The sequence below is a fragment of the Myotis lucifugus genome, unplaced genomic scaffold, assembly GCF_000147115.1.
Source record: "Myotis lucifugus unplaced genomic scaffold, Myoluc2.0 scaffold_72, whole genome shotgun sequence".
NCBI lineage: Eukaryota > Metazoa > Chordata > Mammalia > Chiroptera > Vespertilionidae > Myotis > Myotis lucifugus.
Window position 1 is genome coordinate 2,761,133 of NW_005871120.1, and position 144,179 is coordinate 2,905,311.

Consider the following 144,179-nt stretch of genomic DNA (forward strand, 5'->3'; position numbering starts at 1 on the left):
AAAGTGAAGTCCCTCTGGACTCCGTCAAAAGAAAAAAATTGCTGCAGAGCCCCCACCCCGCCCCCATAGACCAGCCCAACTGAGCAAAGAGCCTCAAGGTGCAGACACATGCTCCACTTGCTACAAACTTCAGATAATGCCAGATTTCTATGTTATTATAGAAACTGAGGGAGAATTGGGCATCCTGGCACCAGATTCTCTGAGCGTTAATTCCAGCTGCAGAATTATGGTATGGTTGGTTACATACCAGTTATCTCTTCTTCCTATTTTGACAGGGAAGTGGCCAGCCCAGTTATATCAACCAGGATGAACTGATTATCTATTGGTTAGTATCTATAAAACACAGCACTTCTGATGGCTCCCAAGGCCTCTGGAAGCTTTATCTCTAAGATGGGTTCCTCCAACCTAATTGGCATGAAACATGTCTTCCACTCCCGCCAGATAGGAGTAGTTGCCAGGGAATCTGGGGCCAGAGATTGCCATTTTCCAGAGAGACTTAAATGATTTGGGATAAGAAAGTTCACTTTTCTGAGCTTCAGGTGTGTCATCCATCAAATGAGAAAAGTCATAACCGACACAGAGTTTTTAGGATGATCATCTGAGTTAGACCACATGAAGGAAAGCTCAATAAATGGTCGCTGGGTGAGGAGGAGGAGGAGGAGGAGGAGGAGGAGGAGGAGATGATGATAACAAAGGATGGTGATGATGTCAATAATGAAGATGGTGATGACCCAGAGAGTGATGACGATGACTGACTTTTCCTTTATTTCACCCATTCCACAATACTTGATGGCTCAGAATGAAAATTAAGAAACTAACTATTCAGACATAGCAATTTAAGATGTTTGTAGGGTAAAGGTAGCTTTGCCATTGTGGTAAAATATGTTCTCTTTGTAAAGCAAACGGGCTTCCATGACAATAATCCCAAGGTGAAATCCCTCAGCAGGGGCTGCTGTACCACAAGGTGAGTGACCCTTCTTATCACAGAGTTATTAAAGTAGCCGTTTGTTATCTGGTTAGTCAGGGGGACTGGGAGGATTTATCGAGCAGCAGGATTTGAAAAGCCAGGCTCCCAGCTCCGCAGCTGGGCTGCTACCGTCGCTGCCGCTCACTGTCGGCCTCAGGAAGCTTTCCCTCTGGAGCCAACACTTTGTTGCAAAATGAGAAAATAAAATAATGACTTTCAAGAGTCTCCTTAAAGCCCCCAATTTCCCTAAAATAGAGCTCAGAGGTGCAGGGACTAAAGGCGGACACTGTATGCAAAAGCCCACAACAATTTCCTGAAGTTAAAAAGCAAAAGCAACGATTAAGATGTGGCAAGACAGGCATGTGGGGGATGAACATCTGTACAGAGGGCTGGAAGGCTGAGGGTGCTGGTGCGACACCATCAGCTCACGTTTCCCAGGCAGGGGCACCCAGCAGCGCTGCTGTGGGTCAAACTGAACGAAATTACTTCCTCATGAGCCTTCATTTCCTCACCTGGAAAAAATGATCTAGATTATCTTGATGCCCTCCCAGGTCCCTTGCAGGTGCAAAATTCTACCATCCTAAGATGATAAATCCACCTGTCATTCACGTCACTCAGCCTTCCACCCCAAATCTGCAGATGTCATTAGAAGAATGGCTTCGGGGGAAACAGGAAGAAGATGAAAGATAAACACAATATGGTATAGGACAGACAGGAGCTGTGGGAGGACAGACAAGGGAGGACAAACACGGGAGCCAGCCAGACAAAGGGAGGCTCGCTAAAGGAAGCTAAGACTTACACATCCCCCAGAGCTGGACGTATCGAAATGCGCAGTGTTCCAATAACCCGGAGCTTGGCCTAAAATGCAGTTTCCCGGGCTCCGCCCCAGTATCTCTGGTTCAGTTTATTTAGGTGGGGCCCAGGGATCTGCATCTAATGAGCACCCAAAAGTGATGGTGATGCAGATGGAGGAGTCAGTGGAACCGTGATGAGAAAGCCAGATAGGAAGCACTTTTGTGGCCTTCACCACCTCACCTGAGGCTGGGGACAAGGGCCAGTCTCTCCACTAGCTGTGAGGGAAGCCGATACCCTTCTCCCTCTGTCCACTCCACATGCCTCAAAGTCATCCCGTCGCCTATCTTCTTCTCCCACCACACTGCCAACCCACCAGTAAACCCTCCCACTTGACTCTTAGGTCACAAGCAAAACCCCACTTCTCACCACCTTTATCTTCACCACCCTGGTCTGGACCACCATCATTATGATAACCTCCTAAATATCTGACCACCACCCCCCCCCACACACACACACACAGCACCTGCTCTTGCCCCATGTGGCGGGGCATCCTTCCTAAAAAGAAGCCAGATGGTGCCACTCTCTGCTTAGCCTGCAGTACTTCCCATCCCCCTCAGAGGAGGTGACTCAAGTGGTCTTCTGCCCCCAGCCCCACTACTATTACCCATCTTCCTTATCCCCCAACCCCCTTCCCCGTGCTCATTCTATTTCTAACACATTCTCCTGCACGCATTGCTCCTTCTGCCCATCTCTGCTGCCGGATGTCCCCAGGCCTCATGCCTTCTCCTCTTCATGTCTTGGCTCAGATATCATCTCAGTGAGGCTCTGCTTTGCTTCCTTTGTAAAACAGCCCCCCCCCACCCCGGGGATCCCTCTCTTTTCCATGGGTAGTCTTTCTCCATGACACTGTTGTACAGGCCACCATCTCCCTCCCCACAGAAGAACGACTCTCAGCCGTGGGTGAGTGGCTCCCCCGGGCCACTTGGCAATGCCTGGAGAGGTCTGGGTTGTCATGGCTGAGGGAGGGGATGCAACTGGAAGCTGGTGGGTAGAAACCAAGGATATCACTAAGCATCCTAACATGCTCAGGACTGCTTCCCATACCAAAAATGTGAAAATTGCCAAGAGTGAGCAATTCTGCCACAGAATATAAGGAAGCCTGAGGAGCTTCTGACCATGTTTAAGACCTGATAAAAGATTTCTAGGGCCCTGGCCAGGTGGCTCAGTTAGTTGGAACATTGTCCTAAAAGGTTGTGGGTTTGATCCCTGGTTGGGGTATATACAAGAGGCAACGAATCAATGTTTCTCTCTCACATAGATGTTTTTCTCTCTCTCTCTCTCTCTCTCTCTCAAAAAAAATCAATAAAAACATATCCTCAGGTAAGAATTATAAAAAGGGAGTTTCTAGGGCTCCATGGAACCACTTGATTAAGCCATTTCATTCCCAATAAGTTACTTAAGTTACCACCTGGGAAGGAGCACCCATCCGAGGTGTGCTGAAAGGCTCGCTCTGCATATGCGAGATCTGCATGCTGTGCTTTGTAATATCTATAATTCTATTAGAAATAGAAAGATGAAAGGGTCTACTATCTTAGTTATACAAGTTAAAGATGAGTCGCCTCATCACAGGCCACAAGAATAAAAGACCTTTCTGGCTGACATCAACTCAGAGCCCTGGACTCGCTGTGTTATTTTTTAAAGGTCCCCGAGATATTTAATAAGTATAATACGTGAAATTCTCTAATGCCCAGCATTAGTTTGCCCATCAGGACTAACCTGGCCTGACCAGCGACTAACACTCAGAATGGCCAAATGGCAGACATTTATTGAGCACTAGCTGTGGACCAAGGACTTTCTCAGGCCTTGACATACACTAACTCATGTTTAAACCCCATGACAACGATTATTATCCCCATTTCACAGATGAGGAGATGGAGGTTCAAAGCACACAGCAAGTAAGGGGCAAAGTAAGGATTCAAACCCAGACGTTCTGGTTCAAATACATCATGAATGCTATGCACAAGCCCAGCTGTATAGGAAATGTTGGGTTAGAAGGAAAAAAGAGAACAGAAGGAGAAACAAAAGGAAAAGGCCACTGGTGCTGGCGGGTGAAGGTTGGCAGGTAAAGAGCACACACCCAGGGGCCTGACCCCGTGTTGCACTTCCCTGCCCCGGAAAATGCCCCTCGGTAAATATCACTGCGGGTGGGGGCTATGAAAAGGCTGGTCAAGTTTAAACCCCACTCCTAATGTGGAAATGTTCACTTAACTGCTGAGCTCCCATCGCTCTGGGTTTCTCATCTTTATGATATCTGCAATACGACTGAAATCATGTCTTCTTTTACTAAGATCCTCTTATGTAGAGACAGAACAGGATGAACCCCAAACTATTCTAACAAAAGAACCCATGTCAAGGAAGGAAGAGGAGAAAAATAATCCTTATTTCCCATCTCCATGGCAGGACATGCATAATAAAGGTCATATAGAGGGAACACCCGGGAGGGGAAAAGGAAACTCATTAATTGAATATCTGACCCACTTTATCATGCTGCGTGGTTAAGAGAAGGGGCTTTGGAGTCATACAGACTCCTGGTCCCACCATTTTATTGACTTGAAGTTTATTTGATCTCTCCAAGCCTCGGTTTCCTCATATGTGAAATGGGAATGCTAAAGTACTGCTCCCTGGAGCTGTACTGAGAATCCAGCGAGGTGGTGAATTTAAGTTCCTAGCACAGTGGCCAGAATAGAGAATGCTCAGACAGAATCTAAACCCCTGTCATTGATCCTTACCAAACTTTTCTGAAGAGCATCATTGTTCAGAGAATCAGTAGGTGGCTTGCACAAGGTGAGACAAAATCAGAGCCAGGTTTTAAATGTGTCTGTTTTCAGAGCCCATTCACTTAACCCCAAGGATACACACTGGGAAAGTCGATCTTTATATTCTACCATGCCTGCCCCATGCCTTGAATCAGGAGAGAGGTTTTAACCTCTCAGGAGGACACATGAAGAAGAGGCATTCTGACTAACCTGGTTGAGTTCTTTGGAAAGATGTGTGTGGGGGAAAAAACAAACATCTTAAGTACGGCTTCAAAACATGAGTCCTAAGTCCATCACTGAGCAAAGCTGAGGACACAAGAAGAGTCTGCATGAGAGAGAAAGGACAGGAGAGGAGGCATTCGTACTGAAGGTGGGCAGGGAGGAACTTGTAGAAAAACACAAAATTTATCCAAATTATGCCATCCCAGCGTGGATGATAAAAATGACAACCCTCACCCATCCCTACATCACTGCACCTCACTCGCAAATTCCAAAGTGCTATGCACTTATCCGCATGAGCTGGGAGCTGCTCCGTGACCCACCTCCACCAACACTGACAATGAAAATACCCACAACATACAGCGATGGCAGTGTTGGTGGTGATGGTGATTGATGGTGGTACTGGTGGTGATTTCATCTACACATACTCGGAGCCCTTCCATCCAGAGGGCTGGTTGCTGTTCACCTGAATATTCCACTGCTATGGATGGGTTTTCCCTCCATCCATGGACGTAGAAATCTGCCCCATTCTTTATAGACAGCCTAGAGTTGAAGACTTGACCCACCACCACCTCGCTGGGAAACTATGGTCAGGCTACTTACTCTCTGGTGACTCATTTTCCTCATCTATAAAGAGGAGACCACAGCACCACCTACCTTGTGGGGTGGTTATAAAGATTAAATGACTTAATACTTTTAATGCACTTAGATGAATGCTTGACGCATCTAAAGACTTGATCTACATTAGCTATTAACAGCAGCATTTAATCTGACAAGGGTGCGATTATAACTCACAGCTGCTCCAGAGTGGTGCGGCCCTGGGGTCTGCATATATGTGTGGATCTATACACACAGCCCTGGGTATATGGCTGCCCATATGTCCACAGGCCATGAGGTGTGGACAGATGTCTCGTCCTTTCTCTCCTGGGCAAAGGTTCCATCTGGTCCCCCAGTGACTCACGGGCCTTTCTGCTCAGGAAAACCAATCCATCTGAGGACCTCCTTAGGCACTTCCAGTCCCACTAATTGTGGAGCTTCCCACCCGAGGCAGGAAAGCAAATGCCTTTTGCTGGTTAAAGTGAAAGTGAGAACAGAAACGTGTGAGAGTTCTTGGGCTCCCAACTGTGAAGCCACTTCCTTCTGATGAATTGCAACACGTGGAAATCAATCCAGGTCACTTAGGAGAACAACTTCGTATTTGGTGTCCAAACGAATCGCCGCTAATTTATTACTCTGCTATTTGATTAAATACACGAGAAGGGACTGAGTCGATGTGAAGTGTCTGCAGGTGAATTGTCTTGTGGCTCATTTGTGAGTGTCTCCCTGTCTAATACTCAACAAAAAACAAACAGTTTTAAAGCACTCTAAAGCTACCCAGGCAGTTTATCCATATTGTGGCTGATTTTTGTTTTATTCTTGCATTTCTGCAATCTCTAGGAAATGAGGCGTTACCCAAAAAGTCAGCCAATTTCAGGAAGTCAGCCAGAAACAAAATAGAGTATCCCCTCCATCTACAGTAAATTCTATCATATGCCTCACACTTAATATTCCTTACATACCGCACAATCATTTGCAAGTGGATATGTATGTGTTTGATTATTTGTCTATTGTCTATCTTCCTGACGTGTGGAAGGTAATTGGAGAGCTGAAAAAAAAGTCAGTCTAAATAGACTAACATATTAACCTTCACATGAAAACTAAGAAAAACTGGGCAGGATTCAAGACCAGGTTTGGCTGGAGTAAGATCCCCACCCTCAGGAGCCTCTCCCATTTCTCATTTCTACACGACACCAGCCTAGGCAGACTGGCTGTTGGAAAATATCTCAAAACTGCTTACAGAAAAGATTCCAGGCAGGTTCTACTCTCTTATCTTTTTGTTTATTTGTTTGTTTGTTTGCTTGTTTGTTTGTTAATCCTCACCCTAGGAGATTTTTCCTGTTGATTGTTTTTTTGTTTGTTTGTTTTTGTTTTGTTTTTTTAGAGAGAGTAGGAGGGAGGTAGAGAGAGAGAGAAACACATTGATTGGTTGCCTCCCTCATGCACCCCAACCAGCACTGGGCATTGAGCCTGCAACCGAGATACGTGCCTTTGACCAGAATCAAACCTGCAACCCTTAAGTCCATGCACTAAACACTGAGCAAAACTAGCTAAGGCTACTCTATCTTTATAAATCATCATGAAGGAGGAAAAGTCACTTCCAAATTGTAATACAAAGTGCTACACATGTACACACACACACACACACACACACACACACACACACACACCACTTTTCCTTCTGAGTCCTGGAATATCCTGGAGGTAGCTCAGCAGAAGATAAGGAAGAGATAGTTCTCGTCTGTTCTGAGCCTGTTTATTTGATGATCCACATCACCTTTCCCACTCGGTATCTGCCTAAAGTTGCAGCCACAGTAAAGAACCCCAGATGCGCCCATGTCCCCCACATCGCCACTGCTTCCTGCTTGCCAGTGATGGGCAGAGCCATTGATGCCCATGTCCTGACAGCACAGTGTCTGGGTGACTGAGACTCTGTCCTTCAACCTGCGGAAGCCAGAAGACCAATCCAGATAAGAAACGGGTGGTGGCTGCCAGGGTCTTGGTCTGATCCAAGGGCATCTAGCCAGTGGGACACCTGACTCTAATTCCAGGTGAGATGCCTGACCCCGACGACTGTGCATCACAAGAGAAGCAAGAGCTCTGGAATTGATTCCCAAAATCTACTGGACATTGGGCCCTGGCCTTTATCCAAAATGTATGATTTTCACCTGTGACAGGGATTCTTGGGGTTGCAAATGATCAATCTATGCTTTGAGTGAGGCAGTTAAAATTGCACCTTTTGCTTCTGGCAAACCCATAGGTCACCTAACATGACACAGAAAGGAGGCAATAAACCCAACACTAGAGGGACTCATTTCCTTAGCAACGTGAAAGAAATCAGAATAGAAAGACCACACCACTGGGTAGGAATATTTGTATGCACCCAAGAAGAGACACAGGGTGGGATACACAGGTGAAGGTGGTCAAGGGTACAAACCTCCAGTTATACAAGATGAATTCCCCTCTGGGGATGTAATGTACCGCATGGTAACGATGGTTAACAATACTGCATTGTAATTTGAAAATGGCTAAGAGAGTAGATTTTTAAAGCTCTCTTCAGAAAAAAAAAGTAACTATGTGATGTTAACTAACCCAATATATATAATCATTACATTGTACACCTCAAACTTACACAATGTTATACGTCAATTATATTTCAGCAAAACTGGGATAAAACACAGACATGTTATACAAATAAAAGCTATTATTATCATTTCTTATTAGACTGAAGAAATACACTGAGTGGACAGATTATTATGACCACCTGACGTTTGTAGGCAAATTAGCTATAATTTCGCACTGAAGTTGCTAGAGGGCCAGACCATTATAAATAGGGAAGCAGGTTGTTTACCACTACAGTAGAAGTGATTTTTTTTCTGAAGATATGGGTAAACAACGCAATTTAACAGCCTTTGAATGTGGGATATATTTGAACATGAGTGGCCAGATTATTATGACGACCTGACGTTTGTAGGCAAATTAGCCATACACTGCATCGTATGGGATATGGAAGCCGAAGGCCTGTTCGAACACCTTTGCTGTCTGCAGTTACCAAGATAAAACATCTCCAATTCACACAGGAACAAAAGGATTGGACAGTGGAGCATTGGAAAAAAGTCATGTGGTCCGATGAATCACGTTTCCAGTTGCATCATGCAGATGGCAGAGTGAGAATTTGGAGGAAACAGCATGAAAGCATGCACCCCACATGCATGAGTACAACCCTTCAAGCTGGTAGGGGCAGTGTTATGGTTTGGGGCATGTTTTCCTGGCATGATTTGGGCCCTTTAATTCGTGTGGAACAACGTCTGAATAGCACAACATACCTAAGTATCATTGCTGATCAAGTTCATCCTATCATGTTGATGGCATATCCCAATGGAGATGGCTTCTTCCAACAAGACAATGCGCCATGCCACGATGCTCGTATTGTGCAGGAGTGGTTTCAAGAACATGAGGGAGACTTTACCTTGCTTAGGTGGCCCCCACAATCACCAGATCTCAATCCAATTGAGCATTTGTGGGACGAAGTTCAAAGAGCCATGAGGCAGCTGGTTCCACAACCATCAAATGTCACAGAACTGGACAGTGCTATTCATCAGGCATGGTGTCAGATTCCTCGCATCACCTTTCAACATCTCGTGGAGTCAATGCCAAGAAGAATCGCCGCAGTATTGAAGGCAAAAGGTGGCCCAACGAAGTACTGATGGGGGTGGTCATAATAATCTGGCCACTCACGTTCAAATATATCCCACATTCAAAGGCTGTTAAATTGCGTTGTTTACCCATATCTTCAGAAAAAAAAATCACTTCTACTGTCGTGGTAAACAACCTGCTTCCCTATTTATAATGGTCTGGCCCTCTAGCAACTTCAGCGCGAAATTATAGCTAATTTGCCTACAAACGTCAGGTGGTCAAAATAATCTGGCCACTCAGTGTAAAATAATCCAAGAAGGGAGCCAGAAGGATAAATTCAATGGGAGGAAATAAAAATTTAATCCAGAGAGAAGACATAAGGAAGTGGCAGAAGGTGATCACACGGGTCGGGGAGGGGGCGACTCTCTTCTCTACTATTTTTAACAAATGTGAATTGTGTACTTGGAGTGGTAGTCAAAACAGATATGGTTCCTACCCACATTGAGTCCACAGTCTAGTGTCAATGACAGACAGGAAAAAAAAAGATAAAAACCAACTAAATGTACAATTGCAAATTGTGGCAAGAGTCAGAAAGCAGACCACTGGTTCCCGGGGCCGGGGGAGGGGGATATGAAATGGGAGGTGACTGCTAAAAGGTTCAGTACAAGGTTTTTGGGGAGTGATGGAAATGTTCTAAAGCTTGTTGTGATGGTGGTGGCATAACTCAGGGTGTATGCTAGAAACCAATGAGTTGTGCTCTGAATGAGTAAATTGTATGGCATGTGAATTGTACCTCAATGAAAATGTTATTTAAACAACAAAAAGCTATGGACTAGAGAGGCAGGGGAGTGTGGCCGGCTGCCCACTAGACCAGCTCCCTGCACCCAGATGTTAAGGGGGATCCCAGCGCTTACCAGTTCGAGGACCTTGCTACCCTCCTGGGAAAATGAAGCCAGCAGTGCCAGAGCTTCTCATCCTCTGATTCCAAGACCAGTTTCCCCTAAGTTTCCTTCCTCCCCGAGGTCTCTCCACTTGTCCTGACTCTGAAAAATTGCTCTATTCGTGCCAATTGTTTCAGAGCAGTTCCTGGCACCAGAACCTACATCAGAGCCTTAATCTAATGCATAACTGAAGGTGACAAGACCAAGAGGCTCTCGCTGAGTCCTGACCCTGGCAGCTCCAGTAGCCTGTGAAAAGGCAGCCTTCATAGACTCTAAGTGGAAATGCTGGAGGCTCCAGTCCTACGTGACATATCACTGCAGATCCCCAATTACCACACTTCTCCATGGATGATGTCCTCAGAAACACACCTGGATGGAACAGAAATAAGTCTGTTCCATCAAGTTTTCCTTTTTCCTGAATGATGAGAAGTCGTTTTAACCTTGCCATGCACTCAGAGAGAACTTTGCCTTTGAGCTGGAGACAGAATTAGTGCCTGCATTCCAAAGCTCCTCGCCCTAGAAATGAAAGCCAGCCAATGAAAGATCGTCCTCCCCGGGTCCTCATATCCATAGCACCGTCTTGTGTGAGTGAATAAAGTAACTAATGAATGAACAAGTGACAGATGGAATGAGGTCCTGGGAAGAATAATATTGGGTGGACCCAATTTTCTCTACAGATGTGATATATGTGGGGAAAGAAATTCCTCTTCAATTCCAGGGTGAAAACTCTAAACCTAAGTTGTAAAAGAAACGAAGACCATAGGCCTTAAGTAATTTCTATTAAAATATAAGAGAGTAGAACACATGACCCTCCCACTCCCAAGAGAAGGAACAGACCACCAGCAGAGAGGAAGGTGGACCCTCATAGAGACAAGAGAATCAAGAGCATTCTTAGGGCAAAGAGCATTGAAGCATTGTATTGGTCATCAGAATCATACAAAGGTCCAATGTTAAAATAGAATTGGAAATACTTTCAAAAGCTTATATTGTCACCTTCTCCTGCGGGTGGGTGACATTTGCATAATGGTTTTCTTTTGTACTTTTTCTGCCCACCTAATTGAGTCACACTACCTCTGCTAAGCAGACCTGCTTCCAGAAATATCTAGGAAGCAGGAAAGGAGGGAGGAAAATGTCTGTTTCCTACTATCTGGTATTCAAAACACAGAATTACGAATTTTTGAGCTTTGACTGCAGGTCATAGAGGAGAATGTTTCACGAATTCTTGGAAATATTAATGTGAGGTCCCCTCCCAAGACTAGGATCAGGCAGCAAGCCTCGTCCCCCCATTCCCCTCCCTTCCTGCCCTGAGGATGCAGATGGTAACAGTGCTGTGTTGTCAGGCCAGAAATGATAGGAAGAATGTAATTGATAGAATTTATAACCCCCCAAATTATAGCAAAGTCTTTATGAAAGCCCCTTTCTTTGCATGAGGTTAAGTCTCCATATCACCCATTTCTCATGCTACAGGGATTTGCCAGTGAGCCATTGAAACCTCCTGGTACCTGCTCACCAAAATGCCTCTGCATAGCACAGCATATGGCAACAGGACCTGGCACCATGGTTCCCATTATAGACAGAGTGTCAAGGAGAACTGGGTGGCCGAGTTCAATGCCACAGGGATGACGAGTAAGATACGGGCTAGAAAGTATGTTCTGGGTTTGGCAGCATGGAATTCACGAGTGTCTTGTCCAGAGAAGTCCAACGGCAGGTCCAAGAGTGAAATGGCAGTAGATTGACACTAAGCAAAGACCACTCTTGAGAAGTTGGGATCAAAATGAGAGAAGAGGGATAGAGAGTTAAAAACCTCTTATTCAATAAATATGTACTGCCTGCCTACCAAGTCCAGGTACTATGTTAGACCTTGTTGGAGAGAGCCTACAATTCAAAGAGACACAGGAATCCAGGGCCCATGTCTCCGCCCCTGGAGTTTACAGTCTACAAAATAAAGCAAATAAGCAGGCAATTGTAATGAAGTGTGATAAGTACTCTGGGAGCAAACAGGAGAAACTCATCCCAAACCTGAAAAGTCAGGTCATCCTTCCTGGAGGAAGTGACATGGTGCTTCCTGGGAAAAGTGACAGAGGAGCTGGGAATTTCAGGATGTCCACGAGTTAGCAGGCAAAGTGTGCATATGAAGAGGATAAGAGACGTGGCAGACAATGAAGCAAATGAGACAGCAGAGTCAAATGTGTTCATCTGAATAATAAATATGTATTGGCCATGTATATAAGTGCTGTTTTAGACACTAGGAATATGCCAGGGAAGAAGACAGACAAGATTCCTAAGTTCATTAGGCTTTTATCCTAGTGAGGGAGAGACAGACAATAAACAAACATGATCATGCTGACACAAATAGATCCTGTTAAGAAAGTCACAGGGGGCCTGGCCGGTGTGGCTAAGTGGTTGAGCATCAACCCATGAACCAAAAGGTCACCGTTTGATTCCCAGTCAGGGCACATACCTGGGTGTGGGCTCGATCCCTAGTATGGGGAATGCAGGAGGCAGTGGTCATTGTTTCTCTCTCATTGATGTTTCTATCTCTCTATCCCTCTCCTTTCCTCTCTCTAAAAAAATCAATTAAAAATATTTTTTAATAAAAAAGAAAGTCACAGAGAGGCGGGGAGTAGAATGAAAGGATTTCAGGATGGCTGGAGTACAGCAAACAGGGGAGTTAGGGGCAAAACACCAGCTTGGAGAGGTAAGCAAGGGCAGTTCGGGCACAGCTCTGGACACCCTATTAAGGAGCTGGGGTTAATACTAACAGAGTTGTCACTGAGGTCTTTTAGACTCATGCAAGGGAGCATGCTCCGCATCAAGAAAGATAGTCAGGGACAAGGGAGCATTTTCCTTCCTTGAATGAGAAAGACTGGAGTTTATTTATATTCCAAAGAGGGTGAAGGAAAAAATGGAGAGCAACTTCCAGGAGAAGAGAGGACTCAAAACTACATGTGGAGGGTCCCTTTAGAACAGGGAATCAGACCAGGTTTAGGGAAGACCACGCTCCAACCTGACAGGCTTCTCAGTGGTGTGGGTTTCATCTATCTGTGGAAACTCCGTGGCCTTGTTCCTGTTTCCAGAGTACATAAATAAGTCTGTTTCCTGATTTATTATCCCACCAACTGCCATATTTCAAATTTGAGGATCATAGCCACACTGGATTACAAAAGAATGGCTTTTAAATCAAGGTTTACTATGGCCTGTACGATGTTCCTAATAGAGTTGATAAATCAAAAAAATACACAAACTGTGGCTAAGCAAGCCCAGAACCAGAATAGAGTGTGTGCTGGAGGTCTACTCAGTAGTCTGGAGCCCTGGTATATGAAGCATCCCAGGTGGGTCTGAGAGGGAAAGGGGAATGGGCCCTGGATTAAGGGTTTTTACAAATTCTCCAGGTCTCTCTCATACACTAGGGCTTGAGAACTCCTTATCAGGATGTCTAACCCCTTTGCACTCTCATTGTTGCGCCTTGAATGAGTCCAAATTGCAAGGCTTGATATGAATTGGGGGCTTCGGCCAGAGAGCTACAAAGACACAGCTTCTCCACTCTGAGGGGGCCAACAGTCTCAGAGTCCCACCCCACACACCATCGAGCAAGTCAGATAATATAGGAACAGACTCATGGAGCTTGCCCAAGACCAAGACCTTTCTCCATGGCCACGCTCAAAATCCCCTGACAAGGGAAGGAAGGGGACCAAACCTACTTAGATTGTATACTTTGTACCAGGCCTTTTGTAAATATCTTATGAGCTGCTCTAGTCACAGAGCAGGTTACACAGGCTTCAGATCTTCATGTGGTATTTCTTAGACCCGTGATACCTCAGGGCTTTTGCACATGCTTCCCCATCTCTTTCTCCCATTCTTTGCATGACCACCTCTTTCTCCTGCTTTCGTTCTCAACTACAACTTGACTTCTTGGAGTGTGCCTCCCTGCCCTCCATCAGATCCACCCTTCCCACTATCCTTCACAGATGCACCTGCTTGTTTATTCATATCATGTTTCACAATAGGTAATTATTTATTGTTTTGTTTTTTTACTTATTTATCATCTATAAGCTCCTGGAGGCCACATAAGGTCCATCTGCGTTATTCGCCATTGTATCTCTCATCTCCATGCCTTCTCAAGTGCCAGACACATAATAGAAATTTCAAAAATTCTAATAAATTTAGGAAATTCTTATGGGGCGCGGCTACAGTGTTTGGACAGGTTCAAGCCTTAGACTAATGAGAGGGCACAGTCCTCTCGTGGCCACGTGCAAGTCCAGCTTGGATGGCAGAGCCTTCCCAGCACAATTACAGCCAACAGCTATAGTTTTAAGCTTGAACCTATGGTCTGAACACGTGGCCCCACGTGCCTGAGTGATAGAGTTCAGGTGCATGTAGTTGAGTAGGGCTGAAACCCACGAGAATAATGTAAACAACTTGATCATGCTCTTACTTTGCCTCATGGCATCTGCTATAAAATAAAGACACGGCTTGTGGGCGCTGGCGCTGTCCATCAGAGGAGCAGCGTCCCACCGAGACCCAGCTTTCATTCTCTTGTCTGTCTTTTCTAAGCCTTTCATTGCCCCCACTCAGGGTCACTGAACCAGGCTGAGCTGGCATGAGTATGCCATGGCCGTGCCAGCTCCCCTCAAATTCTACCTTAAACAAAGCTTGAAAAGTGTCTTGCCTATAGAAATCCTTAGAGCCTTAAAATACTAATATGACTTCTGTGTCAACAGAAAGAGGATAGATATAGCGCGCAGAGTTTCCTCAAACTCATGTGGCCACAGAAACAATTTTATTTTTTTCACGGTATCTTTCTTTCCTTGGAGCACCATGTGTAATTAATGTCCCAAGGAACACTCTTCAGGAAACAGTGCTTTAAAGATGATCGGTATGTGACATGCTTATTAAGGGCTGATGCTTGGAACAGTGTGCCTGATACTCCCAGGAGGGGCGGAGCTGGCATCTCTGAGAACCACCAGCTACCCTGGTAAATATCTCCCCTCAAACAAGCAGGCAGCCGTCCTGGGGAGCTGACACTTCCAACTTACCAACGAGCAGAGAACATTTTTCCCCTACATTTTAGAAAGAAGGGAAAAAAAGATAAATACTTTCCCATTCTCTGAACTAATGTCAAATGGCCTGGAAACGTTGCCTCTGGGAGCTCAAGCCATAGAACAAAGTAGCATTTCATCTTCCTCGTCTGACAGCTCAATTTCGGCAGCTACTGGGGCGGGTGGGCAGGCTCCCACCACAGCCAATCACGAATGTCAGCGTCTATGCCCAGATCCCTTTGATAACAGTCTCTGTAGATGGCAGACTCGGAATTATTCTTTAGGCAAAGTAAAACCAGCATTAGTATGACGAGGACCCTCTGCAGACTATACGGACATAACCACAAGAGGAAAATGAGTTCTTTAACTAACGTGTTCATATTTCCCCAATATAAATTCTAACACTCTGGCTTAGGCATAAATCATAATAGCAGAATAGAGCGAGGGTGTCTTCCTAAGGAATATGTCCACACCCTCAATTCTCACTTCAAGAGAGTTACAACCAGAAGCTTACCTCCATAGCAATAAAAAGGTGCAAAGTTCTCAAATAATAATTTCTTATAAAAATTTAAGACCCCCCCTCCATGCACTAACAGTTTTAGCTTAATGTGCAGCTTAAGATATTAAGATATATGGCATGCACATTGCCCGTGAGCTCTTGCTCCAAGCTGGGGATGGAGATGAAAATGGAAAAGTCTTGACCTTCCTTCTTTTCCTTTGTTTACAAAGTCCTGTAACTGCTCTAAGCCCTGGGGTATGTTTGTCTAGCAGCATTAACTTCATTGTCTGACCATTACATCCAGCCATGGAATCCACCTGCTTAGAAGCACTCTGGAGGGAAGACTGGCAGATTAGGGGGTTCTCTGAGTCAATTTCCAATTCCATTTTAATAGTCAACCTCCCTGTGGTTATAAACACCATATAGCACACCCTAACCTCTTCTCTCTGGGGGTGTGCAATATAACTTGTGAGTAGAGAGAGGAGGTTGGCTTCTAAATATTGCTCTGCACTTAACTATCTGTGCTACTTTGGGCAAGTTACTTAACTTCCCTGATCTAAAGTTTCCTTATCTGAAAAATTGGATAACAATGCCCTACCTCAGTGGTTCTCAACCTTGGCTGCACATTAGAGTCACCTGGGAATCTTTTTTAAATCCTGATTTCTGGGCCTCATCCTCTGGAAATTCTGTTTCTTTGTTACTAATGTTGTGGCCCCACCCTATAACAAAGAAACAGAATTTCTGGAGGATGAGGTCAAGAAATCAGGATTTTAAAAAGATTCCCAGGTGAATCTAATGTGCAGCCAAGGTTGAGAACCACTGCCCTACCTCTTCCATTGATGTAAGGATTAAACATTTGGGGAGTGTCTGGTTCAACATCTGCTATTGTAGAGCTCAAACTGACAGCAAACATTATGAGGAAATAAGGCAACTCACCATGAATGTTAAACTCCATAGGAGGCACAAGGAGAGATGGATAATAAACTACTCCAGCCCAGAGGGAAAGAATCATTGTCACCATCGGCAATCACCAAGAGAGGTGTCTTAGAAGAGCTGCGCGAAATTGAGGGCAGGAGCTGTATGTCCAGTTCCTACCATGTGCTCAAGTGTGCTAACTACATTATCTTGTTTAAGCTTTTCCCTAACACTCTGCGGACTCTTCTATCATGATCCTTATCCTTAGATGAGGAAACGAAGGCTTAGAAAAGTTTACTGACTCACCTCTAGGCCCAGGACCTGAGCCTCGTATCCCGACCGGCAGAGCCCTGAAACACGCATGCATCCTCACTCTGCAAACTGCCGCAGAGGAGGGCCACGTGTTATAGATCACGGTTCCACGGCGCTGGGCGGGAGGAATTTTTGGTATTAAATATCCTAAAGAAGCTGGAACTTGCAGTGGCTGCAGCTTGGGAGTGACAAGAGGCACTTGTCTGAATCACCCTCACTGGATGCCAGCACCACCAGCCGCACCCCCATGCAACAACCCAGTAGGGTCTGGGACGCCAGGGCTCTTGCGCATGCCCGGTAGCCTGTCCTGGGGCAGGCGCTGCCTCAAAGGATGTGGGCGCTTTGGATGAACAGGTGCCTTAAGTACAAATACCTGTGCTGAGCTTTCAGACTGGAAGGACAGGGGAGGAAAGTGCTAGCCAGAGGAAGTCACTCACCTTTCTGAGGAGAGGTAGCAAAGGAAGGCTCCCAGCAAGTAAGGCCTTGGGGTGGGTATTCTAAGAATATAATTTAGCCAAAGGGTACTTACACAACTGAAGGGCCACATCAACTCTCTGAGCTTCTTTAAAAAAATTTATTGGGGTGATGCCCTAGCCGGTTTGGCTCAGTGGATAGAGTGTCGGCCTGTGGACTAAAGGTCCCGGGTTCGATTATGGTCAAGGGCACATGCCCGGGTTGCCGGTGCGGGGCATGCAGGAGGCAGCCAATCAATTATTCTCTCACATCATTGATGTTTCTATCTCTCTCTTCCTCTCACTTCCTCTCTGAAATCAATAAAAAACTTAAAAAATTTATTGGAGTGATATTGGTTAATAGGATCATATAGGTTTCAGATGTGGGTTTCTATGTTATAAGACCTGTATATTGCACCGTGTGCCCACCACCCAAAGTCTAATCTTCTCCCATCACCACATATTAGGACCCCCCTTTACCCACTCACCCCCTTCCCTTTGGCAACCACCACATTGCTGTTTGTGTTCATGAGTTTCAGTTTTGTATTCCACATATGAGTGAAATCATATGGTTCTTAGCTTTTTCTGACTGACTTATTTCACTTAGCATAATATTCTCAAGGTCCATCCATGTCTCTGAGTTTTTACTATTCAAGAGGCAGTTTTAGTTCTGAGAGCACAGGCCAAAAACAAGAGGCCCACGGGGTCTTTCTCGTGGCTTACCCCTCCCCTGCTCTGCACCTGTGGTCTGCAAGAGTCTACATGTGGATGTAATGTTTTCTGGAAAGACCAGCCCTTCATTCTGAAAGTATTTCAGCCCCATGCATATGGTATAACTATGCTCTTTGAAAATACAGGTGGCTTCATTTTTTTAAAGTGAAATATGAGTGAATATTTTTTAAAGTGAAATATGAGTGAATTACTGCTATTGCTAATTTTTTAAATGTTTTATGTCCTGATTGGGGAAAACAAAGCATCATTTATCTGACTGTCCTACCAGAATACAAACTCCACAAGGGCAGATATTTTTATCTGCTTTATTTGTTAATGTATCTGAAGTGCCTAGAATGCTATGTGGTGCATAGTAGGTACTCAGCAAGTCATTAAATATTTGTTGACTGAATTGGCAGCATTAGGTCAGTGTTTTGGTGTGTTTTTTTATATTACAGGTCAGAAACACATCTGGGAACCATGGTTATACACAACTCTCTGAGTTTTAGATCAAGGAGCAGCTGACTTCCTTTTCTCTGGGCAGCCTTGGTCTTCTCTGGCGGCAAATGAGGCTGTGGGAGTAGGAACTAAACCCCAGGCCAACTCACAAAGCCACCAGAAGAATGAGCTGCCCATCCAGTCCCTCCCATGTAGCAACTCTAGCAGGACATGGGCTCATGGACTCCCAGCTTAATAAAAGTAACAAAACAAAGGGCAGGTGTCCCTATACAGTGTCCTTGAGATCTGAGGGCTCAGTCCTACCCTAGAGCCTTTCCCATGTAACCTCAGCCACTGCCCCCACCAACGCTCCTTTCAAATGCTCCTGCAGACGGTGGCACAGTCAGTTCTGCAATAACGCGTGTTTTGAAAATGTGAATTTGTTCCAGTACGACTGATACATTGGGGAACAATTTGAGCATAACACTTATTTTGCATTTGCTTATGCATGATTTTGCCTGTGAGAAACACAAAGTAAATGCAGAATGCTACAACCAGCTGAACTGAGGCGCTTAGAAGTGTGCAAAACATGCCATGGCTGGTGTGGCTCTGTTGGTTGGGCGTCATCCCCTGCACTGGAAGGTTGCTGGTTCGATTCCCAGTCAGGGCACATGCCCGAGTCGCCAGCTCGATCCCCAGTGGGGGCATGAAGGAGGCAGCCAATCAATGTTTCACTCTCATATCAATATTTCTCTTTCTTCTCTCCCTTCCTCTCTCTCTCTCTCTCTCTCAAAAAAATCTTTTAAAAAAAGAAGTGTGGCCCTAACCAGTTTGGCTCAGTGGATAGAGTGTCAGCCTGTGGACTGAAGGGTCCCAGGTTCGATTCTGGTCAAGGGCATGTACCTTGGTTGTGGGAATATCCCCAGTAGGGGGTGTACAGGAGACAGCTGATCGATGTTTCTCTCTCATCGATGTGTCAAACTCTCCATCCCTCTCCCTTCCTCTCTGTAAAAAAAAATCAATAAAATATATTTTTAAAAAACCTATTTTTTAAAAAAAGAAGTGTGCAAAACACATACATATGTATGCACACACACATACACAAATGTCCTCCATAGATATTTACAAACTGCATTTTTTCCAACACTCACTTCCACACCAAAATTCTGGTCTTTCCCAAGGGAAAGTGTGACAGTTATTGTAGTATGTGTGTATTTCTTAACCATTAAGGTGTAAAACTGTGCTATCTTTTTTATTAGGTTTCCACCTTCTTTAGTGTCTCACTGATGAAGTTTTTGAACAATGTGCTCCACCCCATACAGTTTACTGTGCAATTTTTCACCGAGCAGTGACAGGAACACACACATCATGTTATAGCAGAACTGTCAGTATCATCTTCCCATTTACATCTGCATCTCCAGGCATCTTGCTGGCTAAGCCATTTCTTTTACCAAGTATTTCCAAGAACTTGTAACTAATAAGTGTAACTTTAACAAGAGAACCACATACAAGATACATTTCCTACTCGTACCATTAATTACCTGAACTCTGATATAGTAGAATTCTTTCTGGTCAGTATTACCCATCAGACTGTGGTTATTGGGGGTAACCATATGCAGGCCCAGTTACCAGTGGGGGACCCAGTATAGAGACCAGAACCCACCCCAGAATGCTCAAACTCAGAGCCTGGGATAATGAGATAGAGATGTCAGCAGGCTGCAAAGATGGGGCTCCCAGGCCTTCCCAAACACTGATTCATTTCAGTCCCTTCTCAATTTTCTCATTTGCTTAAGGTTGTCTCAGGGACAACCACTGTGATATGGTTGCAATGGGTTACTCAGGAGGTAGTCCCTGAAAGCTGGGTTCCTGTAGGAGCATCTCCCTTTTGGGGGGAGAATCTGCATACCTCTGCTTTGCAGCCTGCCTACACTGCATGAGCTAATTCAGAATCCATTTTAAGTGAAATCACCCTCTGTTTGCTACCAAAGATGATTTTCAGACACAGCAAAGAGTTGTATGATGTGGAGGGCATTTCATTTGGTAGAAGCACCCGTGTGGCTCATCTATCTTCTTCCTGGCTGATTCTCACCTGATCCATGAGATGCTCAGGTGTTTTCACTGAGAAAAAGTTTAATATAATGTTCAAGTGTACAACTTGATAAATATGAAACCACTAACACACTCAGAACAGTGAAATACCATACCCATCAGCCCCAAATGTTTCCTTGTTGTATCCTTCCCCAACCCCTATCCTTTTCCTGCCTCTCCTTCTGTCCCCAGGCAACCAGTAACTAGTTTTTGTTATGATAGACTGGAGACCTGGTGCACAAATTCGTGCACGGGTGAGGTCCTCGGCCTGGCCTGCAACTGGGGCTGATGGGAGCCAGCCAGCCAGGGAGAGGGTCTGTGGGAGGTTGGCTGGCCACGGGAGGTTGGCTGTGGGAGCACACTGACCACCAGGGGGCAGCTCCTGCATTGAGTGTCTGCCCCCTGGTGGTCAGTACGCATCATACTGACTGATCAACGGGTCGCTTAGGCTTTTATATATATAGATTAGTTTGCATTTTTAGAAATTCATATAAATGGGATCAGAGAGTAAGTGTCTTTTAATCTGGCATCTTTCACCCAGTATAAAGCTTTTGTGATTCATGGATGTCATTCTACACAGTTCATTCCTTTTTATTGCAGAGTAGTATTCCATCAGATGCATGTGCCACAAATTGTTTCTTCATATGCCTGTTGATAGGCATTTGGATTGCTTCTAGATTTTGGCGGTTACAAATAAAATCACCACAAACATTCCTGCATATGTCTTTGGGCTTATGCTTTCCTTTCTCTAATACCTGGGAGTGGAATGGCTAGATCACAACATAGGAGTATGTTTAACTACTTAAGAAACTGCCAAACGGTGTGGTCAGTCTTTTTCATTTTAGTCATTCTAGATGTCTGGTATCACATGGTAGCTTTAAATTGTATTTCCCTAATAGCTGGTGATGTTGAATATCTTTTCATGTGAATTTTTGCCATGTCTATCTAATTTGGAGAAGTGTCTGTTCAAATATCTTATCACTGCTCTATTAAATGTTTTCTTATTATTGAGTTTTGAGAGTTCTTCCTAGATTCTAGATGAAAGTCCTTTATTAGATATATGATTTGCCAAATATTTCCTCCCAGTCTATGGTTTTCATTCTCTAACAGTGTTTTTCAGAGAGCAGTTTTTAGTTTTGATGAAGTTAAAGTTAACAATTTTTATGGGTCATACTTTGTGTCACATCTAAGAAATTTTTGCTTAATCCAAAGCCATAGAGATTTTTCTCCTATGATGTCTAAAAGATTAATAGATTTGGGTTTTACATGTGGGTGTGTGATATGTTGTCAGTTAATTTTTGTATATACTACAAGCTATATTCTGGAGTTCATTTATTTGGATATGGATATCCAATTTTTCAGCATCATTTGTTTACTCTCTACTGAATTCTCTTAGATATTACATTGATATAAGTATCTATCTTGATGCCAATACTACACTGTCTTGATTACTATAGTTTTATAATAAATCTTGAAATCAGGTAATGTTAGCCCTCCAAGGTTATTCCTCTTTTTCAAACTTGTTTTGGCTATTCTATGTCTCTCATTGTACATCTAATTTTATAATCAGCTTGTCAATTGCTACCAAAAAATACCCATTAAGAATGTGATTTGTATTGCATTGAACCTGTAGATTAATTTGGGAGAAATAACACCTTAACAATATTCAGTCCTTTCTGATTTGTAAACATCTCTCCATTTATTTAGGTCTTCATTAATTTCTTTCCTTGATGTTTTTTGTTTGTTTGTTTTCAGTTTATGGATCTTATACAACTTTACTCAAACTTATAACTAAGTATTCCATATTCTTTGATACTATTGTAGATGCTATTTTTTACTTCAATTTCTGATTGTCCATTGCTAGTATATAGAAATGCAATTGCTTTCTATATAATGATCTCCTTGTTCTGCAAGCTTGCTAAACTCATATGTTTGTACTGGTAAGTTTTTTTGTAGCTCTCATTGGATTTTCAACATAGATCATCATTTCCTCTGCAAATAAAGACAGGTTTATTTCTTCATTTCCAATATATGTGTTTTTATGTATATCTCTTGGTTTATTAGAGTGACTTATTCCACTATAGTGTTGAAAAGAAATGAAGACAGACATCCTTAATGTGTTCCTGATCTTAAGGGAAAAGCATTCAGTCTTTCACTATTACATATGATATCAACTGAATATTTCTCATAGATGCCTTTTATGAGGTTGAAGAAATTCCCTTTATTTCTCATTTGTTGAGAATTTATAAAGTCTGAAAAGGAAGTTAGATTCTTTCAAATATTTTTTTGTGTTCATAGAGATAGTTTTGTTTTTAACTTTTTGTTTTTAATATTGTGAATTACATTAATTGATTTGTTTAATGTTAAACCAACCTAACATAAACGACTCCTAGATATGATGCGTTATCCTTTTATATATTGTTGGACTCAGTTTGCTAAAATTTTGTTTAGAATATTTACATCTATATTCATGAGGGACATTGGTTTTTAGTTTTCTCTTCATTTCTGTCAGGTTTTGGTAACAGGATAATGACCTTGTAAAATAGATCAGGAAGTAGTCCCTCATGTTCAATTTTCTGAGAGTTTGTATAGAAAGTGCATTATTTTTTTCCTTAAATACTTGTTAGAATTTAATAGTGAATCCACTTGGAGTTTTCTTTGAGGGAAGGTTTTAAACTACAAATTCAATTCTTAGAAATAGATATAAGATTAATCAGTTTACCTAGTTCTTGAGTGAGCTTTGGTAGTTTGTTTTTTTCAAGGAATTTGTCCATTTTATCTATGTTGTCAAATTTATGGGCACAAAGTTGTTCATAATATTCTCTTATTATCCTTTTAGTATCTATAGAATCTGTAGTAATGTCACCTCTCTCATTCTGATATTGCTAATTGAGGGTTTTTGTCCTGACCACTGTGGGCTGGATGTTTCTTGACTTACTGATCTCATCAAAGCACCAGCTTTTGATTTCATTGATTTTTCTATTGTTTTTCTGTTTTCCATTTCAATGATTTCTGTTCTGATCTTTATTATTTTCTTTCTTCTTTCTTGAGGTTTAATTTACTCTTCTCTTTCTAGTTTCTTATGGTGGAATTTGAGGCCTGTCTTCTTCTTTAACAAAGGCATTGAGTGCTACAAATTTAGTTCAGTCTTGCTTTTTATCTAATCTTACAATCTCTGCCTTTTAATTGGGGTGTTTAGTCATTTACATTCATTGTGATTATTGATATGGCTAACTTAGTCTATCAATTTATCATTTGTTTTCTACTTGTCACATCTGTTCTTTGTTCCCCTTTCCTTCCTTTTCTACCTTCTTTAGAATTAGTTAAATATTTCTAATGATTCAATGTAATCTTTGTTGGTCTATCTACTATAAGTCTGATTTATTTTTTTATCTTACTGGTTGATTCAGGGTTCATGATATACCTCTTTATCAATCTACCTTCAAGTGACATTATAGCACATCATATATACTATGAAAACCTTATACTATTATATGTCCATTTCTCTCTTCCTGGCCTTTGGTTTTTTGTTGTTATATTACACTATTACACTAGTATATTACACTATTATATATATTATAATTACCACACAACATTTTAATTGTGTTTATTTTAACAGTCAATCATTTTTAAGTGATTTGTGTATTATCCACATAGTTCCCAATTCTACTGTTTTTCATTCATCTGTGTAGATTCCCTATTCCCATCTGGTATCATTTCCCTTCTGCCTGAAGGACTTCAACATCTCTTACAGTGCATGTGTGCTGGTGATGAATCCTTTCAGCTTTAATATGAGCTATAAAAGTATTTCTTTTGCTTCATTTGAAGAATATATATTTTGCTAGGTATAGGATTTTATGCTGTCAGCTAGTGGTTTGTTTCTTTTTATTACTTCAGTACTTTAAATATTTTGTCATACTGTCTTTTTTCACTTTCATTGTTTTTAACAAAAATCTTCTTCCACCCTAATTTTGGTCCTCTGTAAGTAGCCCATCTTTTTTTCCCTGGATCCTTTTAAATCTTGAGCACTTGATTGTGATGTGCCTTAGTGTAGTTTTCTTAATGCCTCTCATGCTTGGAATCTATTGAGCTTTGCATCTCTGGATTTATGGTTTTCATCAAACTTGGGAAAAAATCAGCCACTGTCTCCAAATATTTTTTCTATGCCTCCCTCTCACTGATTCCTTTAGGGACTCCAATTGCACATATATTAGATTGCTTGAACTTGTCCCAGAGGTTACTGATTCCCTGCTCATTTTTCCCCCATTATTATTCTTCCCCCCTCCCACCCGTGTTTCATTTTGCATATTTTCTATTGCTATAGAATCATGTTCATTAATCTTTGTGTGTATGTGTGTGTGGGGGGGGGTGCAACGTCTAATCTTCTGCTGGTCCCATCCAGTATACTTTTTATATCTCAGATATTATAGATTTCTATCTCTAAAGTTTTGGTTTGGGTCTTCTTTATGTCTTCCATGTTTTTCCCTAAAATTTTAAACACATCCTTCTCTACTAATTCTAACATCTGTGTCAGTCCTGTCTTATTTTAACTTAATTATTTTTTCTCCTCATTTTAGGTTATATTTTCAAGATTCTTTTTAACTTGGTTGGGCTGGGTATTTTTATGAATATTCTTGAGCTTTGTTCTGAGATGCAGTTAAGTTACTTGGAAATGATTTGATCCCTTCAGGTATTGCTTTCAATATTTGTTAGACAGGACCAGAGCCATGTGTAGTCCAGAGATAATTCTTCTCCACTATAGAGGAAGGAGCCTTCTGAGTACTTTCCCCAATGTCTCATGAACTCTTCTACTCTGGCTGGTGGGAATGGGCATTATTATCAGCCACGGGTGAACACTAGGCATAGTTTCCTCTAATCCTTATGAGTGGCTATTAGGAATATGTTTCCTAGAATGGGTCACTGAGCAGTCACTGAACCTTCTGTGACCCTGCCTTATCATTGATTAACATGAATGGTCAAACATCAAATCACAAAACCTACAAAGAAATAAAGCATAATGTGGCCTACTTACTCAAAAATTCGTGAAACTAGTGTTTCAAACTGACGCTTTTGGCCCTCCTTGCTAAAAATCAGTGCATTTATAAATAACCATAGAAGTGTTGGGTGGTCTTTTTCCCCCCACACAAAATTTGCTCTTTCATTGTTTCCTAAGCCTGGGATGCAAGGTAACTATAGTCAGTAAAATCAATACCTAAGGTATTAAATTGAGATGACTTCAAGCATTTTATGGATGGCATGGAAGGGGCAGAGGAATTAAGCTGTGCAGAATCAATTACTCCTGACAAATATTCTACTTTTGGATCTGACAGTTATCATCATGTCCATAAATTTGGAATAAGATCAGCCTTCAAGAGGCTATTTTCTTCCAGCAGATTGAATAAAATCAGTATACATGGATGGCAACTGAATAGTTGTATCTTTAAATAGGTCCCTGATCTGAACAGCAAAGCTTGCCATAGTAAACTAAGAAAGAGGTCATCAGGTCTATCCCTTCAATTATAATTTTGTTTAAACTAAAATAGAGCTCTTGCCTTGCTGGATGGCTAAGTTGGTTATAGCATCATCCCGTAGACCAAAAGGTTGAAGGTTCAATTCCCAGTCAGGGCACATATCTAGATTGTTGGTTCGATCCCCAGTAGGGGCACATACAGGAAGCAACTAATCAAGGTCGGTCTCTCTCTCTCTCTCTCTCTCTCTCTCTTTCTCTCTCTCTCCTTCCTCCCTCCCTTCCTGTCTCTAAAATTAATAAGCATATTCTTGAGTAACAATAAAAATTAATTTAAAAAAATAGAACTCTTGTTTCAAATAGTTTTTAAATAGAATACATAATTAAATCAAAATATAAAAAATATACAAATACCTAAGTAAAATGAGATGCTTTATTCTCTAATCCAGTCCCTTTTGCATTAAATGTGCATACCAATCACCTAGGGGTCTCCTTGAAAGTACAGATTCAGACTCAATAGGTCTGGGATAGGTTTGAGATTCTGCATTCCAACAAGATCCCAGGCAATGCTGCTGCTAGCCACTTTTAGCAGCAAGGACTTAGGTGTTTTTAAAATTTCAGAGTCCAGGACATCAGCTCCAGAGATTCTTATACAATAGAGCTAACATGAGACCCAGGCCTCTGTATTTTTAACAAACCCTTCAGGTGATTCTGATACAGGTGCTTCATGAGCCATAATTTGGGAAATGCTGCCCTAGCACAATTTGGATCTCCCCAGGTTTTACTAAAGCACTCCTTTCAACTTCAACCAAATGTCTCCATAGAGAAATGTGCAATATTCCTCAAACTTAGCTTTGGAACACTAAGAGTAAATCAATGTTTCATGCATTAAACCATCAGACAAATAAATAAAAGTTTGTGCTCAAATAAGTTGGAAAATTTTGGCTAATTTGTCCTCTTCTTGACACTTCATAAGGCACATCATCGCTGAAAAATTTTGTAATATAAGCGCAGTTTAAATTATTTATGCCAATTTCTTCCAAACTTGTTTGAATGTGGGATCTTCCAGCCTCCTTCTCCTGTGTTTGGCTGTTAACAGCCTGCAGTAGCTTGGAGAATTCTATGATCAAGGACCAACAAACAATATTTCAGCATTGTCAAGTGGTGTCTAAGACCCTAGATCCTTTTCATTAAAAAAAAAGTCTTCTGTAATGCAAATTAAAACCACAGTGAGATATCACCTCACATCTGTCAGAATGGCTATCATCAATAAATCAACAAGTTGGCTGGTGAGGATGTGGAGAAAAGAGAACCCTGGTGCATTGTTGGTGGGATTGTAAATACTGCAGTCACTATGGAAAACAGTGTGAAGGTTCCTCAAAAAATAAAATATAGAACTACCTTATGACCCAGCAATTCCACTTCTGGGTATTTTATCCAAAGAAATCCAGAACACTAATTTGAAAAGACATATGCACCCCTATATTCATTGCAGCATTATTTACAAAAGCCAAGATATGGAAGCAACCTAAGTTGTCCATTGATAGATGAATGGATAAAGAAGATGTGAGATATATATATATACACATACACATATACATGGAATAGTATTCAGCCATAAAAAATGAAACCTTGCGATTTGTGACAACATGGATGGACCTGGAGGGTATTATGCTAAGTGAAATAAATCAGACAAAGACAAATACCATATGATTTCATTTATATGTAAAATCTAAAAAATAAAATAAACAACCTCATAGATACAGAGAACAAATTGGTGGTTACCTGATGGAAGAGGGGTTGGGAGGATGGGTGAAAAGGTGAATAGGATTAAGAAGTACAAATTTCCTTGCCCTAACCGGTTTGGCTCAGTGGATAGAGTGTCGGAATTGCTACTGAAAGGTCCCAGGTTCGATTCCGGTCAAGGGCATGTACCTTGGTTGCAGGTACATCCCCAGGAGGGGGTGTGCAGGAGACAGCTGATCGATGTTTCTCTCTCATCGATGTTTCTATCTCTCTATCTCTCTCCCTTCCTCTCTGTAAAAAAATCAATAAAATATATATATTTTTAAAAAGTACAAATTTCCAGTTATTAAAATAATCCAGGGATGTAAAGTACAGCATAGGGAATATAGTCAATAACACTTTAATAACTATGAATGGTGCCAGGTAGGTACTAGACTTATCGGGGATCATTTTGTAAGTTATATAAATGTATAATCACTATGTTGTACACCTAAAACTAATATAATAATGTATGTCAATTCTAATTGAAAAACAAAAAATAAATTTAAAAGCCTCCAATTCCTTTGTTTTCCTGTTCATCGCTCTTGCTTTTTTAACACCTTCATCCTGATCTGTCTCTTAACTTTAAAAAAAATTGTCCTCCATTCAGGAAGAAAAATAGGTGAAATAATGTAATATGCTGATCTTGGTTAAATGCTAATATGTACTTTTCCCAATCAAAAATAATTTACCCTGTTAAAGTAAAAATCCTCCTTAAAATATGCAGAAAAAATGTGTTTACCTCTTAAATGTTAATTTACTAAGTTCCCTTGTGATCAAAATAAAGTCCTTTTAAAGATTCAATATCACTTTTCCAATTATAAATCCAAGTTGCAAGATCATAATGCTTAAGATGTATGTCTAAGCAGAACTCAAAGTTTAGTTTTGGTTTCTTTTTTATTGCCCAACATAAGAACATAATTTGGAAGGGAAAATTGGGGGGGAATTCTCATAATCTCCTCATACTTGCAAATCAATTATTCCCACCACTCCCTGAGAACAGCATTGAAAAACAAATACTAGTTAGTAGAGATATAAAGTGATTCTTCCACATTCTCCCTAGGAAATAAAGCCCTGACCCCTATGCACTCTGTAGCATCCCCAGGTCTCCCCTAAATCCATTCTCTCCATCATTTCCCACTGTTCCTATGAGCCAAGCACCTAGAACCACAATGGTGTTTTAGGATTATGACCCCCAGTCAGGCACAAGGAAGGCTGAAAGGCCAGATCTTATCTGTTCTGGGGAGCATTTAAAAGAGCAACATAGCCCTGGCTGGTGTGGCTCAGTTGGTTGGAGTGTCGTCCTGTATGCCAAAAGGTGGAGGATTCAATTACAACAACAGGTCATGGATTCAATTCCCCATGAGGGCACATACCCAGGTTCCATCCCTGATTGGGGTGGGTACAGGAGGCAACTGATCGACATTTCTCTCTCACCTCTCTCTCCTCTCTCTCTCTCTCTCTCTCTCTCTCTCTCTCTCTCTCTTTCTCTCTCTCTCTCCCTCCCTCCCCTCTCCTTCCCTCTCTCTCTTTAAAAAAAATCAATAAGCACATATCCTCAGGTGAGGATTAAAAAAAAATCAACATATATGTCCCTAAACTCTTTTTTAAGGTCCCTGAGAAAGCCATATATGTGTAGTAGACATGGTAGTAAGGGGTTTGTAGGGTGTTTTTTCCTGCTGAATCCTCTTCCAACAGTTACTCTTGATGTACATATGTCCATTATTCCTATTTTACAGGTTAAAAAACCAAAAACCAAGGCTTAAAGTTAATTCAAAGTCAAGTGGACAAACTGGCATTTGAATCCATACCTATCTGACAAGTTCAGGCTCTTAGCCTCTATGTTTCATGCCTATACCCCTCTCCTCCTGGAGCACAGACTTTCTGGTTATCAATATCTCCATAAATTCCCCTGCCCCAGTCAACCACAGCTTTGTGCCTGTGGGGTCAGGGTATGTCTGTCATCAAATACATGAAGAGATTCTTGGTATCTCTGTGGCTCTGACCTCAACCTAATCATCTGAGGGTTACAGCTCTCAGTGAGTGTTGGGAAACTCCGTGTAACTCATGACAGGCAGAACCATGACTCCTAAAAGATGTCCAGCCTAACCGCCAGAACCTGTGAATAAGTTACCTTACATGGCAAAAGGACATTGCAGATGTGATTAAGAGCATGGACCTTGGGATAAGGAGATTATACTGTATTATCCAAGTGAACTCAATCTAATCACAGGAGTCCTTAAAAGCAGAGAACATCTTTCCCTGCTCCGTCAGAGAAGAGTTAGAGAGATGTGAAATGAGGACTCAACCTACCATTGTTGGCTTTGAAGATGGAAGGAGGAGGCCACAAATCAAGGAATGCAGTGGCTCCTAGAGGCTGGGAACAACCTTTGGTTTAAAGCCAGCAAGAAAATAAGGACATCAGTCCTACAACCACGAGGAACTAAATTTTACAAACAACCAAATGAGCAAAGAAAGCGATACCTCCCCTGGAGTCACCACTAAGGAAGGAAGCCCTGTCAACATCTTGATTTCAAAACCAGTAAGATCCAAGACTTCTGACCTACAGAACTGTAATATATTGTTTAGAAATTGTGTTATGTTTAACTTACTAAGTTTGTGTTAATATGTTACAGCAGCAATAGAAAAATAATATAGATTTTGGTACCTCTATGTGAAATGCTACTATAACAAATATTTACAAACATGAAAGTAGCTTTGGAATTGGACAATAGGTAGAGACTAGAAGAATTTTGGAGAGCATGATAGAAGTAGCCTAGATCACCTTGAATAGACTGTAGTATAAATAAGGATATTAAGATTCCACTGGTGAGGGCTCAGAAGGAAATGAAACGCATTATAGAGAAACCTAAATTGCCCTAGAGAATATCTAATTCAACATGACCAGACTGTTAGTAGACACATGGCATTAAGGATACTGTCAGTGAGTACTCAGAAGGAAGTGAGGGACAGGTTACTGAAAACTGGGGGGAAGATGACACTTGTTATACAGTGACAGAAAGTTGAGCATAATGTATTCTGCAGTTTTGTGGAAAGTAGAACTTATAAGTGATGACCTTGTATATTTAACTTAGAATATTTCCATGCCAAATGTTGATGGTACAACCTTGTTTTTTTCTTGATATTTATTGTCAAATATGAGAGGAGAGTAATAAAATGAGGGAAGATCTGTTAAGCAGAAAAAGAAGCAGGGCTGGATGATCTTGGACCTTCTAAGCCTTCCCCGATGGCAAAAGATGCCAAAATTAAGAGATGCACTGTTATGAAAGGGTGCTCTACATAAAGTCCAAGGGTGTGGGTGTATAACCTTTTGTGATTTATCAGGAAGAACAAAATTTCAAATTATTCTATCATCAACAATGTTCTCTGAAGAGATTAAGGATATAACTGCTAGGTCCCTGCTTCAGCCATCTCAGCAGCAGTCAAAATCAAAGATTATCTCAGAAATATCTATGGCCCTAAGTGGTTTGGCTCAGTGGATAGAGCGTTGGCCTGCGGACTAAAAGGTCCCAGGTTCAATTCCGGTCGAGGGCATGTACCTTGATTGCGGGCACATCCCCAGTAGGAGGTGTGCAGGAGGTAGCTGATCGATGTTTCTCTCTCATAGATGTTTCTAACTCTCTATTCCTCTCCCTTCCTCTCTGTAAAAAATCAATAAAATATATATTTTAAGAAAGAAGTATCTATGGACAATCCTCTTGTCTAAGGTAGTGAATCCTGGTGACATACATGAGAGATCCATAAAGTTCTTGAGAAACTGGTATCAGCAGAAACACTGCACAAAATGAAAGAAGGTTGTCAGTCCCTTAGATTCTATAATGAAGATAAAACTATTTGATTGCAAAACACATGCTACCTTTCGGGAAGAATCAAGGGCGAGGGAACCCAGAAGGCAGAGCATGAATCCAGAGGGTGGAGCTGCAAATCAGAGGATTATTCCTAGGGCTTGAAACTTTATGGAATTTTCTTGGCTAGTTTTATAAATACATAGGATTGGTAGCTCCTTTTGACCTTCCATTTTTCTCCCATGTTGAACCAGAATTGCTATAGTTGTTAACCCATGCCTATGCCACCACTGTTTTTTGGGAGCTAAGAACTGTTTTCAGTTCATGGGTCCACAGATGGAAAGAAATTGTGCACCAGGATAGATCATACTCCCCACTATGTGTGACTATTTCAATGGTGTGACTTTGGGGCAATGATCCTAGCTACATCTGATCCTGTGAGCTCATCATCACCATCTCTGGAATTCCTGTTCCCCTTAAACCAGTGGTTGGCAAACCGTGGCTCGCGAGCCACATGCGGCTCTTTGGCCCCTTGAGTGTGGCTCTTCCACAAAATACCACGTGCGGGTGCGTACGTACAGTGCGAAGTTGACTTAAAACTTTAAGTAAAGTTTATTAAGTTAATTTTAGGGAATGTTGTGGAGTGAAAGAAGATGTAGTGTCGAGGATTGAGAAAGGTATGTTGAGATGGTTTGGACATATAGAGAGGATGAACGAAAGGAGATAGACGAAACAAGTATACAAGACGAGTGTGGATGGGAGAGTTGGAAGGGGTCGACCTCAGCGAATGTACCTCAATCAGATTGAGGACGTTTTTAGCAAAGGCCAGCTTAGGAGTACCCTAATTAAGTTAATAACAATGTACCTATCTATATAGTTTAAGTTTAAAAAATGTGGCTCTCAAAAGAAACTTCAATCGTTGTACTGTTGATATTTGGCTCTGTTGACTAATGAGTTTGCCGACCACTGCCTTAAACCAACCCATGTCACCTTCTGTCACTTTCATCTAAGAGTTCTGATCAACACCCCAGCCTACCTCACCTTAGGAGACGGTAACTCAGCCCCATTTCAAAGCCACACTATAAAACAAAGCAAACCTACCAACAGCACAGACCACAACACTCAGTAAGCTAATCGGTCTGATGGGCTCAGAATTTCCCCAGTAACCTTGAAACACATTCCACACGGTCGTTTTACAAGGCTGATTAATCTAATTGATTTCCAGAATTAGGATCTTGGAGAACCCCGTTATTTTAAAATCAATCTTCATCAGGAGTTGATAATACTTCATCCATGCTGAGATAGTTACTGAGGCCCAGGAGGGATTTCAGCCAAGCCTCTATTTGAAGTTGTCATGGAGTCTGCTCAGACTTCAAATGTTTGAGCATCTCTGGAACACACACGCTTGCCAACAGCAGTTTTTAAGCAGGGAGTTTCTCTCTACCTGCAGCTCATCATCTCTTCCCCAGGTATTATCCACACTGAAGGATAATTCTCATCACCACCATCAAAAAGATTTATTAAAGCATATTTCTTTTTGCAATTGGCTCAGCAGATATCATAAGCCCTATTAAAATATGATGCTTGTTTCTCAAAGCATTATGTCTGATCTCTGCAATTTGGCTTGACATTTCAGACTTGAGGCTTGCAAAAGGGACTTTGTGAACTGCCTTTAAGCTCCGATTCAAAGTCACCAGCCCCTGCCCATGTTGAAGACTGTTTATCAGCCTTCTGAAGGCATTCACTCTCCTCTGATTTCTTCTCCTACCTGCCATGAGAAACACTGCCTTCGCTTGCTCCAAACACTGCATTTTCAGGAGCAAAACAAGAAAAATTCTGAAGCTACTGTATCTGAAGTTTCTTCCAATGTGCTCTCTTACAAACTCATTGCAACACAAACTCCAGAAAATATGAGGACATAGTATATTTATGTGCTTTCTCTCCTCACTGTAATGACCTGGAAAGTAATTGAAAACTCTGCTTTCAGGTCCCAACACAGATGGTCAGTATTAAGGTCTCCACGTGGAACAGGAATGGACAGAATCCACTCAGAAGCTGGGAGTACATTGCAAAGACTTCACAACTCTGCCCACAGCTGCCTCTGTCTGCTCCACTACCCGCCACCCCAATTCACCCGATTCAGGAGAGCCTGGATGAACTAAGATTCCTGGGCAAAGCCACTTTTGATAAAACATGGAGCTCAGGCCTGTGTCTGAGACAGTGAGCTCAGGGCATGGCAGTGGAAAATGTGGGTGACTGTTAGAATCTTAAGAGAACAACTTTCATCTTTGCCATAATTCATTTACTCATTTCATTCAACTAACGCAGCACCTACTCTGTGCCATATCCTACCCTGCGTGTCTGCTCCCCAAAGCCCTGTGCCCTAAGCCAAAATATGCATCTGACTCACCTGAGGATCTTGTTGAAATCCATGTCTGGCCAGTCAGCCTAGACAGTGGTCAGCAAACTGCGGCTCAGCAAACTGCGGCTCGCGAGCCACATTCGGCTCTTTGGCCCCTTGAGTGTGGCTCTTCCACAAAATAGCACGTGCGGGCACGCACATAGTGCGATTGAAACTTCGTGGCCCATGCTCAGAAGTCGGTATTTTGTGGAAGAGCCGGTATTTTGTGGAAGAGCCACACTCAAGGGGCCAAAGAGCCGCATGTGGCTCGCGAGCCGTGGTTTGCCGACCACGGGCCTAGGACAAAGCCTGCAATGCTACATTTCTAACAAGCTCCCAGGCGATGCTGAAGCTGAGTAGGAAAGTCTACAGAAGCTTATAATCTAGAACAGTGGTTTTTTTAACTAAGGATGATTTTGCTTCCCAAGAATATTTGGCAATGTCCAGAGGTATCTTTGGTTGTCACATCCAGAGAAAGAGAATGCTACTGCTATGTAGCGAGTAGAGGCTAAGGATGCTGCTCAGCATCCTACAAGGCACAGGACAGGCCCCACATGTCAATAGTGCCAAGGTTGAGAAACTGATTAAGAATTGCCTGGTTTCTGATAGTTGCCAGAGGGGAGGAGGTTTGGGGGACTAGGTGAAAAAGGTAAAGGGATTAAGGAATACAAATTGGTAGTTACAACATAATCACAAACGTAAAGTATAGCATAGAAAATACAGTCAATAATATTGTAATAACTATGTGTGGTGCCAGGTGAGTACTGAAAATATTGGGCACACTTTGTAAAGTATAGGATTGTGTAACTACTATGCTATACGTCTGAAACCAATACAAAATAATATTGAATCTAAACTGTAATTGACAAATAAATTGGGGGGGGGGAGAATTACCTGTGTGTCCCTATAATCTAGCTCCACCACTGGAAATGAGACCTTATAAAAGGCTAGACAGTATAAATAATGAGCTCCTAGATTGTATCAAGCAAGTTTTAAGCACCTTACATACACTCCATCCTCACAATCACCCCTTATAAGCCCATTTGTACAGATGAGAAAATTGAGACTCAGTGACATGAAGACACAGGCCCAAAGTCACCAGTGTCAACCAATGGATGTTGGTGTCAATTCGATGCCAACAGGAATACAAAATTTGGGGTGCCATGAAGAAGGAAACTTTACTCAGTGCAAAACAGCTCAATTACGATATAGAACAACTGTGAAAACAGCAAGGTTGTGAGACAGCCCTGGGGCCAGGCTCCTCTCAGTCTAGACCACTTTGCTCTGCTCCTCATTCAACCTGGGAAATACATTCTTCAGTCTTCCATGGAAAAGGAAAGTACACTCTCAGAGTCAGAGGGTAGCTGACTTATATAGACAGAAGTCCCTGCCCCTGGTCCCTGATTGGTCTGACCTCATGCAAATGAGGACTCCAAATCGTCGCAGTGTGATTGGTCCAAAAGTCACTGTCCTGATTGGTCATAGTAGAAACTCTGATTGGTCAATGAAGAAGCTAATGGATATATAGCTGTGCAGCACCAATTGGATGTGGGAAGCTTCAGTTCAAATAGGAGTCCAGGAATGCCTTTATAAGCACTGGCTCAGATGTCAGAAACACAGTGCAGGCAGGCAGTGTAATGCAGGGGGCAGGCAGCTTAGTGCAGGCTTCTCCTGAAGTGTGACTTGCATGAGAGACTCCTGTATAGAAATGGCTGGTGGGCTCTGTGTTTTTTATTATTATTGTTTTTGGTGGTGGTGGTTTTTGTTTTGTTTATTATTTGAGCCCATTAGCAACCAGGAGCCCTTCTTAGTAGGTATCTTCTTTCTCAGGATCCACACCAGTTAGGAAGTAGCACAGCCAAGACTCAAACCCAGTTCTTAAACAAAGATCCTCATCATTGTCCTATTTCAAAAGGTACTTAAGAAGTTAATTAAGTCCAGTCAGCATTGCTCAGTGGTTAAGCATCAACCAATGAACCAGGAGGTCATGATTCAATTCCCAGTCAGGGCACATGCCCACTTGCAGGCTTAATCCCCAGTGTGGGGTGTGGAGGAGGCAGCCAAACAATTATTCTCTCTCATCATTGATGTTTCTATCTCTCCCTCTCTCTTCCTCTGCTATCAATAAAAAACATATTTTAAAAATATAAGTGAATTAAATAGCGAGCTAAAGAAATAGACTAATTCTATTTTCCATTCTCAATTCCCCTCCTCCACAATTTAAAGATTTTTACAAAATAGACAAAGAATAAGCAAGATTGGCCATAAACCCCAGTCTTTCCCACAGCTCACCTCAGAGAGCCAGCAGTATGCTGCTGACAGGTTCCTGCCCACCAGGCTGCACAGCACTTGTTAGACCCAGCAGGGAAGCCTTCCCCTGAGCTTTCTGAAATGCCCCACCCACCTAATAGCTCTCTTCCTGGACCACTAGGACTTTGATTTAAAGAGATACATCTCTTACAGCCAAAGTTCTCCCTTGTGGCACTGTGGCCCCCGCCCCTGCCCAAGGGACATTTAACATTGTTTGGAAACATATTTGGTTATCACAAGTGGACAGGAGGGCTTGCTATTGGCATCTAGCAGATAGAGGTCAAGGGTGCTGCTAAACATTCTACAATGCACAGGGCACAGTGCAAAGAATTATTGGAACTGAAATATCAATAGTGTTGATGTTAAGAAACTCTGCCTTAGAGAGTAATTCCTACTGATCACCAATATTTATAGCAGAGCTTGGAGGATTTATGAGGCAGCGGTTAAAGCCATGCCCTAGAGTCAAGTAATCTGGGTCCACATCCGAACTCTCCTGCTTATTAGTTGCTTGACCTTGGGCAAGTCACTTCACGCCTCTGAACCTCAGTTCCACATCATTTAAATGGGATTCCCGAGGCTTACTTCACAGGGTCGATAAGAGCAGTAAATGAGAGAAGCACCAGGCACAATAAAAGCAGCCAACAAATGGCAGGTGGGTGCCGTAGCCATCTTCATCTTCTTCACATAAGGATGTTGCTTTGCTCTAGACCTCAGCATGGTGTAGGCACACAGGGCCCGGCCCTTGGATTGCTGAGAATAAGGCCCTTACAAGTGTGCTCAAGAATCAAAGATCTCAGGTTCAAAGGGGGCTGGTTGCCAGACAAAGGGCCACAAACTGCTGCCTTAACAGAAATGTCTCACAGTCTAAAGTCTGATATCAAGGTGTCAGCTAGTGGCGTCCTTCTGAGGGCTGTGAGGGAAGGATCTAGTCCATCCCTCTCTCCTAGCTCCTGGCAATCTTCTGTTCTTCTTGGCTTGAGGCAGGATAACTCCAATCTTCACCTGGTCTTTTCCCTGTGTCTCTGTGCCCAAATTTCCCCCAAGGACAGTCATACTTGAATGAGGGGTCCACCCTGCCTCAGTATGACCTCATCTTAACTAATTACCTCTGCAAGGACCTATTTACAAATAAGGTCACATTCGATAGTTCTGGGGGTTAAGATTCCAACATACAAATCTGGGGAAAACAATTTTTCCCCAGGGTTTGGAAGCTGCTGTGTCCGTCAGTTCTCCTTGGGGAAGTGTAGGAACCACAAAGGACATCTTGAGTTCATGCACCCTCAGGCAGATAAGCTATGATTATCTCATTTTAAAGATGGGGCAAGTGAGGCCTTGAAAGGTTAAACACTGCACACAGGTGCACAGCCTGAGAGAGTCTTTTGTCCAGGTGTCTTGCTCCAAGGAGGAAAGTCCTACAGGGGCTGATGGGAGAGAAGAGGGGTCTTTGGCACAAGCAAGAGATCCAAGAAAGGAGATGGGGAGCCACTGGTCACTCTGCTACATGCAACTAGACAGAATCAAGTTTCAGGGGGACAGTTGAAAAGTAGAGAATTAGGGATCAGTCAGGGAAAAGGCAAAAAAGAAACAAAGAGCTTTGGGGGGAATATGCAGGATCACAGATCGTTTTGCCCTCTAATTCCATCCCCTTTAGACAGTAAGCGCCACGCAGTTATCTGGTCTGCTCTGATCTCAGATAGAGTTCTGATTCTGAGCACAGAGCCCCATGAGGTGAGTGTGCAATAAGCATGTATGGAGTGCATGCATCACTTGGGTATGCTTCTGAAAAATGCAGATTGCACACCCCACACCCCAGACTTAGACTCTCTAGGGTAGGGCCCAGAAATCTGTGGTTCCTACACTTCCCCAAGGATAACTGAGACACAGCAGCTTCCAAACCCTGGCGAGAGGACTGTCTCTCTGGGTCCCATCAGGAAAGCTCCTGAGAATGTCTATAGCTGGAGGACCTTAGGACCCAGCAGTGCAGCACTGGGCACAAGCACTGTACTAGACACTGTGAAGTCATGTATTATTTAATCAAAAACAAGTCCTCCAGGAGGACTAAATCCACATAGTAAATAGGTGTTCTGAAAGCTCAGCACCCATTAGTGGTGTGTAATGACTATGAGGGCTCTATTAGATGCTCTGAGGAGCTGTTTAAACATCCTGACAGGCAATTCAGAGTCATAAAATTTCTCATAAAGGTAGACGTCGCTGTGCAGGCTCTCAGGAGAACCTCTATGTTTTACAATTAAACTGATACCTACTATTTTCTCAGATAATCCCATTTTGTTACCTGGGGTATCAGAGGCCCATGATGATGGGTTATCTGTTTAGGGGGCCTCTGGCAGCTCCCTCAAACACAAAGTGTGAGGAGTCCAGGAGAGATGAGGAGCTACTTAGAGGACCCAAGTCTCCCACAGTCCTGTCACACAACTGCTGCTCGGACACAGGCCCAAGAACCTTCCTAACCCCGCCCTGCCCTCTAGTGGGAAGAAAGGGAATCAAGAGGGCAAGGAGGCACCATGTTAGTGAGGGTCAGCACTAGCTGCTGTGACAAGCAAGCCCCTACATAGATAATGGCTCAAACATAATAGAAAAAATTTCTTGCTCTTATAAAGTCCAAAACAACTATTCTAAGTCAGAGAGAAGTTCTCCTCCAGCAGTGATCCAGGGATCTGGCCTCTTTCCCTCCTGTTTCCATCACCATCTCCAACTTGTGGATCCTAAGGTCACCATACTGCATCTAGCCAGCAGAAAAGAACAGGGAGAACCCTATGTGAGGGTTTCATGGACTCCAGTTTCCAGCCTCCCTTGCAGTGTGGTGTGGTCATGTGACAGAGTCCTAGCCAATAAAATGTGAACAGAAGTATTAAGAGTCTCATCTGGACTAATGAAGGGGAAATGGATTTGATAACAATGACTGTTTCTCCCACACTCACAGGCCTATTTAACCCAACCCAGATTATCATGGGGAACTAAGTGGCAAAGATGATGGTAATAATAACAACAGCAACAATGACGATGATGATAATGATGATGGTGGTGGTGGTGGTGGTGGTGTCACGTGGACAGTCTCAGCTCCTCACCAAGTATCCATTCATCCCAGTTTGGGGATCACTCCTCCCTCTTTCTCTGCCAATTGGTTCCAAAGAGGTTGTCTTCCCCTTTGGAGACAGAAGTGCCCATGTCTGAACTCAGGACATGGAATCATGTGATCCAGACCTAAACAAAATACCCCAACTGCCCTGGCACATAAAGGTTCAGACATGGGCACATCATCTGAAGCGGGATGGTCAGAAATAATGAGCCTCAGCTCAGGGCCTCTGTGCTACTGAGAAAGAGGACTCGGTCACACCCAACAACATGGGCTGCAGCGCCCGGGACCCACTGTGGGCCTGGTCGTCAGACCCAGCGAAGTCAGAGCCGAGAGGAGGAAAGAGGCACTGAACCCAGCCACACCTCAAGCCTTAACTTACCACAGCATTTCCACTTAATGGGCCAGCTAATTCTTTTTGAAAACTGGTGAGAGTCAGTTTTCTGTCGCAGTTACCGAAAGAGCCCCCACTGACCAGAGAGTAGTGTCCCAGGTGCTGTGCTCCTTATTTATGAACCCCTTGAAGGACTATTGTGGCTATCATTCCCGTTTCTCAGATGGGGAAAGTGAGGCTTGGAGAGGCCGACAAACATGCCCAAGGTGATAAAGCCAGTTCTGCGTTCCCATCCATGCAATCTTATTCCCAAGCCCACGCTTGTACACACAATGACACACCTGCTATCCACAAATGCTGCATGGATGTTTCGTGCACACCAAGCCCTTTGCCATGTACCTTATAAAATGCAGGTCCAGCCCAGTCGGCGTGGCTCAGTGGTTGAGCACTGACCTATGAACCAGGATGTCATGGTTCGATTCCCGTCAGGGCACACATGCCTGGGTTGCAGGCTTGATTTCTGGTTGGGGGCACGTGAGAGGCAGACAATGGATGATTCTCTCTCATCACTGATGTTTCTATATCTCTCTCTCCCTTCCTCTCTGAAATCAATAAAAATATATTTTTTAAAAATAAATAAATAAAATGCATTCATCCTGGGAAAGACAGAGGGGTACAGGAGGGGGGTGATCAGACTCTGCAATTGGACAGACCTAGATTTGATGACAGCTCTACTCCTTTGGCTGTGTGGCTGTGGGGGAATTACCTAGCCTCTCTGAGCTTCATAAAAGGCAGAAGAGGTAGGTCCTATTGTTTAAGATTGATGCCTGGGCATGGGAGACCCTGGGAACTAGGGGAAATTAAAGCTTCCTTTTGTAAGTTTAATCACAGAACTCAGTACACAACTACCAGGACAGAGAGACTGCAAAGTCACCCCTGAGACAGAGCAGCTTCCCGGCCATGCGGCTTAGTTGGGTCCAGATGGAGGCCTCGGCCTCCCTGAAGGTAGAAAGTGACCTGAGCAGCAAAGGAGGCTGAGAAACTGAGGCACTGGCAGTGTCCACCACACACTGCTCAGGGGTCAGTGTGCTTCACCTGTGACTCACGCACACCTCAGATCAGACCGTCACAATCACCGGGCCCCCAATATCAGTCCTGGACACGGTTCTCCTTCCTCTGAGGTCACACTTCCTCAGCAGTCTCCATGTGGCAGATGGCTTTACAGTGAACCTTGCCTTCAAGGGAAGAGGCTCCAGCCTTGGACCTTTTACATCTTAGTGTGAAAACATTAAAGCTGGCACATGGTGTGCGTCAAGCAGGGAGCTTGGTTAGCATGAGTCTCTGTGTGCAGAGCGTGGGCTGTGGAGCCAGCCTGTCTGAGTGTCACCTCTTCCTATGTGACCTCTCTGTGCCCATTTCCTTCACAGAGTAACCATAGTGCCCATCTAACCATCTTATAGGGTTCTTGTGAGAAATAAGTGAGATGGTTTATGTAAAACTCTTAGAAGAGCTTAGTAAAGGTTAGATTTAACTATCAATTCCCAAGTCTGCTCAGCTGAGGGACAGTGCTCAGAGCAGGTCCCTGACCCTGCAAGGAGAAGGTCACCTGGGCCACCTGGAGAGGTCTTCCCAACAAGCCACTCTTCCCTGGGAACATTCCAACCCTCTTTCCATTTATCCAGTCAACACATTTATTGAGGACCTATGTGTCAGGCACCAGGGAAGCAGTGTTGAGAAAAAAGAAATTTCTTGCCCTGATAAATGTTAAGCTTTGTTGAGGAAAACAGACGTTAATCAAATAATCACAGGAATAAATTTAAAATGACAACTAAGGTCAGTGCCTGACAGAAATGCACCTGCTGGGATGGGAGAAGGTATAGTGGGCAAGTCGCCAGGCAGAGAAACCAGAGAATGCTTCCCTGGGGAAATGATATAAGGACTGAAATCAGAATGATGAATAGGAACTAATAAAGTGAAAAGGAGGAAGAACGATTATGCCAGGCAAGTGGAATCACTTGTGCAAAGGTCCTGGGGTATGAGGAAGATGGCAAGCGTGATGGACCAAAAGAAGAGAAGCTGCAAGCAAGCAAACTTTTATGGAGGGATAAGAGGCTTTGCTGAAGTGAAAACATCCCCTTGTTCCTTTGAGCCCCACTTCAGGGCTCCTGAACCCCTCAGACACCCACAAGAAATCCTGGCAGGCCAACTCTCCAATTAAATAAGAAATTCACAGATTTTGAAGTGACTTACTAGGTTGGCCCACCCCAGAGAATGTTAAAAGTGTCTATTGAGGGCAGCAGAAGTTTCAGAGTGTGGTTCCCTCCAACTGCACCCATGGAGAGATGTACACTCATGCTCAGGTAATCCTACTCTGAACACGGGCACAGGTGTGCAATATGCTGAAAAGCTCAGCTTTGTTTCAGCATTTAATGATCACCCACCTCACATGTAGTTTTTCTTTAAATATGTTCTCCCAGAGTATGTCTTTGCTGCATCCTGTGCAGCTGGCAGAATGAATTTGGCCCTTTTCATCCAGAGACCCTTTAAATTACAAATGAAACAGTTCATGAGGTGTTGGTGGATCATCCAGCTTTAAACAGACAGCACATTCTAAGACCATTTGTCTTGTCCTGGGCCAGCAGGGGGCAAGGGATGCAGATGGAGCATCCCTCACCTCTCTCTTGGTTTGCTATTCATTAGGATCATCATGGATGCAACAGCCCCTCAGTGAGAACCCAAGGAAGCCTCTGTTCCATCCTCCAGGGCACGCTGCAGCTTGTCCCTCTGCCCACCCTGGAGGCAGTGAGAAAGGAAAGCCCTATTTCTTGAGAGCTAACCACATTCTGTGCTTGTAAAGGGTTTTCTGCACAATATGACATTGAGATCTGATCTATTATTAGCCCCATTTTAGAGATAAGCAAACAGAGGCTCACAGAGATATATCAACTTGCCCAAGGTCACACACCAGAAAAGAAGAGCCAAGATTTGAACTCCTTCAATGGTGGAGAGGGGCTTGGGTGAATGAAGCAGGGTGCTCTCTCCAGAGAGTTTGGCTGCCTGAGGCATGGATACATATATTCACTCAACAAACATTTCCTGAACCACTCGCTAGATTCTGGGTGCTGGGAATACAGAGGTAAGCAAGTCACTACACTCTGTATCTTACAAACTTTTCTCTACCCAGCCCCTCCACAGTGACACCTCCCATTGGTCATTATCTCCATCCATCCCTCTCAACATTTACTGGGCACTGTTAACTGCCAGGCTCTGGACAAAAGCTGGGGACAGAGAGGGATAAGATGTGAACTTCCTAGGGTGACAGACACATTAGCAGATGATCGATGGCAGGACAGTATGAAATCAGATGGGTGCCTGGGGCTATTGTGAGAACAAGGGACAGATGGCCCTAACCCATCTCAGGGTCAGAAATGGCTTCTAGAGAGATGTGCAGCAGGCTACTGCTTGCTCATGCCGTGGCAAGTTTCCCTTCCATGCTGGCAGAGCCCACAGTTATTTTCTGGTTCCACCTGTTCCCAGGTACTCTGGGAAATTCTAATCTGCAGAGAACAATCATGGTGGTCTCACTTACCAACCTAGGTGATGGATTTATGGATGGGCATGTTTACCAGTTCAGGTCAATGAGACATTGTGGTAGGAGGGCACTGGGAGGAAGGGAGATGTGTGCTGGGAGCTTCTAAGAAATAATTTTAGATCCCAAAAACATGTGCATGGCTGGGATGATCTCTTTCTTCTCTATCAGAATGATGACTACAAATTAATGAAGAGAAAGGCAGGTGGAATGCATGTGCAAAGGTCCTGCGCTGTAAGGAAGGATGCCAAGTATCATGGACCAAAAGAAGAGCAGCTACAAGCAAGCAAACTTTTATGGAAGGAGGAGAGGCTGCATGGATTTCTGAGTCTGCATGGATTGCTTGGACCGGAGGCAAAATTGTACAGATTTGCTGACTTGAATGGGTTAGCTGGAGAATACACCAGGCATGGCAGATGGAAAGACGGAAGGAGCTAGGGGACCTTGTGATTCCATTGACCTCTGAGTCAACCAACCCTGTAATTCTCATATCAGCTAGAAATGCTTTCAGCTGCTACAGTCAGAAAACCTAACTACAGCAGATTAAACAAAAGGGGGTTTTCTCCATAAATAAGAACTCCACAAATAAGGTGCTGCTTAGGGTATCCTCATGGCCTCTCTTAATCAGCTTTGTTAATGTGACAGATGACCTCAAAATCTCAGTGGCTTTCAACAACAATATGCATGATTCACTCAGGAGACATACAGGCTTCAATCGGCTGTGGCTCTGTCCCAGGTGAGTTCATTCCAGGACCCAGACTGAAGGACCACATCCCATGTGGGCAATACCCATTCTACTGACAGAGGGAATCAAAGAGGCGGAGTCTAACCACACAACTGCATTTAAGGCATCTATTCAGACCATCACATGTCATAACTGCACACATTCAATTGTCCAAAGCTCATGGCCATGTCTGACAATGGACAGCGTATGTCTGCGCCTCCTACAGGGAGCTTTTACAACCACATAGTGAGAAGAGGGTGCATGATATTCTTATAGGGGAGGGAGCAGACAGATGTGATCAGGAACACAATCTATCCCATGGCCTTTTTCCCTCAAGACCACAAGATGGCTGCTGTAGCTCCACCCTTCTTATCCCAATCCAGGCAGAAAGAAATAGGAAGGCAGAGAGCAGTATGAAGTTTCCCCAGGAACTCCAGACCAATTTCGTTTCTAGCTCATCGACCAGAACTAGATCACGTGAACAGGCATGTCTGGAAGGTAGCTAAGAAGATGGCAGTCGAGTTGGCCATCCAAAGGAGTCAGCCCCACTGCCCTGCCTCCAAATGGCTTGTTCTGAAAAAGTATTCATCACATTATTGTTTAAGCCATTTCAAGTTGAGATTTCTGCTACTTTAAACTGAAAAAAAAATCTAATGGATAAGAAATCCAAAATCTTTATCCCAGCCTATAAGGTCCTAGGTGAATCAGCCTCCACCTGCGTTTTCTATCTTGTCTCCTTCACTCACCACAGGCAGTTCCCTCTGTCTGGAATGCTGCCCTCCACATTCTTTGAATGTCTTTATCATACCCTAGACTTCTGCTTCATGGCACACCCCACATCGTGTGATTATGTGCATTAGCTTGCCCTTTACTATCTGCTTCCAATAGACTGCAAATTCTGTGAAGAGAAGAGCTATATCTACCACTATACCTATCACTTATTCATTACAGTGCCTGGCTCAAAGTAGGAGCTCAATAAAAAATCTGTTGAATGAATGAATGAATGAATAAGATAACACTCCAGAGAAGTCTTCAAGAATGAGTAGGTGATCAAGTGTTCAGAAAGCAAGTCATCCAGGCTGCCTTTTCAATAGCTAATGGGTCTAGGTATTGAATAGTTTTTTTGTCAATGAAGTATGGATGAGCATACCCCCTTTCTACTGCACATGACCCATAATGATGAAAGAGAGCACCTACAGATCTCCCCACCCCAGAGGGAGTAAACCCAGGAAGGAAAGCAACTGCTCAGGGCATGGAAAGCAACTGTGCTAGCACCTGAACTCAGGAAATCTGCTCACCAATTTGCCAGTACTTACTACGTGCCAGTTTTGCCACTCCCTTAGTTTTCTAAGGCTGCCATAATAAAGTGCCATGGACTGGGTGGCTTAAACAACAGAACTTTATTTTCTCACAGTTCTGGAGGCTAGAAATCTGAGATCAAAGTGTCAGCAGCATTGATTTCCTTTGAAACTTCTCTCCTAAGCTTGTAGACGGCTGTCTTCTCCTCCCTATGTCTTCACATCGTTTTCCCTCTGTGCATGTCTATGTCCTAATCTCTTCTTATAAAGACACCAGTCCTGTTGAATTAGCGCCCACCCATATGACCTCAGTTTACCTTAATTACCTCTTCAACGGCCCTATCTTTATTTATTTATTTTAAACATGAGAAACATTCTTTTTTAAATAAATTTTTATTTATTTCAGAGAGGAAGGGAGAGGGAGAGATAGATAGATAGATAGATAGATAGATAGATAGATGATAGATAGATAGATAGATAGATAGATAGATAGATAGATAGAAAGAAACATCAATGATGAGAGAGAATCAATGATTGGCTGCCTCCTGCATGCCCCCTACTGGAGATCGAGCCCGCAACCCGGGCATGTGCCCTTGACCAGAATCAAACCTGGGACCCTTCAGTCCCCAGGCCGATGCTCTATCCACTGAGCCAAACAGCTAGGGCTAAAGGCCCTATCTTTAAATAGAGGGACATAGACACTTGGGCTTAGGATTTCAATATATGAATGTGGGGGAGACACAATTCAACCCATAACAACCATCACTTGAATTTGTGATTTTCAATGCAATTTCAGATACGTCACCTTCTGTGTCCTTACAACAGGCTTGTGCCTGTTGCAGGGCAGGAATCCTCACTGCAAAGGCGAGTAAATCAGAAAGTGGACTCCCCGATGGTTGGATCTCTGGTTGAACCCACTAGTCTGAACCACAGGTCCAAGTACTGCCCTGGAGTTCTAACATGGACACATCCTTGTGGATTTATGGGTTTTCTCTGAAATTTTTAAATTTTAATTATTTTAAATGTTCAATTCCAAGGTAATCTCTTCAAATTTAAAACATGCATTTCCTGTATCACCTGGTTGACTCCCTTAATTAGTTCCTCCTACTGCTTGTTTGAGCACTTGCAGTTCATCTTTATAACCCCCTGGTGCCAACTCCTGCAATTAGAACTGTCTTGAGCTGATGAGAAAGAACAGAGGTAATCGTAACACATCCATGATGAAGGTAAACTGTGAAGGTCAAAAACTGTCATTCTGGAGACAGAAAGTGGCAAACAATAGTCCAGCCATGTCTAACTCCAAAGAAACTGTACTCCAGACGTCAGTGCCCGATGCGCTTTGTGAAAAGTGATTTAGCTTCAGCCCAGGAGCATCATCCATCACATTAAATTAATGTTGCTAATTTGGATTTTATTGGTTTTAGAGTTTGTTTGTATTTAATTTATAAACTTGTTTTAGCTTTACAGCTACATAAGAGCAATAAGCATAAGGCATGTATAGGTATTTTTATGTCTGTACTACTTAAATAATATTAATTTAAGTTTAACATTAATGTAAGGTAATTTAACTCAACACTGGGGCTCCGTGAGAAAAATGTTTCTCATTAAAGGCCACCACATATATAATGCCCAAGTCTGAGAAATGCTGCATCACTCCGCAGCACTGTTCTCCAGTCGGTGAGCCCCGGATAAGAATTGCTACATGAACTAAAAGAAGTGAGCAAAGAGCCAAAAGTCCTTCTTGCTACATTTCTAATCTAGTTTGGTCCTCGTTCCCTTATGAGTTTTCAGAAAGCCCAACGTATTGGAGATGCCAGACATTACCTCCCCAGTCACACTTCTTAGTGAATTCACCCTGTCCAACCCCTAGTAGAGGCAGAACCATCATTCACAGTTCATTAGGCCAGGGTTGGACCACTGTTCAAATATGGACCAATCAGATTCTCTCTTCTGGGATTTTTGGAATCAATATATTGGGAGATTGCGTGAATAAGCTATTGGAAGTCAAGCTGAAAGGTCCTACAGACTCAGAGCAGAGGCCACCATTTGGGAAAAGCCACTGAGGGTTGGGTCTGGATGTATAAATGAGCAGAGGAAGCCCGTCTGTAGTGGGATGCGGATGAAGTGGCTGGGCAGAGAGAAGCAGGTACGGCCGTCCATTCAGCCTCTGGGAAGGGTCCTGAAGTGGTCTGTGCAATCCTGCTGACTTCCCAGGTCCCAGCCCCAGGCCCAGGAGACGTGCTGTTTGATGCTCTTATCTCTTTTCAACATGCCCCTTTGACTTGAGCCAGGTTCAGTGGGTTTCTGTCCCTGGTGAGTAAAGTGTCCTTTCTGTGGCCTTCAGCTTATTTCACATATCTTCACATCCACTTCATTTCCACGCCTCTGTACACCAACTTTCCCAGGAGACTTTCAGGACAAGAACCAGAAAGGAGGGAAGTCAGGAGAGAAATCAATATTTATTGAGTGCTTAAAGAAAATCATCATCCTGAGGAGTTAGTTCACAAACATGATCATGTTTAATTCTGCTACTCTGAAACATGGGTATTATTGTACTTATTAAACAACCCAAGACCCAGGATTCAGAAAGGTCAAGTAACTTATCCAAAGCCAACAAGGAAGGAATGGGAGATAAGGAATTATGGAAGAAGAAAGTGATGGGAGGTAAGAAGTGATGGGAGATTGGAAATGATGGAAGACAGATTGATCTGATTTCACAGCGTATTCATTTCCCATCAAGTTTAACTTCCTTTAGAGAGAAGAAATTTCTGTCCTGGGAGCAGATGCAAAACTCAGAATGCTACCCATGCTTAGTCATTGTTCCTTGCTGACCATCCCAGACAGAGGAGGGGACATGCACTCAACCAGCACCAGCTACCTTGGGAAATACCTCTTAGAGAATTCGCCCTGTACAACACCTAGTAGAGGCAGAACCATCATTCACAATTTATTAGGCCAGTGAGGAAGGCAATATAGTGGTTAAGATCCTGGGCTCAAATCCTGGCTCCATCACCTTCTGTTTCCAGTGACACTATCCTGGGCCTCCGTTTCTTCATGTATGAATTAGAAATAATCGTAGACTATCTCATTGGGCTGCTGTGAGGAATAAGTAAGGTGAGCCATGCAAAGGTGCCAGCACTGTGCCTGAGCAGCCACCTAAGGAGTGACAAGAGTTACTTACTGACTTACGAGGCTCACCGCATGGCACTGTTCACCAACCAGCAGGTCCCACCAGTCTCGCTACTTTGCAAAGCATCTCTATAGCAGAACTTGCCACATTTCCCCAAAGCATTTGATACTTATCTTTGACACTCATAACCTTTGATGAACTTCGTTTATGGCAGCAACTGCTTCCATCTGACTCAAATTGATCAGGCCTAAGGATTTTCCATTAGGCAGAAATTAAGGAAATACATCTTCCAATGGGTCGATTTAAACAGCCTCTGTTCTGCAAAGGTAGGAGCTGTTGACTTGACTTTAGTGAACAAATTGAGAGGACAATGTGCCTTTCCACCTGTCTCTTGGAGGCTAGGTTCCTTCCCTGGGCTTGATCCCGCCACCCACAGCTGACAGTGAAGCTGGGTACTATGCACCCTCCCAAGTGCTCACTGCCACAGAGGACAGTGTCAAGAACCACCCCACATGTCCCCAGGGATCTGACACTATCCACAGGCCTCCGGAGAGACAGAGAACTAATTTCTTCCTACTTCATCATCACCACTGCTGTCATCATTATCATTACTATCATCATCACCACTGCCATCAGCAATATCATTACTATCATCATCACCACTGCTGTCAGCAATATTATTATGATGATATTGAGCTCCCCAAAGGTAGATACTTGGGTCTGTACAACTCCTAGTTGATGTCTTCCCAAACTTAAAACAGTGCCTGGCTGGTAGGCGATGATGGTCCTAATTCTTTGCCCCTCCCTGTATCCACACCACGCCCTTTGCCACAACTAAAGAGGCAGACGGCACTGCCCCTTCCCCTTGGACCTGCCTGTGACTTGCTTTGTTTAGTAGAATGGAGCAGAAATGATGCACCATTCTGCCTGGACCTCAAAAGGCTTTCCAGGTTTCCACTTCTCTTACTCTCTGCTGTCACCATGGGAAGGACATACCCAGACATGCCTGCTTGTCTCAGAATAAAGGCCATGGGGGCAAAGCTAGGCTGCCCTGGCTACTCCCGCTGAGGCCATCCAGCATCAGGCACTAGGCAGGTGGCCGACCAGCAGACACATATGTGAACTTGGACAAGCTTCAGGACCCCAGCTGACTCACAGACCTGTGAGCCAAGCTACTGCTTGCTGTTTTAAGCCACCACATTAAGAAAGAAATCACTAATATACTGGAATATCTATATAAATTGATGGAATTAATCTATTAAATACTATTAAATATGTACTAAGTACTAAACACCTAGTTAAACAATTTACCTACATTATGGATCCTGTCTTGATTTAAAATGTTGATATTTTGCTCATCAAGAAATTTGTTTTATGAATTTTTATTTGTTTTAAATATTGCATTAATATATTGTTTATCTTGATTACTGAGTGGTTTTATTTATTTATTTATTTATTTATTTATTTTGGTGTCTCCTTAAATTTTATGCCACTCACCATATTCTCAGTCCTAATTATCCCATTTATTCCTTATAAAAATAAACCTATCAAAAAAGTAAGTCCCAGATGAAGCTAATGTGAACAACACAATAAATAATGCAGTATTAGATTATAACTCAAAGCATAAAGTAAATACCCATGAGCCCATATTGATGTGAATAAATAATTGAATAAATAAGTGTGGGAAAATGGACAAATACCCCATACAGAAGAATTCCACATAATTTAGTTAGACACTCCCCATCAAGGAAGGGGAGCACCAACCCCCACTCATAAGTTCCAGCTGACATAGTCACTTCCTTCCAAGGACTGCAGCAGCGGGTGGTGGGAAAGAGGGGTGGGGCAGCAGAGAAACCCCAGGAGCACACCCCCGCCAGGCGCTGAAGGTCAACATCGGCAGTGCTGGCCTTCCTGACGGCAGGTGCCCCTGATGAGACATGATGGGAATGGTCTTCCTTCCCAAACCCACACCTCAGTCTAATCATGAGAAACACACCAGACAAACCCTAGCTGAGGGACAGCCTGTAAGAGACCTCACCAGGCCTCCGCAGAACTGTCAAGGTCATTAAGAACAAGGCAAGTCTGAGACACCAGTACAGTCTCGAGGACTAAGGGGACATGATGAGTAAAGATAATGCCACGTCCTGGAAGGACTACTGGAATAGGAAATGAGTATGCAGCAGAAACTAAGAAAACCCTAAGAAAGCATGGACTTTAGTTAACTTGCATCAACATTGGCGTATTAATTGAGACAAAGGCACCATTGTGATGTAAAACGCTGACAATAGGAAAAGCTGAGTGCAGGGTAAATGGGAACTCGCTGTACTATCATTGCAACTTTTCTGTGAATCTACAACTATTCTAAAACCAGTGGTTTGCTAAAAACAAATAAATAAGCCAAGGCCTAGGGTTAAGTAACTTGCACAAGGTCACGGAGCTAATAAAGGACAAAACTGAGATTCTAACCCAGGACTGTGTTTCACCAACACCCTAGAGCGCACCTGCTCACACTGTGATACTTGTCCACGTGACAAAACTAAGAAAGGGAGAGAGAGGAAGGAAGAAATGAAGGAGAGAGAGAGAGAGATAGAGAGAGAGAGAGAGAGAGAGAGAGAGAGAGCGAGCAGTGGGAGGGAGAGGGAGAGAGAGAGATTGGTTGCTATATATTTGCCAGCTTTTCGCTGTTTGATGAAATTGGCCATGGAAATGCCTTTTCTCCTCTCCTCCCAGATGCATATTCAGCAGCTTTCAGCCTCACCGTGGGCTTCTCATCCAGCTGTGCTCACCCTCCTGCAAACTCCCATGAAATCAATAGCACACATCCATCATTTTATCTCCACCACTTAGCAGAAGCCAAAAACACCTTGCCAAAGAATCCTCTGCTAGACAAGAAGTATCACTCCATCGCCACTGTACGCATCCATCTTGCATACAATTGTTTGAGTGGTTTGGGGTCCTTTGAAATTGGAGATTTATTCCTGCTTCCCTTATGCTTTATTAGGGAAGGTTTATCATCAATATGAAACTTTAATTCCCCCGAAGCCGTGGATTAATAGACTCATAAACTTTAATACCCTGTGCTTTATGCTCTTCATTCAGAATGAACTCCACTGCAGTTGGGGAGGGACAATTCAGTTCAATTTCCTGGTCTCCCCCAATTCTGAGACCTTTGAGGACGCTATTAGGTTAACCTTGATAAAGCATCACAATGTGATGAGGAGGTTGAACACTGGAATCAGACCAACAAGGGTTCAAATCCTAGCTGCCTCATTTACTAGCTGTGCAACTCTAGGTTAGTTGCTTTACCTCTCTGAGCTTTAGCTTCTGCATCTATAAGATGGGGATAAAATTGGAACCTATCTCACAAGGTTATTAGTTGTTCATGGTGTGTGTGAGAGAGGTGGGGAGAGAACGAGAAAGAAAGAGAGAGAGGAGACAAAAGGAGAACAAAAACCGTTTGTATGGCAAAGGAAATAAAGGCACCCCTTAGCATCTTTGCAGAGAAAACAGGGCAAAGAGACCAGAAGCCTCACTCCTCTCCACTTCAAATGTCCTCAAAGCAGAGCTCCAGAGCTAAGAAAGTGTTTGTGTCCAGCCCATGCCATAGTTTAAGATGCAGCTACTGGTGCTCCTGTGACAATTGCTTCTCTTTGCTTCCAAAGAAAACTTTGGGGCCAGGGCTTAGGCTGGGCTCTGTAACTTTCTAATTCCTTTGAAGACAATCTGGGATAACAAACCACACTTTTTTCCCCTGTTGACTGTGTCATGCGGTGGCTCCCTTTCCTTCCAGAGACCTCCTCATTCATAGCAATGATATAAGTAAAACAGCAAAAGAAGAGTAATAACCAGATGGATAATACAACCTGCAGTGATCACAATGGTCCTAATGATAACTAACCTTCTCAGCCGGAGGGCATGGCATTGTCTGCAGACCTTGTTTGGTTGCCATGACTAGGGGGTGCCACTGGGATCTAGTGGGTGGAGGCCAGGGATAATGCCAAACTTCCTACAATATGTAGGAGAGACCCACAAGAATGACTTGGCCCAAGGTGTCAATAACGCGGAGTTTGATAGACTCCAGTTTATGTAGATCATTAGTTATTGGCAGCCTGGGTTCTAAGAGTTTAGCCCATGTACTAGTGATCTCCAGAGAAACAGGACCAATGGAAGCCAGATAAATAGACAGACAAGCAGACATAGACAGGGAGACAGAGAAAAAGAGAGACTTATAAGGAGTGGGTGTCATGTAATTATGAAGGCTGGTAAATCCAAAATCTGCAGGTAGGCCTGGGTGCAGGAAACCCAGGGAGAGCTGGTGCTCAGGTTCAAAGGCCAGCAGGCAGGGAAAGCCAATGTTGCAGATGAAGTCCGAAGGCCTTCAGCTGGCAAATTCCCTCTTACTCCGGGGAGCCTGGGCTTTTTCTCCATCCAGGCCTTCAACTGATTTGATGAGGCCCACCATATATGGAGGGCAGTCTGCTTTACTCAAGTCCACTGACTTAAATGTCAATCTCATTCCAAAAACACCCTCACAAACGCAACCCATAATAGTGTTTGATTGACTATATAGGCACCCGATGGCCCAACCAAGTGGATACATAAAATTAACCATCACACCCACCTGTGAGGAGGGTACCACTATTAGCAACTTCAGTAGGTTGAATTGCCAGCCCCAATTCCTCCCCTCCCCACCATCTTCACCTTTGCCCTGGCGTCCCTCTGGGCAGACTGTTCTTCCCTGTCCAGTGAGTCTGGACTTAACCATGGCCTTGGCTTTGGCCAGTGGTGCCTGGCCCAGAGTGACAATGTGCTAGTTCCAAGGCTAGACCTTGAGAGGCTCCACGTGTTCCTGCTTCCCTGCTGCTTCCTGTCAGCTCCATGAGAGCCGCAGGCCCTGCCTGTCCCACAGATCCCAGAGGGATGAGAGGCACAAGGAGCAGAGCCATCCTGCCGACTCACAGACCTGCAGTAAGAGGCAGTCACCCCAGTCAAACCCAGCCCGGACCAGCTGAGCCCCAGGTAACCCACAGCTACATGAGCAATAGTAAGTGGTGGGCATTTAAAGCCACTCAATTCTGGGTGGCTTGTTCTGCTGCAACACCTGAACGATGGAACCCAGTGTAGCCATGAGGAAACAGGACCAGAGAGATTGCACAGCTAGTAGGGTTAACCTCCACCTACTTTGTGCCAGGCCATCTGCCAGGTGCTTTCACCCATTTGGTTATGATGAATCTTCACAATGATCCTGACAAGCAGGTATTTTAGTCCCATTGTATAGAGAAGGCGATGGAACACCCGAAGTTTCAGGGGCCACACTGGGAAGTGTAGAGCTGAGCTCTGAACATAGATGTACCTGTGCCCCGATACCATGTGGCCACCGGCTAACATAAAAGGAATTAAAGGGCTGACAACCTTCCGTTTCAAGGGACACCCAACCAAGCTATAACCCAGGCTACTGGGTACCACCTGGGACACCTCACACCCACTTACTTACATCCACTGCCGAGCCCTGTCAAATTTGCCTCCAAAAATCTCTCTTGGACTTTTCCACTCCCTCCTTCGTCTCTGTGTGTGCATCCACCTTGCCCTGAACCTACACCAGCCTGGCCCAAGCCCCCCAACTGCCCTCCTGGCATCTCTTGCCCCTTCAACACATCTAGTGGACAAGAGTGACAGCCACAGTGATTATTGAAAATGCATTCCCTTGACGCCCCTCCCCTGAAGAGTGGGGAGAACCCCCGAGAACCCCCACTGCTCTCTGAAGAGGGTCAGAGTTTAGCAAAGCCAGCACCATTGGGACCTGGCCACTCTCTCTCATTGCACGCCCACCCACCCCCTTCACTTTCTCTGTTCTCACTCAATCGACAAAAATTCCTTTAGTGAAGACTATGAGCCAGGCACAGTGCTGGGTGCTGGAGACACAATCATGAAAAAACAGCCCAGGGCTCAGACCACTAGAAGCTAAATATCTGAGGGGGAGGCAACAGACAAGGCCCCGCTGGCCTTCTGGATATTTCCAGAAAGTGCCAGGCTCTGTCCAGCTGAGGGGCCTTTGCACCTGCAGTTTCACCTGCTTGGAATCACTCCTCACTGCCCAGGGCCCAGCCTGATCACCAAGGTTTCCTGCTCTTGTCCTTGCATGTGGACATCAAAGCACAAAGACCAACAGGTAATCTTACGCTGGGACCCATGCAGTAGTTTAATGTCTAACTCTCACGCTGGACTCCAAGACTATGAGGGCGGAAACTCAGCCCGTTTCTGCTTCACACGATACCCTCAGTGCCTTAGACATGGCTGTGCTCAATCTGACTGAGTGGCTGTAACTGAGAGAGAAGCAGCCAGTCAACAACAAGACCCTGACTTTACGGCAGCCGTGGCTTGAGAGGGTAAACTGAGGGGAACAGAATCAAGAGAATCCCTGCTTTCACGGAGCGTACATTCTACTGGGGCAGTGGTTCTCAACCTTGGCTGCACATTAGAATCACCTGGGAATCATTTTAAAATCCTGATTTCTGGGCCTCATCCTCCGGAAATTCTGTTTCTTTGTTATGGGGTGAATTTTAAAAGATTACCAGGTGATTCTACTGTGCAGCCAAGGTTGAGAACCACTGTACTGGGGGAAGCAGTGATGGACAGTCAATGCCAACAAATAAAAGAGATCACTTCCAACCAAGGCAAAGAGTATGAAGAATGACACAGCTACTGTAGTAACAACAATCATGGGGACAGTGGCAGCGGCCGCTAACGATGCTTAGTCTGTGTGGAGAGTTGTTCATGGGAATTTACACTCTTCATCCTCACCAAACCCTATGACAGAGGCACTTATCAATCCCATTTTAAAGATGGGGAATCTGAGGCACTGAGAGGTTACTCACAACTAAAGGCAAAGCCAGGATTTGAACCCAGGCAGCTGAGCTCCAGGGACCCAAACAAAGGAAACCAAGAGGTGGAGGAAGGAACAGGACTTGGGATCTGGCCGTCTCTGAGAGAGGACTGTGGAGCCCGGACTTGAATGAAGGAGAGAGGGTAGAGGCCAGACGGTGCTGGAAAAGGGGAATGCAGGTGGAAGGTGTGAAGATGGTAAAATGACCTTTAGTGGTGGAAGGTGTAGATCTGCCCACCCCTCCCACGGTGGGCAGCTCCGAAATATCCAGTGGCCAACACTAAAAAAGAGGGGGTGTTCACGACCAAGTTCTGCCTCGCCCCAGAGATGTTGTAATGCACCCCATTTCCTTCTTGCAGCAGCATCTTCGTCCTGTCGTCTACCACCCCCCCCCAGCCAACCCCCCCAACCCCACCCCACAGTGTACGCTCAGGCCAGCCCCACTGCCTGGGGTGATTAATAGGTTTAATTTATCATTAACTTCCACGGAGCTGAGCTAGGCGAGCGACGCCTCTCGGGTGTGTGAGTAATCCGTGGGTGAGCAGGAGCCTCTGCATACTTATTTATATTCATTTGGCACTGGGGACACTCCTAATTTGTTTTCTTTTCTCTGGTCTGGCTTCATCTGCCTGGACCTGGGTGACTGGACTGGATGGTCCAGGGACCAGAGGAGGAAGGAGGACAGAAAAGGATGGAGACAGGAGCAGGACAGAGGATCTGTCAGGAGCATCTGTCCTCCCTAAACCTCTGTGCCTACCCACTGCCAGCATCTTATTCTCCAGAATATGACCCAAGTGCATCGCTGGTGTAGGTGCTCTGCTGAACCTGGGAGCTGGAGACAGAGGGCTTTGGGGTCCCTGCCTTCAGAGGGTACCCAGCATGCTGTGGGGAGACAGTACATTAATGATTTCAAAGCCAAGTCCACAGACCAGTGGCCTACAAAGCAGTCTAGGCTCAAAGGCAAGGGCAGGGCTCCTCATCCTCCTTCTGGGTGGGGTTTCAGAATCCAGGACTCCCAGGGCCAGTCTGAATTCAGTCAGCAGCTTCCCTCCTTCCCCAACTGGGATGGGTGAGGGCGGAGCTGGAAGGGAAGTGGGAAAGGGCTCTACACACAGAGGGGTAATGCTGTGGTTTGGCTTGCTGGCAGGTATGTCCTGGCAGTGTGGCTTCAGCCCCTCCAAATACATATGCAGACCCTGAACCATATTCTGGGAGGAGTGCTCCCTCACAGGGAATCCCCAACTGGTCTCTAAAAGCCGGGGGCGTGCTGGAATGGGCACTCTTCCCTCCCACTCTTCCTATCAGCAATCAGGGCTGAAAAGGAGAAAGGCACCCTTTCTGTAAAATTAGATGCAGGTGAGGTGGTAGGTAGCATCGTACCTAGGTCCTGTTTTGTGTAGACTTTTCCCAAAAGCCAGACCATTGTGAGGGCAGCAAAGAGAGGGCTTGGGTAAGGGTCTGCCCACCCACGGGGATTACCCTACAATCTGAAACGAAAGACAGAACATTCCCTGGGTTCTATGAGTGGCAATATACGTGAACAACGACCCCAGGCGTGGAGCAAGGCAAATCAGGGCTAAGGTCCAATGGTGTCTGCCATCTAGAGGAGGGTTATCCCAGTGACGGGGTTAAATGTAAAGGTGTCAAATTCCAGGTTTTCATTAGGGGCTGGTGAGGGGAGAAGGGGGACAACATGTTTATGCAGCTGCCAAGGGTAATTCCTCATTTCTTCTTTATTTGTAACAGCTTTACTGACAATCCACACACCATGTAACCCACTCAAATGTATGCTTTGATGGTTTTTAGTACAGTCACAGAGTTGTGCAACCAATACCACAATCAATTTTAGATCACTGTCAACACCCCCAAAAGAAACCCCATACCCTTAGCTACCACCTCCCCAACACCCCCTCATCCCCGGCCCCTGGCGACCACCAATTCACCTGCCCAGTCCGGACATTTCATGGAAACAGCCCCCTTTCATCTTTGCTGGAGGTAAGCATGTGCTCCGCAGCCAGGCAGCCTCCTCATCTGCAAACGGGCAATCATTGTTCTTTCCCCAGGGAGTTGCAGGGAGGGTGAGACAAGTTAGCACCTAGCAGGGTGTGTGCACCCAGGAAGTGCTCAGCAAATGTGAGATGGTGGGAGTGCGTGCCTGGCATGCCTGGTGGGGCTGCCCAGGGCCCTCCCTCTTGGAGATAATAGAGAGGATGCCTCCTGGGTTCCACAAAAGAAAGATGGCCATGCACAAGGAGGGCTTGCCCCGCCTTGATCTGCAAACAGGAGCTCTTATAGGGCCGCTGATGGGAACAGCGAGTCTGGCCAAGCCTGCGGTCACGATGATCAGGAAATGTCTCAGTGTCCTGAGGACAAACGCAGAGGGTGTCCTCACGACCCAGGAGCTGTGCAGGCTGGGCAGGACCTGGGTAGCCTCAATCCTGGGAGGCTGTCCGCGTGCTCCAGGCCCCGGGTGGGCGGGGGTGGGAGTAATCTGGTTACATGCTCAGGGGTGCTGCTGCTCTTGGCAGAGCCACAAATTGAGTTTGAAATGAGAAATCCGGAGCCAAGCTGCTTGTGCTGTGAGCGAGAGGCCTGTTGGCAGGTTTTCCCACCTCCCCCCTCTGGACTAGAGGAAGGGACCGGGGAGGCAGCTCCAAACAGCCCCAAAGGTGAAGAGCAAGCCAGCCCCTCACGCTGTGATGGGGAGGGGCATGGCTGACCCCCACTGAAAAAGGAAGGAGGTCTTTTCATTGAACTGTCCTGAAGAGGCAAATCCAGACACTGAAAGGAGATGATTGTTATTATGAGTTTTCATAACAATACTGATCATATTCACATTCACTGAGGGTGTGGGGATTGGGGGTTGATCGCTGGAAGATGTGTGTTTCTTTGGGGGTGATGACAGTGCTGTAAACTTGACCACAGTGATGGTCACACAACCTGAATACACTTAAAACCACTGACTTGTACACTTTAAATGGGTGAATTGTATGACATGGGAATTATATCTGAACAAAGTATTAGCCAAAAAGAGAGACACCCTGGCCGAATGGCTCAGTTGGTTGGAGTATCGTCCGTACACATTATGGTCCTGGTCAGGGCACAAACCCAGGTTTCAGGTTTAATCCCCAGTTGGGAAGCTTACAGGAGGCAACCAATCAATGTTTGTGTCTCACAACGATGTTTTAATCTCTCTCTCTCTCTCTCTCTCTCTCTCTCTCTCTCTCTCTCTCTCTCTCTTTCTCTCTGTCTCTCTCATAAATCACTGGGGGGAGGGAGAAAGAGAGTTAGGGGAGGGGCGACAGTGACTTCCCATGGGCATGACTGTCCACAAAACCAAAAGTCTTCTTGGATCCCCCTATAAGAACACAAATAAGATAAGATGCATGTGCCCTAACCGGTTTGGATCAGTGGACAGAGCATCAGCCTGCGGACTGAGGGGTCCCGGGTTCGATTCCAGTCAAGGGCATGTACCTTGGTTGCAGGCACATCCCTAGTGGCGGGTGTGCAGGAGGCGGCTGATCGATGTTTCTCTCTCATCAATGTTTCTAACTCTCTATCCCTCTCCCTTCCTCTCTGTAAAAAATATATTAAAAAAAAAAAGAGAGAGAGAGAGATAAGATGTATGAGGAGGAAGTGGCAGCGCAGCAAGGCTCATCTCCTGCCCAGCATCACACAGCAGCAGGAGACAGTCAGGGCTCCTCCCCTGTCCAGTCCCACAGCCTGCACCCCTAACCATGGGCTGTGTGTCCCTGACTAATAAGCAGCTCAAGCCCTTGCTTTGAGCACCAGGGAAAGGGAGAAATATCACAGGAGGTGTGCGTATGTGACACTTCTAAGTAGAATAATCAAAGCAGTCGTCTCGGACAAGAACAGAACTTCAGTGCACGCTCCGCAGCGGGAAGCCCATCGTTTCCAGGAATTGGTTTTTCAAAATCTTAATCTGTGCCCTGGGCTCCCTGCTCTGGCTATTTCTTGGGGTCCCCTGAGGCCTGGGGAGTCTGGAGCCGACGAGTCGATCTGATGAGGATCTGACCTGCGGGAGAGGCTGCGCTGCAGTCTCCGCAGCCGTCTGCAGAGAGGCTATAACTCAATAGAGAATTCTGCTAATCCGGTTGCTGCCTGCTCTAACCCCCTGGCTCCCAGCCTAACCACTGTGCAGATAACAGAGGCTGGAGGCTACCGGGTCCTGATTACATTTTCTCCCTCTCGATGCCCTAGATAGATGGGCTTTGCCGGGCTTCTGCTGCCACCTACAGCAGCTGCGACAAAAGGCAGGTCTCCAACCAGACCTGGAGAAATGGGAGACAGGGCACCAGGGCCAAGCCCAAGTCCTGAGGTCCAACTCCGCCCAATCCCTCACCAGCCTGGGCAAGGATGGTCAAGAGCCTTTTCCCCAGGCCTCCCTGGAGTGGCCCCTTCCCCTGGGAGACACCACCTGGAAGGGAGGGCCAGCTCTTTGTCCCATGGGGCTGAAGGGTGTCCAGACCTCTCTTCTTGTCCTGAGGATGTTCTGATCCCTCTGCCCACACCAGCTGCCCTCTGCACCATCTCATTCACCACCCCTCCAAGGAGCCCCTCTCCATTCCCTGCCCTGGTCTAGCTAAGCCCCGGCCACTCCTGCTGACCCCACTGATCACTCTGCACTGTAGCTGATTACCTGCCTGTCTCCCCAATGATAACAGTGATCAGATTCATGCTCATCAAGTGTTGATCAGGTACAATGCACCGTGTTCGGAGATTTGTGTGCACTGGCTGAGTAGGGTATTTCTGGAGATGTGTCTGGGGCAAGAGTTGAAAGGACTAGGGGGAAACTTAAGATCTGCCTACGAGCATTTGAAGGGTTGATACTTGCAGAGAGTAGACCTAATCTATTCAACCTGAGGGCAGATTCAGGCAAATTTGAGGATAGAAGAGGAATAAGGGAGGTGGCAGAAGAATGATTCCTAGGACACTGCAGGCATAGAATAAATATTTTCTGAATGAGGAAATGAAATTATGAATGGCCATTAGGAGCATGGTTTTTGAAGTCAGAAACCCTGGTTCAAATCTTTGTCTTGCCCTTTGTAACTGTGGGGGCTTAGTCAAGTGAACTAGTCTCTCTCAGCCTCTGTTTGTCCATCTGTAAAATAGGAGTGAAAGGGGTAAGGAAGAGATAACTTTTACATCAGGGCCAGAATGATTGGTGGGTATTAGCGAGCGAGTGGGGTGGGAATCTGAGATCTGGGTAGGGAGAGTCCAGCATAGGGGGCTGCAGGGTGAGGCCGTCTGGGCCAGGACAGGCTGCCCTGCCACATTATCACAGCTGGGCATTTCCCTGGGATTTTCTACCAAAGTCAGATATTTGAGCATCTCTTCTATGCACAGCATTGGACCCAGGTACTGGGGGGATTGCAAATATGAAATATGGCCTGATTCTCCCCTCACAGGGCTAGGATCTAAACAGAAGATAAAATATAAACTGAAATGACAACACAGAGCCAGACTGGGCTACCAGCATCAGAATCAGCTGGGTTGCTTGTGACCCCTGGGCCCCAGCAAAGACCCCATGAACCAGAATCCCCAGAGGGTGAGTTCTGAAAACTGCATTTCATCCAGCTGCCAGGAGCCACTTATACCCACCAACACAGAGAACACTGACACAGCACTTCTGAGAAGGCGGTGCCAGCAGGCCCTCAGTGGCCAGCAGCTGCATGGAGGAGAGAGTGGCTCTAAACTTAAGGATACACAGGTGACAATATGCGGGAGGAGCAATGGACCAGTAGAGAGTGAGGAGCATGAGACCCAGAGGCAAAACCACATCTCACATTTGGATAATGTACATTATATGTTAAGATCAATTGTCAGATCTCCGGTGGGAAATAAGGGTGGATACGTGACTGTCCTCTCTCACACCCATCCCCATCTCTCAGTCCCCACTGCCAGCAGCCTGGTCCAAGGTGTCACCACCTCTTGCCTGAACAACAGTCACAGCTCCTAAATGATCTCCCAACCCTTTATTGTCCTCTCAGTAGCCAGTTTGACCTCAAAAACACAAATTAAACAAACTGAACAATGATTAACACTCCCGCCACCACCAGCACCAATTAAATTTCCCAACCTCCGCTCTTAGAATAAAATTCAGTCCCCCCACAAGAGCCTTCAGTGCCTGCCAGGGTCTGGCCTCTGCCTGCCTTCCCCGTGCTCACTCACCCGGCCACTCCACACGCCTCTACAGTCTCCAAAACTGTCACCTCCCGGAGAGGCTTTCCTCAATAAGCAATCTGCCTGAAGCATTCCCCCTAACCTTCTGTTCACCACCTTGTTTCTCCTGGGGCAATTATCAGAATCTGTAAACTCTTTCTTGCCTACACGTGCTTCTTTATGTCTCTCCATCCATATTGCAAGTTCCAGGGGCTGGAAGGGGGCAGGAAATCTGTCTCCGTCACCGGTAAATTCCCAGTACCTGGAATACATAGTACATAGGTGAGGCTCAACAAGCATTTTTTAATCCATTAAAAATGTGTCAGGCCCAGCCAGTGTCACTCAGTGGTTAGAGCATAGCCCCGTGCACTCATGTTTTGGTTCCTGGTCAGGGCACATACCTGGGTTGCAGGTTCTATCCCTGCTCTGGTCAGGGTGCTTATGGGAGGCAATCAATGGATGTTTCTTTCTCTCTCTCTCTCTCTCTCTCTCTCTCTCTCTCTCTCTCTCTCTCCTTCTCTCTCCCTAACCTCCCTCCCTTCCTCTTTCTCTGAAATCATGGGGGTGGGGGGGGGTGAGTATCCTCAGGTGAGGATTTTTTTTTTAAGTGTTGGTTGTGGGAAGCCATGAATGCCGAGCTAAAGAGTAGGAAGGTTTGCCGAAAATTTCACAGCAAGGGCAAAACCCTGCATGATGAAAGAAGTGTCTGTGTTATGAGACAAATCCCCAGAGGATTTCAAAGGTAATAATGGCAAAGTAAATTTCAAGAGTGGCTCTAAATTCATCAACCCCCGTGCAGGCTGAAAATTACCATCCCAGCTGATGGAAATGGCAATTCAAACTTCATTTATAAAACCATTTCAGGCTCTGATTGCCAAATTATTATTTCATATGAGAAAGAGCATTGTCTGGATCAAAAGCGATGGCAAAAGTAAAAAATTCAATTTATTCAGCACCCCCCTCCCCCCAACAAAAAGTATATTTTAACATTAAAAGTTACTGCAGATAATCGCAGATATAAATATCACTTAGTGCAGATGTTGTGTATAAAATGTAATTATTACTCATGGAAAATCAATAGTGGCAAATGACAAAATCCATGATCTGGGTCTTTCCACTGAGCAGAAATGTATTAGCACTGAGGCTGTGGTTTATGCACTTTTTAATCGAAAACGATCTCTAACTAAAAATGAATCGCAGCAGAGGGATGGTGCGGCCAATTGCAAATAAAGACGTAATAACCACCAAAGTCTCTGGCGATGCAGAGAGCTCGAAGCAGGAACCATTCCCCCAGAGCATTGCCGCTCCGCCTGCTCACTCACTGAGTGCTGCTCTGCTCGCTGCAAACAATACAGATACTTTCTCCCTGACCGACACCTACAAGCAAATGTGCCAATAGATCATGACAGACTGCGATATGCAAGATGATGGAAGTCAGCAGGGGGCTGAAATGCACTGTGACCACAGAGGCCATGCAGGTGGGGAGACCTTGCAGAGACAGGGACATTGAAGACCAGACTGAATGGTGAGAAGGAGCCAGATGTGGGAAGGCTGAGAAAACAGAATAAGCAAAGGCACCTAAGAGAAGCAAGGAGACGATCAGTATGTTTGGAGCAAAATGAACACGGGGTGGAGAGGGGTCAATCTAGGATCATATTTGCTATTTGGGATTTTCAATCCCTTGAGCCATCCTCTTCAACTCTGAGGTTCCCCGATTGGTCCACCCCACATGCCCAGTGAGCTAAAGCTCTTGGGTGTTAGCCTTGGCCGGGCAGCTCAGTTGGTTAGTCGTCCTGATATGCCGAAATTGCAGGTTCAATCCCCAGTCTGGCCACATACCAAAATCAACCAATGAATGCATAAATAAGTGGAACAATAAATCTCTCTCTCTCTCTCTCTCTCTAATCGTTAAAGAAGAAAAATCTCTTTCAAAACAAAAAAAATCTATTGTGTATCCACAATGAAATGAATGTTATATTCCCCCAAAATTCAGGTGTTGGAATCCTAGCCCCTATAGCGATGATATTAACAGGTGGTATTTGATTCCAAAGGGACCACCAGGAAGGTTACCTTTCATCTTGATTTTTCTCCACCCCATTTCTACTATTCAGTAACCCCATAACACAAATCCAAACAAGCCCAGCGATTGCCAAGTGGCTCTTCTGCCACCAGCCCACAGGCCCCAGGAACACCCTGCCTCCACAAGCCCTTGCAGTGGTTCTCAACCTTCTGGCCCTTTAAATACAGTTCCTCATGTTGTGACCCAACCATAAAATTATTTTCGTTGCCACTTCATAACTGTAATGTTGCTACTGTTATGAATCGTAATGTAAATATCTGATATGCAGGATGGTCTTAGGCGACTCCTGTGAAAGGGTCTTCGACCGCCAAAGGGGTCGCGACCCACAGGTTGAGAACCGATGCCTTAGGGCAGGGGTCCTCAAACTTTTTAAACAGGGGGCCAGTTCACTGTCCCTCAGACCGTTGGAGGGCCGGACTATAGTTTAAAAAAAAACTATGAACAAATTCCTATGCACACTGCACATATCTTATTTTGAAGTAAAAAAACAAAACGGGAACAAATACAATATTTGTATTTGCATGCGGCCCGCGAGCCATAGTTTGAGGACCCCTGCCTTAGGGGCACAGAGGGGTAGGTGGAGAGACCCCCTGACTACTGCTTCCCTCATCCCGCTGCCCACAGCACCTGCATCAACACTCCTAGGCCCTCACAGCAGGGACTCAAGTCAGACCGTGGGCACCTACCCAAGATCCATCGATGCCCCCAGAGTCATTCGTCATTGCCACATTCTGTGCCTGCGTCAGGAAGCGATGGTACATCCTGTACTCAGATGTCCCTTGTTTTCCCGGACACAGGCAGCTCAGGGTCTGACAACTCACCCTTGACACACAGCTCAAGGTCACATATCCTGCAGATTCCAGTGGCAAGACTGGACTCCAAATGTCTGGATTTGGGGAACGAGGTAGTCCATGGGGACAAGGTCCACCAGCGAAATGGCAGAGAATTGCTTGGAAGGAAGCATGATGAGTTCAGAGTCAGCTTCCTTTCAGAGCTCTGACAAGCACTCAGCACCCAGTCTCTGGGCAGCAAGGCACATGACGGAGAGTAACAGAGAACAGAACACACTCTCTTTGCATGAGCTGAGGGCCCCAACTCCTGAACCCGAAGCAACACCCCACTCACAAGTCCTCACAAAGCCCCACCAGAAGGCTGTTCCTCCCTGCCCTCCCCAATTCCCTCTATGTTCTTTCCTTTTCCTTCCTTTCCTCTTCCACTGTCGCTTTGGGGACACTCACAAATGAGACAGGTTGATTAATTTCATATTTTGGCTGCAGTTGCAGAAACACCTTCCCTCAAACCCTGGCGCAGAAAGTAAAGATTTAATCAGTCTCTAGTGAAGTTACCTCTTACGCTCGAGAAGATCTCTGATGGGAGGCGAAGGAGGAGTTTTCAAACATTAAACTTTAACGAGCAGAGCAGGCAAACATATTGCTGCATCAACACCCAGCTTGGCCTCATTGGGGAGAAACCCGGGCTAGTCCATCAATCTCCCCAGATCGGTACTGTCATCCTCCTCAGCTCTTATTGCATTTGTGCAACCTGGGTGTGCAGGGAAAATATGCCGTTAAATCAGTCAGCACAGAGGAAAGCCAGTAAGGGTGAGGGCTCTGGGAAGTTTTGCTAGGCTGATGGGGGCAAGGGGTTTTTTGTGCTTAAAGGTGGAAGTTCACTCTTTCTATTCCTAAGTCATCCTCCCTTAGATTACAGATAGTCCTTATTGCAGGAGGAGAAAAACACAGAAGGAGAAAAGCGTTTGTCTTCAGAAAGATGATCAGGCAACAGTGAAAGCTAGCAGAGATCTGCGTTTCGGGAAGCATCTAGGCTGGGAGTCCGCACACTTTTTCTGGCCAGTGTGGCTCAGTTGGTTGAGCTTTGTCCCGTGCACCAAAAGGTCGCCAGTTCAAAGATTCCTGGTCAGGGCACATGCCCAGGATGTGGGCTCAATCCCCAGTAGTGAGCATGCAGGAGGCAGCCAATAGATGTCTCACTCCCATATGGATCTCTCTCTCTCTTCTCTCCCTTCCTCTCTCTCTCAAAAAAAAATCAATAAAAACAAATTTTAAAAACAACACATGGAGAGAATCAAGATCCGCTTTCTCCTCCCATGAAGGTTACTGCTCAGAAGTCAGAAGACCTCACTTTGATGGTTGATGAGTTAGTAGGAGAAGGTAAAGTCATTTCACTCAGACCAAAAAAGCATAAATGTATCTGTGGCTACAAGACCTTTGGACATGCTGTGCTCTCTCTGCTTAAAATAGTCTTTGTTCCACTTTTACTCAATTAAATCCTCTTCATTTTCCGATCTCAACTGAGATTATAGACTTCAGAGACGACCTGTCTGGTGTTTCCCACGCCTGCCAAGCACTCTTAGCATCCTGTACTTTGCTCTTATTGTAATCGTATCTTAATATGATGGTCTCTCTTTCCTCATTAGACCGTAAACTCCGTGAGGTCACACCAGCACTGAGCACACAGCACAGGGCCTGGCCCAAGGGAAGTACTCAGTGAATAGGCATGAAATAAATGGGCATGAAAGACTTTAATTAGAATTGGAAAACACAATTACCTGTGACCTCTGAGTTTCCCCTCATCCAACAAATCCTCATGGAAACCCTTGGTTTATCTGCAGAGAGCAGGGCCGTGCTGGGGTCTCCCACCGATGTGCAGCAGCACAGTGGGGGGCTCACTAAGACCGATTCCAGACCCTACACCCCGTGTCTTGGGCAATAGGTCTGGGATGGACCCTGGGAATTTGCAATTCTAACCAGAGCCCAGTGATGCTGTTGCTGCTGGTTCACAATTCTCAACTCTAATGTGGGTAAACCGCACATGAGAATCACCAGGGAAGCTTTAAAAATACCAATGCTGCAGCTCCAACCTAGACCAATTAGATCTGAATCTCTGAGACTGGGATGTGGACATTGTCATTTGTTTGCTTTCTGTTTTGGTTTTTAAAGCCCCGTGGTGATTCAATGCGCAGCTAGGCTTAGGAACAACTGGCTGCTGGATGTTTATAGTACGAGCGCGGTCCTCAGGCCGTGGCTGGGCTGCAGTGGCAGTTTGAGAATGTAGTGGGGGTTCCCCTCAGGGTCCTGCTCGGGGCTGCAGGACCGCTCCTGGGCACGTGTGAACAGCACATGAATGCAAGCAAAACTCAGTGAGGATTCATTAGAGTTGTTGTTAATTTATTTTCATTGCTTTAAGAACTCTATTGTATAAAAATACTACAATGTTTTCACCTACTCACTGAAATGCTTTGGGGCTATTGTGGATAGTGCTCTATAAACATTGTAATATATATATATATATATTATATATATATATTATTTGGTGAACATATGTATGCATTTCTTGTGGACAAACGAAGTCAGATACAAAAGAATGCATACTGTGTGATTCCGTTTATACGAAGTTCAAGACAGGCAAAATTAACCTATGCTCAGATAGTCAGATAGCGCTGGGGAGGGTGAGTGCTTGGGGGAGGGTGGCACTGAAGTCCTGATGTCCCAGATACATTAACTCTGTGATAATGTGTCAAGCTGTACTCTTAATATCAGTTTCTTTTCTGTATATATAGAACACTTCAATTTTTAAAATGTTCATTAAAAATAAAAACTCGCAGCACAGAGGTGTATGTACTACCCACCCGTGGCCTGCAGGGGGCACAGCGGCTTCATGAACTCTGCTCTCCCAGCTCCTGATCTGGAGTGGATTCTGGCTGGCCAGGTCTCCTTGAAGTTGCAGGGCTGCCTGAAGAGCAGCAGATGCTCTGAGCTACACGCGGGAATACCCAGAGGAGCCAGGGCAAGGCCTGGCCACACTCACCTTCCCAGCCCTCAGCTCGGCACCACAGCAGGCCGGAGATTCCGTTCTCAAAAGCTCTCAGCATCCCAAAGCAATTCTACCTGAAAGAGACTCAGGATAGCAATGCTGGGTTCCTAGGGCCTCTCTCTCTTTGAGTCCCTGAACACAGAGAGGCAGGGTGATGTGGCTAAGAATCAGGGCAACCTGGATTCGAGTCCTACTGCTGTCATTGCCAGCTGGGTAGCCTTGAACAAAACACCAAACCTCTGTTTCCTGCACTGTGAAAGGAGGAGGAGAAACCACCCACCTCATGGGGTTGTGGTGTCTGGCTCAGAATGTCATCAGTCGCTGTTATTTCTACCAAACTGAACTAGACAATGCCAGCACAGAGGGACCCTTCCCCCCCGCTCCTCCAGGCAGCACTAATTGATCACAGAGGGGCATTAGGAATCCACCTCCTCACACCCAGCCAGCTCTGCCACGTACAAAAGCTGAGGATGAGTTTATGCCAGACCAATAGCTACAGTTCACGGACTTCTAATCTGAGAGATGCTGCCTGAGGTCAGCCTGCTGGCAGCACCACAGTCAGCAGCAGCTGGAACAATAGCCCGGGACTGGTCGACCTCCTTCCAGATGCTCTGGGCTGTGAGATGTCCTAAGATTCAGCACTTATGGTGCCAAGAAGGCCAGGAGCCACCTGGAACACCCAGGTCTGGTGGAGGGAAGATGGCGGCTTGGGAGCTACAACTGACTGCCACATCCCAGCTCTGGCACCTAATTAGCTGCATAACCCTGAACAGGCTGCTTGGCCTCTCAGAGCCATCTTATAGGATGACATGAGAGCTACATGCGGTCATTGTGTCAGGTACCTGGCACATGACAGAGCTCAGGGGATATTGGTTCTCTCTCCCCTGGTGGCTTTGGGCTCGTGAGATAACAATGATAGCAATAATAATAATACCAGCTAATATGTGAGGACTTAACTACGTGATGTGACACCATAGGTAGGCACCATGGTTCCCATTTTACAGACAAGGAAAATCAGTCCTAAGACAAGTAAAGACAAGGACATCATCTTGCCCAAGGTCACACAGCCAGGTAGGGCTAAATGTTGAACTTGAACCCAAGTCTGTCTAGTTTCAGAACTGTGCTAATAACCTACCTGACTGTATTAGAACTTAAGCCACTATCTCAGATCCCAGCCCATGGGGGCAAACCCTGGACATTAAGGTTGTGTATCTCCAATTCCTTGTCCTCTATCCTAACAATTCTCACCTCACCTCATGGTCCCTGACTCTTCACTTTAAGCACTGAGTTGAGCACCATCAAAAGAGAGGATAGCAGAGGTCAGAGAAGAAAGCTGGACGAAGCTGTCCATGACCCGGGACTCCCATGATGCAGAAATGTCCCACTTCTCCCTGATCCACCTCCAGAACTTCAGCATCAGCCAGAGCTTCCACTCAGTAGTAGTGTGACTTCAAGAAAGTTAAGTGACCCTCTGAGCTGTGGTGTCTTCATTCATGAAAATGCAAATAATGTCTGAAATGAAAACTACCAGAAAATGTCTTTGCACGGATTAAATGAGATGACGTTTTCAAGTATATCACGTACATCAGCTCTCGAGTTTTAGCTATTATGTCGTCACCACCACAACCATCCTCCATGATCACCATCATCACCAATTATCATTAACATCATCGTCATCATCATCATTCTTTTAATCACCAGCATCCTCCATTATCATTAATATCATCATCACCACCATCAATACCATTATCCTCCATCATCAATCTCATCCATTATCAATATCACCATCACCATCATCATCCCATAATTCTCCATTATCATCACCAATACCATCCATTAACCAATGTCATCACCATCATTACCATCCTCTGTAATCATCACCAAAACCATCTATTAACATCATCATCCTCCATTATCACCACCAATACCATCTATTACCATCACCATTATTACCATCATCTCCATTATCATCACCATCACCATCATCACCATCATCCTCAGTTATCATCACCAACTCTCATCATTTTAAGGACTCTTCACTTGTGTATCAAAGGTATAGCACATGAAAGACAAGAGGGTATTTGATAAAGCTTGCCTTGCCTGCAAGGTAGACATGAGCTCCAACATCTTGGAAGACATAACTGTTACCGCTGTCTTGCTCCTTAGACTCCAGGTGCCATTGTCTCAAGCACACAAGAGAATCCCAGGAGTAGTAATGAAGGCTCTAATGCCTCCATTTCCCCCCAAAGAACAGCCTCTGGACCTTCCTGGACAAGGACCAGGATCAGCCCTCCTACACCTGAGTTTCCAGGAGAAAGAGAAGGGCCAAGTCCACTTTATCCTTCAGTTCCACCAAACAATCCAGAGTGGCCCAGAGCCAATGCATGCTGCCAGATCCTGCAAGGTGATCTTCATACCATCTTTGGCTCCTTTCTGTCTCCTATTTTTCCACATCATTCTCTCATTCATTAAAAATGTAATAAAGGAATATCTCTTTCCCAGGTGCTGTGCTAGGAATTCAAGAAACAGTAGAGAACAAGATGGTCTTTATCCCTACCTTCAGGAGCCTTTAGTCCAGTGGGACAGTTGGACACTAGACAGATAATTATAGCTGTTCTTATAGCTACAATGGGTTCCAGGGAGCTTTTATAGCATATAATGTGGAGCCTGACCTAATTGGGAAACTCCAGGAAGGCATTCCTGAGGAAGCAACACATAAGCTGAACCCTGACAATGAGTAGGATTTCTCGCCGTGAAGGGACAGGGAAAAGTTGGGGAAAGGCATTCTGAGAAAAACAAGTGTGTGCAAGGCCTGGAGGCATTTTGGAGGGACCTGAATCTCCACCAAGCAAGGGTGTTTGAGGATAAAGAGAATGAGACTAAGCTGACAAGATAAAGGGGGTTCCGACTTTGCTGGGTCTATTTTAAGCCAAGCAAAGGAGCCATGGATTTTATTCTTAAATCCCTGGAAGTCATTAAAAAATTTTGTAAGTTAAAAGAAAAAAATATCTGAGTCTTACCAATGCTTGCTTTGTGCTCTGAAATGAGAAGAGCATTGAGTCTTGGTCAATGTCTTGTCTAACCCTGGGACTGATCCAAGTAAAGCCAAAAGTGGACGAGAGAGAGAGAGAGAGAGAGAGAGAGAGAGAGAGAGAGAGAGAGAGAGACTGGTCATGCTGACCAGGGGAGACAGACACTCTGGGCACTTCCCTGAGACAGCATTGCTCCCTCCAAACGAGAAGACCCGACAGATGACTGGCAGGTGGGCATTCCGAGCACCTGCTGCCATCTGCCCAAACCTTCTTTCCTCCAGTCTCCCCGTCTGTCCAGGGAGTCCACACATACCAGTAATCTGTTAACTGTAAACAGTGATGGAGTTTAATACTGATGTCTTCCAGGAATGGCCCTTTGGCTCCTCTCCCCTTGCTCAGAAGATAAGACTTCCAAGTTGGAGGTCAGATGGAGAACAAGAAGTTCCATGGAGCCCCCTTGGTCCAACTCTCCAAATGCCCTCTCCATCACCTCCATAATGGGTCGTCTCAGGAAGATGACCCTGAATGGAATGCAAGAGTCACCCTCGATCACTGACAGCCCTGCAGTCTCGTCTCATCCCTGGGACCTCCTGTGATGAGAGGAGAGGCAGTTTGCATTACAGAACATTTTTATAGGGTTTTAAGTGTTATGACTTGAGAGAATGACTGGAATGAAGCAATTCTTAGAAGAAGTGCTTCAGGGGAGAGAAAGGAATTGTCAAAATTAGAATAAATTATTGGGAAGCAGGGAGAAGGGAAACTAGCTCATACTGAATTAGGAGCTGGGACAGCTTTGCTTGTGCTGCCTCTTCCAATTCTCACAGTAATCCTATAGCATGATGATCATCATCTCCATTTTGCAGATGAAAAAATAAATAGGTCCAAGACAATAATGACAACTCTAAGGTCACAGTGTTAAGTGAGAGAGAAGGAATCAGAACACAAATTCTATCTCAGTCCCAAGCCACGCTCGCTCTTGTGCTCCCACGCAGGGTTCACTTTCACAAACGCTTCTAACATTCCTAACAGTGCTTGAGAAAACTTCTTAAAGCAGTTCCAGGGTAATGCAGACGCCTGGTTAAAAACCTGGGACTTCAGAGTCAAACTGCCTGCGCAAGTTACTTAACCCTGTAAGTCTCAGTTTCTTCATCTGTGAAATGGGGTTCGTGGTATCTCTCTGTTTGAGTTATAATGAATAAATTTTAAAATCCATGTAAGCCCCTGACATTTGGTCTGTGCTTAATATTTGTAATATTGTCATTATTACTAAGCATATCATCATGTACTCTAACTGTGGTAGGGCACCTCAAAGATGGTCCCCAATGATCCCCACCTCCTGGTTTCACACCCATGTCTAATCCCCTCCACTTAAGTGTGGGCTGAACATACTGATTTGCTTCTAATGAAAGGAATAAAGCAGGAGCGATGGGATGTCACTTCTTTCTTTGGGTGTCCTCTCTCACTTCTGGGATTTCACTAAGGGAAGCCAGTACCCTATGAGCTGCCCTGTGGAAAGGCCCATGTGGCAAGGAAGTCATGTTGAAGACCTGAGGTTCTCAGTCAAACCAGTCTCATGTGTGAGTTTAGAAAACGCTCCTTCCAGTCACGCTCTGAGACCACTGCAGCTCTGGCTGACTTCTTCATTGCAGTCGGTAAGAGATCTTGAGGCACATCACCTGCTAAGCACAACTCCTAACTCACAGAAATCATGCAATAATAAATGGTGGTTGTTTTAAGCCACAAAGTTTTGGGGTAATTTGTTACACAGCAGTAGATAACTAGTTTGCTCACTCATATCTATATTCTTTCAATAAGCCTTCACTTTATCGCCAGATCAGGAGGTGATATTTCAGCTCTGATCCTGTCCAGAGTATGATGGAAGGCAAATCAGCATATCCAGAAGTAGTGAGGTTCACTGTATTTCACACTTCAACACGTGGAGCCTGACTGACAGCCAGGACTCCATACAGACAGGAAGCTGTCAGTCCACAAGATGAGATCTGAAAGGCGTGGAAACTGGAGATAATCAGACCTGAAGGAACCGTAGCAATCTAAAGCAACACCATGATGCTACAATGGGGGAGGGGCATGCCTTATGGGATCAGTCAGCAAGGCTCCCTCTGCAAGCATGTCAGACTCGTGGCGGTGGGCCAAATGCCTCACTTATTTAAATGGGCAGGCGTTGGAACCAGATCTGGGAAAGCGTGATCTCAAAGAGAGAAATCAGCACTGACGGAGTGCATCCTGATGGACTAGTGATGTCTGCCAAGAGCATCTAGTGCACGTACACTATGTTAGCCACCTTTTTTTTTTTTTTAAATCCTCACCCGAAGGTATTTTTCCCATTGATTTCTAGAGAGAGTGGAAGGGAGGGAGGAGAGAGAGAGAGAGAGAGAGAGAGAGAGAGAGAGAGAGATTAGTTGCCTCCAGCATGTACCCCTATCAGGGCTGGGGGACCTACAACCAGGGTATGTGCCCTTGACCAGGAATCAAACCCATGATCCTTTGGTCCATGGGCCAATGTTCTAACCACTGAGGGGGCCAGGGCCACTTTTACTTTTGGTGTCTCTAGAATGACTCCAGACAAAAAGGTGACTATATCCCATTACAGCACCCCAGGTCATAAAGAACTTATCTCTGACGATGAGAACATTTGTAGCACCACCCCCATTCATGCTTTATAAATGTTTTCAGGACCCCCATAGCTGTGACTATAGACAGGAAGCTGTGGACATGGGCTATAGACTTGAAAGCTCATTCTGGAGTTAGAATCTGTGACGCTGATGTGGGACCCGTTTCACTGACTGTGAGCATTGATGGTTGCATCTGCCTTATAGAGTCACTTCTCAGGGAAAATTCAAAAGCAAGGGATTGGAAAAGTATGTTAGGACCCCCAAGCTGCTTTCAGTCTCCAAAGAACAATGGTTCTCACGTTACTTTTTGCCCTTCAGGAGTTGGAGAATATCCTTGTCCAGGGAGCAGACTAAGCCCAAAGACACACTCCTGGCTCCCAGGGGAAGCTGCTCGCCAAGAGGCTTCTGGAAGGGTAGTACGTGCCAGGATGGCCTGCTCTGTGCACAACAAGGCATGTTTGGAAACAGGAATAGCACAAATGCCCATACACTGCCCTGTACCCTGGACAGACACCTTTAACTGGGCAAGACATTCTTTCTCAACAGACCTGGGTGTGGTTTCAGAATCTGGGTACATGCAGAACTGTAAGCACTGCCCATAATTGGCCCAGCATTAGCATGCAAAATTAGATTGGAATCAAGTGCCTGCTTTGTCTTCCTTCCTGGCTCACACACCGACGTCTGCCAGCAGCCCTGGCTCCCTTCCTATACGGGCTTTGCCCATGAAAAGTCACACCTTACCAGCCAGCCCTGGCTGGGCCCCAAGAGGCAGGAGAAACCTCCATCACACATCTGCCCAGCTTCTCCTTGGCCTGGGAGGAAAACTCCTTGCTCCCAAGTGCAGAATGGAGTGTAAGGCTCCTTCAACAAGCAGGAGTGCTCGACACAAGAAAGTCATCTTTGTCCACAGCCGGAGAAATAAGGGCCCCATCCCCTGCCCCAGGCACTTTGCAGCTCACTTGGACCAGAAGTCTTCTAAGTCCTGAGTCTCTGGAAAGGACTGAGATTGGAAAAGGCATCTGATGGTGATAGGGTTTATCATGTGACTCACCACAGTGATGTAGGAGCCTTACAGAACAAGGGTCCCTGTCACCACTATCTAAGGGGGTGGCGATTAGGAGTGGAGTTGTGCCCCTCCAAAGCTTGTACTCTGAAGTCCTAGGCCCATGTATCTGGGATGTCACTATATTTGGCAATAGGGTCTTTAAAGAGGTAATTAAGGTGAAATGAGATCATTATGGGCCCTAGTCCAGTAGGCCTGATGTCTTTATAAGAAGAGAAGATTAGGACACCGGTAACACAAAGTGAAGAATAATGTGAGGACACAGGGAGAAGACGGTCATCTACAAGCCAAGGAGAGAGGTCTCTGCCACACTTTGATCTTGGACTTCCAGCCTCCAGAACTGTGAGAAAATGCAGTCTGTTATATAAACCACCCAGTCTGTGTGGTCCAGTCTGTATGGTTAATCTGAACAACGTAATTCAAAGGCTGGTGGAGAAATTTCAGCCTAAGTGAGGTACGCACTATCTTCCTTTTCCAAGACCCGGAAAATGGTCAGGATCAGAAGACAGACACAGAGTTGGGTGATCATCGTAGCTTTGAGAGCTGAGAGTATGTTTCCATGCAGCTGTCCTATGGAGAAGAACGTAGAGAGATGCAAGCCAGCCTGCATGGACGCCCACTGTAAGGCAGCTACTGGGCTGAGTAAGAACACTGTGTGTGAGACCCCGATCTGGCCGTGGATGACACCAGTTCAATGGGGGAGCCAGACATCAAAACAAAAATCGACTGGACATGAAAAGTGCCACCACAGAGGCGTATGGACCAATGTGGACGTAAAGAGAAAGAACAAACGCCTTCCCTTTCAGTAGTGAGCATTTGAATATTTTTAGAATTGATAAACTTGTGTGGAGTAGTGTCAAATGATAGGATCATATATGTGGCCACAACTGTCATGACGTCCTTTGTCCACCATGAATACAGGTAATTTAGCAATATCTACTGAAATTTAAAATGCTCACACCTTTATTTTTTATATTGATTTTAGAGAGAGTAATGGAGAGGGACAGAGAGATAGAAACATCAATGAGAGAGAAACATCATAGATCGGCTGCCTCCTGTACATCCCCACACTGGGGATCGAGCCCACAACCCGGGTATGTGCCCTGACCTGGAATCAAACCGTGACCTCCTGGTTCAGGGGCCAATGTTCAACCACTGAACCATACCGGCCACACCTTTGACTGAGCTGCCCCACCTTCAGGGACATATTCTACATGATTTCCTTGCAAAATATGATAAGATATATACATAATGATGTTCACTGAAATATTGTGTCTAAGAGCAAACCAGTGGAAACAGCCTGTCAAGATCAAACAAATCATGGTACCTCCATATGATGACATGTTATGCAGTCATCTCATGAAAAAAAATAGAACTATTTGTGCTGATGTGGACAAAGCTCCAAGATACAAGAAGAAAAGGGTCAAGTCACAAAAAAGTGCATTAGGTATGACCACTTTGGTGTCAATGGTCAAGGCGGCATATACACATTCACATACACACTAGCATAGCCACAGGTGACTGTTCTAGAAGGGATCAGGAGCCACTGGGAAGTAGGACAGGCTGGGCTGGGGATGGGGAGATGGGGCATTTTGTACCTTTCTGTCTAAGGGGTGTGTTTTTAATATCAGCAGGGGTCATCTAGGCAGTGGAATGATGCGACATACCTTGGTTTTCTTCTTTATACGTGTCTATGTTTTAGAGAAATGAAACAGTAGGAGTTGCTTTTTATCTACACATGATGTATAGATGGAGGAGGTGTTTCTGGACACATAACAGGTATGCGTGTGCTTTTATCTCGCCCTCCTGGGTCTTTGAGGGAGATCAGGAAAAAAAAACCTGTCAGCTTCCACCTATGGTCAAACGTTTCAACACATATCATTAGATTCCATAGAGAATGGTGGTGATTTCTTTTGTGTGTCTCCTATTGAAAGGAAACTCGAATCACAGGTCACGCTGTGAATCTGAGATAGCTCCCACCTCCTGGGAGGACCCCGCGCCTTGGGCACCTGAGTGGCCCCAGTTCCCAGCAGGCCTGGGTGTGCAAACCACCTCCTGACTGAAGAAAAAAGGGCCTATCAACCTCCTAGAAGCTGGGCAGAGGGAAACAGAGACATTGAGAACCAGGCTCTGCCTCTGCATCTGGGCAAAATGCCTGCTGGAAAAGAGGAGAAAACTTCAGGCTCAAGGAGTGTTTTAGAAAACCCAAACTATTTTTTGTCCACCATGGATACAGATAACAGGAGTAGAGTGATTCTAAGGAAATGTACTCCATCTGCAGCTCAGGCTCTGGGTGTGGCTCTGGGAGGGGGGCACCTTTGGCATTAGAGAGACCTGGGTTCAATTGCATCTCCACCCTCTCCTAGCTGTGTGGCCTTGAACAAGACACCTAACTTCTCTGTGCTGATAGTCCTTGTTCTAGGGGAGGAGATGAACAACAAACACACCAACAAGCTAGTCAAATGACAGCACCAAGATTTGACAAGTGCCATACAGGAAATGGAACAGGTGCTGTAATAGAGAATAGCAGGGGTCAGTGAAGTCTCGCTCAAAAGGTGGCATTTAAAAAGACTTCATTTTAATGTAGTGGAATAAGCCACATCTTGTCCATTTGATGAGCCAGGGGAGTGAACAGATGGCACACTCAAATTAGGGGAATTTGAGAGAAATTTAATAAAGAAACTACTTACAAAGGTGTGGGCAGGGGGTAGGGAAACCACAAGAAATAATACAGAGCTCTGGGACTAGTAACAATAGGATTACAGGCTCTGCCATCACTGAGCCTAAATACACACAGAGAGGGTTGCCTGAGATCTTAAGTTAGGAATGCAGCAGCCCATTGGAGGGAGCAAGGTCTATAAATTCCCTGCCCACTTCTCTCCACCTATACCTGCTGTGGCTCCCTACTGCTGAAACCCAACCAGCAGCCAGTGAGCAAAGGAGCCTGGTGCTGTGGTCTGGCACAATGCAGAGTAGAGAAAGGCAGAAAGTAGATCTGGATAGATAAGCAGTTGTTATCCATCCATCCTTCTGTATGTTCTCAGAGTTGACTAGCCCTTCTAATCCTGCTCTCATAAGGCCAATGAGAATCACCTCATGTATGTTTCATGTGTGTCTGTTTAACTTAAAATGCTCAACGATTTGCTACAGACACACTTCGAGCAAGGGGCTTTCACCATCCAGAGCCTTAGGGGTTCCAGGTAGTCCAAATTAAATATGCAACTGCACGTTTATTATCCATTCCCGGAAGGCACACCGGCCACTTTGCCGCCAGGAGGACACAACTCCAAACACACTCAGCCTCCCTCTCTGTTGCCCACTGTAATTCTGCTGCTCAGATGGACCGTGCGAGCACCATCCCACTTTCAGAAAGCAAACTCCCTATGCCAGTCTCACCTAAACTGGGATGAAAAATGCTAGGGCTCTGAAATTTACTTAGCTGAGCCGAGCCCCATGGAGGAGGTGACATCCCGCTGTAGAATCACAGGAATGTTGGCTGCTTGTGCTGTCACCTCTCTTCTAAGGGAAGTGGGGAATGAAGAAATTCAGTTCTCTGGGTGGGGATTCCTTGCTCCCTCCTTACTGAGCTGCTGGAGCAAAAAAGAATGGTCACCAGCCCTGGCCAGTTTTGCTTAATGGTTGGAGCGTTGGCCCACAAACCAGAGGGTCTCAGGTTCGATTCCTGTTCCAGGGTACATACACCTCAGTTGCAGGTTCCCCAGTCCCTTTAGGGAAGTATGTGGGAGGCAACCAATCGATGTGTCTCTCTCACATTGATGTTTCTCTCTCTCTCTCTCTCTCTCTCTCTCTCTCTCTCTCTCTCTCTCTCTCTTTCCCTTTCACTCTCTAGAAATAAATGGGGAAAAATATCTTCGGGTGAGGATGAAAAAAAAAAAGAATGGTCGCCTAAGAGTGCATAAGCCATTAAGCCAGGCTGGTCACCGTGGTGTGCAAGGAGAACCACACTTTGGGTTGAATGAGCTGAGCTTTCCATCACATCTTTTCTGTCTGAGCCATCGAAAAATGTCACACTAAATGGCAGGGGAAGGACAATAGTGCCTGAGCCAGGCATTTCCTTCAGTGACACGACACATCGTTCAGCAAGTCTGTATCTCCAGGGAATGCATTCTGCAATCAGAAAGCTGTGAGGCACCCACGTACGGAATCCATCCTGACATACAAGCCCATCAGAAAAGGGGAGAGTCTGGTGTCACACGCACCCACACTCCCCAACATGGAGTTTGCAATTAGAGTGAGTGATAAGGCAGTGACTGCGGATCAAAAACAATCTAGCGAAAATCAGAACTAACACCATTAGCTGTCCCATCCCTACTCAGCATCATGTAGATTAAGAGAAACAGCCAGTGCAATTACTTTAATCACTTATGCAAAGTAAGACTGTTTCCCAAATTGGAAATGACAGTCCGGGCCACCTAGAAGGGAAGACAGCCTGTCCCCCGGGTCATTGGAGGGCGGGGGCGCGGAACTGAGCCTGGTCCTGAGTCTTCGCTGGGTCATGAGATGATCTTAATCAAAATCACTATCTCCTTCACCAGTACCATCATCATCATCAAATCCACAAATGTAAAGGTCTCCAGTGGAACTTTTCGGTGGGAAAGCAGGCACCAAGTACCCACATGATGCTAAGAGAGATTCCTCTAAAAGACTATATGGTCCTGGCCAGTGTGGCTAAGTTGGTTGAGCATCATCCTGCACACCGAAAGGTCACAGGTTCAATTCCCGACTGGGCACATGCCCAGGTTGTGGGTTCGATCCCCGGTTGGGGTGCATACAGGAGACAACCAATGGATGTTTGTCTCACATCAATGTTTCTCTCTCTCTCTCTCTCTCTCTCTCTCTCTCTCTCTCTCTCTCAATAATCAATAAAAACATTTAAAAGAAAAGATTGTATGGTCAAGTATATCAGCATATTAAAGGCGCTGATACGCCCTACAGTGAAGAAACCTAATGAGTTCGTTTCCCAAACTTACCTGACAACAGAAAAGAAGAAAAAAAAAGCTGCTCTGGGAACTCAACACTATGAACACCCTACAGAACGAATGTGGGGCATAGGGCCCGAGTCTCCAACCTCAGCTGTACATTAGAGTCACCTGGGAAGATTTCCAAAATACTAACACCTGAGTCCACCTAGGTGTACGTGAGCTGACCACATGCCAGCTTGATCCCGTCATGCCCACCTTGAGACCACACCTAGCACTTCATCACCACCTCCCAGAACAGAGCCAACAGCACAAAACACTGACAGGACAAGGACATTTCACTGAACAGCCCACAGGTCAATGAAAGAGGAAGATGTTGCACATAACAGCAGAACTTCCCGACAATCCTCTTTAAAGATCTCTGATCTTTCTCCCAAGTTTTTCTCCAAATGGCAGCTGCTTTGTGTCTCTCTTCTCCTCTTTATCCATTGCTCTCTCTGCCCACTGGTCTCTAACCCTCTATTATCCTAACCAATTCCTCTTTGAATCTGAGCTTGTACAACTGACTGGGGAAGAATAGTCCTGCAGGTGGCTCAACAGCAGCGCTCTGTTCTCACTCAAACAGCTCCCAATCCAAATAGCTTGTCCAAGTGTGTTTTCCAAATCAATACACACAAAAACGCCACTTACAAAGAGTTCAATGTGTACTCTTGTGGCTAAATGGAGAGGTAGACATTCTTATAAGACTAACTGGGAGGACTACACTGAGAAAGGTTATCCAGGAGGGCTGCAAGGGAGAGGTGATGAAAGGATTCATGTAGAGCAAGGTTGTCAAACTCAAAGGCTAACACGGGCCAAATAAATGAGGCATGTGGCCTGCGGGCTGTATGTTTGACATGCTTGATGTAGAGGAAATAGGGATCTACCTAGGGGTCAAGGGCAGGGCCTGCACACATCCCAAAGGCTGGGAAAGGAGCTGAGGGAGGAAGCAAAGGGTGTATGTGATGATAAAACAAAGGGCTTCGATGGAGCAAATAATAATACCCAGCATGTGCCTTGCCCTCAGCATGCGCCAGACACCACCTAAACACTCCACTTATCTTCCATTGCTTAAACCCACAATAGCCAGTGAGACGGGTCCTGTCATCCTAGCAAGTGAGGAGCAGGGCTGGGATTTGAATCCAAGCAGTCGTCTTCAGGGTCCATTGGCTTAACCACTGCATTAAAGAGTAATGAGCTACGGCACCGAGATAAACAAGGCCAGTTAGGCAGGCGTGATGACTAGGCTCCGGAGTAATCCAGAATCTTGCTCTCATGGAAGGCGTCGGGACCAGCATTGCCTTGGAGCTTATAAGAGATACAGGCCGTGGGGCCTCCCTCCAGACTTACTGAATCAGTTCTGCATTTTAACAAGAGCCCCCAGGGGCTTCCTGCACACACTGAAACAAGAGTGGTGCTGGTCCAGACCTCTGGGGTCCATAACAAATCTAATTCAAGGAGGGAGCAGGGTGGGTGGGATCAGAGCAGGTAAGAGCCAGGAGCTGCTCTGGGTAATACATTTCCAAAGCCACAGGTGGCAGCAGTCATTTCTGAATGTGAACAAAACAGGCATGGTTAGGAACCAGAGCCAGGTCCAGGTACTACTGGCTCTGGCACCACCTCAGATGTGTGAGCTTGAGCAAGTTATAAAACCTCCAAAGACTCACATCATCTAAAATGGATGAAAAGGCCCTGACCGGTTTGGCTCAGTGGGTAGAACGTCAGCCTGCGAACTGAAGGGTCCCGGGTTCAATTCCAGTCAAGGGCACGTACCTTGGTTGCGGGCACATCCCCAGTGGGGGGTGTGCAGGAGGCAGCTGATCGATGTTTCTCTCTCATTGATGTTTCTAACTCTCTATCTCTCTCCCTTCCTCTCTGTAAAAAATCAATAAAATATATTTTAAAATAATAATAATAAAATAAAATGGATGAAAAGGATAGTTCCTCATTGGTTGTTGTGCAGATTAGGTGAGCAATTTATTTTTGGAGCTTAGCACAGTGCCTGTTACATGTTAACCCCTTCACCTCATTAGTATCACTATGACTGTGTCAAAATTGTAACTATGGACATTAAACTGGCTCTGCAGATCCCCATTATAGTCACAAAGTCTGGGAAGAAGGAAGAAGGTAAAGAAATGCAATATGCAGGTGAATTAAATTTCCTCATCTTGCCTGGATGGAGTTCAAAGATGCCATTTCATTCTTGACTTTGACTATTAGTGAAACAAGCATTACAGCATCCTTTACAAAGGAGTAAAAGGCAACCACATGAGGAATTAATAACAGGATGCCTACCTTCAAATCAGCAGGCAAGATGAAAGCAAATCAAACAATCTGCAGAGCCCAGAAGAGAGAAGATAAATGAAGCAGCACAAAAAGTTCTTTCTCAGGAATAATCTTTTAAATGACGGGAGTTCAAACATACCTGTTATTATAAATGTCCTCTATTAAAAGGTAATGATTGCCCTGGCTGATGTGCTCCATGGTGAGAGCATTGGCCTGCAATTCCCAAACTGGGGGAATAAACAAGATTCATCTATGGACTACTTCCAAGAGACAGTGGCAACAATAGGAAACAAAAAAGGAAGAATACCAATGACAGGGTGTGTTCAGGCCATAGGAACCAAAGAAAGATGGACAGCAACCTTGATTTCAGAGAAATCCAGCACAGAAAGCATCATCCAAGCTCAAGATGGTCATCCTATATAATAAAAGGTTAATATGCAAATTGTCCCTTTGACCAGGAGTTCAATGGGGAGTTCAACCAGGAGACGGGGCCAGCTGGCCAACCACCAGCAGACCCTCCCCCCCCCTCGCTGACCCCATCCCCAATCACCCTGAGGGGCAGGAGAGATGCTGACACTTGGGCCAGTCACCCAGACTCCCTGAAAGAGGTAGCATTGGCTCTGAGAGCTTCCAGGACCAGGGTGGTAGAGGCGAGGTCAGAAAGGTGCCCAACCCAATCAGGGCAGGCCAGCTGGAACCCACCCGTGCATGAATTCGTGCACTGAGCTTCTAGTTTTATATTAATAAAAGGTTTTATCCATAACCAATGCTCATCAATAGATAGCCTTTGCAGATCAAATGACATGAGCTCAAAATAAATAAAGCACAAATTTTGACCAACACCAAAAAGAAACACCTGATAGCAGATGTATAGTAACTTTTGGAGACCTGAACAAACTCATTTCAGTTAAAAAAATAAATGACCCAAGAATCCTGAAGTGTAAAACTAATAAGCTTTGTCAGGTAGAGAGCACACCTTTACAAGTGTACAAGGAGTATTTCAGGACAATTCAGCCATATTTGCCCATTTATCCATCATCCATGCACCCCATCCATCCACTGATCCATCCATTTATTGATCCACCCACCTACCCACCCACCCATCCACCCACCCATCCATCTATCCATCTATCCAATGTATATTAAGAATCTACTCCATACCAGCTATCACATAAGGTGCTGGGGGCCCAACAGAATACAAAGGCAAGGTGCTTCTTATTAGGTAAAATACAGATCCCCTCCATGCACAAAAATAAAAAGGGGGTAAGTAGACAGAGTAATTAAAACAGAGACCTGATGATAAGCAGTGGGATGTGATAGAGTGTAACAGGAATAATAAGGTGTCAGCTAAGGTCTCAGGTTTTCATTCAACAAGACATGTGAAGACAAGTGAATAAGAAATGATTCTCTTACATACTTAATAAGAGAGAGTCAAGTCAATAAACATGAGAACAAGGAGAGGATCTTATTGCAGATAGTGCTACATGCCGTGAAAAAGGTACACAGTCAACAGAAGAGCACTGAGGGGCAGGAGAGATGCTGACACTTGGGCCAGTCACCCAGACTCCCCGAAAGAGGTAGCATTGGCTCTGAGAGCTTCCAGGACCAGGGTGGTAGAGGCGAGGACAGAAAGGTGCCCAGGAGCCTCCCACGTCAGGGTGTCTGGGCATTATCCGCAGGACCATGAGAAACCTCTGCATCTACTGGGTACTTTGGGCAAGTAATTCCACATGGCTCTGCTGGGCCCTGAGGCCACCACGGGCTCCATAGGGAGCCAGGCCCCCTCTAAGCCAGAGCAACCTAGGCAGGCAGCCTTGCAGCACCCACCAAGGCTCAGAGTGAATCCTGCTCTAATTACACTGGTGATTTCTAACTGACACTTGCTGAACAGGAAAGATATCCCTTCTGCTCAGAAATGATCTCTGGGAAGCCACCCCCGCCCCCCCTTCCCATCCCAAGTTCTCCAACTGGGAGGGTGCTGCGAATTTTAACAGCTAACAAAAGCTCAGGAGACCCATTCCAAGGCGTCTGAAAAGTAAGCGAGGAGCCTAGATGTTGGGGAGGAGACTCCGCACACCCCTCCCTGTTCTAAGGCAGCAGCAAGAAGAACAGATACTCCAAGGCCCAGCTTTTCATCCTTTCCCGCCTCCAGTGAGCTGGTGAACTGGGCGGGTTATTTGCCTCTCTGAGCAGGAGGTCCCGGACCTGCAAATGGGTTTAATAGTAATCTTTCTTGAGGGGTCCACCTGGCACACAGGAGGTGTCAGAGAAATTCCAGACCCTTCTCTCTGGGTTCTCCCACACCTCTTGGTCAGAAGCTCTGGAGCTAGGAGGGAGGGAAGGAGGATAAAAGGGAGGGAACCGCCAACCACAGCAGTTACTATGCTCCCTGGTGATACTGGCAGTAGGTTAAAGGGCTGGTGATAATAAGATTCTCTCCCCGTGTTCCCGTGACAGCGAATAACGGAGACATGAAGACAGAGCATCCATCAGACTCAGAGAGGAGGCAGAGGAAGGCAGGTGATCAAAGGAATAAATGCGTTGCAATCTGAACACAGCCTGCCTGCTTTCATCCCTCTGGGAGGAGGTGCAAGGACTCCCACTCCAGCCAAAACACACTTTTTTCTTACCCAAACCAGCCTGAGTGGGGTCGTAGATGTGGCAGGTTTTCAGAAGAGACCCCCTCGGGGTTCATCATCTCCTTGGTGTGGGCACATCTCCCAGTGCTCAGCGAAGCACTCCGAGCGACGCCTGAGAAATATGCCCCTGCCAAGGAGACTTACCCATTTTGAAAGGTCAGAGAATCACTGCCATTGGAACTTGTGCGCAGAGCAGGTGTAAATGCACCCAGCTCCCCTGCGTGCTTTATATCACGCTCCAGAGAGGGGACCCAGGGAAGGGCAGCCTCAGGAAGTCACTTTCCAGGCAAAGCATTTAACTGCTTGGTGGCTGGGGAGCCAGGGACTCCCTGGGCACAGGACCTACCTGCTGTGTCACCTTTATCACCCTCTTCTCCCTCCCCTGAGAAGCAGCCACCTCCAGCTTCCTGGGCTGTGAGCTATGCTAGGGACTCAGACCTTCTCTGCCTAGTTTCATGGAGCCTCCCTCCCAGAGAAGGATGAACAACTCCTCACACCAATCACCACAGTATTGAGAAGGCAGGATGCAAAGTCAGCTAAAAACAACAGTCACCTTGGCCACAGACACCAGATCATCTGTTCTGCAATATGCTGGTTACTAAACCACTAGGAAGAGAAAAGAACTGGATGCCATTCCCCCACTGGGAATTCATTTTCTTGCCACCGACTTAGAGCTTCCTAGCATCTCAAGATGCTCTGGGGCTTGTGGGGGTCCAAGAAAACCAGAACTATAAAGAGGTTTAAAAAAAATATCTATCACACCAGTGTGAAAAACACTGATGCCTGGGGGAGTCGGGGAAGCCTGCAGACACAGCGGGAAGAATCCAGGCTGTGGAAATGTACAGACCTGGGTTCAAACCTCAGCCTTGCCGCTTACAAGCTGTGTGGCTATGGGCAAGTTACTTCACCTCTCTGGTCTTCTGCTCCTCCATCATGGACCAGGTAGATGATGAGACCTAGTTGGCCTATGTGCTGTGGAGATTTAGAAAAATGCAAGTGTTATCCCATGGCTCACAGCTGATCCCAGTGACTTATTATTCTATCACGTTGACTTCATCATCCCTGAGACAAAGGAAGAGAGAGACTGAGGAACTAGGTCAACCAACCTACCAACAAACCAACTCAATCAAAAGACATACAACCTCATAGACTTTCCTAGGTTTAGAGGTCAAGGTGCCAGTGGGGAAAGAGGGCAGATTGGGGCCAGGAAATCCCCTGGAGAGATTGGCCAGAAGGTGGACATTTGGTCCCATGAATGAGAGAAGCTGTCTTTCCTCCTCTCTCCTTCCCACCCCTGCTTCCTCCAGTACAGCACAAAGAATAGGACGTGCTAACCAAAGCTGATACCCCCAAATGCAGAACAGAATGATTAGAGACACAGGCCCCAGAGCCAGAATGCCAGGCTCCAAATTCCAGCAGGCACCGGGGAGACCTTGCTGACACCCAGTTTCCTCGTGTTAAAGAAGGGAACAGTTGGGTGGCAGTTCTTCAAAAAAATCAAACGTAGAATGACTACCCGATTCTGCAATTCCACTCCTGGGTATATACTCAAAAGAACAAGAACTGAAAACAGGTGTTTGAACAAATACTTGTGCACACCTGTTCACAGCAGCACTATTCACAATCACCAAAAGGTAGAAACAACCTAATTATCCAACAGGTGAATGGATATACAGATGTGGTCTATCCGTACAATGGAACATTATCCAGCCATCAAGGAAATGAAGGACTGATACCTGCTACAACGTGCTGAAACTCGTAAACATCATGTTAAATGAAAGAAACCAGTTATACAAGGCCACATATTTTGTGATTCCAATTCTAAAAAATTCATAGAGACAGATAGCAGATTAGTGGTTGGTTAGAGGCAGGGGAATGGGAAATGACGGTTACTTGGTGAGGAAAATGTTTAGAGGTGGTGGTTGCACAACACTGTGAATGTGCCAAACACCACTAAATTGTTCACTTTTTAATGGCTCATTTTGTTATGTGAATTTCACCTGAATTAATTATTTTAAAAAGAAAAAAAAAAGTAGTTGCTCAAATTCTTCTGCCCCTAACTGGCAGCCAGCAGCAGCAGCCAGGGAGGGGTACTCCAATGAACAGTGACTCTGGCAGGAGGGGGAGGGGCAGTGAGAACACAGAGCACTCAATCACCACTCAAAGGACAGAGACTACAGCTCCAGCCTCCCACAAAGCCTCCTTTGCCACTTAAACCATCTCCAGTCCTCTCAAGGGCCAGCCGCGTGCCTCTGCAGTCCCATCACACAGGCAATTTACATGTGTAATAAAAGGCTTCAGTCTTGACACTAATCTCAGAAAAAAAAATTTCTTACATTTGTATTAATTCTCCATCCCAGGTTTTAATTGAAGAGAGGATACAGCATCACGAGGGAAATAAAACCTTACTTCATCTATCCAAGGGCCATGTGGCTTCATTAGAAATTACATTAATTCCTCATTAAGCAACAATAATAATGTAGTACCGGAATCAATAAAAAAATGCATTGCCCCAAGGTATAGATCCATTTGGTGCAATTGTATCTTTGCATGGCCAACTTCAGGTGGCTTCAATGCTCATGAAAATGTGACGTGATGCTGGAAGAGGAGGCTTCCTTCATTCACCTTCGAAGCTGAATGAAGAAATAGAGGCAAGGGCATGATTCCCATCCTCTCAACTACTCTCATCGTTGCTAATAAGAAGCCATGTAACTACCCACCCTCTCAAACCCCGGCAAAACTGATTCCATTTTTAAAGTTCATGCATTAAAGGTGCCAAGTAGGCATCTCTCACCAGCCTTCCCTGATCCATTAGTAGCGACTGTTCTGTGTAAGGGTTGAATTGTGCTGTGGTTGACTGTAGATGTCTGCCCTGCGTTGCAGTACTATGCCTGGTGGCAAGTATATGCTAGTTATGCCCAGGAGTCTCTCCAACTGGGAAGTCAGGTTAAAAAAACAATAGGCTACTAGCACTGATGATACCCACCTCCTTAGCCACGCCCCCTAAGTGGCAAGACTGGGTTTACATAGTAATCGAGTACATGACACTATCTCACCTCCTTCATTTCCAACCGGACTTAACAAAAATCCTAAGTCGGGACAAAATGGGTATTTACCTGACCCTGTACTGAACTGTATGTCAGGACAGTAGATCCTGTATAAAACAAAATAAAAATACAAAGACAAGAAATGTTGAATTTCACATTGAAACAACTGCTTTTCCTTTGTCTTTCTCCTAGACAAACTAGCTCCATTCCTTAGAAAGAAATATTTGATTCATTCATTCCACAAATGTGCATTGAGTGCCTATGTGCCAGGGGTAGTCAGACATCAGGGAGGCAGTCAGGGACCAGATCAAGTCCGTCCTTGAAGGTCAACATGCAGAGTTTGGATGTTTTTCTGAGCCAGTTGGAAAGCCACAGGAAGGTGTTTTTTTTTAAGCATGTTTTCTCAGAACCCAAAGCCACACCCTATTCAGCTCAGTGGTCCCGACTGGCCCCCGTGGAGATACCTGACCCACACACCTGCTCGCTTGTTCTCAGAGCACCGAGCCAGCTCCCAGCACAGAGCAGCCCTGGCTGAGCCGCACAGACACTGTGAGACGCAAATCTCAGAGCCAGCCTGCCTGGAGCCAGCTGTCCTTCTCCAAGCCAAGAAAACCTCTTCCTTCCTCTCTCTCGCTGCCCTTCTCTCTGGCTCACACTTCTACCATATTTCCTACTGCCCCAGATGGTTTCCCACCCAAAGGAAGGAAGATACCACACGCTCCCCTTTTGTCCTTCAGATTGAGTTCCTTTATCATATTCCTGTGGGCTCCACCAGTACCTCGGACTCCAAGGCAGAGAAATAAGAGAAGCCCTTTCTGGGCCTCTGCCCGATGTTGGGAATTCCCCCACTGCTGGCTGGTCCCAACCAGGGGCCCACGAGCTGTGTCAGTAGCTTAACCAAGCCAGCACCTCAAAGACTGAGACTGGATTCTGCTCTGCTTTGCTGCCCGCGGTCTCGGGCCCAGCAGACCTGGCCACTGGAGAAGGCAACAGTTAACCCTTGCCTCCCACCAGCACCCGCAGCTGAGTCTCATGTTCCTCAGCCCACTTCATGGTGGGCATGGGATTAAACAAGACACCAGTGCCTGGTTCACAGACAGCACTCAATAAGACCCGAGTGTCAGGAGCCATTAGTAGCATGTTTATTATCATTGTTGGTCAAGCCCATGACCAAGAGATTAACAGTGAACATGGGCTAGAACCAGGCAGCACATTCTGTTCACAAAAAGAGAAATCAGATGACACTGAGCTATAGCCACAATTTGAATGCAGATAATCCATAGGGTGGATGCTGGGTGAGCCACTGCTCCTCCTACCCCTTCCCAAAGGCTGTTACACAGGCACCCCTGTGGCACTTCTCTCTGGTTTACAAGGTGTAAACAAGAGAGCCTGCCCTCTCTGCCTGTGTTGAAAGGCACAGACAGGGTAGAGCACCTGTCTTCTCCCATGTCAGTGTCTGGAACACTGTGCTGCTGGCTAAGGTGGGTCTGTGGCCTCAAGCTTAAAAGGGAGGTACATACACCAAGAACGAGTGTACAAGGGGGAATACACACTGAGAGTGAGTGCACAATGGGGGTATACACACCAAGAGTGAGTATACAAGGGAGGTACACACTCAGAGAGTGAGTGCACATGGAAGGTATTCACACCAAGAGTGAGTGTACAAGGCAGATGTACACACAAGAGTGAGTGCACAAGCGAGGTATACACACTGAGAGTGCATAGGGTGGGTACACACATTGAGAGTAAGTGTACAAGGTGGGTGGGTACACACACCAAGAGTGAGTGTACAAGGTGGGTACACACACTGACAGTGAATGCACAGGGAGGTATACACACTGAGAGTGAGTGCACAAGGCAGGTACACACACCGAGAGTGAGTGTACAAGGGAGGTACACACACTGAGAGTGAGTGCACAGGGAGGTACACACACCGAGAGTGAGTGCACAAGACGGTGTGGATGAACATATTCCTTTCTCCTAGGGTCTTAGAAACAAGCCCTGTGCCTCTCCAGCCTCTCCTCCATCCATCATCCCTCCCCTCCTTATCTTCAATCCCTCCTCCTATGCCAGCTCCTTCTCTGGGCTCAGAAGCATATCCAAATCTCCTCTCTTCCTTGCTCCTTCATCCCATTCAGCAACTACAACAGCTCTGTTCTCTTTGCTTCTTTCCATCCACCCTCCAGAACTGTGCTCAACATTGGAGACACAATGAGGAGCTCAAATGGACATGGTCTCTGATGGCACAAACAGTCTGGAGGAGAAGCAGACAGTAAGGAGGGAATCACAAAATGCATGTAAGGCTACAGCTCTGAAGAAGAGTGTGTGGGCGCTACACCTGTCTCATTCACTCCTCAACGCCCGGGCCCTGGCCACCCAGACAGCTTTATTTCACAACCTCTGCCCCTTCTCACCTTATCAGGAGCCCTCTGCAGTGACTCTCCACTCCCTTCTGAAAGCTCTGTCGGTCCCTTTCTGGCTTCTTTTCCCAAAGTGCTCCCTCCTTTGGGCTCCTTTTTCTACACCTATTCCAGGATGCCAGCATCCTCTGGGAACCTGCTCTGCATGCATCTTATTCCCCCTTCCTTAGAGTCATTTACTATCCCTCCAGACCTCAATTCCCAACTCCATCAGGACCCATGAATGTATGTGTCTATTCCTGATGACCTCCTGGGCTCTAGACCCAACCAACTGACTGTCCTCTCGCTCTCTTTACATGGGTGTCCCACCAACATTTCAACTCCACAAGGCCCACACCATTCTCCGCTTCCCACCCACTGAGCCTCATCTCCTGGGTCAGAGAAGAGCATCCCAGTGCCCCCAGCCCTCCGGGCCTCAGAGCCTGCAGCCTGGGCGCCTCCTCTCACAGCTCCATGTCCAGTCCCTGTTGATCTGCTGCACTGAGCTCTCCTCCCTGGCCTAGTTACTGTATAATAATTACATCATACCAGACTCTTCGAAAACTTCTGGACATGTCTCTTTGTGCTGCTGAAAACAATTTTGCTAAAAGCAAGGGAACCTGGAATAATTTGGTCACAATGAATATTCCACCGTGATTGTTGTTCTGAGCGTTGGTCATCTTGGTGTGCCATGAAGTGGTTTTTAAAGAATTTGTATACATCTTCAACAACTTGGATCCACTTATTCCCATATTAGGAGTTTCATTTTATTTGTTTAAGCAATTAGAACCTAGTATTGCCAGACTCGGCTGTAACTAAAGGCAAATACCAGGCAATGAAAAGTCTCCTATAAAAATCTGGTTTATAGCATCTGTCTAGATAGTGTCATATAACAGCCCCTTGAAAGCAAGCATTTAAAAAAAAAAAGAAAAGCAAGCATTTGCTTTCTGTCAATATGCTGCCCTGTGAAGATCCACTGTGTAGTATATGTGATCCTGGAAAGGTAGGGTGCCCATTGAATTTATATAAATCACAATCTCTTCTGAATTATAGATAAAGTCCCTACTCTTCATTAACCTGACCCAGGAAAATCCATCACCATACAAGTTTGACATGTACTCTTCTAGCCTTTTCCCTAAACATCACAAATGTCCCTGCCTGTAGATTTATATACACACAGAGATATACTTTAATTTTTTTTAATGTCTCAGAGCTATAGATATTGATCGGCACACTTGCTTCTTATAAACTTATCAATAGAGTGTAAATATCTTTTCCAGATAAGCCAATTCTCAAGGTTAGTGCTGTTGACAATGTGGACTGGGGAACCCTTTATAGTGGAGGCTGTCTTCTGTATTATAGGGTGGTTAGCAGCATGAATGGGATTAGTGACCTTAAGAAGAGACAGCAGAGAGATGATATATCTCTTCACCATGTGAGGACACAGTAAGAAGATGGCTATCTGCAAATCAGGAAGAGAGTCCTCACCAGGAACCAAATCAGCCAGCATCTTAATCTTAGTCTTTAGGCCTCCCCGTCTCTGATATTCTGCTATAGCAGCCTCCACCCACTAAATGGAGATAACACATCCCCTCCCCAAATTGTGACAACAAAAAATACCCCCAGACATGGCCAAGGGTCCCCCGAGGCAACCCCAGGTGGGAACCCCTGAGGTGGAGCCACATCTTCCTTTTTAACAGCTGCTTAGAATTCCATACTATGGATGTGCCACCATTTATTTATCTATTTCCCTCTTCAGCAACATTCAAAATCTATTTTAAATGCATCGGAGGGACTTAACAGTTTTAAAAGGCCACAGTATATAAAGAATCATTTTACGTTATCCTTCTCATAAAATGTGAATTACTGTGCTCCTGGTTTGTTTAAAACAGACAGGTACTCTGTGTCCATCAGGCAGCTCTGTGAGCTTGTTTTCTTTGCTTATATGACGTGGGCATTGACAGAACTCCACCTGTGTCAGGAGGAGGCGGTGATCTTTGGTGCTGGTGCTGGCGTGGAGCATAGAGCGTGCACCTTCACACACTGCGGGTGGGGCAGCAATGGGACCTTTCCTGTGGGCAATCAGGCAAAGCAATTCAAGAGCCGCTGCCCTATCTAACTCTCTATGACTTGCTCAGTAACATCAGCTGGACCAGAGAGCTACATTCAGCCCGTCCCCTCTCTCTAGGCTGGCTGAAATCAGTGCAGCTAGATGGCTCTCCAAGATAAACGCCGGGCCCTTCTCAGAAAGACAATTAATGAGCTCAGAGACTGCTTAAGCAGAGATGAAATGTGAGATTAACCGACACAGGGCCATCTACCCACCCCACCAACAGGCTCTCTCCTCCTGCTTCGCTGTTTCATTAGACACCACCAAGGAAACCCACACAATGAACCATGGCTGTTGGGTCTATTTTTGAGATAATTACAAGGCTCGAGCTTGGATCCACTTAAAGGCAAAAATGTGGGACAGAGGAGGTTTAAGGCGAACTCTACCCCTTTCTCCTCTGTTGAAAATGTCCCAACAGGCTTTAAAGGGAAGAGAAAAACGAGTGAAACTTTCATCAGAGCCCAGTTGGTTGCTGCAGGAGCTATGAGCCCGACGTTCTAATTCTGGACAGTGCCCAGTACAATAATCAGGCACCTTCCCTCCCTGCAGGCCTGCTGATCTCCTCACCACCCCTCTGCTCTCCAGTCTGGGAGTGTGAGTGCCCTCAGGGGAGGGAAGGAGTGGGGAGAAAGGAAAAGAAGGCAGGGAGACAGTTCAGAGCAGAATCCCTGTGTCTCTAACTGCTATCTGTTATTATCACACCACTGCACCCATGGAAGTTCAGGTGGTACTACTCCATATCCCAGTCTTGAAAGGGGATCCATTCTCTGCTCGCATAGCCTTGCAAACAGGAAGAACAATACAGGGTAAGGTCACCTCCAGGCTGACTTGTCCATTCCTCTCCAGCCTGCAATCTCCTGGAAGGCACACCAAGAATGCAAAACCTCAGCAGCCCCGGGAAATGGCTCTGCTTGCCCGCAGCTTCTCTGTTGTCCTCGGTAGAGAAAAAATGAGAAAGGGAGTATTTCTTGGGCACCCCTATCCTTGTCATTCATTTCACAAGTAGAATTTCAATTCTGATATCTGAGCCTGTCCCTTGACCCCTCCCTGATGACAAGTACAGGTACTACGGTAATGCTGGGAGATCAAACACGGTGTTCATCATGGCTGCTGGGTGATGCCCAAGTGGGTGACGCACTTTGCTCCTGCAATGGGATTAGAACTTGGATTAATGTTGGCACTGTTCCTTGGTGCCCTTCCTTATATAAGACTTTTCATCGGTCAGAGGCCTCCTCCTGGCCTCCGGGAGGATGAGGATTACTTTAGCAGGAGTGAAAAGAGAAAGAAATAATGTTCAGTTTTTTTTAATATCCAAACGCAATTGCCAAACCCATGCCTACAGAACATCCTCAGCCTCGGGGGTAGATCATGTCACCCAGGGTAAGGAGCCCAGTCAATCATGTCCCATCACCAACTTGGAAGGAATCATTACCTGTCCCATCACCCAGTTGCCTCATTGTTCATTCATCCACTCCACTACTATCTCCTCAGGGACAGCCGTGTCCCAGCACTGTGCTTGGTGGACTGGTAATACAGGGTGAGCCTGTAGTGGCTCATACCCCCTGGGGCTTGCATTCTAGGTGGGGGGAACAGAGCAAGCTAAAAGATGGCTATCAGGTGAGGTTGGATGGCCAGGTGGGCACAGTATCAAAGGAGCCTTAGATAGAATTCAGGACAAGTTGGGAACCTGAAGTTTTCCCCCCAAGTACATTGGGAAGTCACTGGGCATGCTAACAGAAAGGGAAAGAATTACTCTTATTTTCACATAGAGAATAGTCCGGATGGAGCAAGAGTGGCTAACAAAACCTTTCAGCACCATACCGGGTCCTGGCTCTTCAGCGACGTGGGATACAGGATACACCATATGGACAAAGAGTGATTCACTACAGAAGCATTTTGATGGAGGAAAAAGAGCCTCGGATGTGAAAAGTCAGGTGGTCCTGGCTTCTGCCACTAGACAATGTGACCCATCAGCATAGAGATTATATCTGCCTTGTTCTCCACTACATTCCCAGACCTGCCCATTCCTGGTACCTGTCAGGAGCTCAACAAGAATCAGTAAGATGGATGGATGGATGGATGGATGGATGGATGGATGGATAAGATGGGTGGTTGGGTGGATGGGTGGATGAATGGATAATCAAATGGGCGAATGGATAGATAAGTAGGTCTAAATTCTATTATGTTCCATTGCTATTAGGAATAAAAATAATCAAAATTTTAAATTCCTTAAAAGCCATGTGTCCATTTTAACTCACAGCAACCTTAAAGCACCTCCTTTAAGAAGCAATAGATAACCTTAGTCAAGAATGTGAGTCCTACTGCCTGCAATAGTTCAAGGCTGACACATGCTCACATCTCAGAACCTCTTTGAGACTTAGTTTTCACCTGTGTAAGGTAGAAAAATAATTGTGCCTGTTTCATTTTTTTTCTAATAAGAAATAAGATAATCTTTGTAAATTGCTTAGGACAATGTATATGGCAAATAACAAGTGCACAATCAATTATATGCCCCCTCCTCTCCTTTCCTCTGCCTCCCCGACATCTGACATTAGCTTTCACTGTGCTGGGCTGCCCTCCTGGCCACATCCCCCATCTGCAGACCCTCACAGCCTCTTACTCTTTTCCTTATACTATGGGTTCTAATAAGTCATCAATGACAAAATAAACAACTATACACAGTTAGCACATGCTGGGCTAAATGTGCTAAAGCCTTCATAACTCAACTCCAAGGAAGAGCATCTAGTAATTAATTTTTAAAACGTAATTTATATTTAATGCAATATTAATATTTAACTCACTTAATACAATATTTAATTTGATATCTAATGCAAATAAAAACAGTAAACAGATTAATGATTTACACAAGCGCTCACCTATTCTGTTTTTAAAGCCTTTTTCTGACTAGCAGACAATTTTCTACCCCACAGAAAGCAAATATGGGAGAGTTTTTGAGCTGATTCTTGTAAATGGGTCAGAGTTGTAATCTTGTGAGTGGACTTCGCCAAGAAGAAGCAGGCATGGATTTCATTTATTCATATAGTTAATGAGGGCATACTATGTGCTGGGCACTAGGCTAAGATCTGGTGGGAAGAGAGAAAGGGTCCTGTTCCCACAGAGCTCATGATGTAGTGGGAATTAACATAAGACTCTGTGACAACTGAAATAAGTACTAGGAAGGGAAACCTGCAGATAGTCACACACTGAGCCCTCAAAGGACACCTAACCCACACTTGCATATGGTCAGGGAGTATGGTCAGGGAAAGCTTCTTGGAGGAAGCAATATCTGAACTCGCATAACTTGGGGGAGAAGAGGGAGAGTGATCCAGGCAGAGAGAAGAGTTGCTTCAAAGGCTGCAAGTAACTGAATGTTTGTGTGGCCCCAAAATTCACATGTAGAAACCCTAATCCTCAGTGTGATGGTATTATGAGCCTTAGTGAGGTAACGAGGTGATAAAAGTAGAGCCCTCATGAATGGGATTAGTGACCTTAACACATTTCATACCGCTCAGGAGTTTGCTCGTGTTTTGCGGGCCATCTGTTAAGGACCGCTCACGAGTGTTCTCATTTTTCAACCCCATGGAAAAAGGAGCGAATCTAGATACTTATGTAAATTTTGTTTGGTCCCTCTTCATAGAGGAAAATGTTTTACGCAGTACCATACATTAAAAAAGTACTAGGAACTTTAATTGTTTAATTGTTTTTGTAAATAAAAATGTTATAATTATTGAAAAACAACACCTAAAGTGCATTATGATGATTTAAATAACGTGCAGTTTGCCCAAAAATGTGCGGTCCCTGGCGTATGTCTTAGAGATTTCTATGCGGTACACAATGTGTTAAGAAGAGACAGCAGAGAGATGATATATCTCTTTGCCATGTGAGGACACAGTAAGAAGGTGGCTGTCTGCAAATCAGGAAGAGAGTCCTCACCAGGAACCATATCAGCCAGCATCTTAATCTTAGGCTTTAGGCCACCCCGTCTCTGATATTCTGCTATAGCAGCCTAACCTGACTAAGACAAAGGCCTGGAAACAGGGTTGTGGCAGCAGTTCAGAACAGCTAGAAAACAGAAGAGAAATGGGTGGCTTAAGATGAGGCCAAGTGAGCCTCGTGAGCCCCAAAAAGGTTTTGGACATTAATGTGCAGGCATTGTAGGGACATGACCAGGGCTGCACTTTAGAAGGAATGCTTAGGCTGGAAGACAGTTCCTCAGCTAATACCTATTAAGGTGATCAAGAGAAGAGAGGTGCCAATGGGAATGGGAAATAATTGCAAAGTATGACAGAGGTGTTCCAGTGTTTGATCTGGCTATCAAGTATGGCATGGAAAAATCAACTTTTAGCACAATTTTAAAACATAAAGAGGCCATCAGGAGTGCTGATGTTGCTAAGGGTATAAAAGTACTCACAAAACAATGATCATAGGCCACTGAAAAGGTACAAAACTTGTTGTTGACTTGGATAATGCAAAGCAGTTAGCCAGTGATAGCATTTCAGAGGCAATGATGTGTGAACAAAGTGAAGATGCTGCATGCTGACCTCCTGAAAGATGCTCCTATAACAAGTGCTGAAAGTGATTCATTTATGGCTAGTAGGGGTGGTTCAATAAATTTAAAAAAAAAGTGGCATTCATAGTGTAGTGAGGCATGGGAAGCTGAAACAAAGTAACTGCTGATAACTTCATGACAGAATTTCAAGAATATGTAGAGGCCGAGGTATTTGTTCCCCAACAAGTGTTCAATTGTGACGAGACAGTCCTCTTCTGGAAAAAAATGCCCAAGGGAACCTACATCACACAGGAAGAGAAGTCATTGCCAGGACACAAGGCAATGAAAGACAGGCTGATATTATTGTTGTATGGGGATGCGAGTGGGGGACTTGAAATTGAAGCCTCTACTCATCTACCATTCTGAAAACTGTGAGTTTTCAAGAAAAACATGTCATGAAAAAAACAGGTTGAATGTTATGTGGAGGGCTATAGCAAAGCTTGGGTAACCAGGCAAATTTTTTTAGTAGATTCATGAAGTATTTGTCCCAAGTGTAAAGAAATACCTCTGGGAAAAACAAATGCCACTCAGGACACTTCCTGTAGTGGACAAGGCTCTTGCCCACCCTCCAGGTTTGGAGGCCAAGCTGGTGGAGGAGTACGGCTTCATCATTGTGAGGTTCTTGCCACCTAACACTACTCCTCTCAGCCAACCCATGGACCAGCAGGTTGTTTGTGATTCTAAGTAACTCTGCACACAGGCACTGTTTCATAGGTGTTTGAAGGTGACCTCTGAAACTAATGTAACCCTCAGGGAGTTCTGGAAGGAACATTTTAATATCCTTACTTCCTTGAGGCTCATAGACAAAGCATGGAGGAAAGTGTCTTCCAGGACCATGCAATCGGCCTGTAAGAAACTGAGTCTGCTGCTGAAAGAGACTCTGAGGGCTTTGAGGATGAGCCTGTGCCTGTTGTGGAGGATATTGAGTCTCTGGGCAAGTCTACGGGCTTGGAGGTGAGTGATGATATGGAGGAGTTGGTGGAGGGCCACTGCACTAAGCCGACCGCCAAGGAACTCCAAACCTTCAGGGGGAGCAGCAACAGAAGGCAGCTAAGGAGCTCTCTTCAGAGGAGGAGGGGGGAAGAAAGGATATTTCTACTTCACTAATCCATGAAATGCTTGGGAAATGGGGAGAAATGCAAAATTTTATTGGGAAATATCACCCTCACAAAGAAGTAGCAAACCGAGTGATAAACTTGTACAATGATAATGCAGTGTTTCACTTCATGTAAGTGTTGAGACACAGGCAGAAACAAATATCATTCGATAAGTTTTTAGTGAAACAGAGGTAGTAAGTTCTAGTGGAACAAAAAGATGAAAGAGAGAGAATCCAGAAGAACAGCCACCTGACATTCTTCATGGAAGGGGACTCCCCTTCCAAACAATAACATCCCTCCATCCCTCCTCTCCATGTTCAGTCATCTATAGCTCTCAACATGAAAGGTAAGTTCTAGTGTGTGCATAAATTTTCATTTTTTTTTACTGTACATTTCCTTTTTATTAAATTTTCATTTACATTTCATGTCCTTTATGTTCTTAAAATGTTTATTTATAGACCAGAGGCCCAGTGCATGGGATTCGTGCACTGGTGTGGGGCATGGACTGCAGGGATTGGCCTGCTGTGGGAGCTCGTTCATCCCGATCTGCCGTCTGCCGAGTGCCTGTGGACCCATCCTCTGAGCGGCTGCTCCCTGGTCTGGCATCTTCCATGGAGCCGGATCACTGGCCTCTCCAGGGGACCTGGTCAGGGCTGGGCCAAGGGACAACAGCACTGAGAGGGGGCAGAGTAGGCCTCAGTCCTATGTGGCCACAATCCCACCTCCCAGCCTCTGGAGTCAGCTCTGCAAGTCCGGTGGCAGCGCTGCATGGGCTGCAGGTATCTGGAGGCAGCAGGGGGCAAGGAGGAGGAGCCTGAGGCAAGGAGGCGAGGATCGCAGCCTGGGTTCCTGCCCATGGGCCCAGGGTTTGCAGCAGGAGCAGCCGCTCATCTGGGTCAGCCAAGCAGCACTCCCGCTGTGGTAGTGCACTGACCACCAGGGGGCAGCTCCTGTGTCCAGCGTCTGCCCCCTGGTGGTCAGTGCACATCATAGTGACTGGTCAACAGGTCGTTCTGGTCATTCCACCATTCGACCGCTAGGCTTTTATTATATAGAATTAGACAGCACATTAGACATGTACTGTATATAAGAAAGGTTAAAACAGGGAATCATTTGGGGGTCTGGAATGAATTAATTCAACTTACATTATTTTTAATGGGCACAAATGATTCAGTTTTTTAACAAATCGCTTCTCAGGTTTCACTGTAAATGAACTAAAGTACCTGGTGAAATGCCATACATTGGACATCATTACTCAGTCATAAGATGCTCCCTGCAGAGATCCTGAGAGCTCTGCCTGTAGGATTGTGACAAGAAATATGGCTCCTCTGAGGCATGCAGATTCTAAGCCTGGACAGACCCACACCTGCCCAGTGTTTAGGCACCTCCTTGTACTGGAGCTGTGCTGTGTGGACTTCTTATAAGGAGGAACACCTGGTGTTTCCCTGGTGGCCAGCTGGGTTTCCCATCCTCTATCCTTGTAAAGGTTATGATGCTAAGAGTGAACTATGGTATTAAGAGTCAGAATGCTTAGTTGTATCTAGGAAGACCCTCAGTGCACCTCCCTACTTCCATTGTTCTCTTGCATCACCCTGTTTTACCTTCATGGCACTTCCACACTTAGTTTATTAAATACCTATTATTGTCAGACTGTCCCCTAGACTGAACTTGAGGAAGACAAGGACCATGTCTATTTTGTTCATCCTTGTAAACTTAGCACTTACTTTAGTGCCTGTGACATAGTAGGAGCTTGATAAATATTGGATGGATGGATGGATGGATGGATGGATGGATGGATTAGAGGAAGAAGTTGCAAAAGACAAAGAGGTAAACAGAATCCAAATTGCAGAAGGATTTATTGAAATGCACATCAGCAGGGAAAAGCCCTAAGAACCTTGAAGAGATGCTGAAGAGTTTCAAGTAAAAGTATATGGCTTACATTTCAGAACAGTCATCCTGACAGTCATCAGGGGAGGAGGGGCTGGGGCAGAAGAGATGAGAGGCAGGGGAACAATTATAGGACCACCTCGAACAGTCCGGGTGAAAAGCAGTGGTGATGAGAAGATAAAATAGTCTCAAGAGATGTTTCAGAAGCACCATCTTTATACTCGGTGCCAAGTTGGGACCTGGGAGGGAGAAAATGGAGGAATCTAAGGTAACCACAGAATTGGCACCTTGGGGACCAGTCCCATGGTGGTGACGTGAACCTGAAGAGGGACCAGAAAAGGCAGCAGGTCTGGGGACAGGAAAGAGGGTGAACTTGATTTTGGACCTCCCAGGAGAGATGGCAACCAGATGGTTGGAGCCTGGAGATAGGGAAGCTGGGTGTCAGCACACATGGGGGGGTAGTTGGGAGCCATGGACACAATTGAGCCCATCTGGGAAGTATGCAAAGTGAAATTTAAAGGGCCAAAGATAAAACTCAGCTGGTCTGGTGCAGAAAAAAGAGCTGAATAGAGATGCTGAGAGAGATCCCACTGGCCTTAAAGCAGAACGAGAGAAGATGCATGTCTTTGAAACCTTATGACACTGTGTCTATACTTCTATAGTGGAATTAATTTCTTCCTTAAATACTAGTTGTTTCTATTTGCATCTGATCGCTCTAAAGTAGAGTAGAATTCTTTCTCATCTTTGAGTCCTCTGAAGTCCTACACATAGTAGGTCCTTAATAACCTCCCTACAATCTGAACCATATGAGGATGGAGGGAAAATCACTAATTAGTTTCAATCCGGACTAATTGCCTTTTTAAACTCTCATCTAAATCCGACTCTTAATATGTTCTGAGAATCGATGTTTCATTATTTTTTGCCACAGCGGAGATTATCCCTGTTGACGGGTCATTACAAATCATCGCTCTCTGAGAGGTCCCCTTTCTGTCTCTCATTTCCTGATCTTTCAGCAGGATATCTTTGTTCTTGAAAGTGAAAGAAAAAAATTAAATGGATCTTTGAAATTAATAACCAGGACCAACCACACCAGGGGAAGAGGTGCCCTGATTCTCTCAGAGAGCCCTCTCCAGACAGAATCCATATTGCTCAAGAGGAATAAATGGAAGGCTCTATTCGGGCCTCAATCAAACTGATATTTTCTATTTGTCCCAGGGTCTAGCTGAAGTGCCCACTATCTACCAGGCACCAGCCAAGACGGTTACATGTGACCCCATTTGATCATCACAACAATGCTGAGAGGTTTGGACAATGGTCAGCCCTGTTTTCAGATGGGGATACTGAGACTAAGAGAGGTTAAGGCGCCTGCTTGGGCCATGGGGCTGTTATGCTGCACAGGTCTGCCTGGAAACCCATACACAGTCCCCCAAAGCAGGCTGTCATGCGCATTGTGTGAACGTCCAGCTCTGAGTCACTGGGGCTGAGGAACCTGCTTAGAGTCACAGAGCATTCCTGCCTGAAGCCCCGAATGTCACCACAGAGCAGTAATGATGCAAGTTTGCTCCCTACTCTGGCCCCAGACAACAATCCTTTCTTTTTCCCTGGCACTGCGCTTCCTCCATAGAATGCCTTGTGTACACCTGGGCAAAACTGTGCACCCTGAGAGGAAAGAGACAAAGACTCGGCTCAGGCTCTCCAAGCAGCACCCCATGCAGCCCCTGGTTTTTACCACAGTGGGTCTGAGCATGAAGGGACCATGTCAGAGGGGCTCGCCAACTCGATTCTCTCCACTCTCTATGTGCCAAAGCAGAAGAAATCAATGAGCAATAAACTTGTGGGCAATCCATCTCCCACATCACCAGACCCTTTGTAAATATCGGGGAATTCTATGCTTAACAGCCCACAGAGGACCGTTGATGAGCTTTCCCCTCATAACCCCACTTCCGTTTTCATCCAGGGGTGAGTGTCCGGAGGGGAACAGCAAGGAATTGCAATGGTTGGGAATCCAGCAGGCTGGGCTTCAGACCCTGCCTGTGAGACCTTGAGTATATCATCTCTTCTCCCCAAGCCTCGCTTTCCTCACCTGAATGATGAGATTAATTACAGCTCCCGCCTCCTCCTATACAAGGAGCTAATGCATGGAGGGCACTTATTTATCCCTGTGCCTAGCAAACAGTGAGACCTGAGCAAATGTTAAATGCTAGCTGTTATTATTATCTTTACACAGCTGAACCAATCCGTTGGCTGATGGGCAAGTAAAGAGCTCTGCAGAGCTATAGCTAAACTGGGAGAGCAGATGTTACCAAGCCTAGGGATGGCACATGTACTTCCATATTTCTGGTTCCGTATTAGATGGGGGAAGGAGTGTGGGGCAGGCTTGAGTTCAAATTCTGACTACATCCCTTTGGGTCTTGGGCAAGTTATTTAACCTCTCTGAGCCTTGTGGAGTTTAGGGGCTAATGTGAGAGAAAGGCAGTCAAATAATTGTACAAATAAATGCACAAACAGAAACTGGCACTTGTGCTACTATGAAGGAAAGAAAAATGATTCTGAGAGAGCAAAACAGCACAGCAACCTACAGCGACGGCAGGGATGAGGGCAGCATGGGGGCCGCCTCTCTGAGGAGCTGAGATGAGCAGGAGTCAGTAGGTAAAGAGGGCAGAGGAGCGGCTCAGGGAGAGCAGCAGCCTGCAGAGGCCCGGTGATGAGGAGGATGGTCTGGTTGGGGCAGCCAGGGCACTGCAGCGGAGAGAGGGAGAGATGGAGCTCCAAACTGGAGAGGCAGGCAGCAGGCAGACCCTGCCAGCTTTAGGAATAAATGTCTTAGAGGAAAGAGATTTCTATCAGCTGCTCCATGATCTATCCCAGATGCCCAGAGCAATGCCAGGCCCAGAGATGGTGCTCAAATAATATTTGCTGGACTTATAAAAGGTGAGCTCATGAAAGTTTTTCTCAAGTCAGTCACTGAGGGGTGAATGCACCTTGCACTGAGGTCTGGTACACGGTGAGCAAGCCAGAGGGACAGTCCAGGGCTCTAGACTGTCTACAGCTAGGAGAGGGTGCTGCCCTCAGCACCCACCCTGTGCCCTTCCACGGGATCTGTAACCCAGCCTCCTGCCTGGGCCAGAAACACACAGAAAACACCGGTGTGCCACATCAGGGCTTGGAAAGGGAGAGGTTTTCTCTGTGAGGTAATTTTCAGGGAAATTCTATGCTTAACAGCCCACATAGGAGAGGTGTTTATTTCCCAGCTGTTCATTATACTTCAGTGAACAGCCCCATTCTGTGGTGAAATGTCCCAAGCACACCTAATGCGGAATCTTGCCTCTGGAACACACACAGCATTTCCCTTCTCTCTTCCTCCCAGTTAGGAGAGAGGGGTTCAAGGGTGACTGAGAGTAGGCAGCCTTGAGACCCTACATAGGGGTCCAGTGAAGGTGGAGACGTGGTGTCTGTATCTAATATAAAGTTAAAGAAACAAAGGTTTAGTTCGAGACTCTCAGAAAAATAAGCTGCCGCCTCCTGGCAACCAGAACACCTTATAACTCAGGAACCTGATGTCAAAGGGCACATCCAGGCCACTGTCTGGGAATGGACCTCCATCACACATTCACTTCCACAGCTGCAACGTTACCTCATGTGACCTCACCACCAGCCTCAACTGATTGGATAGAAGCTGAGACCTACCCACAGGGAACCAATCATTGGCTGATGTGCAACCAATAAGATTCACTCTGCACAGAATAAGTGGGAAGAGGCCATAGGTGAGTCACAGGCACATGAACTGAAAAGTCCCATAGCAAAGGGAGGTGGTAGCTGGCTTCAGAAAGATGGGGCAAGGATATGATACTACTGGGGGAATCTGACAGAATACTGCACAACCCAGAAAGAGAGAGAAGAGCACAGAGAAGGTAAGTAACAGATCCAAGGTCATACAGCTTGTAAGTACCCAAGGCAGGATTTGAACTCCAGACTCTGAGTTCTTGTAATAGCACACACTGCTCTCTGCAGGCAGGTGGCCAGTAAAATTGCTTATTATTCAGAGAAGGGGAGTCTGCAGAGTAAAGGGAGAAGTGCTGAAAGCAGAGAACAGTCAAGGAGCTTGTACTGTAGTTGTGCCATTGTCCTTTGTTGCTGATGTTGGCTTGTTTAGTGTTTATTGGGTGCTTATATGCGCTCACTTATCCCATGGACCACCCACAAGAGGTCTACGCAGGAGTTATTATCAATCCACATCACAGATGATAAATCACTTCCTGGTGGGGCCAGGGTATGAGCCCAGGTCTGTGTGCCACCCAAGACCACAGGGCTGCCTGGGCATGACTTCTCCACCATGCTAGGCATAGCAGGGGCCAGAAGGCATCTTGGCCACGGGATGGAGAGGAAGGCCCAGAGGACATTTCGGGGGATGAGCTGCCAGCCAGAGGACCACTTGGAAAGACAACCAGGGATACCCAACAGGCTAAAGAGATGGACCTTCCACATTTCTTACAGGTGGATGAGGACAAAAAATGGAAGTGACATTTTCAGTGATTGCTTCTGATTCTAGGCACTCCCTGGATTTTTCTGTAACTGCTAGCACCTTCCTCCCTTCCATTCACACCCTTTAAGGTTTACTGAGTGTTTCTAGGCCACTCTACCCTCTCTGACTCCTTGCCAACAAAAACCAGCAACCAGATCATTGTCCTTCTTACTTGACAAATGTCTCCACTCAAGTGTCAGTTACTCAACTTCTATTGTCCCCCTGATACAATTCATCAGTTGGAATTGTTATTTCCGTGGCAAAATTCGTCTTCCTTCATTTCCTATTAATGTCTTACAAGGGTGCAGTACAATCCTGGCATAGTCAAGTGTGTCTTGCCCAGAGTAAGAATTCACTTTCAAAACCCTTTACATCCATCAGCAAAAATCAATGTGATTGTTTAAGGGTCTTTTCCTTGTTAGGGCAATAAAGATTCTTCAAGCTAAATGTTCTTTTTACTCCTCACCCTACTCAAAGCATACCTGTTTGTTTTTGTTTTTTTTAAAAAAAAAGGAACTGGGAGGAAAGATGTTATATTTTGCCGATGACAGAACTTCCCCTCTTTAAAAGCAATTCAGTATTTTGTACTGGTCAGATTGTTCCATATTAAATAATCCAGAAAATTTTCATGGGAATGGTCTGCACTGGCTGAGTTAAGTGGATAAAGACATGTCACAAATGTGAACATCGAGTAACAGGCTGTTAAGTCCAACACAGTCCCACCGGGGTGGCTGAGACGATACTACAGAAGTTGAGAGATGAGTACAGGGTGGATCATGGATATTATTTATCCACCCCTGGCTGTCAGGAAATCCAGAATTTGCAGACATGGAGAATGACTACTGCAGGAAGGATTGGAGATGGTAACTGATTGCTTGTTTTGAATTCTTTCATTTATCCAACAAATACTGATTGCCTACTAAGTGTCAGGCACCATGCTGGTTCTAGGGACAGCCATAAATGAGCGACACGACTGCCACCCTCAGGGAGCTACAGTCAGTGGAGATCCACACAGCAAAGGGCACGTAGGAGATGTTACGAGCACATAGGATGCAGAGATACCTAGAGCTGGGGCACTTCCAGCAAACACCATGTCCTGTGGATTCTCACTCCTCGGTATTTCTCAAATGAGCCCCCTTCTCCACACCTTCCCTGTTGTCACTTTAGTCTAAGTCACCAAGTCACTCTACTTGACTATTGTAACAGTGTCCTAAAGAGACTCCAGGAATCCATCCTGGTCCCCTCCCACACACACCAAATGGCTGCCAGAGTAACCCAGAGGGTCTTTGAAGTACAAATCTGATCATCCACCGCCCTGACAAAGCCCACCAGAAGAAAAAGAGGAGGAGGGGGTGGAGGAGAAGGAGGAGGAAAGGCTGGAGGAGGAAGGATGGGTTATTGCTTCCCTGAGCCACTGTGACCTTCCTAAGCAAGTGATCTTTGGCAATTATCTTCAACTTCATTACAAAAGTGCCAACATTCAGCTCTTTTTGACCTACAAGAACAGCGATTCCATATGGTTCAACTTAATGCCTTCATCCTGAGGCTGTGGTAGTATGAATGAGATTCACACAGCACCTGCCATACATGAATGTTCCATGAACAGTGGCTGTTGTTCACCTGACTCCTCCCTCTGCTCAGTCCTACCTTCTATCTTTGCAAAACCTCACTCTGGCCATGTTGTGCACCCAGGCTGCTAGCTCCATGGGCATTTGGCCCTGAGACCCTGAAACATCTGGGTTGGTGGGGAGGCTGGGGCAGGTACCCTCCTTTTCCCCGCATCACAGCTCATCCATGGGTGAGCTTTATTTCTGGCCAGTAGTGCAGAGCTGATGTCTGCCTAGCACAGAGGAAAATTGTTCCTGCCACATTCTCCAATAAGAATGATTTTCTTCATACTCTATTTGTCTACAACTGTCTTTCTGATCATTCTTGCTGTTAGCACATGGTCCACACGCTTGAAATTCAGCCAGAGGAACTGGGTGAAATTTATGATCCGCTGACTGCTGAAGCCCTGAGCCATGAGATTTGAATATAAATGTTGGAATGAGGTCATCAGAAGGAACAGGTAGCAAGACAGCCAATTTGCAAATTTGCCATGCCAGAAACCCATACTTTAATTTGCTACCAATTAAAAACATTGATCAGACAACCTATGTTAATTAATAGAACACAGAAATTTTCCCAGCCTTTTATTTTGAGATTAAAATTTTGAATGGAGTTTCAAATGCCTCAGTGTCACTATTAACATCAGCGTTTTGCCACTAACACTCTGCTCAAACAGAACAGTTCATTAGTGCTAAAACCAATTTACTGGAATGGGCTGGAAATCACCTCGGTTTTCTCTATTAATGTATTACAAGATGAAATATTTCATGAGTGGCTGGTTGACATGCTTGACACTTCCTCTCATTCTGCTTAGCTCGCTCAAGATGGAAAAATCTCCATTCGGCAAATGAGATGTCAGGGACAAACTGAAGAGTAAATCCAGGCCCTTAAAAATGGTTTACTGCCCTTCAAAATAGAGACAGCCCCATCTATATTTTCTAATGAACTTATCTCTTACAAGATAATCCTCAAGATAGATGAAATCATCAAAGCAAAATGCTTAACATGGTACCTCATCCAGAGACAGCGCTCAATAAATATTAGCTATTATGGGGGGAAGGGGCATGAAGACTAGAGAGGTTAAGATCGAAGACTGCAAGTCACATGGTGAAGTCAAAATCCTTCTCTGCCATTTCTTAGTTTGGGTGACCTCAGGCTTAGAGCCAGCCTCGCTAAGCATTAGTTGGTTTTTTTTCCCAACTCTTCAATGGGAATTAGTATCCTAGTTTCCTGAGGCTGCCCTGACAAGTTATCACAGAGTAAGTAGAAATTTACTGCAGCACAGGTCTGGAGGCCAGAGTCCAAAATCAAGGCATTGATGGAGACATGCTCCCTCTGAAGGTTCTAGGGGAGAAGCCTTCCTGCCTCTTCCGGTTTCTGGTGGCTCCTGGTGTCCCTTGGCTTGTGGCAGCATCACACCGATCTCTGCTTCTCTGTCTGTGTGTCCTCTCCTCTTCTAGGAGTTGGGTGAACTCTAAATCCAGGATGATTTCATCTCCAAATCCTTAACTAATTACATCTCCAAAGACCCTATTTCCCAATAAGGTTACTCCAAGGTTCCACGTGGATATGAACTTTGAGGCACACTAGTCAACCCACCACAGGAAGTACTGATAGAACCTACTTCCTAGGATGGTTAGTGAGATTAAGTGAGAAAATTACACATAAGGTGCTTGGCAAAGAGTGGGCACCTAGTAGGGCTCAGTAAGAGCTAGAGACAGACACAACTATTGTAGTTTACACTTTGCAAAGCCACTTGGTTTTAAAGAGCTGCACGTTTTCCTGGAAGCACAGCTGTCCTCGCTTCCCTTGGTTACTTGGTTTTTCTGTTCACACTGCCATGCCCAGTCTGGGTTTTCATCCTCACATCAACAGTTTGCTGAGTCATCGCCTCTGAATGCCCTGCAATTCTCCCCACAGCCACCAGAGAGGGCTTTCCTATGTACAGAAAAGACCAAGGGTTTTCATGCCTTTCCCTGTGGAGCTTCCATCCCTTTTTGGCTTCCCAGACCACTCAGGTCAGGGTCCAAACGCTCTTGGCCTCATGGTCTGGTCCGGCCTCCCTCTCCAGCTCCAGCTCTGACTCTGACTCCAGCTTTTATATTTTTTTAACTGTACTTGAAAAACTAAATTCCAAATATTCAGGTGAGACACAAACCCACTGTTCTTGCTTTGAGGCCTATGGATTGGTCTATGACTCTTTTTGTGGTAGGACATTTACATGAGTTAAATTCCAGTTTCCTAGGGAACTTACATGACAATAGCTCTCCAGTCATGCTAAATGGCTTGCAGTTCCTTTAACATGCTGCATCCTTTTGCAATGTTATTTGGCCAGATAGAACATTCTTTCTACCCACCTTCTTGAATGTAACCCCACTAAGTCACGCTTTAATTTCAAGTCTCAGATAAGAAAGCCCTCCTACCTTGAGCCTCCAGTTCTGAGTTACTAGTAAGTACCTTATTGTACATTCCCTGACTACCTCTGTCAAAGCACTTCTCTTTCTCAATAGTATACCTGCTGATTATATGTCTATCTCCTTGGTGATATGAATAGTTTCTTAAGGTCAAGGTTGGTGTCTTACTCACCTCTGTATCCCCAATACCAAACCTAGAGCCAGGGCCATTGTAGAAAATCTAATGAACAAATGAATCAATTAGTGAATCCTCACAGCTCTACCTACATGAATCTGATAAATATGAGATTGAATTAGTCATGTCATTTAACTAGAGACCCCCTACCTGATTATATTGCAATTCTGGACACAGCCAAAATAATCCAAAACAACAATATTCTATGGTCAAAACAATGGCCCAAGTCAAGACACCACAATCCTGGAGACAAACCTTAATTTTCACGTTCAATTGGTTCTTGAAAATCTACATCCATGTATGTATGCATGCATACATAAGGAGCAAAGAGAAGCTTGGTGCCTGGGAGGCATATGAAAAGGAAAGTCAGGAAAATGTGACTTAACCAGCTGAGGGACCTTTGAAAATCTCTTAACTTCTTTGGGCCTCAACAGCTTCCACTATTTAACAGGTGAATTAGTCTGGAAAACTGACTCATGAGTCTCTCATTCTGTTTCTTTGAAATTAAAATAACTGTCCTTGAATTCATCCACCACCCCCCACCCCAACCTCTGTCCAACTAAATTTTACAAAACATACACTCAGCTTTCTTGAAAGGAGATCCATTGGTCATGTGATTCCTGGCCAAGTAGAGCACACTTCCAGCCAGTCCTGCTGCTCATAGTCTCCAGCTCTTTGCAAGGATAAAATATTGACTGTTTACCCAGAGCCACGGAGAGTTCCAATCTGGTCTCGTCCAAAGGCTCCTGGAAAAATTGAACGTTGTGCACTCTCTGAACTCCCATGCAAGTCAGAAAAACCCTAGAGACCCTACTTCTTTTAGGTTGAGGCTAAAATAACTCAGTGGAAAAATTTTTTCTATTAAACAAAAGATAATTTTATCTCCATAGCTTTATTTCTGTTCTCCAATATTCCAATATTTAGCAAGGATTTTTTCTAAAGCACCGACCTAGGTTGAAGGGCAGGTGACCTCTAAGGAACTTGGATGGGAGTACATGATGGAGAGGGGATTTTGTGCCTGAAATAATAAAGCACCCAACTCCCCAGAATTACGAGGGTTATGGGAGGCCCAAATATTATGGTGGTGTGAATAGTCATTGCCTTTTCACAGTTCTTCATCACCTTTAAGTGGTATTATTATACATTATTCCACTGATACAGTCAAAAGCATCTAACATGACATTTGTCCTAGGTAGATAAATCATGCTTATATTTTTTATCATCTCCCCATATTATTCAACCAATTTAAGAACTATCAAATGGTGGTAACAGCCAAACTAATATCTTTACCTCTGGCATTGATCCTGAGCTACATAATAGCATTTTCTGCCACCAGCTTGACATCTTCACACAAATACTTACTTGCATAGTACAAAATCTAAATCAAACTTTCAATTTCAACTGACACTGTTCCAAAATCCTCCTCTTCCTGTCTTTCTCATCTCGTTAAATGGCACCACTTTCTACCCAGTCACCCAAACCAAAAACCTCAGACACATCCTTATGTCCATTTCCTCACTCCTCAAGTCCAATTTATCAGCAAATTTCACTGGTCCCACCTCCAAGGTACATATTCTGGGTCTGCCCATTCTGTCCATCCACCTGACCCACAACACTGGTATCTATCCCCCATTGGAATGACTGCAGTAGCCTTCTTGCTCCCCCATCATTCACTTTCCTCCCAGGTTCCAAAAAATTCTCTTAAAAATATAAGTCATATCACGTAACTTCCCTGCTTAAAAGCCTTCAGTGATTTCCCATTACATGAAAAATCAAGTCCAACTTCTTCATGGCTTCTGAAGCACACGTGTCTGGTCAGATCATGTCAGATCCTTCTCCTCTGACCCCTGAGGAAACAGCTGCAATAGCCCACCTATGTGCTGACCCCTGTCTGTCCCCAAGGCTGGCTCCTTCTCACCTGCAAGCTGAGCTCCATGTCATCTCCTCAAAGATCCTCCCTGATCACCTACCACATCATTCTGTTTCCTTCCCAATATTAGTATAATTGGAAGTTAACACGTTTATTCATTTATTTATTCATTAATTTCTTACCATCTTCCATTCCATACCTCTACTAGAATGCAAGCTCCAAAGCCAGGGAGACCCTGCCTCTCTTGTTATTCTAGTCACCTCCTACTCACCCCATTGGTGAAGGAGGGATCCTGACCCTCAATGGCAGGACATGGACGCACACACGACATGGGCACTGGGCAGGTGAGATCAACATCAGTTATTAGCCACATACTCCCACAGCCTGAGGAGAGGCCACCGCACACCAGGCAGAACCGACCACACAGCATTGCACTTGGAGAACAAAGTGAGCCAGCAGAGCCGTGGGCAGCAGGCTCTGTAATGACAAGAGGGTCAGGTGCCCCCCGGTTCCCATTGGAGGATGTGATTGGCTTATTTGAATAATTTCAGAAGTTGGCAGGGGAAAGACCTGTTCGGCTAAGGACTAGGTGTTACGCAGCTGGTATGACTGGTGGGGGGACTAGCCAGATTGGGAGCCTTTCCCACTGGGTGTGGTACATATGACAAGAGCAGAGGACCTCACACAACCTTGGTAATTCTGGGGTCTTTGATTAAGCCTTTGGGGCCCTGTGAAGCCCAAAGATGTCAGGGCAGCACTGAAAACTGTAGGCCTTACAATATTGCCCACTGGTGTATGTCCAGTGCCTGGAATATAGCATATCCTTGATAAACACTTCGTGAATAAAGGAATGAGTCCAAGTAGTAGACCCCCTCTTTTCCACCATTGGTTTGACTATCCAGACACTTCCAGAACTCAGAGTGTAACCTGGGAGACTGGATGGGTAGTGAGTGTGGCTCGGCTTCCCCGAGTGTTACTTCCTTCAGTTTTACCAGCTCTGTTTCTTCGGTACACTAGTGCCTCCTTATCCATGGTTTTGCTCTCTGTGGTTTCAGTTCCATGGGCCAAAGATATTAAATGAAAAATTCCACAAATAAGCAATTCATTCGTTTTATATCATGCGGCGTTCTGAGTAGCATGATGAAATCTCACACCATCCCACTCCATCCCCCTCGGGATGTGAATTGTCCCTTTGTCCAGTGTATCCACATTGTATGTGCTCCCCACCCATTTGTCACGTAGTATCTGTGTCATCAGAAGGTTGATAGTAGCCTAACACTAGGTCACAACACCTACCTATGTCATTCACCTCACATAGCCTTTGTATCATCTCACGTCATCACAAGGAGGGTGAGTGCAGTACAATAAGATATTTTGAGTGAGAGATCACAATCACACAACTTTTATTACAGTATATTGTTATAATTGTTCTATTTTATTATTAGTTGTTGCTTATCTCTTACTGCACCTAATTCATTAAACTTTATTAGGTATGTATGTAGAGGAAAAAAGCTTAGTGTATATAGGATTCAGTACTATCTGGGGTTTCAGGAGTCCACTGGGGGTCTTGGAAGGGTAGCTCTCACTAACAAAGGGAGACTGCCATCACTGCATTCCGTGTGATTAGAAGTGTAATATTCCCAGAGGAAAAGATCAGTGCGCTGTTTTATTTGAACTACAAATGAACAAATGTTGTGGATGAAGAATGAGTCTTTCATACAAGCACCTGTTCGGCTCTCTCATTTATTTTTCATCCAAACTGTTGTACTCACAGGTGTCTCTGTACCTTTACAACATGGTGACATGAGCAGACCCTTTCTTCTCGGATAGTCACTTATTTGCACCAGAAGGAAAGCGAAAATGTAATGTTCAACAGCCAGTGAACAATGGCACTCCTTAATTAGAGCTTCTAATGTATAGTGCAACGGTTCTCTTAATGTTTATTTTTAATATGAAAGAGGGGCATACTCTTAGAAAAAAGATTTGAGAAATACAAAGCCTAAGAAAGCACAGAATAATTACTCAGAGCCCCATCATCCACACACGGCCATTGGGGGATTCTTTCTCCTCACATCTTTTTCCAGGCCCAATTATTTTTAACAGAGCTGGATTTATACCACATATACACAACAGTGTGTCTTGTTTTTAGTTAACATCATACTACCATTGTTTTGGGTGTTATATGATATTCCTTAAAAACGGAATTTTTAATGACTGCACAAAATGACATCAATTGGATGGACTTTAAGTTCCTTAGCTGTTCCCCTACCATTAGATACTTAGGTTGCTTGCAATATTGTAACAGCCCTGAGCACATTTTTATTCTTAAAGCTTTTATGACACATAGGATGATTTTCTTATGAGTAATTTTTCAGAACATCTGGACTAATGTTAACGATATGTTGAAGGGTTTTATCTATATGATCAAATTGTTTCCCAAAAGAGACATGGCAAATTACCTTTTAAAAAATAATGGTTTGCTTTTAAGCTGAGTGACTGACTTTGGCTTTATGTGTTCTGTTACTATGCATTTCCTGACATAACTCAAGAGTGCCTTTCAGCACCTTACCTTCCATTTTTTGCCTATGATATTCCCATCCACGAATTTTCATTCGTCACCAAGGAATTCTAAGTCAGTGCATTTTCCCGCTGCAACTTGTAAAAGTCCACAATCTGGTCATGCAATGTGGTCACTGGATATCAGGATTAACCAATTAGAATGCCAGTCCTTCAGCTTCTAACACCACACAGCACAGTAAGGGGGGCAGGTATATGTCAAGGGCAAGAAATTCAACGTGGAAGAAAAGACTCTGGGGATTGACATGGCCTGGGATGAAATTAAAAACTCAGTTCAAAGAGTTTAAGTGATCTGAAAGAACTATCTTCTTCTGATATGTCAAATAGAGGCCTGTCTTGGATGCAAAAAAAAAAAAAAAGATGAGTTCTAAGGATTCCTTTATCTCCTCTAAAGAAGCACTGCTTAATAATGTGGTCTGAAAGCAAAGAGCTTAGAGAAGAGAAGCCCAGGCTTTGTGTGAGTATAAATCACTTTCTATGCAAAGTGATGGGGATTTCTGGGCCTGGGTTGGCCTGGGTTTTCGGTGGTCCCCAATCCAGTCCACCAGCACCAGTGCCTGCACTTTAAAACCAAGGGCACCAAATAGTTTATTTGTTGAAGAGAAACAACTTGGACCAGCCTCAGTCTCAGCCACTGTCTGAGTGCTCCCTGGCAGCAATCGGCCTCGAGCAGCCTCTCCCTGGGTAAGGAGTGAGGGAAAAAGCACAGGGTCTCCTAGTGCCACGCCCAGCCTGACACTAGCCCCCGAAACCCCTCCATGACTGCTTCCACTGGCTGAATCTGAAAATGAGCTTTTCAGTTTGTTTCTCTACTTAGATGTGAGCCTATAAAAGCTTCTCTATGAAGGGCAGTCTAGAGTCATGTGCCAAAGGTCTCCAATGAGCTCGCATTGTTAAGGAAATAATTGGAGGTGTGTACCCAGGTGGAAGCCCCGGAGCTGATCATGGCAGCACCACTCATAACCCACAGCCACAGCCAGAAATGGGAGCTGGCTGAATAAATGACGTACACCCACCTTACAGTAGAACGCTATGGGACCTCTAAAAGTTAGGTGACAGAATAGTTAGTGATATTTTAAAAAGGAAGTAACAAAGCAATTATTTAAGTGCTTTGGCCATAGGAAAAAACAACATTCAATATAGCAACTTGAGGACACAAGTTTACCTTCACTTACTCCCCAAATCTTATTGAAGCAAAAATAAGCATGAAGATGATGCTAAAAACTGGACAGAGTGAGTGGGCCTCCTGCATCCTCCCTGTGTCTGCACCGGCATTGATGAAGTTCACCCGAACACTGGAACTAGAAAGGTGTTTGCTAAGGAAGCTGACCCATCTTCTTAAGGCAGATCCAGCAGTTCCAGAAAGTTCCTGTCCCTCAGGATGGCCCTGCTCATGTTGTCATTGGGGAGAGCATGAACAGCCTGCCTGCCAGCTCCATCCCGCACATCCTAAAGCAGAGCCTACCAGCACACACACACACACACACACACACACACACACACACTCCGCCCTCCAGTTCAGAGGTGAGGCTCAGTGGAGGAAACCCACACCAGTGTCTGTCAAGAGACCTTTCCTTGTCTTGAGACCAATTGTGTTATCTGTTCTATAATAAATATCAATAACTGCTTTTTCATTTAAAAAAATCAATCTACAAATAAAGCTTGGACGACAAGGACAGTTGCAGGAGGAAACAGAAATGTGATAAACCTTGACAATGTAAAATTAATGGCAGGAGCAGAGATGGAGGTAAGTGCTATGGCCCTCATATTTTTTTTCACCTTTCTTAGAAGGCAATCAAGATACACTATGTAAAGGAGATGAAAAATAGAGGCCCAAGATCATTACTGAAAGGTGTAAAGGGAACCGGTAAAATAACTAGTGTTAATGATAGAACCACCAAATATCAGGATAAGGAGAGAAGAAGGTATTGCAAATGAGCTAAATTCCTTATGTGTCAATAAATAGATATTTATCTATTAGAGTCCATATTGATAGAGTCAATAGATACAGCATTTAAAACTAACAACTAAGAAATAAGGTGTTGGTACACTATTTGAAGGTGAGGGGGTGGTCACAGGAAGAACTTAACACAGAAATGGTTCCAAGTCGAGGTTCCACATTGTTGCCTCCGGTGTATGGGTTTGAGGGTGAGGGTGCAAGAAAGTTTTGATTCTCATTCCTTGATTGCACAGCACATGCATGTTTTATTTGTACAATAATAACAGCATTTTAAAATGAAATGGAGCTATGGCTGGCAGGACATACATCAGAGGTTCTCTGCCTGCCTACAAATTGGAGTCAGCTGGGAGTTTTGCAACATGCTGATGCCTGAGCCCCATCCTCCAGCTCAGATTTCTATTGGATTGGTCTGGGTGGGCCCAGGACTAAACCAAGATGCCCCTGGTCACTCCGATGTGCTACCAGGGTGAGAACCACTCTGCATGGTGGAAGTGCAGTAGCAGGATCTCATTTCTAATGTCTTCTGTCTCCTAAATTCTCAACAGCTACTTATTGAGCATCTACTGCTGGATGCTGGGGATGGAAGGGGTGTTGACAAGATAGCCCTATACACCAGGAAAATTACTGTGGAGAGGAAAAAGGCAGTTATTCAGCAAGTGATTCATTCATTAATTCATTATAATCACTGCAAATGCTACACACAAAACAAAGAGTGCAATAAAACCCTGCGCTATTTTTGTAATCGGGAGGAAATAAATAGAGGATATCTTTAAAATCCACACTCTTTTTTTTTTTATCCCTCCAGTACTTTGCCCCTCCCTTTTCCCAGAGACTGGAGGTTAGCAACTCTGTCCTTCCCAAAGACACCAGCCATTAGGAGCTATAATTCTATCTCCAAGCAAGGCCTGGAAACCTGCCCCTCAAGCTATCATTAGCTACAACCATAAAATCTGTGTCGTGAGGCCCTGGCAACTGGCCAGGGTGACTGCTTACAGAATGCACCCGGCTTAAAACTCACCCCCAGCAAGAAGTGCAAAGGGTGGGCAGAAAGCATGAAGGAGAAGACCCCCAAAACCAAACTGCAGTGTGCTTCTGCTATGACATAGCCTGCAGTCAAGGTTTCTTCTCCACATCTCCACAGACCCCTCCTCAGCCATAACCATCCAAGAGAACTAAGGAAGCAATGAAAGATACAGACCTCATTAACCTGGATGGCAGAGCATGTTAACTGATGGCTGACTGGGGGCTGCCCATAAACCTGGGGCTCTTGCATCCACAGTCTTTGCCCTCTGACTTTTTGTGTTCTCTCTGATAACAGAAGAAAGCGAAGTGATTCTTTTCGTTTTGCCAGTTTATGTTTGCTAGAGGCGAAAAAAGAGTGAAAGCTAAAAAAAAATCTCCCTAGTTGTAAGCTAAGACCATAAACTGAAAAATTATAGAAAATCGGAGCCCTTAACTTAATCCAGCACCAATAAAGAGCAATAGACAAGGCTAAGGATGGACAGTAAGCACAGGTGCGTCCTGTAGTTAAATTACTGGGCCGACAGAGGCTTGACGCGGCTGAGAGCTTCACACCAGGGCTATTACGGTGACTAATCTGATTAGCGACAACGACAGGCTCCTTGCAGTGAGCGCCTGCCTTTCCCCAGTTCATCTCATTTTTACTGTAAACATGTTTTTATTTTTATAGGCCAATTTGATGCTGTCCCACGCTTTCAAAATTGAGTTTTGCAGATTTATGGCACAAAAGCTTTCAAATGGTTGTGACAATCAGGCCTCCCAATGCAAATCCCCAGGGTCCTTCTCTTTACCTGAGACCCCATGGGCCTTCGAGGGGCTCTTGTGGCCAAAGGCTCAAGGCCACAGTCTCCAAGAGACATCCTCACTACCTCCAAGAAAGAACCAACTGTAGCCACAATTTACCTCTGCCCCTAGGCCAACCAATTATATCTGTAACTACTTCCCCCACAGTCCTTTTATTAACACATCCAGTCCTGTTAGAGCAACGGCTTCAGTTGGGAAAGTGCTGCCCCCTAGAGGGAGCTCTGATATTTGTGGGGATGAGTTGGGTTGTCAGGTTGGTCCTGGGGCACAACTGGCAATTGGTGAGCAGAGAGGTTATGCATCTTGCATTGTGAGGGACATACCTACACACTTCCCCTTGTGCCACACAACTCGGAACCTACCTGCCAGACATTCTCAGTGGCAAATAATAATAATAGGCCAGTTTAGAATGATCTTAACCTTATATCTATTTCACATGTAAATACAAAGCATGTTTTCACAGTTGAAATAAACTCTGTTAAGACCCATAAATGGAAGAAAGATTCTACTTTGTGTCACTCAAACTTGACCAAGACCTGTTTAGCATTTTGGGAAATTTAGTCACCCAGAACAACACACCTCATGGTATTCAAGTCACCAGGACAACAGATCAGCCTCAGTAGATGTCACACTCCGAGCATCTCAATGTACCTACACATTTTTATATGCTTATAAGCATTCGGATGCAGCCCCCATCCTGAAATGTCACTACAAAGAGAGAGCATCAGTAATACCCAGTTGGATGCTGTCATCCTTAAGTCTAAAAATCCATTAGAATTAGATTGGAGAGCTGTTACTTCATATCATGTACTCCAGCATAATTGAGCATTTACATATTGAAGTGCCTATTATTATAAATTGCCTCCTCTTATTTCTCCTTTATATGAGGCAAGATTTCTTTTGATGCCATGGGTAAATGTGAGTTGTGTTATCTGTATGTTTCTCATGGCAGTAAAGGGGTTGTTGCAAAGTATTTGCCATAAAATGGGACATTTGGTCTGATCATTTCTGCCTCACAAACAGGCAAATGGTGTTGCTTATATGTGAAAACTAGGCAAGGCTGGCACTGTGCTCCAACGTGTGGGTGCCTGGGGTCACCCTACCTGACAGTCAGACTGCACACCCTCAGCCACTGGGCTTGCCTTGGAGCCCTGGGTAGAATCTTGGAATCCCCTCCCACTTCTGGATACACTGCCCCTCCAGTCCCTGCCCAGCCCAGCCCAGCCCTTTGCCTCCTGGTCATGGTTGCTCTGGCCACCTTTCCTTCCACTGTCTCTCAAACACCACGCTCCTTCCTAGCTTGGGACCTGTGCATGGGTCCTCGCCCTGGACTGTTCCTGGCTGACTCCCAGTTATCCTCAGGCATCACCTTCTTTGAGAGGCTCCCCTGACTCCCAAGCCCAGGTCAGGCCCTGCCTCCTCCTGCTGTTCCCTGCACAGCAGTGGTCACGACTGTAAGGAACTATGTGATTATCTGCTGGACACCTGCCTTCCTTGCTCACTCAGTGCTCCATGAGGAGAGTGGCTTCTTCCCACTTCCTTCCTCACTCTATCCTCCCGCCTAGAAGGTGGCGACTACAGATGATGCTCAATAAATAATCACCAATGAGTGAGTGGATGTGAACATAAAACCCAAACTCATTACGAAAAGTTTTTGAGATGATGACAGCCTTCCTTCTGCCTCCCTCTGTGATCAGCACAGTGCAGCACAGTGAAAATCTGCCCCAGACACCCTCAGAGGAAGAATTTCTAGGAAAATCTTCAGCAGGGATGTCTGCTTCCTGGGGCAGAATCTGGGTCTGTTTCATTCACTGATTTTGCCCCAGCACCTGGCATAGGGCATGGCCCACAGAAAGGGCCTTGAACCAACCAATCGATCAACCACAGAATGATGGTGCAGTGGCGAATTTGGGATGGTTTCGAAGAAGGGTAAGGACCCGGCAGAGGCAGAGGTGAATTTTCCAGGCCTTTATGGCTGCCCACACCTCATCCCAGTGGGCTCAGTGTAGAACCACTCACTGCAAACACGACTATCCCTCCCTCATCAGAGGTTGTCTGCCTCAACTATGCTTCAGACCACTCTCCAGGACCCCATGTGTTCCCCCAAACCCTCCTGGAAATCCCCAGGTAGTTGAGATTAAGGTACCTTGCCACTTCAAAACTATACCTTCTATAAATGTCAAGTCAATCAGAAACTCATTCTCTGTTAAGTCCTGCCCAGGGCCTGAGCATCTGAGCAGCATGCAGATTCTTGGGGAAAAGTGACCCCAATGCAAATGAACCCCAACAAACCACAAAGGCCCAGACTCATGATGAGGGGGAGAGTGGACCAGGAGCCCAGAGGCGCCACACCAGCCCTGCCCCTGCTCTTCAGAGTCTGTGCCTTAAGCAGAGAGATTGCTGTGGGTAAATCATTATGAAAAGGCTCCTGCTGGGGAGGATGAAGGAGAAGGAAAAGGAAACAGTGCTGGGGAGCCAGACAGGGCCAGAGGGAAATTGACCAGGACAGGCTGATCTTCCTGGTTCCCTTCTCCATCCGGAGCCGGAGGTGCTAACACCTTTGAGGTTGAGTAGACCCTCTCCAAGGCTTCCCGGTTAAAAATCCTCAGACTGGAGGGCTGCCCTAGACCAAAGGAAACCTGTGCTGCTTACACTGAGAGTCATAGCGACAACCCGTTAAATGAATATGTGAACAAAACAGTGACTGTCCAGGGAAAGGGGCTTCCGTGTGACTCTCTGTCTGGAGACATGGTCCCCAACTTTGCTACATTCCCCAAAAAATCATGTCATTACACATTGTTATACATTACATTATATTCAATTTCTTAAATCCACCAACCTCTGAATCCCCCATCTGTCTAGAAAACTCTTCCTCAGGTTTCAGCTTAAATGTTACCTCCTCCAAGAAGCCTTCCCAGACCTCCCTGACGAAGGTCAGCTCTCCTGGTCCCTCTATCTCAGCAGCATATTTGTTTCTTTTATGTGCATATGAAAGGTAATTACTTATTTGCCTGATGACTCACTTTGCTGCATTTTCCCCATTAGAATGCAGCCAGCACAAGGGCAGGAGCCAGGTCTCTCAGTCCCTTTAGAGCAGCGGTTCTCAACCTTCCTAATGTTGGGACCCTTTAATACAGTTCCTCATGTTGTGGTGACTCCAACCATAAAATTATTTTCGTTGCTACTTCATAACTGTAATTTTGCTACTGTTATGAATTGTAATGTAAATATCTGATATGCAGGATGTATTTTCATTGTTACAAATTGAACATAATTAAAGCATAGTGATTAATCACAAAAACAATATGTAATTATATATGTGTTTTCTGATGGTCTTAGGCGACCCCTGTGAAAGGGTCATTCGACCCCCAAAGGGGTCGCGACCCACAGGTTGAGAACCGCTGCTCTAGAGCGTCTATGCTTAGCTTAGCTCAGCATCTGGCACTTAGTAGGTGCCCACTCAATCAATGTTAAATAAATGACTGAAACTCTGTCGGGGACACTTGCTACTGAATGGAACCATCCATTTATTCAACCAGGTATGAGTAACCACTACATGCCAGGGCCTGTGTTGGACATTTGAAATGCATCGTGCACCATTTCACAAAACAAACAATGGCAGGTTCGCATCTCTCTGGCTTTGCTAGGTGTGCCTGGGGTGTATTTCTAAATTGAGGAAAGTTCAGGTAAGACCTCCTACCACTGGTGTCATGGACCATGCATGTAGGCTCACATGTATGTACACACACACCGAAATCCCTTGTAACTCCCAGGGCTCCCCAGGGGCCCACAAAGGCAAAGCCACCCCGGCAGCATAACTATTAACACTACAGCCTCCTCCAAACTTCAGTGTGGTATGAATGGCAGCAGCTTCAGGGCCAAGGCCTTTCCAGCTTGACCTGACTCTGCTTGTGCTGGCTTACTTTATGTATCTACTTGGCTGGGTCACAGGCATGTGAACAGGCATTATTCTGGTTGTTTCTGTAACATTGCTTTTGGGTGAGATGAACATTTAAATCATTGGACTTTGAGTAAAGCAGATTGCCCTCCCTCACAGGGTGCGCTTCATACAATCAGTTGAAGGCCTGGCTAGAACATAAGACTGACCTCCCCAGAACAACAGAAAATTCTGCAGCAGGTCACCTTTGGACTGGAACTGCAGCATTTGGGCCTCTGGGGGTCCCTCCTGAAAGCCCACTCTGCAGATTTTGGATTTATCAGCCTCCATAATCACTGAGCCAATTCCTTAAAAAAAAAAAAATCTCTTTCTATATACAGAGACATAGCTACCTGGAGAGAAAGAGAGGGGAGGAGAGAGACACACACACATCCTACTGGCTCTGTTTCTCTGGAGAACTCTAATACACCGCTCAAGGGCTCTAACCTTCCAGGTCTCAGCCAGCCCCAGGCACATCAGAAAGACAGGAAAGGGGAGAGAGGGTGGTATACTCTGAGGTGAGAGCCAAGAAAACATAGGAGGCACCATGAACAGAGTCGGGGTGATGAGTCATCCTGGGATGGATAGAACCAGCCAATGCCGTGGATTTGAATCCACTTACTCAGGCATAATTTTAGACAAGTGGCCAATCCTCTCTGAGCACCAGTTTCCTCATTTGTAAAACCAGAATGGTTGCGGCTCCATCGAGTCGAGTCCTTTGTTAACCATCTGGCCTGATCCCCATCCTACCTCCCAACAAGACCATTTAATGGTAACCTTGCCCGAGTGGACACCTCTGTGCAAATGTGGAACACTTGGCTGGTGAGCGCTCCCCTAGGATCAATCAGAGTTTCCCTGGCCTCCTCCTGGAGCAAGAACAGGAAGAAGTAGCAAACAGGACTCAGTGTTGAGCAGATAACAGCTACTTCCTCCAGCAAGAATTCAATAACAAGAAAAGGCAGGGGGCTTGTTTTTGCATCATCCGTAGCATCCCTGGAGAGAATCCAGCAGGAGACTCTGTGCTGACCCAGGGGCACTTCATACAGCCCTTCCATTATTGACAGCTACCCTGGCAGCCGTTGTGAACACTGGGTACGATTTAGGTATTTTAGATTCAATGGGATTGTTCATTTTATCTGATGGATTTAAATTATTCATTCCCTTCTAAAAAAAATTTTTTCAGCCATCCTCCTGCTTGTGGACATCCCAAATCAGATGAGGAATTAAGGGGTGCTACACACATCCCTGCAAGCTCCCTCAGAACGGGTGGGACCAAGTCCAGGTGTGCCCTGCAACTGAATGGGTGAGTTTGCAGTTATTATTTCTTCATCCGTTAACGAATTCACTTTAGGGAAAACCATGTCTTTGAATTCCACTTGAATGTTAAATCGGTTTTAAAGAAGCAAGGAGGCTCCAAGGACTTCATTTTGGAGGTTTGTTTTGTTTTAAGTTTCCCTACTTCCCACCAGCACCACCTCCACTCCAGCCTCGAATCCCACTTACCCTCCTCTTCCAGGGTGAACGGAAGCCGAACCAGCTTCAGAGTGTGCATCTGGCCCAGGGAGAGGTGGTAGACATGAGATCTGGGGTTTGGGATTCTATGGGCAGCAAAAAGCACACCTCTAAGAGCTGAAGTGAGCTGATCAGACTCTTTTCAAGCCCGCCTTTGGGGTCACAGGAGGCTCCCAGATCTCTGGGAGAGGTGAAATCCTGACAGTGTCAAAGCGTACACGTTTATGCTCCATGTGGGCACGTGTCCTGCATTCTCCCCATCCCTGCCCAGCCTTGTTTAACCAGATCCATTTCCCACATTCAAAGAGAAAGGAAGTGGCCCCTCTTCCTGAGATGTGGGACCATAGTGAAGGAGGGAGTCTCGCTGCTGACTTTGTATCATGCCCATTTTGATGAGGAACATCACTGTGTCCTCTTTCCTGGGAGGTCATCAACGCAACAAGAGATTTGGGGCTCTGGCCAGGAAGGGACCCCCATCACTCAGGAGGTCTGGGGACCCACTGCAGAAAACGGACGTTGTGGACCCTGGACCCCATTTTCTCTTGAGCCCACCTGCAGATTCTGACGTGGGATGTGTGGCCCAGGTGTGGCAATGAGGAAAAACAACAATGGTCTGTGAGTGTCAACTGTGCCCTGAGAAAAGCTTGTAACTGAAAGCACTGCATGTTAAGAGCCAAGGGAGAGAACATTTTTTTAAAGATTTTTTTAAATTGATTTTTAGAAAGAGAGGAAGGGGGAGGGAGAAAGAGAGGGAAACATCGATGTGAGAGCAAAACATCAATCAGCTGCCTCCTGTACGCCCGCCCCCCGCCCCCACTAGGGACTGAGCCTGAAACCTGGGCATGTGCCCTGACCAGGAATCAAACAAGAAACCTTTCAGTGCACAAGATGATGCCCAACCAACTGAGCCACACTGGCCGGGGTGGGAAAGAACATTTTACTTGGAATTCCAAGAGGCAACTTTTATAAAGAAACGTGAAATCCAACCATAGCACCTTTTTAAAGACTGACAACCCTTCACTCATCAACAATATTTCATACCACACACACACACACACACACACACACACACACACACACACCCCTAGTGACTCCAGGAAGAAGCATTCAAGATAGAAAGCTAACCTCACTTAGCAAGCAACAAGATATTTCATTCCTTTACCCATTCGTTCGAGGTTTGCAGTGTCTACTGTGCGCACGACACTGCGTGAGAAATCGGAATGGATCAGATGGATCCCCGTGGAAAGGATGCTCCCTCAGCGGAAAGAAGACATGAACAAACCATTTCAAAACATCATTTAATGGGAGGTAAAGTCACCGGGATGGAGAAAAGGATGTTTCATGCCATCATCTCATGGGAGAAAAAGGTAAAACAAGACCTGGGAACAGTCCATCCAAACCCCAACCTGCTTGATGTGGCGCCAACAAACCCAAAGACATCTTGAACTGCCATGAAATGGGATTTTGCACAGTCTGTATTTTTAGAAACTTCTCATTGCTTTTTGCAGTCCTGATTTGGCACAGAGAGATGCACACCTCTTACTCTCTATATTGAAAAGCACCATCAGAACTTTAAGTATCTGATCAATGCCCAAGTCAGGGACCACGGTGACTTCATGGGACCCGGTACCTTGCATGCAGAATAGACACACAGCCAGCAGAGCAGGGCACTCCAAGGCAGGCCATTCCTATCACCCCCGAGACTTGCTGGACAGGTGGTCCTTGAATTATGCTTAGGGAAATGGCTGGTCCACACTGCAATCAAGGCCACTGAGCAAAGCACATTTTCACTGCAGGTCACTATCTGAGGGATTTCTCCAAGATTCATTCAGCTCTGTTCCTGCGGTGTTGATATTATCAGGGGTTATCACCCCCACTCTCTATCCTCATTTCCTACACAGCAGGGAGTAAGGGATATTGGTTGGAAAAGGGACTCTGGCCTCAGACTGCCTGAGTTCAGCTCCCAGCCCCAACACTTATGAGCTGTGGGGTATTTAACCTCTCAGTGCCTTTGTCTCCTCCCCTCCTCACCGTCCCCCCACCCCCCTCCACATCCTGACCCACTGAACTGTCAAAAAAAAAGTCAGAGCACCTGGTAAAAGCTCAGCATAATGTTAGTGATTTCTACCTACCAGATAGGTTAAGCTGCTTTCCAAAACCACATAACAAGTTAGTTGCTGGCTTAGAAAACAGCCCAAGTTTCATATCGACCTATTAGTTCCCTGGACTTTTGACTGAATTTTGTTGCTTCTTTTCCATCCTTTTTTAAAGGACTATGGTAAAATCCATCTCCCACGCACAGGATCAGCCACATGTTTACAACATCAAGCCACTTTCCTGGCCATAGATGTTTGCTCACCTGAGCCAACCAGATTCCTTCCCTGGGAATTTGAAACAAGAGTCCAGTGTTTCTGGCTCCTCTCTTGAATAGAGGCTGCATGACTCCAGAGCGGCTGGAGGCACCATTTCCTGCCTGCAGACAGGGAAGAAAAGCGAGCCAGCCTGCCCAAGAGAGGACAATGTGCTCTGTGCGTAGAGAGGCAGAGAGGCCAGGCAGAGGGAGAGGGGGTCCGCAGTCCCGGGAGCTCCTAAGGCCCAGCAGACTCCCAACCTCAGGTTCTCAAGATGCCCTGCGCTCACAACAAATCCCATTCTTCCTTTAGGCTGTCACGATCTGTACCTGTAATTGCAACCAAAGAGTCCTAAGGCATCCAAGGTGGTGTCTGATGACCTACTGTGTGTGCACAGCTCAAGAGTCACAAAGATCAGGAATGAGACTGTGGGCACCAAATAGTAGCAATTGTCTGGGAGCTTCTCTGATCATCCATCTCTTGTTCCCCTTCCTTATGGAGTAATTAGAAACACCCTAAAAGACTCCTGGAAAGAATGTTAGTATAGTTAAAGAACATGAAAATAAAAGTCTGGGAGGCCCCAAGGAGGCAGTGTGACCTAGTGCAAAGGGCATGAGCATTGGAATAAAAAATACCTGCTGTGTGAGCTCCGGAAAGTTACCTAACCTCTCTGGGCTTCAATTTCCTTTTTGGTAAAGGAGTTAAGGTGAGGTTGAAAGAGTTAAGGGATATTAATTGCCTACATATATTAGGCATGCATTAAATAGTAACTATTATTATTATAGGCTATAACTATTTATTAATTATCTAAATATATTATAAATAAAATGAACACCCCAAATGTTATTTTATTAAATAAAACACACAAATACATAATAAGTCATTGTTCCTACTATGGTGTGGAACACTCATCTAACATTTAAGAAAAGCAAAAGCATTGCTCAGGAGTATTTTAACCAAATCTGCAGAAAAATCAAGCAGCAGGACACTGACAGCCTCAGCAGATGCCACATGTTGCTAAATCTCCCTGAATAACAGTCAAAGACTTTGGAGTCCTGGACAGAGAGGAGGGGAGGGAATTCAGTTGGGAAGTATAAAATTCCCTTCACCAGCAGTTTTCTCTAGAGCTGGTTTGGGGTTCCTAAAAACGTGGTGATTGAAGAAGTACACAGAATAGCATGCCCACTAGCTCTTCTAAGTCCTGTATATTGGCAGACATTACTAATCAATCACAATGCTTTTCCTGTTCAATCTAGACAGTAGCACAGACTCCTTCACACAGCGATTCAGGCAACTGTGAGCAATTGGCTTGAACTGGCAGGATCTATTAAACTGATTTGTTATCCCTCTTGAGAGAGTAAAGAACCATTCTGAAGCCATCTGCCTTCAGGTGCCAGGAACTCAGGGCAGAGGCCAAAAAGCTATTTTCTGTAGCCCTAAGACTTCATAATCAAAGCCTAGATATATTTATGTCTACTGGTAAAGCACCTATTTAGCCCAGCCAGTGTGGCTCAGCGATTGAGGGTCATGGTTTAATTCTGGGTCCAGGGCCTATGCCTGGTTGCAGGCTCAATCCCCAGTAGGGGGTGTGCAGGAGACAGCCATTCAATGATTCTTTCTCATCATTGATGTTTCTCTCTCTCCTCCCTTCCTCTCTGAAATGAATAAAAATATGTATTTTGTTAAAAGCACCCATTTATATCAACACTTTTGTCTTCACCAAAGAAAAGCTTAAGAAGCACCCCACAAATTGCCTCATTGAAAGCTAAAGTAAAAGGTCCTCCCCGTCTCCAACTGCAAGAGCCTGGTGGACCTTGTGATGTGCCCCCAAATCTTCCTTCAGTAGTGAGTGTCTTGCTCCCTGAGCTGCTGGGAGAGCTACCATCACCCCTGTGAGGGATTGCCTCAGTGGGTAAGCCCAGCTTGCCAAAGGTCTGGCTAGGTTATGAAGTTATAAGAGCCAGGCTCCTGGCACCCGTGTGGGACACCTCTCAAGCTTCAACCCAGCTTCAGAGCACCCCACAGAAGCCCTGGTCCAGACTGCACTGCAGCCCACCTTCTCCCCCTGCCCAGATCCACTTCCGGCTTCCCCTTCACAGGTGTTGATCCTGATCATGCTAATCTGTTAGCTTCCCAGGCAACCCCACCTGCAACAGGACCAGCACTGGAGGGGAAAGTAACAGGCCAGCCGATTATCAAAATCCTGAGTGCTGGGTACTTGGTCAATCTTCTCCCTTTACCTCGCACAACACTATCATCCCCATCTTATACATGGGGTCAGAAAGATGACATAAATTGCTCAAGGCTATACAGCCAGCCCAGTCTTGTTCCTACACACATCAGTGATAAATGACACAGCCCTTCATTAACTCTGGATAACTGGAACTTGCATGGACAAGTTATAATAAATACTATTTGGCTAAAATTAGGTGGTGATTTCAATGCAGTTCAGCAAATATTCACTGAGCCTTTACCAGTGTGCAAAGAAAGTTAACAGATTAGAGAGAGGGAGGAGAGAGAGAGAGAGAGAGAGAGAGAGAGAGAAGAGAGAGAATCCCCAGTTCTCTAGGTGCTCAGCAATTCGAGAATATGCATTAAACTCACGGAGGGGAGGGGGGGGGGAGTAAGACCAAAGGGCAAGCAAATGCATAAAGCTAAAGAGTGGCCAGTGAACCAGTGCCAGACAAGGACAAAGAGCCATAGCGGTCCCCAGGACAGTGAGGGTTGGTTGATTTCTCCTTCTTATTCCTTAAATTGCCTGAGAAATGGGAATTGTAGAGCCCTGGGCTTTGAGTAATAACACCCAGGAAACTTCTCAGGGTTGTCAGAGAAACGCGTTTTATTTTCTAAATGACTGTTAAATGCTTGAACAAAAGACGATGGCTGGTCTGAAGGAGCCAGGCTGTTGTAGCTGCAGACAAGAGCCCTTCCTGCCGAGATCAGGCGGATCCAACCCGAAACAGGGCAGGAACGATTTATGAAAAGAGTCAATTTCACAAGATGAGTCCAGGAGCTGCTCAAACCCACAATCGTCAAGGGAAGGGGGCAGAGCAAACAGCAGAATGAATCGGTAAAGGGAGGTATTATGTCAAACAGACAGTGGCACCGAGTAGAATGAGCCACCCCTGGGCACAGGAGGCAGCAAAAGCCACAGGCTGGGCACTAAGGGGACATGGAGCAGCAGCCCATGGTGTGCCTGGCTCCGGTGGAACCTTCACTGGAGGACAGCAGGGGAAGCTGAGGGTTCTGCTCCCGTGGTGCTCCCTATGGGACAGGGTGGGGACAAGCATAAAGGGCAGCCCTTTGTAGTGATGGAGCCCTTTTGTATCTTGGTCATGGTAATGGATATGCGGGAGAAAACTGCATAGAACTACACACACACACACACACAAACACATGGGGGCCTGTAAAAACTGGAGTAAACTGCAGAGGGTCTGTAGTGTCCCAATGTCAGTGTCCTGTTCTGGTTGTGACATTGTATAGTTATATAAGATGTTGCACTGGAAGCTGGGCCACACTCATTTATAGTCTTGCACCTTTCTGAAGTCTAGATTTATTTCAAATAAAAGTTTTGTTAAAGATGCAACTCCTCCTTCCCTACCCACTGCTGCCTCCTCTTCCTCCTCCTCCCCATCCTTCTCCTCCCCCCTCCCATTCTTCTCCTCCTCCTCTTCCTCCCCCTTCTCTTCTTCTTCTTCTTCTTCTTCTTCTTCTTCTTCTTCTTCTTCTTCTTCTTCTTCTTCTTCTTCTTCTCTCTCTCTCTCTCTCTCTCTCTCTCTCTCTCTCTCTCTCTCCTCTCGATGAGGGATGAGAACAATTATCCTGTTCAGCACTTGGCTGTGGCCGCCTACATCATGTTACAGGGCTGAGTGAATATTACACCAGGCTGCATCATATAAGAATTTAATGTATTTCACTTAGCATAGTCAGAGAAAGACAAGTACCATATAATTTCACTTATGTGTGGAATCTGGTGAACAAAATAAGCTAACAAACAAAATAGAAACAGACCCATAGATACAGAGAACAAACTGACACTGTTGGAGGAGAGGAGGATTGGGGGGCTTGGGATTAAGGAAAAACAACAACTCATAGACACAGACAACAATACTTCATGGATATCCCTTCAACACAATTGGTATTGCTCTGATTCATTCTTTTCAATGGCAGAAAATTTCCCCTAATTCATTCATTAATTCACCATTCCTCTATAGATGATCATTACCTTGTTTCTCTCCTTCTCTCTCTCTCTCTCTCCATCTCTCGCCCTCCCTCTCTCTCTTCTTCCCTCCCCTCCCTCTCTCCCTTCCTTCCTTCCTCCCTCCCTCACTCCCTCACTCACTCCCTGTGTCTTTCCCTCTCTCTGTCTCCCTCCTTCTCTGTCTCTCACTCCCTCCCTCCCTGCCTTCCTCTCTCTCCCTCTCCCTCTCTGCCTCTCCAAACAATGCCACCTTAAACATCCTTGGTCATTTATTCTTGCTCACTTATGCTTTCAGCTCCATGGGGCTAGATAGATTTCCAGGAGTAAGACAACTGAGTTAAGAGATTTGTGTATTTTAATTTTAATGGGATAGCTACCAGCAGATTACTTTTCAAAAAAACCCTTTCCTACCAGTGTATGGACATCCCTTTCCCCTGTATTCCCACCGGCAGCAGGCATTATGACTGTTTTTATATTCTGGACATTCAGAAAGACATAAACTGATATTGGGCTTTGGTTCTCGCGTCACTGACTGCAAGCAAGCTTTCCTGTGTTTGTTGGCCATTTGCATTTGCTCACCTGTCAACGGCCTCTGCCTACCCATTTTTCTGTTCGGTTTCTTCAGCTCATCTGGATGACTTGCAAGATTTCTTTACATATTCTTTGCATAATATTTTGCAAGTCTATCATTCATCTACTGACATTATGACATTTTGCCATTCAAATGTCTTTTTTAATAAAGAATCAAATCTGCCTGATTCTCTTTTTATGCCTTCTACTTCCCAAGCCCTCTTAGATGGGTGGGTATTTTTCTTCTAAGGTTCACAGAGGCAAAGAAACTCACTCAGCTTTCGCTCCCAGAACCCACTATATTCTGAGCTTTTTGCTGGGGCCCACACTTGCACCCCACCACCCCCAGGCCCAGCAGCCATTCAGCTCTAGAGGCTGATGGACCAGAGTGGATAGTGCAGGAGTCAGAAGCCAAATTCAGGCTGCTCTCTGTGCAGAATCCCATATTCTTTTCATATAAGAAGATAGATACAATGTCTTATGAGGTGTGTGTGTGTATGTATGTGTGTGTGTGTGTGTGTGTGTGTGTGTTTATAAAATGATTATCCTATATAATAAAAGGGTAATATGCAAATCAACTGAATAGCAGAACAACTGGTCGCTATGACATGCACTGACCACCAGGGGGCAGACGCTCAACACAGGAGCTGCCCCCTGGTGGTCCGTGTGCTGCCACAAGGGGAGCGCTGCTCAGGCACAAGCCATGGCAGGGCTAAGGATGTCTGACTTAAGCCATCAGTCAGACATCCCCTGAGGGCTCTGGGACTGCTAAAGGGAGCAGGCTGGACTGAGGGGTTCCCCGCCCCCCCCCCCCCAGGGCACAAATGTCATGCACCGGGCCTCTAGTATATTCATAAAATCCTTCAGTATCATTTTTATTTTTTAAATATATTTTTATTGATTTCAGAGAGGCAGGCAGAGGAAGAGAGAGGTAGAAATACCAATGATGAGAGAGAATCATTGATTGGTTGCCTCCGGCACACCCCGACCTGGGGATCATGCCCACGACCCAGACATGTGCCTCCTGGTTCATAGGTTGACGCTCAACCACTGAGCCACGGCCGGCCGGGCTTCAGTGTCATTTTTAAATGTCTCAACAGAATGGAAATGTGCATATGGGGTTGTTTCTATTTTTCTTACTATTCCCTGGTTACCTTAGGCACCCAAGCCATGCTAACTAAAGACAGAACATAAAACCCACCTTGTTTGTTTAAATCTACCTGTTGACCCCAACCTGGCTTTGTATTATGCAGCTTTAGGTGTGACTCTGGTCAAGTCAGGCCCAGTATATTAGTTTGCTATTACTGCATAACAAATGGCCATAATCTTGGCAACTTAAACAGCACTCATCCATCAGCTCCCAGGTTGGAAGTCCAGGGCACTTTCAGGGCTCTCTACTCAGGGTTTCCCAGGCCGAAGTCACAGTATTAGCCAACCTGGGCTCTGATCTGGAGGAACTGGAAGAGTCTGCCACCCAGCTCATGCAGGCTGTTATTCCTGGTGGCTGTAAACTGAGGTCCCCAGTTCATGGAAGCTGTTGGCCAGGGGTCTCTCGCTGCTCCCAGAAGCCACTCATTAGTTCTCATGTGGTCCTCTCCACCTTCAAACCAGCAGCAGCACTTCCAGTCCTTCTCACACTTTGGGTCTCTCTGACCCGCTTCTGCCACCAGCCAGAGAAAGTTCTCTGCTTTTTAGAGCTCACTGGATTAAATTAGGTCCCCTGGGAACCATGTCATACAACAGAACACAGCCACAGGAGGGCTAAATCACCACATTAATGGGTTCCAGTGACCAGGGGTGTGGCATCCTGAAACCACTCCTAGAAATTCTGCTTGTCATGCCCCGGAATCATGACGCACCCTGAGAAACCAGCAGGGCTCGGGTGGCTGGTTCTTCAGGGCCCAGGTTGGTTTCCCTTGGGGTGTTTCACCACCTCACTCTCTCTGGCACAACCTGCCCCCAACCTGACTCAGACCTCAGCTAGATGCTCCTGTATGCCTGCTCCCCATACTACTTGCTTATGATGCTGAATAATTGACAGTTTTGTGTCTCTTCCATAGACTGGGCTCTTTCTTCATTGCTAAGAGTGACGCAGTACTACTGTGAGTCCTCCATAAATAGTGTTGAGGAAGGAAAAAGTCGTGGGAGAAAGGGTGGAAGGATGGGAAAAAAGGAGAGAAGAGGAAAGGAGGGATGGCAGTGTAGGAACCCATCCTTTCCCTGTACAAACAAATTCCTCACAAAGCAAGAGCCTCTCCTCTCCTTTCTCCTCTCCTCTCCTCTCCCCTCCTCTCCCTGCCCCCCTTCTCTCTCTCTCTCTCTCTCTCTCTCTCTCTCTCTCTCTCTCTCTCTTCTCCCACCACCATTTTAACAGAAGCAGAAATCTCTCCCAAGTTCATCTCCTGGCCTCTGTCCTGTCCCCAATGATTTGGTCTTTCCTGGCCTCACTCAGTCATTACCCTTTGGCTTGATCACACTGGACCTGATGTTCACACTGTGCCCTTGGTTCTCCAGCTTCTCCTGAGATGTTTCTTTTGCCCCCACCCTTTGTGCCACACTGATACCTGAGAGCCCATTTGTCTCACTCCCAGACACCACCTGCAGCCAGGGCCCAGCCTGCCCACCCTGCCCACCCCACTTGCCATAATCCTCCAATACAGCATCATAAAAAGATAACATCTAATATGTTTGCCAATAAATAAACTACTGACCATTATCTCCTTTGCATTTTTAAATGGGCCTAAGGAACGGTTTCAATGTGGAGAGGACATGTGGCACATTTAAGGGCACTTCTGCAGGTTTTACTTATCTTAGTGAGGGAACACCTAATATTCTCTGAAGGCACATTCATCTCTGTGGACCTATCCATTCAACATATGTGTATTAAGTGCCTGTTGCATTGTCAAACAGCAGACATCCTGCAAACGGCTGTCCTCACCAGACCCAAACTCAAAACACCTCGCAAACAAGCATCCCACCACTACCAGCCCATGCCCATCCACCCCTGTTCTGTTGTGGTCATTTTTCTCCTCTAAAGCCAGAAATGCAAATTCCATGATGGACAAGCCATGCCCAGATGCCACACAGAAGGTGGTGAGTGGGCACTTCATCAACCCCATTCTTAATTCTCACCATGCTCTCGCACCGCCAAAATTTAATTCATTGTCATAAATGTGCTTTCTACCCCTTGGTAGAAGAAATAATGACTTTGTCAATCATTCTTCTTTTGCTGGACTTACTGAATTACCTAAAATGTCAAGATAATGTCTCCCCAGCCTGTTTTCACTCTGGTACCAGCTTCTTATTAAATTATGTTGGGATACATTGATTTCCTTCAACAGGGAGTAATGGAACCCCGCCAGGAGTTAACACTAATCTTCTAATTCAGTAAGAATAAAATATGTGACTGATTAAATCTTAATTAACAGTTCACAAAAGGCTGCTTAATGTCAGGTGGCATATGCATCTTAATTACCCAACAGTGCTATTGCTGTTTGCAAGATGAGGTAGGGGTCTATGGGATTTCTGTAGGATTGGTTGCGTGTGTTTTTTCTTTTGTTCTACTGTATCTTCCTCCTGATCCCCCTCCATCTTTGTGATTGTCAGTGGGTTAGGTTTAGAAACGAGGACTTTTTATTACTGGGTTCTCTCCCACAAATCCCCTTGATTTCATCTGAAGAAAAGTGATATGCCTATTAGACAGGATAGGCTGGCTTCTGCTGCAATAAGGAACATCCCTCAAATCTTAGTAGCTGTGAAAAATGTATTTACTGCATGCTACATGTCCATGGTGGGTCAGCCAGAGGCACTAGTCCACTCTGTCCTCACAGCAGAACCCAGATCTGCAGAGCAACCACTATCTTACGCATTGTTGTCACTTGTCATGGCAGCAGGAAATATGATGAATTGTGCTAAGTCTCTTGAACTTTCTGCTTGTATTCCATTGGCCAAAGCAAGTTCCTTAGCCCTACCTACACTCAAATGGGAGGAAGGAAGTTCAATCCCATCATGGCTTGACAGGAGGAGAAGAAAAGAAAAATCTTGAAGACAACCAGAGAAAAATGACACATTACATGTAGGAGAACAATGATAAGCATTATAGGAGACCTCTAATCAGAAACCATGCAATGCACAAGTCAATGGAGTGACATTAATTTTAAAGTGCTGAAAGAGAAAACAGCTGACAACCCCATGAAAATATTACCCAAAAATTAAGGTTTCTAGTCCAGCATGGAAGGAAATTGGAGGGCTTCACTCCTGTCCAGACCACAAGGGAAATAATGAACTAAACAACAAGTCTTCTTCAATCCATCAGACAACTGAAGTCAAAAGAAGAGAAATGAAATATGTATAAGCAGTTTTCATGATTAACTACAATGTAGACTCCACCAGCCATGATTGTGTGATTTAGACAAATGGCTCACCTTTCCAGAGCCTCAAGGTCCTCATCTGTGAAATGGGATCCCCAAGTGTCTAAAGGGATTGTTTCTGGGATTCAGCAAGATGATGAACATGAAGTGGTTTGCACAGAGTGAAGGCCTCACGTCAACTCTCCTTAAAGAAGGTGTACAAGTGCTTCCCAGGAAGAGTTCAAAATCAGCTCTGCCCTGCTTTGCCAAATGCAGCCTCCCTCTTCTAAGATGTTTCAGAGAAACCCCTATCTGCCACTGTCAGTGCATTCCAACTCTCGGCTCTGCCACAGTGGTCTCTAAACACACACACACACACACACACACACACACACACACACACACACACTGTTTGGCACTTGGCTTTCTGAATGTCCAGAAGGCCTATCTGTGATGCCCGTTGCCCTTGTAACTAAAGTGACCAAATCAATATCATTTCAAGTATAAATAAAAGCAATGAGAACAGTGATATTAAATTCTGGCTTGGTACTGTTGCCTGCCAAGACTCCAAGCAAAAGCCTCATCTCTTAAGTGTTTTCTGTTGAAGACATTCTGCCCCAATTAGGAGAGTTGGTTCTAGAGCTGGCCTCCAAGGTTGGAATTCCAGTTCTGTGGCTCAGCTGCTTTGTAAACTAGACATTAACTCAAATGTCTGACCTGTCGCTCACTCATTTGTACAATGGGCATGATGAATGGGGTCAACTGCACAGGGCTGCTACTAGGACTGAGACCTGGCACATGCTAAGCACACAACAACAAAACAAAGTTATGAGATGTAGAGAATGAAAGTTTCCACCAAGGATGAAGCACAGGCATGAATTATTAACCTAGAAATAATTACTCTATTCCCTGGCTGAAACATACAACCTCAGCCCCCACTGGCTCTGTAATTCCCTCCAGCAGAATGCCACTGGCATTAGGATTGCAACAGGCTACCCCTTGTATCCAGCCAGTTTAATCCTCGAGATCCAAGCAGTAATTCTCCACTTGGACTGATGGTGAGTAAGCAGCCAAAGGACCTTTCATGTGTCAGTATTCTAAGTGTGAGACACAATCAAACTGACTCAAATGGAAATACTGGGTGAAGCCGTACCTGTCACCTCTAGCTAAGACCTCTGGAAGTTAAGCACCAACCGATGAAGCAGTGATGGGAGACACCATGCCTGAAGTGGCCCTGACAACTGACCAACCCTCCTCCGGGACCCTACCCATAAGTAGATGCAGACAGATTTCCACTGTAACCCCTCATTCTGTGGGTTAGAGGTAACAAATCTCCTCTCACCGGTGACAAACCACTGGCATCAGCGCTCCTGCTTGAGGCAAGCCCATAAAGAGGAAAATATCAATCCTCAGTGTAAGTAGGTCAAATATAAAACTGGACCCTAATTCCCTAGCAACTGAGTGCTAACTGGAGAGGAGGCTGTGCTTCATGGTAACATTCTCTCTTCCCTCCACCCCAAGGAAAAGACCTGACACCCTGCCTTTCCCAGCCTGTCATCAATCAAATGATCACCCTTGTTTTTTTAATGGCACATCTGCATCAGGGTGTGCACCAGAAAGTTCTCTTGATCTCATCACTACATGTTGCACAACCCCACACGGAGACAAGCCAGCCATTCTGGGGATGTCCTTATTCATTCCCCTGCATTCTGAGCAGGCACCACCCAACTGAAGGATTCAGAGAGTAGACTGAAGTAATGAGCATTTAGGGACATGGGGCAGAAGAGGATTAGAATGCCCACACCAACACTCACCTTGCGTTTGCTTTCTCCGGTGACTATCTATGACCCTCCCACTCACCATCACTGTCCATCACTTCACCTTTTCTGGCCTCCTTCTGGACTCTTTTCACATTCTGCAACTATTTTTCTGTTGATTGTTTCACCCACCATGGAGGTCACTCCATGAGGGAGGGAGGGCATTTGCTTTTCTTGTTGACCACTTACTTCCCAGAACCTGGGAAGGTGTCTGGTGCAGAGCAAGTGCTCAGTCAACAAGAGCTGAATGTGTGAATGAATGAATGCCCTAGACCAGGTCTGCCCAATAGGACTTTCTGCGAGGAAGGACATGTTCTGTATCTGTGCAACTCAATGTAGTGGCCACAAGCTATGTGTCCTATGGTTAGCTGCAGAAGCAAATGAACATTTGAGATGTGGCTACTGACACAGAGAAGCTGAATTTTTATTTTATTTTAATTAATTTAAATTTAAATGGCCGCATGGATGCTGTGGATAATATATTGGATGCCTCAGCCCCACACCAACATAAAAGGCCAAGAAGATATAGTCCCTCTGATAATTAGGAAAGAGGAGAGAAAGAACAAAGCCTGTTCTGGGAAAGGAAAGAGAAAAAGAAGCATGGTGTTCTCCGAGGAATGCTGCTGAAGCCTTAATATTATAAAAAGCTCTAACATTTGGGGCTGCTGACAGAAAATGCCAGTTTTTTCCTTAGTTAAGAGGCACCCCACTTTCTGGAGCATGAAGCAATTTGGCAGCTGCACTGAGGAGTCCTGAGGCTCAGGGACCAGAAATGGAGAAACTGTAAGCGTCCTGATGAGAGACATCAATAGCACAGCCTTTCTTCTCCATACCCCCCGGGGCAGCCTCACTGCAAACACCACGCCTGAGTGGCTTTATCCAGAGCTGTCGCCAGGAAGGCACGGCCAGCGCCACTCCACCTTCCTCCTGGCCAGTGAGCTGTGTTGTTTCAGCTGAAAAGTTCTTGAAAACTTGTCCTAAGTGGGTCGCACTTCTCCTTGGGGCATTCCAGCATTTGCTCATGGTGAGGCTACTGGGACTCCTAGGTCCTTCCCAAGAACGCCAGGCTCCAGGAGACAAGGCTGGGCAGGTATGTGATTAGGTGCTACACCTGGGCAGACTGCTTAGCTTCCTTGATCTCTCTCACATGGAGTCAGTTGCTAATTCCCACTTTTCTGAACTGTTAGGAGCAATGAATCAGCAAGTCCATGCAAACCCTTAGCGAGCGTCTGGGGACTCCATGTTAATCATTACATCTGACCACCTCCCTGTAGTCCTCTAAAATCTCTTGGGCATCATTTTGCCCAGCCCTCTTGTCTACGTGGATCCAGAGCCTTTCCCACTGTAATCATCCCTCCATAACAAAGCCGAACACATGTGTGGTCTGTGCAACAGTAGTAATCCGTGAGCAGTAGTGTTTGGGTTTCTTAGGACTACAGCATCCACAGTCCCTAAAACGCCAGAAATTACCCTATGACACTCCCAAGCCCATAACACATCAGAGTAACAATAATGATTAATGAAAACAATGATAATAACCACTAATATTTACTGAGTATCTAGTATGTGCCAGGCATAGTGCTGAGAGTTTTAAATGCATCGTTTTCTATGCTCTTTATGATAATCCTGAATTGGTGTTGCTAATTCATAGATGGGTAAAGATTAGAGATGGGTAGTCACTTCCCTTGTTCTCATAGCAATTGCCCAGGATTCAAACACAGGTCTATGTGGACCCAGAACCCAGTCCTTTGACCTCTGGGCTATCCAGGTTGTCAGGATGTGGCATCTCTATCATGACTGCAGAAAAGCTTAATATAGGGAGGAAAGAATTCCTGTGCATTAGAGTGAAGGAAGATGGTATCACAAATAGTCATATTTGTGTCTTTCTCTTCCACGTCTCCTCGTGGGACCTCCCTGGGGGACATGCACATTTTCCATCCCCTCTGACTGGGAGATGAGGGCAGGGATGTCTGTTTATTCCCTGCTGTATCCCTGGCACCTATAACACATCTGGCACATAGTCAGTGCTCAGGAAATATTTGTTAGGTGAATACCGAGAGGGAAAAAATGTTCCTCTTTTTTTTTTAACTTTTAGGGAATGCTCCTGATGCTACATCTGAATCAATCATTTGGAAGCTCAAACCTTTGATTTGTAACAGAGCATTATTTTTGAAAAAGGAAAATCCTCTTGAGACATAAAAGTCCACAAAAACAAATTAGAAAGGGTCACTAAGGTTGGAAGAGAGTAGAGAGGGGATGAAACACCATCTAGAGGGAGGTCGATGGGGCGTCTGAGGGGACCAGACCCAGGGGAAAGGCCCCATGGAGAGATGTCTGTGTGGTGAGGCAGCTGAACTCTGTCCCTCTGTCCCCGAGGATGCACAGGAAGACCAAGGCAATGCTTCCTGTCCAGTGATGGCCATTTAAATGGACTTGCCACACTGAAAATGATTCCAGCCGTTGTGTGTGCTGTCTAGGAAGGGCCTTCTTCCTGCTCATTCTGCTTGCTGCCTGTGGACTGTGCAGCAGAAATTACACCTGCCCCATCTTGACACTTTGCAGAGCCTTATCCAAAGTTCCAACATGCAGATGTCACCTACCCACCTCAGGCTGGAAGCAGAGTCCCAGGTGCCCAGAGGAGTGGTCCATGAGGGAGAGAGATCCCCCAGAAACCAGATTTGAATGGGATGTGATGGTGACATAACCCCTCCCATCGCAGAGCACAGACTGCAGTTTAAGGCTTTGGAATATTTTAGATTCTTCTTGACCCCATGGCCTCCCACTTGCCTACAGCCCACCTTGCTTTCAGAACATGCATTCGAACATGGTGAGCAGCAGAAAAGACGACACCTCCCTCCTCAAGCGGAAGCTATAGAGGCAAACAGGAGAGAAAGAGGAATCTGCACCAAATCCAACATAATGCATTGCATCTAAATAAACACATGAGCCACAGAGCTCCACTCGAGGCCACACGGCGGAGGTGGGGGAAGGGAGAACAGGAGAAATGGGGGAGGAAAGGGCTCACCGCCCAGCTCTGATTCCAGAATGGTCACTGTTTTGCAAAACTTGTGACAGCTTCCCAACCCAAATGGTGTCCGGCACAGTGATCTTCCCCAAATGCAAGTCTGATCCTACCATCCCACTGCTTAACCGGTTGCCGCAGGTCATGGGATAAAGCTCAAAGGCCTTGGTCTGACACCCAGGACTCCACAGGGGCCAGCCCTGCTGACCCCTGCTCCACTGACCCTCTGTGATGGTTAATTTTATGTGTCGACTGGGTTAAGGGATGCCCAGATAACTGGTAAAATACTTCTGGGTGTGTCTGTGAGGGTGTTGCTGGAAGAGGTTAGCATTTGAATCAGTAGATGGCATAAATAAGATCACCCTCAACAATGCATGTGGACGGCATCCAATCTGTTGAGGACCCGAATAAAACAAAAAGAGAAAGTCCAGGTGAATTTGCTCTCTTACATCGGGTGGGCCTGGAAGAAAGCAAACAGCTATGGTGTGAACTACGTGGAGGCTTCGTGGCAAGGAACTGTGGGTGGCCTCTAGCAGCTAACGTTGTCTCCAACCAACACCAGGCAAGAAAATTAGATCCTCAGTCATTTGCCCACAAAGAAATGAATCCTAACAACAACCTGAAGGAGCACTGAAGAGAACCCAGAGCCTCACATGAGAAGCATAGCCCTGGCCGACACTTAGATTTCAGCCTGGTAAGACCCTGAACAGAGCACCTACCTAAGCCATACCCAGACTTCTAACCCATAGGAGGTACGTGACACCACAACCCTATATAATAAAGAGCTAATATGCTAATTAGACTGGATGGCAGAACAACCTTCCAGAACGACCAGTGGGCGAGGGGTGGGGCCACAGGGCCGAGAGGCAGCCGGGGCTGCAAGGACTGAGCCCCTTGCATGAATTTTGTGCATGGGGCCTCTAGTGAGGTAATAAATCTGTGATGTTTTAAGCTGCTAGGCTTGTGGTAATTTGTTATGCAGCCATAGAAAATGAATACATCATTTGTTGTGATTTTTTATTATTATTTAAGCAACCTATACAAGAAACCTATACAGATTCCTTGCTCCTACTTGCAAAAGTCTTCACCCTGCCTAGCTTCACCTCATCTCAGTTTACTCTCCACTCCATAGTGATGTCCCAGCCTCTCTGCCCATCCCCTGAGACTCAAGCAAGACAAGCTTGTTTCCATCTACCCCTTCCTCTGCATGAACCCTTCTTCCCACCCATCCCATACCCAACCCTAGTCCTCAGACAGTTAGGTGTCCTTGTTACTAGATGACCTTCCTCAAAGATATCTTCCCAGCCCAGCCGACTAAAGTTGCACCCAGTCAGTCTTTTCCATTTAATTTCTTGGCCCGTGTTCTTTAAACTCCAAGTTGGCACCCAGGAATGGGGCATGAAATCATGTGAGTGAGTGGCAACCAGTAAGTTTTTCTTTTTCCTTTATAAATAAAGTTAATTAGAATAGAAAACATGAGAGCATTTCATTGCATGTAGTAAGAGTTTAATGAAACATTTGTGTCAATGCGTGTGTGTGTGTGTGTGTGTGTGTGTGTGTGTGTGCTGGGACACAAAGTCAAATTAAATTCCTACTGTGGGATGAGTTCAAAAAGTTTGCAAAATGCTGCTCTGTTATTTTTTTGTTGTTGTTCATTTTGTTTGTTTAATTGCTTATTATCTCTCTGGATTGCCCACTGCTTGAATGTGGTCAGCACTTGATATATGTATATTGGATAGATAGTTGGAGGGAGGGGAAGAAAGAGGAACGAAGGAGAGAGGAAATAGAGAGACCAACCCACAGATTATTCATGACTCTCAAAAGCTGATACTAAGGCTCTTAAAAGAGCCTCTTTAAAACCACATATGGTTTTATGGCAGGCTTGGCTCCTGCAATAGGAACAGGAAATAAAATAAGAGACACAACTGTTGGAAGCAGGAAGACAAAATAATTACTTGATCATATGGCTGTACACTTGGAATACCCAAGGGAATCAACTGGAAAATTCTTAGAAAATTCTTAACAACAGAACAAGTATTTAGAAAAATGTTTGGATAGTTGAATAAAGATATAAGCATTAATTGTTCCCGGATATGCTGACATACTAGTATACCAGATGGCATTATAATGGGGGAAGAATACAGAGTGAGGCAAAGTTGCCGGGTGAATATCTTCCACTTGTGTCTCATGCCTCCTCTCCACTCTTCTCCACCCGCCCACAAGGCTGACCTAGGAGGAAGGACTACATCAGTGGCCCTGAGTCTCCAGTTCCATGTGGGTGTAGCCAATGGAAAACACCAGCAGGATATCAGAGGGGGGAAAACGTGGGGCGTTTATTCCCCAAGTTCCTTCCCTCCTGATCCCCTGGTAGGTGAGTATCCAGATCCTGCCCAGGAGGCCCCACTGCAGCACTCTTCAAGATTCTGGTCTTTCCTCCCTGTTTTTGTCTCTTCAGCCCAGGGGTGCTAGCTGCTCCCCTGTTATTAGCCCAGAAGGACTGTCCACATTCAATTTTCCTACATTCTCCCTCTCCCACACCTTTGTAAACAGTCCATTTATAAACTCTCTTTGAGTTACCCAATTTGAGTGTGTCTTTTGTTTCAGCAAGAACACGAATGTATATTGGGTGTAAGGATTCCATTCCTAATAGCAAGAGAGGGAGAGAGAGAGAGAGAGAGAGAGAGAGAGAGAGAGAGAGAGAGAGAGAGAGAGAGAGAGAGAGAGAGAAAGAGAACAAAAATTGATGGGACCTACACAAGCTTGCCAAATGGGAAGGCCAATTCTTTCCAAATTAACTTATAAGTTTAAGACATCCCCAATCAAAATTCCAATTGTTTTTAGGAGAGGAGTCATGAAATTATTCTGAAATTCCCTATATTAAGAAATAGCCAAGAATGCTTAAGAAACACACTGCACAATGGGACTAAGAGCAGGAAGAGATTTCCTATTATAGGCTGCAGACACCTGAGCACAGAAGAGGTGCAAGACTTGATGGACAGACAGAGTTACAGCGTGGACATCCCCAGAACGGGCATAGAAATATTCATCATATGCTGAAGAAGGCCTCATAAACCAATGGAATAAGGAAAACTGCTCATAAACTAGTTTCTAGAAATTGGTTATTCGTGGGAATGCAATCAAGGGAGATCTTCACACATACATCAAAATGAATTCCTCAGATATTTAGGATTTAAAATGTAAAAACTGACCATAAACCTGGCAGAAAATCTAGATAAACTTTTAGCTGATGTGAAGATAGGGAAGGCTTTTCTAAGCACAAAATCAATGGAGAACAAATCACCAAGAAGACTAAGTAAACTGATTACCTAAAAAAAATCTCTATTTTCAAACCATTATAAACAAAATCAAAAGGCAACTGACAAACCTAGAAAATATTTGCAACAACTATGACAGATGAAGACTATCTTCTTCAATATATAAAAACTCTTTCCAAATCAATAAGAAGAACATTAATGTCCTAATAAAAAGATAAGCTATGAACCTAAATGGACAATTCACAGAAAAAATTATAAACAGGCAATAAGCACATAAAAATCTGTTTGATACCACTTTTCCCATATCAAATTGACAACATTTTTAAAAAGACTTGTTGGGGGTGAGGAACACAGGGGGAGGCAGAGGGTGATTTTTTTATAATCTTTCTTAAAAGCCATTTAATAAAAAAAACACTGAGAATCCTTTAAAAGTTTATACAGCATTATTTGCAATAGAAAAAAAAATCAATCAAAAATGCCCAACTGGAAGGTAAATTATAAATAAATTATGGTTCAACCAAAATATGGAATATCTTGCAAGCATTACATTTTATATTTCCAGAGACTTTTTAATAAGAATGAGCTATGTTCAATAGATAATATTTTTAATCAGGACAAAAAACTATATATGGTATGATTTCAATTTTCTTTTGAAAGAGAATTATATATGTACATAGATAAAACTGGGGAAAATATATATGCTTTGTAAAAATACAGACAGATTTTAAGAAATAAAAGAAAATCAAGCAGTGGAATGACGAACATTGGTCCCAGGTCAGAGGTACCTTGTTGGGAAGGGGTGCAGAGGATGGGATGGGGGGAGAGTAAACATATAGTTACATAGAGTTTATTGTCAAGGACATGGCTTTTGTTTGGGGTGCTGGGTTCATGGGTTCTTATCACCTAATCAAAAATAAAATAAATATAACAATAAATCATGTGAAATTGCTAATAATCAACTTATTTAGTAGTTCACTATAATGAATAGACAGCTGACAGGTGGACAAAACTGGGCATGGCTGAACTAGTGCTGAAATCACGCTATGACAAAGGACTGTGATTAATTCAATTTTAAAACGAGAAAGATTCAGGAGTCAGTTCACTGAAATGGTAACACTGTTCCTCTCCTGGTGAGATGATTAAGTGCAATTATTCTTTTCTCCTTTATCTTCTACTTCCCAGGTTTTCTACAAGGAAAATGGAATGTTTTATAAACTTCAAAATACGCATTCATTTCCTAGCCTTTCTATCTACTCCAATATCTGGTCTTGGCTCAAGAAGACACATAAATCAAGATCCAAGCCCCTGGCCCCTATAGCTGAGGTCCAAACCCTGCGACTGAATAATGACTATTAGTAATAATAGAGTAATATCGGCAGTAATAACTCATGATTACTGGGCATACCACCATGCCTGTGTATCTCACCAACTCCTCCCAATGACAAATGAGGAAACTGAGGCTCCAAATGGTCAGGTGGCCTGTCCAAGATCACAGAGTAAGTTAATGGTAGAGCTGGGAGTTGAATCCCAGATTCCACAGACCTCTCTCCTCTGGCACAGAAATCTGCTAGTCCTCTGAGATGAAATAAAAGAAGTTTATTCTCAAACACCAACGTAAGAAGAGGCTTTGAGGAAGGGGCTTAACCCCCGAGATGACAGCTGTCGCTGTGGCCCCAGAATGCGGGCTGACAAGGAGGAAGGCAGGGATCCGAGAGCAGGGTGCAGCGTCCAACACCGATCCCAGCCACCTTTCTGGTTCAGAGCCTCAACTGCTGAAATGGAGAATATAATAGGGTCTCTGGGTGCTGTGACTCATGCCTGAAACACCTAACTTAAATCAGACTCAAATTCAATTGCTCAGAAGTGAGCCCAGGGTTCCCAAGGTGCTGCTACTCTCCAGAGCTGTCCCAAATATCTCCCCCCAAATCCTGGCATCATCACTCACTCTACCCAGGGGACTCAGAGCCCTCAGCCTCCTCTTCCACCATCTCCTGCTCCCCTTCTGCTGATCATCCCAATTCTGAATATGCCTCCTACTTTTGCACAGCTGTTACTCTGTCTCCTCATCCTTCCCAACACATGCAAACACATGTATACATACTTGTGCACACACACACACATACACACTCACATATGTACATGCACAAACGTGCACACACACTTGTCCAAACCACCCTTCAAGTCTCAGCTTAAATGTCAGGAAACACAGGAAAGCCTTTGTCTAGGTCTGGGTCAAATCTCCCTGTTATAAGCTCTCCCAACCTTGCATGGTTTTCCTTTGCAGCACTGACCACATTTGAATTAAATGCATCCCTGGGCAAATGTCTACTTAACATCTGTCTAAGCACAAATCCATGAGCTCTGTGGGGGTGGAGACATTCCATCTTGTGTACCCACCACAAAGAACATAGAGTGGTGGTACATGGAAGTCACTGAATAAATCTTGGGAAGGGAGGCATCACTGCATCCATTTTAAAGATGGAAACATTGATCTCACCGTGAATCAGCAGTCACCAGGACTCAGCCTTGAATTTCTAAAGGAGACAGATGTTCATTTTGTTAACATTTATTATGGACCATTATGCAGCCATCGTCTAGCTCCAACTGGCACCTATTTTCTGCATTCTTGTTTCATCTGCCCGTCCTTCCCACTTTGATTGGTTGGTTGGTTTTCTTTGAGAATTTTAAAGCAAATCCCAAACATTATATCTTTTACCCATTAATACTTCAAAGTGTATTCCTAATAAATAAGGACTTTTTAATACATAACCATGAAATTACTGTCGCCCTGACATAATCAACAATGATTCCTTAATAAAATCAAATATCAGTCTAACTTCAATGAGTTCAAATCTGGAAACTATCTTTTTCTTCCCTAGGGAGGAAGAGAGAGGGAGAGAGAGACACATCAATGATGAGAGATTATCATTGATCGGCTGCCTCCTGCACACCCTACACTGGGGATCGAGCCCACAACCCAAACATGCCCCCTGACCAGGAATCGAACTGTGCCCTCCTGGTTTATAGGTCAATGCTCAACCACTGAGCCATGCCAGCTGGGCTGGAAAATATCTTTTAATATTTGTTTTGCATGAATCGGGATCCTTTAAATGTCCATGCATTATACTTGG